This window comes from Barbus barbus (genome assembly GCF_936440315.1).
Source record: "Barbus barbus genome assembly, chromosome: 16".
Lineage (NCBI taxonomy): Eukaryota > Metazoa > Chordata > Actinopteri > Cypriniformes > Cyprinidae > Barbus > Barbus barbus.
The window spans coordinates 28,957,499-29,065,503 of record NC_136744.1 but is presented as its reverse complement, the minus strand read 5'-3'; the positions used below and the strand labels follow the sequence as shown (position 1 = coordinate 29,065,503).

The 108,005-nt window shown below is 37.0% G+C and overlaps 2 protein-coding genes across 2 annotated transcripts; both read right to left on the bottom strand.

Annotated features, from left to right (window-relative positions):
• Nucleotides 1-323: 323 nt before the first annotated feature.
• On the bottom strand, nucleotides 324-64,479 carry LOC306882584 (uncharacterized protein; the record flags this gene model as incomplete). The annotated part of the gene is made up of 30 exons (XM_079437302.1): nucleotides 324-1,370; nucleotides 2,131-2,238; nucleotides 4,806-5,072; nucleotides 5,175-5,260; nucleotides 5,374-5,465; nucleotides 5,886-5,972; nucleotides 7,208-7,288; nucleotides 7,422-7,487; nucleotides 8,685-10,571; nucleotides 19,681-19,788; nucleotides 19,934-20,248; nucleotides 21,407-21,562; nucleotides 21,741-21,924; nucleotides 22,947-23,164; nucleotides 27,680-27,832; nucleotides 27,947-28,129; nucleotides 31,515-31,664; nucleotides 32,604-32,753; nucleotides 34,133-34,202; nucleotides 34,290-34,390; nucleotides 41,429-41,591; nucleotides 47,127-47,242; nucleotides 47,396-47,473; nucleotides 47,659-47,773; nucleotides 48,335-48,453; nucleotides 48,855-48,938; nucleotides 49,801-49,992; nucleotides 50,518-50,664; nucleotides 64,041-64,193; nucleotides 64,426-64,479. The coding sequence occupies 30 exons, from the start codon at nucleotides 64,477-64,479 to the stop codon at nucleotides 1,129-1,131; spliced, it is 5,925 nt and encodes a 1,974-aa protein (XP_079293428.1). The 3' UTR covers nucleotides 324-1,128.
• A 3,707-nt stretch (nucleotides 64,480-68,186) lies between these two features.
• LOC306882357 (uncharacterized protein) lies at nucleotides 68,187-74,731 on the bottom strand. Its single transcript, XM_079436911.1, has 2 exons — nucleotides 73,846-74,731; nucleotides 68,187-68,441 (listed from the first exon to the last, which is right to left on the bottom strand). The coding sequence occupies exons 1-2, from the start codon at nucleotides 74,290-74,292 to the stop codon at nucleotides 68,316-68,318; spliced, it is 573 nt and encodes a 190-aa protein (XP_079293037.1). The 5' UTR covers nucleotides 74,293-74,731; the 3' UTR covers nucleotides 68,187-68,315.
• Between the last annotated feature and the right edge of the window lie 33,274 nt (nucleotides 74,732-108,005).

Sequence of the window (108,005 nt, the reverse complement as noted above, 5' to 3'; positions counted from 1 at the left end):
GATTTGGCCCGTCATGCCATATAACAAGAGCCATATTATTTCTAATATTTTATTCTTTCTAATTTATATTTATATTTAATTATTTTTTTAAAACATTATTTTTTTTTGCATTGAAATTAAATTGTGAAAAGTGAATTTTCCTGAAAAATAAATTCCTGATATTTAAATAAAAAAAAATAAAAAACAATAATTAAATTAATTAATTGAACTTGGCGTCCCAAGTTCAAGTCCCAGCTTGTGGACCTTTCCCGCCCCTGCCCCCCTCTTTCTCCCACTTCGCTTCCTGTCTAAATACTCTCCTACTTGAATAAAAAGGGTAAAAATGACAAAAATAAAATCGCTAAAATTAATTTAGTTGGATTTAATAGACCAATATATTATATAATATAATATACTAATATAATTAGTTGGATATAATGCATTTACTTTTGTCCCACAGCCCTCAATCAGGTTTGATTTTTGGACCTTCATATTAAAATGTTTGGGTAGAGAGTAATGACTTAAATTTGTGTCTGTTTCTCAAACAAATCTGTTTATGACTTCAGAGAAATTGGATGAGTCATATGCATTATTGGTAATACTTTTGTGGTGTGTTTTTGTCTTTTTGGAGCTTGACAGACTTCATTGTTCTTTAAATATTTCAGCTTTTTCTTCTCTGCATTTCTCATCTTCTCTAGCTTGTTTCCAAATAGTCTAATAAACCTGCTGGTGTTGCAAATTATGAATGTTGGCTTAGTGATAAAATGTCTTTTGTTCCTCTTTGTAATTTGTTTTGGAGAAAAGTGCAGCTAAATGCATAATGTTCCATGAAAGAAAGAGTCATATGGGTTTGGAACAACATGAGTGTGAGTAAATGATGACATGATTTTCATTTTTGACTAAACCATACATGAGCCCGATATCAAAACCGATATCAAAACCGATATCAAAACCGATATCAAGTGAGAAATTGAAGGAGTGAACATTACACATCTTGCAGCAACACAATCATACAAGATCTCATTCAAAAAAGTATACACAAATGGTTCTCCATCAGATCCATAAATAAATGTAAGAAAAGAGTTTTGAACTTGTGTCCTGCACATGTCAGTCAGGGTCTTTGACCTGCAGTGTCACAGAAAGTGTCCGTCACTCCTTTTTCCAGAAGAACTTCCTGAAGACGGATTTGTTGGGGGGTCGCGGGAGGCTCATGCTCATAGGCAGATCGGAGAAGGACTCCTGCCGGACGCTATTTGGCGAGGCCGTCGCTGTGCTTTTACAGACTGACTGCATCTCACGATCTCCGATGAATAGAGTCACAGAGTAGCTGGAGCAACTGTCCTGGCCTTTGCCTGAAGGGGACACTACAGGCTTGATCCTCTGATATGTGGCTGCAGAGACAAAACAATAAGTACTAAACGTTTTTTAAGGAATAATTACACAATTTTTCTTCCTAGTTTTAATTTCAATAGTAAACCTCTGTTGCCAAAAAAAAAAAAAAAGTTTAATTTTCATCTGATTACATTGTAATTATGTTATTAATGTTTCATGCCTTCATTTGATTACCACAGTTTTGGATAATACATTTTTATTAAACCACACAGTTGACCATAATTTGTTGAAGGTTTATGAATTCAATTGTTTAGTCATGCTTTTTGATTATTAAAACATTAAAACTGAATCCAGAGAAATTAAAACTAAAAACAGATTTAAGAAACAATTTAACAAAAACAAAATGTATTTTATAAGGCCATCTTTTTTGTTGTTGCACTTAAATAAATTGTTGAATTGTATAAGTTTCATGATTTCAATTAATAAAATGCTTTTTGATTACTAACATTTAATTTAATGATCCAGAAAAATTTAATTGGGGGGGGGGGGGGGGGGTGCTTTCATAAAATATTCCATACGGTCCTTAAATGCTTCTTTTTTTTTTTTTTTTTTTTTTACAAGTTTCATAATGTCATGCTTTTTGACTCAAACTGAATTTAACCAGTAAAACACAACCCAGAAATATTAATACAGGAAAAAAAAAAAGAACTTTGGAAAAAATTACAACCGAATTTTGAAAAATAGAACCGATTTCATAGGGCCCTATATTAGTTTAAGTACAACGGAATTCAGTCCTAATTGGATGTGGCTCGGATGTACCCGAGGTAAAGGAGTGTGAGCGTCTCTTTTCGCCGGTACATCCCTGAATGGTGGACACAGAGAATGGTTTCTGTCTCAGAGACTCGCCATGTGAGTCGAACTCATCCTCTACAGAGAGAAAAAAACAAAAAAAACAAACAGAAAATGAATCATTCAACCTCTACAGTACAAGGGCAGACAGTATAAGTGAGTAACAAAGTACTCGAGGTGAGAAATAATGTGACCAAGGTGGAAGTGACAAAATCCAGAGAGCGGAATAGAAGTGCTTCTCCAGAAATAGAAAGCCGCTGACAGCAAACAGATGTGACCATGCCTCATAATGTCTGCTGGAAGCTCCGATCAGCCCCAGAGTCCTCTACTGCCCTCTTTTGGATGTCCAAAACATTTGTCTTGCATATTATTTATTTATTACTTGCATTAGTTGCCAGTGTTGAGGAAGCTACTTTGAAACTGTCAAACTGAAAGCTAAATTTATCTCAGGCATGCTTTCAAATACACTAATGTAGCATACTTAAGATAAATTATATATTCAAAGATTTTCTTTTTTACTGGACAACAAGACAAAATGCTGGTAAGAAAATGTAGTGCAATTTAAAGTAGTTTAACTAGAGTCAAGCTACTAACAAAAGGAGTTAACTATATATTTATACAATTTATAGACATTTATTCGAAATTATATATTTCATAATATACTTTCAGGCACTAAAACAATGAGGTTGTATAAAATACAACTAAAAACTTGAGTAATTTCTATAAATGACCCTATTAAATAGTTATGAACAGCAGCGTTTAACTAAATTTGACTATATATACACAGAATTATACTGTACTATCTATTATTATACTATATACAACATTTCTGTATAAGGATATATATTATATACAGGTACATATAAAAAAATTTGAATATCATGAAAAAGGTCAATATTTTTTGTAAAAAGTGAAAACCATATATTATATAGATTCATTACACAGAGTGAAATATTTCAAGCCTTTATTTCTTGAAATTTTGATGATTATGGCTTACCGATAATGAAAACCCAAAATTCAGTGTCTCAGAAAATTAGAATATTACATAAGATCAATAAAAAAAAGGATATTTTAAACAGGAATGTCAGGCTTCTGAAAAGTATGGTCATTTCTATGCACTCAATACTTGGTTGGGGCTCCTTTTGCATGAATTACTGCATCAATGCGGCGTGGCATGGAGGCAATCAGCCTTTGGCACTGCTCAGGTGTAATGGAAGCCCAGGTTGCTTTGATAGCAGCCTTCAGGTCATCTGCATTGTTGGGTCTGGTGTCTCTCATCTTCCTCTTGACAATACCCCATAGATTCTCTGTGGGGTTCAGGTCAGGCGAGTTTGCTGGCCAATCAAGCACAGTAACACCATGGTCATTGAACCAGCTTTTGGTACCTTTGGCAGTGTGGGCAGGTGCCAAGTCCTGCTGGAAAATGAAATCAGCATCTCCATAAAGCTTGTCAGCAGAAGGAAGCATGAAGTGCTCTAAAATCTCCTGGTAGATGGCTGTGTTGACTTTGGACTTCAGAAAACACAGTGGACCAACACCAGCAGACGTCACGGCAGCCCAAATCATCACTGACTGTAGAAACTTCACACTGGACTTCAAGCAACATGGATTCTGTGCCTCTCCACTCTTCCTCCAGACTCTGGGACCTTGATTTCCAAATGAAATGCAAAATTTACTTTAATCTGAAAAGAGGACGTTGGACCACTAAGCAACAGTCCAGTTCTTTTTCTCCACAGCCCAGGTAAGATGCTTCTGACGTTGTCTCTGGTTCAGAAGTGGCTTGGTAGCCCTTTTCCTGAAGACGCCTGAGCGTGGTGACTCTTGATGCACTGACTACAGCTTCAGTCCACTCCTTGTGAAGCTCTCCTAAGTGTTTGAATCAGCTTTGCTTGACAGTATTCTCAAGCTTGCGGTCATCCCTGTTGCTTGTGCACCTTTTCCTACCCAATTTCTTCCTTCCAGTCAACTTTGCATTTAATATGCTTTGATACAGCACTCTGTGAACAGCCACACCTTTCAGTAATGACCCTCTGTGACTTACCCTCTTTGTGGAGGGTGTCAATGATTGTCTTCTGGATCATTGCCATCTTCTGGATCATCTAATATTTTGAGATACTGATTTTTGACTTTCTTGAGCTATAAGCTCTATTCATCAAAATTAAAACAAAAAAAAAAACTTTTGAAATGTTTTACTTTACATGTAATGAATCTAAAATATAAAATTTTCATTTTTTAAAATAAGTTACAAGAAGAAAATTACTTTTTCATGATATTCACATTTTTTTAGATATACCTGTATATTAGATAATTTATCAAATTAACTTGTGCTCAACAAGGCTAAATTTATTTTATCAAACAGTAATGAAATATTAATGAAATTATATTAAATAGTATTACAATTTAAAATAACTGCTTTGTATTGTAATATATTTAAAATTCTTATTTGTTGCTGTGATGGAAAAGCTGAATTTTCAGAAGCCTTTAATATATTTTTTTCCCCTATCAGTTTGTTTATATGAATCAAAGCTAAAAAAAAATTAATAAATAAATAACCACAATTTTTTATGGCAAAAAGTATCTGGTTACAGGAAAAACTACCCTTATGTTTCTTAGTTCATTGAACTATATTAGTCACAGTTTCTTACCACAATGACCCGCATCTGAGAACGAGGGGAGCAACAGATCCTGATGCCTTTGGTGGATCTGCAGAGCGTCACTGGTGTGAACTATGATCTCTTTGGTTCGGCCTGAAGCGTGCTGACTCTGTGCTAAAACGGTGGTGGTGACATAATTTCTCATGGAGCAGTGACATTTATCTCCACACTGACAGCCGGTGATAGCAGGAGAATGTCTAGGGAGCGTCGCTGAAGACCCATGACATGTTGATCTATTCACTACAGAATCACGAGACGCTGTAGACATAAGAGGATTTTGTGTGAATATGACTGTGGTCATATAATGCAACACTGAAAACTTGTTAACAACAGACAGACAGATAGTTAATGGTATAATACCAGTGTGTGCTTGTATTCTGAGGATCCATTTCTTCATCATAAATCGGGATGATGCACTGAGGAGATACTCAGATCCATCCCGCAACCTGAGAGAAAAGTGAAGTCCTTCAACTGAATATGTGGTGAAAATAATTTAAACAACTACTTCCATCTCTAACTAAGACAAACATGAGACGCCCTTTAGTTGTTCGTCATTTACCTCAAGCAGAAGCAGTTGGGTTTTTTGGTGTACTCTGGCGATGGTTCACACACCGCTCCAATTAGATTTAGAGGAAGGTTGGTCACACAGCTCTATGTGGTACAAATATAGAGTCATTTTGGCTAAACTCATCCCCTTAGATGCTAAGCATAATTCAAGTCAAGTCACCTTTATTTATATAGCGCTTTTAACAATGTAAATTGTGTCAAAGCAACTGCACAATATCAAAAAAGGAAAATAGTGTGTCAATAATGTAAAATTAAAAGCTTAAAAAAAGATTTTCAGTAAAAGGCATTTCATTATTGAATTCAGTGATGTCATCATCCAGCTCAGTTCAGTTTAAATAGTGTCTTTGCAGTCAGGTCGACGATATTGCTGGAAATTGTGATTAAATTCAATCACAATTTAATCACAGTTCAACCTTGCAATGTAACTAATGATGTCGGTTTGCAATAAAGGAACAAAGTTTTCTACTTGGTTGCAAAGCCAGAACATGAAGTCTTCAAGTTTACCTTGATTGTATCTTTCCTGTCCTGATAGAAACATATTGTTTGTTTGTATAGCACAGCATGATAGGAGTTCCACGCCCTGCATGGTGCCTGAAATGGTAAAATTATTTTATTGGTTACATTAAGAAATGCACCAACCGAAATGCAACCTAATTTGACATCTACCACAATAGCCTACATGAGACACAAAATGCTTATTTGTTGTTGTTGGGGTCAAGGAAATACAGTTGGGCAAAAAAGTATTTAGTCAGCCACCAATTGTGAAAGTTCTCCCAATTAAAAAGATGAGAGAGGCCTGTAATTTTCATCATAGGTACACTTTAACTATGAGAGAGAGAATGGGGGGAAAGAATCCAGGAAATCACATTGTCTGATTTTTAAAGAATTTATTTGCAAATTATGGTGGAAAATAAGTTTTTTGTCAATAACAAAAGTTTATCTCAATACTTTGTTATATACCCTTTGTTGGTAATGACAGAGGTCAAACGTTTTCTGTAAGTCTTCACACACTGTTGCTGGTATTTTGGCCCATTCCTCCATGCAGATCTCCTCTACAGCAGTGATGTTTTGGGGTTGTCGCTGGGCAACACAGACTTTCAACTCCCTCCAAAGAGTTTCTATGGGTTTGAGATCTGGAGACTGGCTAGGCCACTCCAGGACCTTGAAATGCTTCTTACGAAGCCAGTCCTTCGTTGCCCGGGCGGTGTGTTTGGGATCATTGTCATGCTGAAAGACCAAGCCACGTTTCATCTTCAATGCCCTTGCTGATGGAAGGAGGTTTTCACTCAAAATCTCACGATACATGGCCCCATTCATTCTTTCCTTTACACGGATCAGTCGTCCTGGTCCCTTTGCAGAAAAGCATGTCTGGCACTGCAGGATTTGAGTCCCTGGCGGCGTAGTGTGTTACTGATGGTAGCCTTTGTTACTTTGGTCCCAGGTCTCTGCAGGTCATTCACTAGGTCCCCCCGTGTGGTTCTGGGATTTTTGCTCACCGTTCTTGTGATCATTTTGACCCCACGGGTAACGAGTGGAGGACAGAGGAGCCTCTTAAAGAAGAAGTTACAGGTCTGTGAGAGCCAGAAATCTTGCTTGTTTGTAGGTGACCAAATACTTATTTTACCGAGGAATTTACCAATTAATTCATTAAAAATCCTACAATGTGATTTCCTGGATTCTTTCCCCCCATTCTGTCTCTCATAGTTGAAGTGTACCTATGATGAAACTTACAGGCCTCTCTCATCTTTTTAAGTGGGAGAACTTGCACAATTGGTGGCTGACTAAATACTTTTTTGCCCAACTGTATCTGTAATTGTGATATTTACCTTCTTTCCACCCAGTTGTAGTTTGTGTTTCCTCTCCAGTGTACCTTCCATAGATGGCAGTTCCAGTTCTTGTCTTCCACTCTGAAAAACAACGGTCAAAGATTAGAATTAGCAACCTTGATATGATGATACACAATAATTATTTCTCGATATTCTGAATAACTCTTAAGCACTCTCTGTTCTTGTATATGGTCTGCAGTTATACTTTGGGTACCTGGAGATCATTGTCACTGGTCCCATCCAATCCCATATGAACAGACAGGATGCTCATGGATTGGTCCTGTGGAGAGAAAACACGTATCAATGCATTTATTACATGAAAAAAAACAGATTACACGTGCACTAATCAGAACTACAATAATGGGCAAAATGATATGAGATATGCTGGCCACAACTTAATTTGAGGGTAAAGATTTCCAAATAAAACCAGCAATCGTCCTTGGAAGTTCCTACTTCAGCTGTTTAATACAAATGTATCAGTGAAAAGCATTTTTGCTCCCACAGAGAACGATGGGAAATGTAAGGCATCCACCATGATTTTGTCCTTGACAAGCTTCTAAATAAGAAAGTCAAGGCTTTCGAATCCTCCTACTGCTAAATAAAACTCTGTGGTGGCTCTCATGAGCACTCATCTCATAAATATCATTCTGACATGTTCAAGGCAGCACAAGTCAACTACTTTAACCAGGGGTGTCCAATCATGGTCCTGGAGGGCCAAAGTCTTGCAGAGTTTAGCTCCAACTTGGCCCAACACACCTCGCCGGAAGTTTCTAGTACACCTAGTAAAACCTAGTATGCCTAGTAAAACCTTGATTTGCTAGTTCAGGTGTGTTTAATTGGGGCTGGAGCTAAACTCTACAGGACAGTGGCCCTCTAGGAGTAGGACTTAAACCACAAGGCCACCGTCCTGCAGAGTTTAGCTTTGACTTGCCTCAACACACCTGCCTGGAAGTTTCTAGTAATCGTGAAGACCTTGAAGTCCTTGGTTCAGGTGTGAACCAAGGAACCTCTACAGGACATTGGCCTTCCAAGAGCAGGACTTAAACCAGAGGGTGTCCAAACTCAGTCCTGGAAGGCCACCGTCCTGTAGAGTTTAGCTTCAACTTGCCTCAACACACCTGCCTGGAAGTTTCTAGTATGCCTAATAAGACCTTGATTTGCTAGTTCAGGTGTGTTTAACTGGGGTTGTAGCTAAACTCTCCAGGACAGTGGCCCTGCAGGAGTAGGGTTGGACACCCCTGACTAAAACGGTCCTAAACAACATCTATGGTTTACATTTACATTACATTTACATTTATGCATTTAGAAGACGCTTTTATCCAAAGCGACTTACATTGCATTCAAGTTACAGTTTTTACATTTTATCAGCTCTTGCTTTCCCTGGGAATCGCACCCATGACCTTGGCGTTGCTAGCGCCATGCTCTACTATTTGAGCTACAGGAAAGCCTAAAAAGACTGCCAATTTATTGACCTCACCTTCAGTAAACCTGTTCCCTCCTCCTCCTCTCTATAATGGTAGATATACTTTTGCTGGTCCTCTATTTCAGGTAGTTTCACCATATCTGAAGCCGTTTCATTAACAGCCACTTGTTTGTAAACCTCTTCCTGCTGAGTAAACGCAGCCCAAGACCTTCTGTCCCCTTTATCCAGAATTTGCCTTTCTTCTCTTGGGTTGTGCTGCTTCCCAGAACCCACCATAGTCTGGACAGATGGTGACAGTCTGAACTCCGCCACAAGAAGGTTTGGTGCAGAGGCCGTGACCAACTTTCTGAAGAGCACTGCTTGTTCTTTGAGTGAGGGTTCCCTGTGTTGGTCTGGAGAAAATGTGGCCTGGTAGCCATTATACATGATGTCAGAGTTTAGACTCTCTCGGTAGCTGTTGGTGTGATTCCAGATGTCCTCCAGCTCTTCCTCTTCCTGCTCAAACTGTTGATGGTCAGGATGAACTGGATCATCAATGTCGATAGATAAGGTAATGCTCTTGTCCTTGGAGAACTCGAAGTTCTTGTTGGACACTCCTGCATCCAGGGACTGTACCTTCCCAATGGTCCTCTTGGGCACTGGACAATCTGAGGAGTCTTTGTACAGACCCTCAGCACATAACTTGAAGCTTCCAGAGCTGGAGTGACCAGAGTCCACTGAGTCCTCTCTTCTATTGGCTCTGAAGTTCAACACCACATGAGATGCATGGCTGGGACTTAACTGTTGAGTGTTGGAGGTCTTCGCTGGCCTATGGAACATGTGTCCATTAAGATTGTGAACCAAGGTATGGACACTCGGACATACATGAATCTCTGCTGTAGTTGAGTTGTGGTTAGCTATCCCTTGGATTGCATCTTCTGGAGGACTAATATAGTGGTTCTCCTTGTTCTCGAGTTGAGTCATATTTGCGTTACAACTAACAACCTCTTCTTTGGGCACTATACTGATCCCAGATAGATATTTCTGTTGGATATTGGTCAGATCACTGAGTGATAAAGTATGATTCTCCTCAAATGAGATGTCTTCAAAAACTGGAGAAGGTGGAGGAGGAAATTCATCTTCAGTAAATGAAACCGTGTCAATGCTGATCTTTTTCGAGTCTTTACAATCAATATTGAGGGTTACTTCACCTGGGTAAATTTGTTTGGTCTCTTCTTTTTGCGTTGGAGGTGAGCGGACTGTTTTAAAGGTGCTCAGAGCTGTCAGACGATCAACCTGAAAGTCCTGGTGATGAGAGTCTGTCTTCTTTTGCTCAGGATGGCCAATTGTGATGACATCTTGAATGCTAGGGATAAGGCTCATATCCTTGGGCAGGTCGAAGCTCAACACAGAACCCAAGGACAGAAATCTGCAGTGGTTCTTTACATGTTCTTTGGTGGCAACCTCTAAGGTGCTGTGAACTGGAGATCCAACCTCTCCAGAACATTCTGCATCTATGTCTTTCACTAAAGGGTTCTTTATGTAGTCCAAGGCCTGAGTCTCATCGCTGTTTGGTTTCCTTGCATTTTTCCGCTTCTTCCTTTCCTTCTGGGGCCAAGTATGTGTATCGTATGTCACCGGTTCACGTACAGGAGGCAAATCAGCCTCCTCTGACAGATCCTCTCCCATGATCTTCTGAATGGTGTGTCTACGGTCATCTTTCTTCTTCACCTTCTTGCTCTTCCTCTTCAGGCTGCTAAAGATTGAGATGTTGCTATTCTTTGGCAGGAGGTTGTTGGCCTGCTGAAGAGTGTCTTCGATGGAGGAGGTGCAAGGGGAGGAGAGAGCATACAGGGAGGTCCTGGGAGAGGAGGAGGAGGGCCTTGGAGCATTGTCTTGGGGAAGCGGCATACTCTCATACACTGCCGTGTTATTTTCCATAACATGCAAGTAAGTACTTACCTAAAACACAAGGAAACGATAGTTTTAGAGGGTTATTACTTTTTTCTTCCATGCATAAAGTGGATAGCATGCATAAGTGTCACAATTCAACACAAAGATCACTCTTCAAAGATATATCATGCTAATTATCTGATGTGCAGTGCTCCTAAAAAGCATTTGGATGGTTAGGTCGCACATTAAAATTAATGAATGTCATTGCATTGCAAAACAAAATATCAAATTTAGTGGCATCTGCAAACTGTTGCTGTCATTTTTTTCTCAGTTTTTCTCAAAAACACACAGGTGTAGTTCATCACATTAACTAATCAACATGTTTCACAACCACAAAGTGTCTTAATTTTGGACCTTGTAAGTGTGCTTGTGCTATCTTTATAACAAATGTGACTTGGTTTGGTATTTTGTTATCTTATGCAATGACATTCATATTTAAGTGTGGCTTAAGTGTCCAAATACTTTTTATGGCCAGTGTAATTCACAACTCAAACACTGAAAAATGATTATTTGTATAACCATTTATTAAAATAAGTGTTTTAGTATCTGAACACAGCACTTCTTTGTGTGTCTGGCTCAAGCGAAGCATTCCTAAGCAAAAACACAGACACATGTTGCTTCACGTTTGTTACTGATGAATGATAACATCGCTCTGCAATGATAAAAACATTTAAAATGCTGAAACATCTTTTCCTTCACTGCTTATGTTAAGCAGCTGGAATTCACATTTGTTATGGGAAAAAATAAACAATTCTTACTTTCTGTGAAGCAAAATTCTGCAAAACTTGCCAATACACCGCTAGTATGTTGTGAAAGTTTTTCCAGGGCATTGCTATGTCGTCGCTACATACTATTTGGTTAGCAACGTTATAAGTGGTTTTTAGTGTATTGCTCTGCTTTTACTAAGGTGTTCTGGATCGTTGCCAGGGCATTACTATGCAGTTGCTAAGATGTTATGGCTAGTCGTCAAGATGTCACTAAGCAGTTGGTGAGGTTCTGAGTTTTATAGTGCGTTGCTACATTAGTACTAAGTTGCTCTAGGTGTTTGCTAAAGTTTTTCTATGCTTTTGCTAAGGTGTTCTGGATACTTGGCAAGGCTATGGGATCTCTAAGCTGTTCCAGGTGGTTGCCAGGGTGTTGCTACAGGATTCTGGGTAGTTGCCAGTAGGGCTGTGCGATATGATGATATATGTTGGATGGACGAAATAAAAAGTCCATCGTTTCATATTATGCTCTATCGTTTATTTCGTGGTGACGCAAATTACATGGTTTACGGTAATACTTTTTCATAATTTGGATGACTGCGATCTTTACACGCCACCACGGGGCGTGAAGGGGAGACAGAACCAGGTGGAGAACAACCAGAACAAAATGAGGAGCTTGTTCCTAAACGAGGGACTATATCTGTAGCATAGACACGCGTTTTTAAGCACTGCAGATTTAAGGTCTTAAGAGAGAGCAAACAGCTGAAAAAGAAAACGCATATGTAACAGTATATTGGATCCGGACTTCGGTCTTAAAGGGGAAGCAGTCTAAAAATTCTTCCTGTCTGCCGTTCATATTAAAGGTGCCATAGAATGGAAAACTGCATTTACCTTGGCATAGTTGAATAATAACAGTTCTGTACATGGAAATGACATACCATGAGCCTCAGACACCTTTGTTTCCTCCTTATGTAAATCTCGTGAATAAATAGACCACTGAAAAATAGGCGAATCAGAACATAACACCGACTGTGACGTAACAGTCGGGATCACTAATAGTTACGCCCCCAACATTTGCATATACCCACCCATGTTCTAGGCCAGCCGCCAAAGCATCAGCAGTTCTGGAGGTATTGTGAAGAAACAAGCGAGGACAACAGTGAAAATGGCAGATCATGGAAATAAATGTTATGTTCCAGGCTGTGCAGGGGATGTGAAGTGCAGGGATGGGTTGGTGTCTGTATTCAGAAAGACACGGAGAGCAAATAACGCGTTCTAATGAAATAACGCGAGCCACTAAAGGGACATGGTTAGCTCGTTGCTAGCAGTAGCCGTTACATTACAGTACATAAGATTTCACTTACCACATAAACAGAGTAATGAGAGATGACTGAGGATGATGGCGAATGATTTACAGATCCTGAGCACCACTGACAAGCATCCGATCTTGTAAAATGTGTGGTAAGTAATATAATATAATCCATAATATAAACCGAGTCTGTGTGATCGCGAATCTCGAAAGTGAAAGTAAAATGCGATCGTGCGTTTAAAAACAGTTTCAATGCCCAGCATATTAATAGCGGCTTCCTGATGCCCGCATTTTATTTACAATATAATTACCCAACGATATAACTGCACAAGAAAGTATTGAAATATATATTTTCCCTGTGTTTCCTTCCTGTGAGCTACTGAAATGAGCCGCCAATCAGAGCAGAGCTCAACATTATTATTCATGACCCTTCCAAATAAGCCAATAACAGACCGTTTCATTCTGGGGAGAAATCCTAGGGTTGTAAATGGACATGTAAAACTGTTTCTAAATTAAATAGATTCTAAATTGAATAGGCAGCCAGTGGAGGGCCCTCAGTATAGGGGTGATGTGATCATATTTGCGACTATTTTGAATAAATCTAGCAGCAGCGTTTTGAACCAACTGTAGGCGAGTAATTTGTGATTTTGAAATACCGTAATATAGTGAGTTGCAGTAATCTAAACGTGAGGTAATAAAGGCGTGGACAACAGTCTCTAACATTGTGGCATTTAAAAAGGGTTTGATTTTAGACAGCAAGCGTAGTTGATAAAAACTGGAACCAATTACAGAAGAGATGCGTTTATCCAATTTTAATGACTCATCGAGATGGACACACAGAATTCACACCCGAGAAGATCTGGAGGCTGATAAGCTGCCCAGATCTAGGCTGATAGCCTGAGAATGATCAGTAGGACTAAAAACAATCACCTCAGTTTTATCTTCATTTAATGTTAAAAACATTTTGAGCAAGCCAGATTCTGACCTCTTCTAAGCACCTTATTAAAGTACAAAGTGCTGAAGGATAATTTTTCTTAAAAGGTAAATAGATCTGGTTGTCATCAGCGTAGAAATGAAAAGACACCCCATGCTTTCTTAGAATGGAACCCAAAGGAAGCATGTACAGGGAAAAAAGGGAGGGCACCAATATCGAGCCTTGAGGGAGGCCACAGGTGAGATGAGCAATGGAGGAAGAGAAGTTACCTACTTTGACAAAAAAAATTCTGTCGGATAAAAATGACCGAAACCACTTAAGAACCGTACCTTTTAGGCCCACGTCTAACTCTAATGTGGATATCATAATAGAGTGGTCCACAGTTTCAAACGCTACTGATAGACCTAAAAGAACCAGGACCACAGAATCACCAGAGTCGGTAGCTAAAAGAATATCATTTAGTACTCTGAGAAGGGCCGTTGTGTTTCTGTGCTGTGAGCAGATTTAAAACCAGATTGAAAAATTTCAGTAATACAGATATGATTCAGTAAAGCAGAAAATCAGATCTCAATATCAGAAACGGCAAACCCATGAGAGAGTACAAGATCCAAATATGGTCCTGAACGTGAGTGGAGTCCTTTATCCACTGAACCAAACTAAGAGTGTCAATAAGATTGAGAAACTCCTTTGATAACAAGTTTGACTGACAGCATACATGGATGTTAAAATCGCCTACTAATAAAAAGTGGTCGTACTTTATGGCAATATTGCCTATAAATTCAGTAAACTGCTGTATGAAGTCCTTTGCTGAATGAGGGGGACGGTAAAACACCCCTAATAAAACAGGACTGTTCCAGTCAAGATGGAGAAGTTGAACTTCAAAACTGGTAACCACATCCACTGAAACAGACTGACAGCGTTCAAGAAAGGAGTCTTTTAAAATAGTTACTAGTCCACCCCCTTTCCTATTCAGGCGGGGAGAATTAAAAAAGGTGCAGTCAGCCGGAACCAATTCGGAGAGTTAAATCACCAACCTTGGTCCAGGATTCAGTGATGAACACAAAATCCAGACAATGCGTAGTGAAGAAATCGTTTAGCAGAAGGGACTTATTCACCAGAGATCGAGCGTTGATTAGAGCCATTTTTGGTGGTGGAATCACCTCCGGAGAAAGCGATGCTCTGCTCAGCGAGCGCAGGTTACCGGGAGTCACTCCGTTGCGCCGGCGACAGAGGCCGATCCGAGGAAGGCCATCCAAGGAGACAGGGGAAAGCGACAGGGGGAGAATAAGTTGAAGCCACCGACAAGGCAAATCCAGCGGCCGCCAGGCAACAGGACCGCGGCACGACGACTCGTGGGAAAGACCAGAAGCCCGCCCGAAGGTGTGCCTTCAGTTTCACGATAAGTCCTCCCCGACACCTGCGTTTCCTCCTCCGCTTTCTCCGCGAAGTGCTGAGAGGCCCCCGGCGGATACACACCGGAATATCCATTAAGAGGTTCCCGTGCATTTGATTAAAAACGCGTTCCATGTCCTGCTTAAAACTGTCCATAAATGAGGCACGAATATCCAGTAGTGATTGTCGATCATAAGTAAAAAGTGCGCCGCATTTTGAAAACCAGACAGACGTCCACAAACCCATAAAAAGGAGCAGCAGACGGCATGCCAAAGACACAGGCGCCATCTTGAATCAACTTTAGCATTTCAGATAGATAGATAGATATAATTAACACAATGAAGACTAATTAATTTACACAATGTATGTAGCATTTCTTATTTATTATAGTTTTTTTGTACTATTGCTTGCAATTAGTTTCTTATCCTTATTTCATCACTGTTTATTTATCTTCAGTGAGCTTGTGGGGTTTTTTCGTCTCTTTTCAGGCTTGTATTAGTTTGATATTGACATTGGTGACAAGGATTGTGAAAATTCTATGGTATCAAAGATTTTAATATCATAAAACCCTTTATAAAAAAAAAAAAAAAAAAAAAAAAAAAACTATATTGTGATATATATCATTATCGTGATATAAAATTTGTCATTTCGTGATATGAGATTTTGGCCATATCGCCCACCCCTAGTTGCCAGGCCATATTATATGGTTGTGTTCTAATTGGTTTTTAGTGTGTTGCTATGCTACTCTGAAAATGATATAGGTGATTGCTAGGGCGTTGCTATGCTATTGCTAAGGTGTTGTGGACAGTTCTCAGGGCGTTACTATGCAGTTGTTAAGCTATTCTGAATTGTTTTTAGTGTGTTGCTATGTGATTGCTAAGGTGTTCTAGATTGCCAGGAAGTTGCTATGCTGTTATGATCATGTTCTGAATAGTTGTCAGGGTGTTACTATGCAGTTGCTAATGTTTTGTGATTGATGTTCTAGATGGTGTGCTATGGTGAGTGGTTGCTTACATCAAAAAGCCACACCAAACCTTAGCAAACATCACTAATAATGCAAAAACATTAGGTTTACATGAGAACAACATGAACAAAAGAACACTAGCATGACTGCACAAGCACACTTGATTTTTTTTTTAAACTCTGGGCTTAATAAGAATCATCTGCTCTTAAACATGTCGTCATACACAGCTGTAATGGCTTGACCTTTCACCCCATGACTAATCTTGTGCTGCTCTAGCAGCCCCAGACCATAAATCACACAGGGCAGTCAAGAGGGCCTTCTAGAAAGTTCACAACAAATTCTCCAGCGCTCCTGCTGGGAGCCATTTCAAATCTCAGCGATCATGGGAAGCGAAGGATGAGGTCATATCTCAGCACCGCACTGCTGTCAGTTTAGTTTGAGTGAGTTTACATCAGCCTTAAAGAGAGCTTACGTAGTGAAAAACCCCACTGCATGCATCTTATCATCTCTTATCATCTGCTTCCTTTGTCATTGTCTTTCTCTGTCCATGCATATCTGATTAAAACAACCGATTTGCAGCAAATCTTTAGATCTAATAAAAACCTCTGCTGGTTTCTGACTCATTTGTCATGGTGGAGCAAGAGTTTAAAGAGTAAAAAGTATTTTTTTCTCCATTTGGCTCAGTCTAATTAATTTAAATTAAAATTAAATTTAATGAATATAAGCCATTAGTCGACTAATCACGTTTATATCAATTTAATTAGTTAAATAATAGGCTTTAACATATAGTCTATTCCATGCTCAAGATGCAAAGATGAAGTTGATAGTGCTGACTTGCCATTTAGTACATAATCAGAGAGCATTTGGTTTTTATTTGAATTGGTTCATTTAAAAGTAGACATTTCAAGCTTTCCATAGATATATTTCTCATGTCTGTGAAGGAAGTAGCCTATAACACTGAGTTTTGGTTCATTTTTGTGATGCTCTCCAGTTCATGGAGACACAACTTGGTTGTTTTCTTTATTTTACAAAAGCACAACATTGTAGATATTGTGAGTGTACACAAATAAAAGTAGACCCTTTGCAGTTTCAAATAATGTATTACTCTTATCTGTATATGAGCAAAATGACAGCGTTTTTTAAAGATGTTTTCGCTGTTATCAGGAGAAAATGCAAGTTGCTGGAGCCTCCATGTCATACTGTATGTGGACTAATAGCTTCCACACCCCACACAAACACTTGGATATGTGCCTAATAGAGCACATTTATCTAGGTTAACATTAGAGCGAGCGGCCATGTAAAGTTGCAACTACATGTTTCAATTACAAATGAAAAGCCATATTTGAGGGTGATGAATGATTTCGCGAACATTTGGATTTTCTGCCACAAGACAAGGATAAACATTAACAATCTGTTCTTCACATACAGTTTTTATTTTGGTCGACTAAGCCTCTTCTCGTCGACTACTATGAGAGGGGGCAGCGCTAGTAAAAAGACTAAAAGTTTGCTTTGTTCCTCATGCAAAGCTATTGTATGGGTGCAGAAGCCTCAATGCATACATTTCAATCATCATTTCTGAATTTGTGTGATTGTACACTGATCTCTAGTGTCTGGTTTTTGTTATCAGTGGCTTTATATGTGCTGAAAGCCGCGAGGGCACAAAATAAAAATCCTAGTGACAGATCTAAAAATACATTTGAAATTAAATGATATGACAGCAGCTAGACTCTTTCCCACAAGCCCTAATCCTCCTGATGTTTTCAAAAAAATATACTGGATTACATGAGAGCTGCAAACCTACAGCAATGGGCAAAATTTCCAAAATAACTTCTAATAGTGACCGAAGTTTTCATTTCACAGACCGTAATGGCATAATAAAAGTCCCAAGGGTATTGCAAAACCATTTAAGGCAACTATATGCTACTATATGCCCCTGTAACTGTTTCAAGAAACACTCACTTTTTTTCCTGCAATTACTTTAAAAATGTTCCCAAAGACAGTTTCGTAAACAACCCGAATGCTTGAAATTAGGCTTTATATGAGTCTTGGAAGAGTTTCTCGTCCCCGTTTCTAATACTTCCCATATATTGGCAGCTCAAAATGAGAACATTTGAAGTGGCTATTTCCTCCCTCATTTTTTCATTACCTGCCCCTACCTGTTTCTGTTACCAATCTCCTCTAAACAGTAGTAACCTCTCTTCCATCAATCAAAGTCTCTTTGGCTTTGTTGCCTTTCCAACCAGTGCACAAATAAATGATCAGGGCAATGGTGACATTTCAGAATAGCATACTATTATACTATGATTCTGAGATGTACTGCAATGCTTTGGTATTCAAAAAAATATGATGTTTCGAGATCATGATGTTAGTCAGTTCATCACATTACAGTCCTCATGCAAACACACAAGCAGAGCTGGGTAGATTACTTACAAATTGTAGTCCGTTACTGACGCCAAATTACATGACAAAAATTGTATTTAGTAATGTAATCCTAATATTACATTGCACATTTTAGGTAATATAATCAGACTACTTTTAGATTACTTTTGTAGCGAAGCCCATTTTCGCCACTAAATAAAAAATAAAAAAGGTAATTGCGACTTTTAATCTCACAATTCTGACATTTTTCTTGCGATTGCAAGATATAAACTCACAATTCTGACTGTTTTGTGTCACAATTGTAAGATATAAAATTCAGAATTGTGGGATTTAAACTCAGAATTTTAGATGTCTAGTAATTGTGAGTTTATATCCTGCAATTCTGACTTTATATCTCACAATTCTGATTGTATAACTCGCAATTGCAAGTTTAAATCATGCACTTCTGAGAAAAAAAAGCCAGAACTGCCAGTTTATATCTCACATTTGTGACTTTATAACTCACAATTGTGGGTTTACATCACATAGTTCTGAGAAAAAAGTCAAAATTGTGAGATGTAAACTGATAGTTGAGAGAAAGTTTTTTTAGAATTGTGAGATAAAAACTTGCAATTACATTTTAAAAATGGTTTTATTCAGAGGCAGAAACAGGCTTCCATTCGTTTGACCTAACTTGTTTATCACATTGATATAAATAAGATAGTCTTGTAATATAATTATATAAAAATATTCCACTCATTGTTATTAACAACAAAGTGCAGTCAACATTACATTACGTCAAGGTTTCCTAAAATGGGGTTTGTGAAGGAACTGCTAATAATTAGAAAAGCTAATAATTAATTATATCTTAAAAATGTAAAATTAAAATCAATAATTTTTTAATAATTGTGTTTGAAAGACAAAAGCCTTCCAAAGACATAGTAATACATAGTAAAATAACTCAATTATTGAAAAAAAAATAAAATAATAATAATTCAACCAGTAGTTGATGCAATGTTGGGATGTTGAGAAAAAAAAAATCTTAATATTTTTTTGTAAATCCAAAATATTAAAAATCCAGTAGTCAAATGTGTGGCCTCTCAGTTTTCTGTGCAATTATAGCCAGCGGTCTAATGACTGGTCTTTGTGTAAATGTCCACAATACTAGAAACTTTTAGCGGCAGGCTATTTCAGAAAGGCAAATTTAAAAGATGAATAATTTATTGCTATTATGTAAATAATATGTAATCATGTAACCAATAAAATGTAGCCAATAAAAATGTAACTGTAGTCTGATTACAAGTATTTTACAATATAGTGTAATCTAACTACAAGGACTTCGTTTTTGTAATCTGATTACGTAATCCAGGTTACATGTAATCAGTTACTACCCAGCACTGCACACAATTACCATGTTTCTGTTTACTCGTGCAGGGCCACCGACCAACAATATTTACCTCTTCTGCACTGTGTCGATAAATCTTTTTCTTTCGCTTTAAACTACCAAAAAGCCCCTGGCAGCGCTTCCAAAAGCTTTTACAGGCAGAAGAGTGAGACTCAGCAGGCTGAAGGGGAACGTAGAACAAAATAAAACAGAGAAGGGTGTTTTTGAGGAAAGAGAAGGAAATGTGAGGAGACTGAGAGGAATATCAAACACAGAGCAGCATATAAGTGCAATAGGGTTTGACTGTGATGCTTAATCATTCTCACCCTGTGCACAGGTTCGGGCACCGGCACACCACCTTCCCTGCCAGGCGCCTGTACCTGGATTTGTGTGTCTTCAGAGTTACTGAAGCTGAGGATGAGGTTGACGGTGCCTCCTAAAGCTGAGGGACTGGGGTCCTTTAGCACCAGGTACGGTGAATCCGGCCTCTCTAAATGACCTCTGTCCTTGCTTCCTTTAGGACTGACACTTTGCATCACCTCATATCCGTAATTGTGCTGCAAACCATCCTCCATGTCACAAGGGGGAGCGCTTGTAAGGCTTTCTGTTCTCTTCTGAGAGACCTCGGGTGAGGTTTCCACCTGAAAAATGGCAGAATTAGAATGCTTTATTATGAGGAGACTGCATTTTTGGATCGATCTCATGAAAACGGTCCAGGAATTCCAAATCGCATTGCACAAACAAAATATATATATTTTTTTATTTTGCATAAAGACAAAAACGTAGTATTTTAGGACTTTTAAAATAGTTTGCACTGAGACATTATTTAACAATTAACCACATTAAGCACATTTCCTGCCTTCAATTTCCCATTACCATAAATAAAAAATAAATAAAACAGAGGTTTTTGCATCTGAACTCTTCTTATATATATATATATATATATTTTACACTATATTCTATATTAATAAAATAATAAGGCTTTTTTGCATTATGATTGTTTCTACATTTAGTAGCATTTGCTTCATTTAATATATGCTGATTTAAAAAAAAATGCAATTTAAAAAAAGAATATCTTATACAAATCAACACTGAGAATAAGTGAATATTATTATAAAAAAAATCTTAAAGATTAGGTTTTATTTTATTTATGCAAAAAACATGAAATTTATTTATTCATTTATTTTATTTATTATTTTCTTTTTTGGGTTGATTTAATGAAAACTGTCAAGGATTTCAGCACCATTAAGACTGTTTGCATTGTGACACTTTAATGCAAAAATTCTATATTATTAAATAGTGAAGTATTTCTACATTTAGTGGCATTTGATACATTTGGTATAAGCTGATGCAAAAAAAAAAAACTTTATTAATAAAGTGAAATACTTCTACATTTATTAAATTTTATCACTAAATTGTATTTATTACTAAATTTTATTTTATATATTCTGATGTAAACTGAAAAATCATTGCTGATATTGATTGATTGATACTCATATTATTTAAGGAAAATAATCACATTTCCCATCTTCCAATTAGCTGTAATGGGGAAAAAAAAACTATATTAATAAAACGATAGAAATTGTTTACAGCATTTGAGAATTTGAATCATTGCATTACAGTATTTTACTGCTAAATCATCATTGAGAATAATTTGAATTACTGTAATTGATATTTATATCAATTACTTATTATCTATTTATTATTTATTTATTATACACACACACACACACACACACATTTTGATTGATAATCTTCATTTATCCCCAGAAGGGAAATTCACAAATGAATGGTTCTACCTGTGTTTGCGGGCTGCAGACCGTAGCCTCAGAGTAAATAGCATCTGTCTGAGCTTCTTCAGCCTTCTGTCTGCTCAACAGCTGATCCTTCTGAACCCTCCAGTGGACCAGGATCCATCCAAGCATGCTCCTCAGTTCCTCCATCCTCTCTCTGATCTGCACAAGACAAAGAGCAATGGAAAAACCTCCCAAACCATTTTAACTTTATGTCATCCAGAGGAAACTTGAGGATGTTCTTTCATAAGAGACTTAGAGAGAGTGTAGAGTTACAAAATCTATCTGTATATCAGTTGAGCAATGCAACTGAAGCAGATATTAAAGAAAGCTTATATACCATTTTGTTGAGGTGATGCTCATCATCAAAGAGTTTTTTTCCAGCCACGGCGAGCTGATCAAACTCCTCGAACTTCTGCTCTATCTGCCGATCCAGAACCTCAACCAGAGGCTCCTGGTTCTCTCGGCTTTGACGCAGAGCGCTTTCTGAGAAAATGCAGGAGCGGGTGTCTTCTGTCCAAGAGCTGTGGGAGAGAAGATGAACAGCAGAGAGGTGAAGACAACTCACACAGCTCAAGATGATGCTCACCAGACAGTCTCTAAACACATGAAGAGAACACAATGTGAACAGACATCTCCCATCAATAAATCAAACATTAGCTCTGCAAATTATATTCATAGAACATTCCTGGTGAATCACACCAAAACATGTCCAGGTCACATTTCACTCTAAAATCAAATAAAGGAGGACCATTATGAGTTTTTGCTTTATGCCATTATTTTCATGACAATTAATTAAAATTTCCCCAAAATATGCATTACTGTAATGCGTGCAGACATTACATTTTTTTTTTTGTAGTAATAATAAAAAATAATATTCTTTATTTTTCAGTATTATTTTTATAATTACAATTATTTTTGTTCTGCATTATTTTAGCATTTAGATTTTTTTTAATCATGTTCAATTGCTATTAAATTCACTACTATACTATGGTATTTTATTAAATAAATAATAATATATATATATTATAATTCTAATACAATTATAATAATATATAAATTCTATTATAATATTAGAATTATAATTGTATTAAAATTATAATAAAATATTAGAATTATCCTTGATTAATTTTTTTATATTATTATTATTATTATTATAATATTATACATAATTGAAATATCTGGGCACATTACAGTAATACAAATTTTTAAAAAGGAAACTTGCTTAATTTTCATGAAAATAATTTTACAAATAATATTTATAAATTGCTATATATAAGTAGAAATATCTATACTAATAGTATATATAGTCAAATTAAAAACTACCAGGGAGAAATGTCCCAGTGTATGTCATGAAAATATTATAATGCAAAAAAGTCTAATAGTCCTAAAAAAGGATTGAATTTATTTAAACTATGCATATTAATTATCATTCCTTTATTTTGGTTTTGGTGTAAATTATGACCTGCATGTGTTCTTGTGATGTCAGTTTTTAACAAAATGTCAAAAAATGAGGTCTCATCTAATCGTTTTATCATTGACTTACATCATTGCCAAGTAGTTCCTAAAGAAATGGCGCAGGTGTCCAAACTGCAGGAGTCTCTTCTTGTTTTCAGCCACACTTTGGCCGAGCTCGTCCCAGGCGTTCAGGCTGGTCTGTATCTCAGTCTCTACAGCGTTCATCCTCTCCGGACACACGTCTGACAAACGGGTCGCCAGACTCGCCATGGCCTGTACCTCCTCCTTCAAGAGCCTGAATTCAGCCTGGAGGAAGAAAACACGTCTAGGTTTAAGTTCGCATTCACATACTACCTTCCTGCAAGTGCTATTTTTGCAACATAAACCCCGTAAACTCTTACGGCTTCACACTTTCAGTACTTTAAATCTGTTGAAGGAACCATATGTTCCACATATGCATTGCTGTCATCGCTGACAGAGTTTCTGAAGCTAATTAAAAGCGTTAATAAGAATCAAACCGCTGTGTTTCAGATCTGCGGCTGCAAAACAGAGATTGTCAGATGCTTTGTGCATGAGCGTCAAACTATTTTAGTATGAGCCATTAGGTCATTTCTTGTGCTTTGGGGTTTCCAGACAGATGTGCTCGCGTTTTGCACGCCATCAAGGTATTTTTGCATTGCAACGCACTCGCACAATGCAGCAGTCTCAAATGAATCAACCGACACATACAAATACACATCATAAACGCCAAAAACTCACACACAATGGAGTCCTGTGTGGATAATAAAGGCATGTGTGGGCTCCTTTCATTAACATCTATTGAACAAAACAAGGGTCTGGCTGAGCCTCAGTGGATGTCCAGCTTCAACCACAACAGGAAACAGATTCTAGAAACAATGTGCTAAAACAAATTCATCACAAAAAGTGGGAGAAAGACATTTCCATTAGATCAACACCAGGAGGTCACTGAGTCCCAGTAAACAAGATGCTTCCTGTTCTCAGAGCGCGTTCGCTGGTAAATGCTCCGGACATGTTATTGTGATGCGCAAACACTTGGTTGCTGTCTGGATTTACTTAGGGATGCACCAAAATCAAAATTCTTGACCGAAGCCAAACAAAATGAAACATTGGCCCAAAGGCCGAATACCAAACTGAGCTGAGGTTTTTTTGCGCTTTTTGTATTTTGCCCATTTTTCCCACCATTGCATAAATTAAATACCCAAATTTAGCTTTTTACTGTTTTGTCTTGCTTTTCAAAGAAAGAAATCAATTACAAAACAATTAAAAAATATTTACTTAACACTGAACTTTTTTTTTATATTCTAGCAGACATTATACCAGCAAAGCACAATTTAACTTCAAATTAATAAATTGGTCATTTTTATCTTTTTTTAGACCCCCTTCTTTAATCAGGAATGTATTTTTACTGTACAAATAAATGCAACCTTGCTGAGCAAAATATAATTATTTTAAAACATTAGAAAATATTTCAGATCCCACAGATACAAATCTATTACAGATTTGAACACTATGTGTGAATGTTATATTAAATGTATTAATATAGCTTTTGTAATTATTATCATCATCATTATTATTGTCTTCATTTTATTTTACAGAACAACAGTAAAACAGTAAAATGCTGATGGAGATTTAATTTGGCAGAAACCCGCAGGAAGAACTCAGTGCTACTTTTTGTTGACAACAGCAGATTTATAAATGATTCTCATTAAGAATTTGGGAAGATATTTGTCGCACGTATCACATTGTCACATCCATGCCTTGTAAAAATGCATAAAAATGTCACTGAGCAACGGATGAGTTACACAGTTTCAGCGCAGATTTTCCTCGTGCTTTGGACTTTGAACCCTGAAGGTTTGCTGTAAACCCTGAAAATTGCTGTAAAAATATTTTTTATTAAATAAAAAGGATAAATTGAGGGCAGAAAACACTACCTGTTACAACTCTGCCCGGGAGCACGAAGACACGGAGACCAGGAGACGAGGAATTCACAAACACGAGAATCTTTAATCCAACTAGGAGCATGGGAGGCACAGGAAACACATCACGGACAGGGATGACAATTCAACGACCGACAAAACTAACTGAAAGGACTGGGGCTTATAAACACAGGATAACGAGGGACCTAAGGAGACACACCTGGGATCAAATTAACAATTAACATGAGGGAGAAACTGGGTCACAGAACACATGGGGAGCAAAACACAACAAAAACAGGTCCAAGATCCTGACATATCGCCCCCCTCCCGGAAGGTGCGTCCTCGCACCATAGAAACATCCAAAGGGGAGGGGCGGGTGGGAACTTGGGAGGCGGTTCAGGAGGAGGACGGATACCCGGGAGGGGGCCGGCAGACAGAGGCCAAGGCGGTGACGAAGGAGGGAGGAGCCAGGGAAGAGACAGGAGGGACCCGGAGCAGGAGGCGCTCAGCTGGACCCAGACCACAGCCGTGAAAATGGCCCAAGGTGGAGCCGACGGAGGGAGGAGCCATGGAGGAGGGATGGCCGCCGACTCCAGGGGGCCGACCAACGGCGGCGGAGCAGGTGGTAGAGGAGCCCGAGGCGGAGACGGAGAGCCAACGAGCCAGGGTGATGCCGAGGATCCGGGGGGACAGGGTGGAGCCGAGGGCTCTGGTGACCGAGGTGGAGGCGGAGACCCGGAGATCCGCGGCGGAGCCGGAGCGACTGAGGACCAAGGTGGAGCTGGAGGGAGGAAGGAGCCCAACGGAGCCGGTGGGACGGAGCGACGAGGCGCAGCCAGAGGAGAGGAGTCCAGAGGCGAAGGCGGGTCGACGCCCGACCAAGGCGGAGCCGGAGGGACGAGGGAGCCCGGTGGAGCTGGTGGATCGAGGAGTGACGGTGGAGGCGAGGGAGCTAGGAGCCGAGGTGGAGCCACTGGGTCTACGGACCGAGGCAGAGTCCGGGCCTCGGAGGCTGGAGGCGGAGGTAAGGGATACTCCAGCCCCGGCAACGCTGGAGGATGGCAGACCCACGGGGCTCGCACCGTACCGATAGAGGGCTGAGGGCGAGCGGGGGGGGCTGCCAGACGACAGCGGTGGAGGAGGCAGGAGTGGGTGGGAGGGTGGGGATCTTCGAGGAGCAGGCACTGGAGGGCACGTGCGTGGAGCCGGCACTGGAGGGCACGTGCGTGGAGCCGGCACTGGAGGGCGCTCGGGAAGCGCGGACACTTGGGGGCGCTCTTGCAGCGCGGGGCTGGACGGGACCAGCGGGAACTCAGGAGGGCTGGACGGGACCAGCGGGAACTCAGGAGGGCTGGACGGGACCAGCGGGAACTCAGGAGGGCTGGACGGGACCAGCGGGAACTCAGGAGGGCACGTGCGTGGAGCCGGCACGTGGGGGCGCTCGGGAAGCGCGGACACTTGGGGGCGCTCTTGCAGCGCGGGGCTGGACGGAACCAGCGGGACTTCAGGACGGCTGGGCGGAACCAGCGGGACTTCAGGACGGCTGGGCGGAACCAGCGGGACTTCAGGACGGCTGGGCGGAACCAGCGGGACTTCAGGACGGCTGGGCGGAACCAGCGGGACTTCAGGACGGCTGGGCGGAACCAGCGGGAACTCAGGAGGGCTGGAGGGAGCCGGCACGGGAAAGTCGGACGCCCCCTCTCTGTCCAGCAGTCCCAGATTTCTCCTCAGCTCACCCTCAGCCGCGGTGCAGGGGGCGGAGCTCCACTCCGCGCTCACACCGTCCACGGCTTGCTCCCTCGTGATGAACACTGACGCCGGCTCTCGCACCTGGTCTGACGGGTTGGGCTCTACTTCCGGGACGATCATCCGCTCAGTCGCTCGGCTTTGCGCTGGCTCGCAGATCGCGGCGGGAAATGGCTCTCCGTCATCGGTGGGCTCGGGCTGGTGCTCCGCACCGTGGGGAGATGGTGGGCTGGGCTCTGGGTCTGGAGTGGTTCTGGCGAGATCATCCTCTGAGGAGACTGTGAGAGGCGATCCGTTTCTCACCAGAATCCACTCCACAAAAGCGGCGAAATCCTCTCGAGGACCATCTTCGGACGACAGCGCTCTGCACGCGGTGTTCAGGCTTCCATAATAGAAAGAGCAGAGCACGTCGTCCGGGTAGCTGGTGGCGTTAGCTAACATGAGGAACAGTCTTGTATGGTCCTCGAGAGATCGGTCCCCCTGCTCCAGCAGGAGGAGGAGGAATTCGGGCCAGACATAGGGATCCATGGGTCACAACGGAAAGAAAAACACTGGGTAAGACGGAAAACAAAACGGAAGGTAAAAGTAGAGGTATCTGTTTTGGGTCGGTCGTTCTGTTACAACTCTGCCCGGGAGCACGAAGACACGGAGACCAGGAGACGAGGAATTCACAAACACGAGAATCTTTAATCCAACTAGGAGCATGGGAGGCACAGGAAACACATCACGGACAGGGATGACAATTCAACGACCGACAAAACTAACTGAAAGGACTGGGGCTTATAAACACAGGATAACGAGGGACCTAAGGAGACACACCTGGGATCAAATTAACAATTAACATGAGGGAGAAACTGGGTCACAGAACACATGGGGAGCAAAACACAACAAAAACAGGTCCAAGATCCTGACACTACCATCATGTATAAATATTTTTACATTTAATTTAATTGTGTGTGTGTGTGCGCATTACAGCAATAAGATTGTTAGGAGAAATTGATTAACTCGTAAAAAACAAGGTAGTACTGCAAAATATTTTACTTGTCCTAAAAAATACGAGCCAGGTTTTGTAAGATTCACCAAACTCTTGCAACATTTTTCTCTGGTAATTCTGCAGTAACGTTCAGTGCACCCGTACCTCCAGCTGGTCCTGGTACTCCTGCAGATCATCCAGACCACAGCGATCTGGCTCACATCTCACAGCCATCTCACTCTCCATCTCCAGCACGTCTACGGCGAGTTCGGCACAGCGCTGCAGACACTGCTCCACGCGCGTTGACACCATGGCATGCTGGGAAACGAGGACAGGACAAATAGTACAGAAAATAGTGAACACTTACAGATCAAATCTTTCTTGCCAGGTCTGCCTCAACACAAACAAAAGTTAATTTCTGACTCTACACACCCTGTTGAGCAGCTCCTGGATGCTCTGGTCATGTGACTGCGAGCGGCCCCTCTCCTGCGCCGTGTCATTGAGCATCTCCACTGCTTCTCTGAGCTCCTTCACAGGGTTCCCAATGGTTTCCATCAGGGGCTCGTCGTGTCCGCTCACCGGCAAGCCCAGAAGAGATGGTCCAGAGTCAAGCGGCTGGAGGAACACAGTACAATAACAAATAAACCAGGAAATCAAACAAAGACTAGACTACTATATGTCTGACAGCCTGATTATGCAGCTCTCTGGAATACTCGGTTCTGATTGGTCGATCCTGCCATTCTAAACAAATATTTGTGTATAGTGAGACTGAATGGTATTATTAACTGTTTTTCTGTGTTTGACGCCTCGTATCACTCCGTAATCTCTTCCGTCTCACATAATAAACTCATTTAAACTCAACTCAATATTTCGTGCCCACTTATTCATTTGTTCGGAGTTGTGGCAAATTCATTGCACTTCTTCAGTTATTTTGAATGTCATTATAAACAAAATCTGAATTGTTCTGGCTATAAGTGGAAAAACTCTAAAAACTGACAGAAATTAACAGAGACTTGATTGATGGTTTGATTCCAACAGTTTGACATTAGCCCAGGGCTGTCCAAACTCGGTCCTGGAGGGCCGGTGTCCTGCAGAGTTTAGCTCCAACCCTAATCAAACACACCTGAAGCAGCTAATCAAGCTCTTAATAGGCATATTAGAAGCTCCCATGCAGGTGTGTTGAGGCAAGTTGGAGCTAAACTCTGCAGGACACCGGCTCTCCAGGACCGAGTTTGGACAGCCCTGCATTATTAAGAATTATAACCATACACAACACACACAAACCGATATAAACACTCACTCCCAAACACACACACACCTCTAACTATATTTATTGATTTTATTTTTATTTATTCTAAACTTCAGTTTTAAACGGAACTTTATATTTGTTTTACAAATATAAATTTTGTAATATTAAATTAATTACATTATAATTAAATTAAATTACATACTATCAATTAATAGAAATTATTTGATATACATAAACAGTATATGTGACCCTGGACCACAAAACCAGTCTTAAGTGTTAATTTTAATTTATACATCAAATTTATAAATAAGCTTTCCATTGATGTATGGTTTGTCAGAATCAGACAATATTTGGCTGAGATACAACTATTTGAAAATCTGGAATCTGAGGGTGCAAAAAAAATCTAAATATTGAGAAAATCGCCTTTAAAGTTGTCCAAATGAAGTTCTTAGCAATGCATATTACTAATCAAAGATTAAGTTTTGATATATTTACGGTAAGAAGTTTACTAAATATCTTCACGGAACATGATCTTTACTTAATATCCTAATGATTTTTGGCATAAAAGAAAAATTTATAATTTTGACCCATACAATGTATTTTTGGCTATTGCTACAAATATACCCCAGCGACTTCAGACTGGTTTTGTGCTCCAGGGTCACATATATAAATTGATATGATTAATGCAAATCCGATTGATATTTATTAATTAAATAATATTTAACATTAAAGTCTTATTTATAAAGATAATTTATTAATACAATCTTTATTATTATTATTATTATTAATAATAATAAAAAAAATTTTTTTTTTACAATTATTAACAAATTGATGCAACCAGAGATGATGCTATGACAATAATTAAATTTGTTTTTACAATACAGTTCATGGATTGTTATTCAACACTGGATTCGAAATAGCAACCTTTCTAATTATCACTAAATGACACCATCTCTCTATGGTCCACTTTATATCCAATGCTATTAACTTAATAGCATGCTGCCATTATCAATGCTAAAGCATTCCTGTAGTTCAAATACATTGTCAAGGTCATGGGTTCGATTCCTAGCGAATGCATGAACAGATAAAATGAAAACCTTCAATGCAATGTAAATCGCTTTGGATAAATGCATCTGACAAATGCATGAATATAAATGGACCATAAAAACACAACCCGTAGCTAACCTGTCCCATGGTGCTGTAGTGTAGAGGCACCACCAGCCAAACAACTCAGTTATCAATTAAACACAGCTGCTGTGGACTGTTTGTCACAGTTAATATTCTCTGCAATGCACAAATGTTACCACAAAACCAGTCTTAAGTAGCTCAAATTTGTAGCAATAGCCAAAAATACATTGTATGGGTCAAAATGATCCATTTTGCTTTTATGCCAAAAATCATTACGATATTAAGTAAAGATCATGTTCCATGAAGATATTTTGTAAATTTCCAACCATAAATATATTGAAACTTAATGTTTGATTAGTAATATGCATTGGTAAGAACTTCATTTAGACAGCTTTAAAGGTGAATTTCTCAATATTTTGATTTTTTTGCACCATCAGATTCCAGATTTTCAAATAGTTTTATCTCGGCCAAATATGGTCCTAACCTAAAACAAACCATACATCAAAAGCTTAATTTATTCAGCTCTCAGATGATGTATAAATCTCAATTTCCAAAAATTTACCCTTATGACTGGTTTTGTGGTCCAGGGTCACAAATACACTCACGAGGCAGAGCAGACTTTACTTTTTATCCCACACTGCATCATGAGATATAATATTCCATGCAGGGTGACTGATTGACCATATACTGAACAATTTACAAACTGCATGCATTTGGCAAAAATATGGTTATTTTGCTTTTGAAATCTAATTTTGTGTAGAATATCTTATCTTTTGGCAGTCCGATGAAATAGTGAGTCAAATAGAAATGCAAATATGTCCTAATATTTAATTTTATTTCTGCCTTTGTTACTTTCATTTTGTTTACCTGCTATTGTGCTATTTGTATTATATGCATTCAACTTACAACTTTTGCATTGAGACATTATTTTTTAAGATAATTAAGCACATTTTCCATCAAAAATCACTGTAATGCAGCAACATTTCATTGTATTTTTTTGCATTCCCCATTACATTTTCAAGGCTGTAAAGTATTAAATGCAACAAAACAAAAACTGCGATATATTTTTTATTTATATTTTATAATGTAATCAGCATAAATTAAATATGTAATTTAGACGCACACACATAACTTTTTTACATAAATTTTCTTCATGCAAAATACACTGTGCAGTATCTACTATTTATGTGAAACAGCATGCAAAATGCAATGATCAATATTTCAAACAGTAATCTGCTACATTTTTGTTACATAACCTTGTTACGTTGCATGTATAATCCATCTTGTAAAGTAATACTGTTTTTGCATTTTTATTCCAGTTGTGTGTAATTTTTTTGTCAGTGTAATAAAAAAAAAAAAGTCAAATCATGATTAATAGCATTTGCTGCTCATCAAACTGGAAATGTATTCTCAATGTTGTACGCACTGCATTATGGGATACAGTACTCCAGACAGTGTGCTCTAGATGTATGCTGTACATTTTGGCAAATGTAGTTATGTGGCCATTTCTTGGCATAATAAATGACATATTTTGCTCAGTATACATACTGCTTACTATTTTCTTTAAACAACAGAAGGCAGTATGCCCTTCCAAACATTCAGGGAAACACGAGATATATGTACCTTATGGTTGAGCTCCTCTGAGACCTTCAGGACCAGACCGTTCCTCTCATGTCTTCTCTTCAGCTCTTCCCACAGAACCTCCAGCTGACTCAGAAACTCCTGGATCTTCATGCTGCCCGGATGCTGAGCCCTCACCAGACTGTAACCCTCCTGGATGGAAACAAGAGGTCTGAATTAACATTTTAAATCATTTATGCAAATTTAATTTACATTTGTTCATTAAATAAAATTCATATTATTTCAGAAGTCTGATTTCTAATCAATATTAATAATATTAAACTAAGTATAATTTTAGTAATTGTCATTATGGTTAAGGGCTAATATTAATTTTTATTACATATGATAATTATATAAATTATTTATATTATTTATCAGTATAATATAAATAAATTGTATAGTATTTCTATTATATATATATATATATATATATATATATATATATATATATATATAAGCATAATTTATATAAATATAACTAATACTAATTTAAAAATAATTAGAAAAAATATTAATAATTAGAAAAATATAACAAAGTTTAAGGTATTTTTATTATTATTAATAAGCATTAATAATTATTATAAAATTTGATATAGTAATTTGATATAATTTATTAGTAGCGAGATTTAATATATACAAAAACCCTTTTGAATTAAGGTAACAGCATCAATAAAATAAGGCTAAAACCACCAAAAAAAAAGATACTAAAAACACAATATTTTAAATAATTAAATCAAAACCAAATTAAATAACTCCATGAATCACCAATTTTTAATCAGCTCACTGAAATGAACCATTCAAAATAATTAATTTGCTATAATGTATCAAACATACACAACATTTCATTGATAAGCGGAAAGAAAAATCACAATCGTACACATTTTCATTGCTTCAATTTAATTACGATTTAAACTAGAATTTTTATTTTTATTTTTTTATTCTCTCAATAAAATGTGGCATGCAGTAAGGAATCATTGCAATACTCTTCTACTTGTTGGAAAAAGTTCAATTTAAAAAAAATAATCTATGCACACTTGTTGTGTAAAGCGAGCAAACATCCCAGCGCTAACACACTCTGACAGCAGCGCTCACCTTCTTGACCAGCTCTATCCTGGCTCTGTTGGACAGGATATCCTGTTCCAGTGAGGCCTGACGCCTCTTGGCTGCTTCAAAACCGTTCGGCCCGGCCAAACTGCAGATCTGAGAGGCCATCGCAGCGCTGTCTTTGAGCCAGGAGAGAGTCTGTGGAGAATACAACGAACATGAACATAGCGGCTTTGTTCAAAACACCCAGAGACTGCCCTACATAGACAGCAGTCTACTCCACATGAACTACACAAGAGATGCATCTTTGACTCATTCCTATAGTTAGACATTAGCATGTTGCTCAGCTAACAACAACACTCTAAGGATCATAATACACAGCTCACACAAATATGAAATATGAAAATAAGCTACATTTTCACAAACGATTTTTTATGATACTTAAGTTATTGAATGAATTCTAAAACTATTAATTCTAAACTGTTTATTATTTAAATTTTAATATATAATTGTATTAATATATAATAATAATAATATTGAACTAAGAATAATTTTATAATAATATGACAATAATAATAAAATAATAATTTTAATAAAAAGTAATGTAAGATTAATTACTTAATATAAAATTTGATAATATTTATATTAATAATATTTATCAGTATTATAACATTTTATAATATTGCTATTTCAAATTATAATTAAATAATGTGCAAATACATATTAATATACATATAATTTCTGAAAATAATATTGATGGAACTATAATTTATATTTATTAATTGTTCTCTATATTCATATTGTTTTAAAAGTCAGATTTTTTATTCATTCATTAATACATTTAACAAAGTATAATTTTAATAATAGTAATTCTCATTACGGTTAATGCAATTATAGAATTTGATAAATGGTATTCATTTTTATATTTATTAGTATAATACACATTTATAATATTGCTATTTTAAATTAATTAGGACATATAAATTAATATAAAAAAATAAATTAATACAAATTAAATTAAAATAATATTTAAGTCAGATTTCTAATTAATAATAAACAAAGTATAATTTTAATATGAGTTATTATTTTATTATTATCAATCACTACTAATTTATCATATTTATAATTATTATAAATTTATAATATATCTACTATGCCTATTCTGCCTAAATGCTTTCTATACAGCTCACTAGGTTTTAGAACAGAACAGAGGCGTCACATTCAATGAAAAAACATGAAGACATATTTCTAACAGAAAGAGATGAGAGATCGTTATTTCGACCTGGCTGACCTCTGAACCGCTGGCTGCTCAGCCCAGACTGGGTTCAGAAGCCGCCGCTGTTTCAAGCCAGAACAATTCCTGGAAGTCATATACACTAGCAGATCCTCAAACAATTAGCAAAGACCCCATCGATCAACCTCTCATGAGTTTATTCCAGAAGTATCCGAACTCTCAGCTGAACCGCAGGGGAAGAGCTTCTCTGTTCTGTTGGACCCACTGACTGGACTCAGTGGGTCTTTTCGGAGCACAAGTGATTGTGTAACTCTTGTGTAATGGAGAAGTAATAAATAGGCACCTTGTCTGCAGAAACGGTGAACTTCTGGAGTTGCGTGTGGCCACTGGACTCGGGCCTCGGCGCGTTCCCGCTGTAAAGCCAAACACAGGACCTCTATTTAGCATGCATCTTTAATTTGCATGTGTGCAAAAAAAAAATTCCGAAGTGAAAATGTCACCTTTCAGAGGCCGTGTGGAGTTTGAGGGTGGCTCGCGCTGCCATCTCTCCTGCATCCCGGCTGTCTGAGGGCTTCCCGTAGCGCTCGGCGTCTCTCCCGGCCTGCGGAGGGAAACACAAGCTGCGTGTTCATCCAGCAGACACTGATGTGTTTAAAAGCCTACAACGGACCCTTGTGTGCTGGTTTAAAACGCGGTGGTCCTTCGTGATACTGATGAGGTTGGCTGGTAAGCCGGGTCTGAATATCAGCGTGCGGTTGGAGGTGTGGACAGTGTGGATGTAATCCCAGAAAGAAAGACACTTTTTCTGGAAAGTTACAGTGAGCAGTGCTGTTAAACAGGCTGGGGAAGCCAACATGGGAAAATAATTATTATATATAATCGCCGTCATGTCTCGAGTAGAAGGTCACTGCTTTTTCATGCGCATTACATCAGCTATGAACAACATGATACTCTAATAATCATAACAATACACAGCACGCACAAGTATTGGGGAAAATAACCAACATTTTTTATTAGAATAACTATTTTTATTGATGCTAGGTTATTAAACAACATGTATCTGTGTGTGTGTGTGTATATAATTCATATAAATTCATATAAATGTATCCAAATATAACTTATATTTAAGACTTCTAATTAATATTAATTAGGGCTGTCAATGTTAACACGTTAAAGCATGCAATTAATCTAAAAATTTTAATGCGTTGATATTTTTTTAACGCAAATTAATCGTTTGATAAGGTTTGACCCCAACTTCTTGCCGTCATCACAGCGCGGAAGGTATCTATCATTCATTGGTAATCTATCATTGCCTGTGTCCCAATGTGCACACTATCCATCCTAAATTATATGTGATATTAGTAATTTTCAATACTATTTAGGGCAGATAGGGTGTATAGTATGCACATTGGGACGCAGGGATTGTGTGATTATGAGGCGCCGGGCTCGACAAAAGTGAAGCGGAGAGAGAGAGAGAGAGAGAGAGAGAGAGAGAGAGAGAGAGAGAGATGTATACTCATTATGTGATAAGGGTACAGCGAACCAGTGTTGCCAGGGTCGCGGTTTTCCCGCACAATTGGGCTATTTTGAAAATACAGTCAGTCGCGGGAAAAATTACAGACCCGTGGGTTGCGTTTTCTTTGGGCTACTTTTATAATGTACCGCAGCCGCCCAAAGTGTATATATACACATGTGATCGCAAAAGGAAGTTATTACAAACACTCGATGGTGGTTTAAAGTGAGTTCTGAGTAAAAGTGTACTATTAATCTCATAAATTGTCTTATGTAGCATGATGCTAATGTTAGCTCTAATGCTCCTGCAGAACAGGTCCAATTCTTCTTCATAATGCATTTTGTCATAATATTTCATGTAAGGCTGCAAGAAAATGTTTTGTTGTATTTGAGAAATACTTTTGATAATAGTTGGGTAAATGTATACTGGGATTGAAGCGATCGTGGTTTAGAAAATATTTTATTGCCAGCATAAAGGCTGATAATGGCTGGAAAAAAAAGAAGAATAATAAGGATTACGTCTCATACCTAGCGGAGATGTGAAAGGTTCTGTTTCCTTTAACTAGTTTGTCATGCTTTTCTTTATTTCAACAGATTTACAGGTAAATCCTAGTATTTTAAATTTGCGATTAATCCATTAGTCCATGACTGTGACAGCACTAATATTAATATTAAAAAGCATAATTAAATAATAATTTGAATGACTAATGAATAATATTTATTAACATTAAATATGAATTATTGTTTATGGTATTCATTTTATAAGTATAATATAAATTTTATAACATTGCCATTTTAAATAAATATATATTAGTTAATATAAACAATTTACATAAAAAAATAATTAATGCAAATTTAATATTATTTTAAGTCTGATTTCTAATTAATGTTAAAGTATAGTTCTGAGAAAAATTTTATGACAGTTTTGACAAAAATATGAAGTGGCTCAACTGTTTTCAACATTGATAATAATCAGAAATGTTTCTTGAGCAGCAAATCAGTATATTAGAATAATTTCTGAAGGATCATGTGACGCTGAAGACTGGAGAAATGATGCTGAAAATTCAGCTTTGATCACAGAAATACATTTTACAATATATTGAAATAAATAAAAAAACAGTTATTTAAACTTGCAATACAATTTAACACAATATTACAGTTTTTGTTGTATTTTGATCAAATAAATGCAGCCTTGGTGAGCATTAGAGACTTTTTAAAAGCGTTAAAAGAAGTTTAAAGACCCCAAACTTCAATGCTATTTGTACTTATTTTAGGCAAAGGTTCACCTAAAACTGATAATTACGCTATCCTTTCATTCCAAACCAAATTTGACAATGAAAGTGAATGAGGACAGAAGACAAAAAGCACAATTAAAAGATCTCAAAGATTTCCACAAATTAGAATTTGGCAACTAACAATAAATGACAATATATATGTGAGAACCAACTGCAAAATCATGCAAAACTTCCACAGTGTTTTCTTTCACACAGACAAAACCGGCTTTCATGCACGGCACCCCATCGGCTCATTGCTGCTTTATGGCGGCATATGAATCTGAGCTGGGCATTCTCTGATTATGAGCTCAGGATGAATGAGTCAGAGTTTGGGAGAGAGAAACGCATGATGCCTGAGAGAAAGAAAGAAACAGTCGCCTGAGAAAGTGCCATTTGGAGAGCGCAGCAAATTTACAAGGCCTATAGCATTTATAAACACGCCACTCAAAAGAGTGCAAGCCTCGAGTTTAATCGCACAGCGGCACGTCATCGTCAGCGTTTGAGTAACAAGCGTGGTGTAATTACGTCTCTTCTCCACACGCCCGCTTCAGATCAGTCCAGGCTTTATACAAACTCCAGCCTTTCCTGCATGATGAAAACTAAGGGACAGTGAATTATGTCACTGAGCGACTCTTGAGGGGCTTCCTCTGCTCGTTCCCAGCGCTGATAGTAATTAGTGCCGTATTTCATCAGCTCTTCTGAGAGTCTTTCAGTGTAAAGTTGTGGAGCGATGTCAGCCAAACGCTCTCGTAGCACATATGTGTGGCGGCTGCATCTGGGAGCCATTAGAGAGAATTACAGGCCTCTTCGTCATGTTTACCTCACGTCACTAAACAAGAAGTCTGGTTATACATTACACACAAACACGCTCGCCAACGGATGGATGCGGTGCCTCAATGCGTGAAAATACACAGGCTTAAGACATGATTGAACTCAAACAAACAGCTTAAACTAATCCAGGTTAGTCGGTCGGCGGGCACTTTATTTAACCAATTTGACCAGATTGAGAGACTAACCTAACTCTGTATAGCCTGACATGAAACAATGATCAGAAAAAACAGCTCACACACTATATATATATATATATATTTGATACATTTGGTTTTGGGCACTTTATTTAAACACCATCTTGACCTGATTAAGAGACTAACTTCACCCACTATTTCATGTCAGGCTTTACAGGGTTAAATTAATCTCTCAATCTGGTCAAGTTGATGTTTAGCTGGTTAAATAAAGTGCCCAAAACCAAATGTATCAAATAAGATATTTAACAAAAAACACTAGTATTTTTTTTATATTTATATTTGTATATTATTAATAACACATCATATATTTTCACTGAAACAGAACAGTTTAATGAAACTTTAGACAAAATACTTTTTTTGTTGAGTATCATATTTGATACATCAGGCTTTATGGCTCATATAATATATAATATAAAAACAATTTTTATTCAGAGGCCCAAACTGAGCAAAAATATGCAATGAGAGATGCTGATATTTACATGGAGAAAAAGTGGCGAAATTGTAGTGTAGGCTAAATCAATTAGATCTTTATACATGATAGCAGACACTTACATAAAATTATATAAATATCAGTCGTCACTCTGTATCTCCCAACAATATTTCTTAGTAAAGATGAAATTTAAATGCTTAGTTTGATGATCAACACATAACACAATGCAATACAATACAATGATGATTGAGAGATGAACAATAAACGTTCCTAAAAAGCCTGATTACATTTGAACATGATTTTTCTAATAAATGATGTCTGGATAATCAAGTAAACCTAAGTTGCTTCAGTCAAGTAAGTAAATATTACAATATGCAAGATATTCTTATGTTTACTTTATAAAAATCAGTAAAGATTTGACAGCAAAAAGACACGTGAAGCACAAGCTGAAGGTTTATGTTTGCACAATTACACTAAAAGAGCTGTTACTTGATAAAAAAAAGTCAAAAAGTTGTGTGTGACAGGTTTTCAGCAGTCATGTTGATCCTTTAGCAGCCTTAGAAATGTATTTATTAAATATAAAGCAGCTAAGAGCAGTAAACAACCATAGACTACATCAATGAAAATTTTCTAAGGCTAAAAACACTACACTAGAGGTGCTATAGTGAGTATTTGCACAAACTGTCTCATTTTCTCTTTCAATCGACTGCAGTCATGGCAAAACAACAGTCTGAAGAGGACTGGAGTTGGATGATGGCGAGCTTTTGGACCGGTGGTGCCGTCTGGCATCATGTAAGTCCTGGGGATTCGTGTCTCCCAGTAAAAGTCTCCATAAAGCATAATGAGCACGGCTCTCGTACACGATACACCCAGGTAACCTCTGCTACCAGCACTGACACAAGCAGCCATTGTTACAAACCTGCTTCAGCCCAGAACATCGCCAGCACCGTGCCAATCAAAACCAAGCCAGAAAACCGTCTGACCAAAAGCTTATGTTGGGATCTAACAATTAAACCTAGTCAAAAAACTAAATAAAATACTGGACGAGACAGTCAATGTTTTACGGGAAATTACTCTTGACTTTTGGCAGCAACAGTTTATGTATGAAATACTGCATGTCCAGAAATACAACCAAAAATACTTTTCATATTCACCAAAGCTGCATGTATTTAAAAACAAAAATACAGCAAAAACAGTCAAATTGTGAAATATTATTACAATTTAAAATAACTGATTTCTATGTGAATATATAGTAAAATGTCATTTATTTTTGTGATCAAAACTGTTTTTAGCATCATTACTCCAGTCTTCAGTGTCCTTCAGAAATCATTCTAATATATTGATTTGCTGCTCAAGAAATATTTTTTATTATTGATTTATTATTAAGATGATGTTGAAAACATTTGTGCCACTTCATATTTTTGTGGAAACTGATACTTTTTTCAGAATGATACTTTCATATTAATTAGATATCAGACCTAAAATAATATTAATAATATTTTTTATTTATTTAGCATTTAAAATATTTTATTTAAATTATATTAACTAATACATTTTATTTATTTAAACTAACAATATTATAATTTATATGTATAATATATTATACTGACAAATATTATAAAAAATAATATAATCAATAATAATTAATATTTAATATGAATAATCTAAATTAGTCGTGCTGCTTCATATTTTTTGGAAACTGTGAAACGGTTTGTTTTTCATGATGATTTGATGAATGGAAAGGTCAAAAGAACAGCATTTATTTGAAATGGAAATCTTTTGTAACATTATAAATGTCTTTACTGTCACTTTTGATCACTTTAATGTGTCCTTGCTGAAAAAAGTATTAATTTCCTTAAAAAAATTAAAAAACACTGAGAAAGGAAGGACTGGCATAATACCATCCATAAATACATCCAAGATAATTATAATACACACAATGAAGCTCTTCTTCAGCGCTAATGGCCTGTAACATAACAAATGGTTTATGCTGCTATTTCTTTAATCCAATGAGCGTTTTCCTCCATTTTCTGCCGGTACGTCCAAAAGAAGTTATTACAGCCATAATGTCAGAGGATATGAAAACGTCTAGATTTGGGAGTCTTGAGAGAATGCTGTTTTTCCTGGCGGCCTGTTTTTGCCCTCGCAGCACAATCGAAGCGCGTCATACCGAATGGAAATGTCTAGATCTGTCCTGCCAGTGTCAATAACACCTCAGAAGGCTTTCCTGAATGCGGTGTCTCACAGACAACGAGGCTTTGGTAGATAGAAAGGATGACAGAAACTGACTCATCTACATCCCATCCAAACCAACAGACAGAGAAAGAGCAACCTCACATTTTTCCCTTCTAACTAACTAGTGACTCAGTCAAATTAAAGCAGCAAACTGCACCATCATCCACGGAGAGCAGTGACTGTATTTGACTTGTGTGGCCTAAAGAGCGTAAGGTCTGTTATTATGGCAAGTGCTGATCTTTTCAGCATTAAGCGTTCACATGACTTACTCTACTGTTATTGTTAACTTAAAATAATACTATTAAAAATTGTTTGTGTTAATTGAAGAAATGCTGAAATAAAATGCAAATATTTGAGAAACTCTGAAAAACTGAACATATAAAAAATATTATAATAAATACTTACAGTAAACAATATGAAAATAACACTGCTAAAATACTTCTGTTACCAACACAATGCTAATACCACTAATAAGGAATAAATAATGAAAAACATTATTATATATAAAAAATATAAAGTAATAAAATATATTATTATAAATAAATTATTTAAAGTACATTAAATATATAAAAAACCTCAAATCAACAAAACCTAAAATAAAATTTAAATGTGAATATATAATATAAAATATGAAATTAAAAACTGAAAATAGAAAAACAAAATCTAGTTCAAAATATTAATAAATACTAAAACAGTGTATAATTAATACTAAAATACCACTGCTAAAAACACCTCTCAAAACAAGCAGCAACAATGGCTTCAGCTTCCACATGAAAAGTGCAATTTGACTATTTATTAACTTGCACAGAATATTTAAGTGTGTATAAAATGTGGCTCAGAAACCATTATTGCCACTATTATAAGAAATTTCATCCCCCACTTTTTTTTTTTTTGGCTTGAACACTGTGTAAAGAAAACAACTGCCGTAAAACAACAAAGCAGACACCTTTTTTACATCCTAGTTAAATCAATACATTTGCATAACATCAGCTTGATGAATCAATTCACAGAATTTAATACTTTGGGAAACATGCGAAATGGTGTCATTTAAACATTTCCGTTCAGCATTAAAACCAAAAAGAAGGGCGAAAAGAAAAACATGTGGTATGAGAGAGAGAACGAGAATATACTTGTAGAATTATAATAGAATGAAAGCTGCATACCGTAAACCCCTTCAGACGATTTTGTTCCTCTTTAACCTCTTTTCCCATAATCCTGTGTGGGTCTGTTCCCACGCTGCCGGGCGGCTCTTGGCTTGGGGTTTCAGGGTCACTGCCGTCCCTGGTTAACGAGGGGGTGGAGGGGAGCGGAGCTGCCTTTTCGTTCCTACAAACACAAACACTCAGCCATCAAATCAACCTGCCAGCAGGACCCCAGACCAAGCCAAGAACACAGAAGCTTCAACACTGCCTCTAATTATGTTGACGCTGGATTCGCTTTTGTTGTCACTCTACGGAAATTTAATACAGTGACTGTGAGCGACCGATGATAGCGGATTACACATCTGGTATTTGCAACTTCCAAAATTAAGCAATGTTTTCCAAACAAAGCCACTAAACACATTACATCATGTCTTAAAATAAATATGCACATGGAAATAAGCAGATTCCTCAGCTTTAAAGCTGGAAATGCTCAAACTTTGGAGAATAACACACACGCATACATACATCTATACACAAATTGTATGATATTATATTATATCATATACACACACTAGTTTTAATTCATTTACATTTCCTTAAGAAATTATGTAACTTGTAAAGAAATGATAATAAAGCATAAAGAAATGATGTGAAGAAATTAAAACACCTCTAAGGAATAAAGAGAATCATTATTTTATATTAAAATATAATAATAATAATATATATTTATAAAAAAAAAAATAATAATACAATTTTATATTATACACACACTAGTTTACACTTAATAAAATATATAATTATAAATAAAGTTATATTACATTTTACTTATATATTATTATTATTGTATATAAATAAATAAAAACAAATTTTTATTAATATACTTTTATATTATAACTATATATTATATTAACAATTATAATTTACATATATATTAAATAAATTTAAATGTCTATTCATAAATATAAAATTACTTGAATTAAATTTCAATTCTATTCTATTTTATTCTATGCACACTAGTTTAAGTCTACATTGCCTTAAGAAAATGTAAATGGTGTTTGGCTTCGCAAAGTTTGCCACCATGATGCTAATGCTACTAATAAGCAATGAAGAATAAGGAAAAGCATTTATTATGCATTAAAAACATTTATGAAAAATAAAAATAAATAAATATGTAATGCACCTAACATGCAATCTAAATCAAATCCAGGCTCAGGCTTACGTTTTTACATTCTGGAACACATGCAATGAGACTTGTGTCTTCCAAGTGATGCAGGAGAAGTTCATCTCTTTTCTAAAAGTAACAGTAACAATTGATCTGACAATGATTAATAGTGCAGACTAAGAGCGAGTGGATGGTAACAAAGACACCATACAGTATCCGGCCTGACTTTATCCCGTTCATAAATGCAGTCATACACAATCCATAAATGCACAGGTGTTAAAGAAAAGCAGAACCAGCGTTAGACAGATGAACTTTAACCGCTCCAAATTCAAGACATACACAACATACAACACAGAATTACATCCGGGACTGTCAAAAATAACTTTAAAAAATCCACATGTGTGACCCTGGACCACAAAACCAGTCTTAAGTGTCAATTTTTCGAAATTGAGGTTTATACATAATCTGAAAGCTGAATAAATAAGCTTTTCATTGATGTATGGTTTGTTAGGATAGGGATACAACTCTTTGAAAATCTGGAATCTGAGGGTGCAAAAAAATAGAGAAAATCTCCTTTAAAGTTGTTCAAATTAAGTTCTTAGCAATGCATATTACTAATCAAAAATGAGGTTTGGATATATTTACGGTAAGAAATGTACAAAATATCTTCACGGAGCATGATCTTTACTTAATATCCTAATGATTTTTGGCATAAAAGAAAAATGAATAATTTTGACCCATACAATGTATTTTTGACTATTGCTACAAATATACCCCATCGACTTAAGACTGGTTTTGTGCTGCAGGGTCACATATTAACAGAATCTATTTTTATATTAAGACTATTTCCCCCAGAAACGTCCCATTTGGCTGTGAACTTTTACTGCATTCACAGAACAGAACGAGCTGCTTGTGTATTATTTTACCATTAGTAACTTTTGCCATGAATTCATCTTGATTAAACATCTGCTTTGCCCAAATAAATTCTTACACATTTAATATAAGGAATAAATTCCTCTAATTACAGGCATAAACATACTTCACCCTCAACCGAAGGCATAAGGAAGAGATGGCAAGCTTTCTGCAGTAAGCACACTATATATAATGACTAACTGAGCTCAGGAACAGGAATCGCAGACTTTTAAATCTCGAAAGGTGATGAAATCAATATGGACGTCTTAGAGATGATGGTGCAATAAAGTACAAAATAAGCTCACACTAGGATTTGGTTCCCACATTGCAACATATAAACAAACAAACGAGAGTTTAAGCACTGTTTCCAACAAAATGTCATCTCAAATGGCTTGTTTTGGCGTTTAGTGTTTCAATATGTCATGCTGATCAAAATATGTAATATTTTAATAATATCTGAATATTTATAGATGTATTTCATAATTTATATAATACAATAATTACAATTTCTTACTATAAAATAATACATATATAGTATAATAATTATATTTATATTACATTAAAACATTTTTCTGATTTTAAATTATTCATATAAATATAATAATATTATTAATAATTATTTGAATAATGATATGTACATTTATTTAATAATTATTTAAATAATACTTAAATTGTTATAAAAATAATACATTTATTACTAAAACAGTTTTATAAAATGATAAATTTCACATTTCAGCCTTTAAACCCTTTTTTAAGAAAAGGGATGAGTCAAAAGCATCAATTTAATTTAAGCAAACGGGTTTCTTAAAAATGCTAATTCATTCTCTGCCAGCAGGTGGCACTTTTGGAGTGGCAGAAATATAGCTGTTTCCCCAGTAACGGCTGTAAACAAAGCAGTGATGTGTTCTATAAACCAGTGTTGCCTGGTCTGTTGTTTTCCTACTTTTAAACCGTTGCCGAGGGTTGTTTATTAACTACGTGGGTTAAAGCAATTGCCCAGGAAGGCGATTTTGATGAAGGGGGAACCGTAGAAAAACACGATTGGGCTTGTTTTAGGCCAGTTTTGCTAAACATTTGGGCTGGGTTGGTTCTGCAGACCTGGCAACCCTGTCATAAACGCTATTTATCAGGCATTTATCAGGAATTAAAAATGCCATCCAAACCTTTCTGAAAACAGTCAGTTCCCTTCAGAGATACGTTTATATAAAACACTCGCACCACATTTTGACTTTGAAACATGCAGCTCGAATTTAGTCAATGAAATCATAGCCTTCTGAAGTATAATCATCAGATTAAGCCGAATCGCGATTCTTGTCTTTCTGTCCTCAAATTCAAGACCTCTTGAAATTCTAATTAAGACTTTTCTTGTACCATTTAAGACTTGTTATGGCCTTACATTTTATACAACTAAATTTATGACGTTTTTAAGGACCCTGTATGACTAACTGGGCGCAGGAACAGGAATCGTAGACTTTTAAACCTCAAACGACGATGAAAACAATATGGACGCCTGATGATGGTGCAATAAAATGGTCAAATTGCAAACAAACAAACAAGAGAGTTTAAGTATCGTTTCCAGCTAAATTTCATATCAAACAGTTTGTTTTGGTGTTTAGCTTTTCAAAACATCAGGAGGAAAAATTCAGATTGGTAATTGGTGGCATTGTGAAAATAAGCACACATCTTTTATATGCATCTAATTATCATTTGGAAGCAGTTTCCTGGCCGTGTCCCATGCGGTTGGTGGTGGGGATTACAAATGCAACAAAAGCAGGATTGTGGAAAGCGCCCTTGGCTCTGTGGAAAGCCTATTAAGGAGGGAAATGGCTCTTGTCCCTGAGAGGTAGGGCTATCCAGAACTAAGGATTTTCATAGTTGAATCAGAATTGTTGAATCTTGCTGATAGTCGACTGATCATCGAATCATATGTTTGGGGGCGGGGGGAAAAATACATTACCAAGAGTCAAGTAGTCAGACATTCAACAGTCATAAATACTGACGTTAACACACAGGGAAAATGTGTAATGGATGCCTCGCGGATACAAACGGGATAAATAATGCTTTATGGTTTGATTAAAATCATCGGCCGCGTATCATGTTGTTTTATTTCTGATCAGAGCTGATGAAACTGGAGATTTGCACTAAATAAAACCAAATATCCGCACAACATGAAATCAACAGATGCAAGGAGTATTCGATGAAGCCCGTGTGCATGTTTACTCTAACTGTATAGAGATTTTCACAGAGGAAACTAACAAATATCCTGCTAATTTGTCCGATTTTGAAGCATAGCCTACTGCCACATAAAACTCCATGCGACCGCCTAAATATGAGCTGCTGTGAAAACTGCTCAAACACAGCTAGTTTTATCCAGGCCCGGTTCCAGAATTAAACACGGAGGGTGCTCTAGCCTCAATTTACATACATTTCCGTTGCTCTTTCGAGTGTGAATCCCGCATAAATGCAGATGTCATTCCCGAAACCTTGCAGCATGTATGTGGTCAAAAAATAAAAGTTCAATACCAATTCTGAATGGATCATAGGCTAGAAAGCACACAAAGAGCACTCCATTTAAAATCACTAAAAAGCTATCCCTCGTCTTCATCACAATCTCATTAAGTTTTGTTATAATGAGAGGATTCGCATGCTTGCACTGAACAAAAATAAACCTTTTGATTCTCTCCAGAGCGCAAACACAGGTATGCATTGCATAGATTGCCAGATCAGTTTCTCCAAAATCTCGAGTTTTTACGATCCCGAGCATCCGTGGGATCGGAGCCTATGTTCACAGCATCCAAAATTAGAACCGGCAGAAATGTTTTGAAATCACTTGTACACAACCTGTTCAGGAACAAAATCCAGTCTTTCACGCTGCCTGGGTCAATTTGAGTCTTAATTAAGATTTAAATCTTTGCTCCTCTGTCGGTCACGGATTATGGAAAGTGAAACTTAAATCTAGGGGGTGGTTGGATTTATTCACGCATGTAAAATATTTATTAAAAGCTTAACTTTTTCAGATTCTTATTGGCAGCATTATCATATTAGGCTGTATATTAACTTATTGAGAGAAAACTGGTAGTTATATGAAATCAGACATTTAAGCACCCCCATTTATTAGGGCTGGCACGGTACACAGATGTCATGGCTCGATACGATTTCGGTACAACGGGGAAAAAACAACAAATCTACTATGCTCGGTTTCTTTTCATTTATTTTGAACAGAGAGTAGTACAGTAGTAATACTAAATATTATATTACATTATATATATAATCTGCAGTACATACAGTATATACATACAAAGAATAAATTCTTGAAATGTATTTGATTTAGTTAGCAGCGTTGCATTACTGCGGGCGCCCCCTTCTGGATTGAGGGTGAATTGCCTGTATTCATTGTAAGGCCTCATGCACCGAACTGAGATGCCCATATCGTGACGGTTCAGTACGAATACATGTACCGTGCCACCCCTACCATCTAGCCAACATGGCATGATCATAACACCTTTATGAATATTTGACTGTGAGATTGGGAGTCGAATCAGGCCCCTCCTATCGAAGCATCGAATCTTCCACTATTCGGGGTCACCCCTACTGAGAGGACAACGTAGGGCTTGCGTAGTTTCTAACTCTGCTAGTCTGAGTTACCTGAGCGTCTTCTGGAGAACGGCCCAGCAGTCTTTCACCTCGCTCTGCTTCTGTGCGACGCGGGCCGCCAGCGCCGGGTGCAGGTTAGAGAGCTGGGAAACGCTCACATCCAGCATCTGAAACCACGACAGGAAAACAAACGCAGGCGTCAGGCTGGTGTTTGACATGGAGCTGGACCGTGAACTAACGCGTTTAGGGTCAGCGTGTTCACAGCACGGCTCGAGGCTCCTCGTGTGACTATAATGGGATGTGAATTTTGGATTGCGCACCATGATTTCACTGGCAATGTCCCGAATTTCCCCATCTCTGGCCTTTTCCACTCCATTGCTAGCAATGAGGCTTTTTCTCTGGATGAGAAGTTAAAAAAGGAGAGCAAACTGTAAATAATATCCTTAGATTACATCAGCATGTCAACATACAGACACATTTGGGTTCTATTCGTATCAAAGGACAAGTCACAGAGAAAGGGCACAGATATGGGGTTTCCTGTGGGGTTTGAACAGAAATAGCTTCAACGAAGAAGAATGATTACCATGTTGTTGATGGAACAGAGAATGTTATCGGCCTGCTGGTAGAAAGACGAGACTTCGAGGGCGAGCTGAAGATTCTCATGATATTCTTTCAAGTGCGACTGGGCCTTCAGCCACCTAGGTAATTGACAAATATTACATTTTATTTTAATTAATAAATAAAAAAAATATATAATCATGCAATTATGAAATTATAGTTATTTACATAATTATTATTTCTTATGTATTCATATAATTATAATTACTCATATACTGATGATGATAAAAATAGGTATTATTAGCTTTGAATTTTATTAGAATATTTATGCATTTATATATATATATATATATATATATTTTTTTTTTTTTTTTTTTTTTTTTTTTTGGTTTTAGGATAACTTTGATTAAAGGTTTTGATCCACTTCAAATGTTGACTAGTGTATCTTACAATCATTATCAAAATCTAATAATTTATATGCATATGTATCTGCGTATACATTATATTTTATAGTAATAACTGATAATTGTGTATATATGTATATTATTATAAAATATAATATATACATATTTGTGTGTATAATATTTTCCATTTTATAGTAATTATATATAAATAAATAAAAAATAAAAAAGACTCTAAAGGGCCATCATCATTTTTTGTGTATTATTATTATTATTATTAGTAGTAGTATTTGCACTAACATTTTGTTGATGTGTTTCCTGCGGGTTGAGATGGTCTTTCCTTCCGTCTTCCCCTGTTTTTCCAGTCTGAGGGCCATATGACTGATCTCTTCATGAAGATTATGATACAGCTGCTCATCCTGAAAGAAAGTCAGACACACAAGATTTCCTGAGCTCTAATCATCTTACATTTAACCAAAACACATTTTAACCAGGTGTTTGGACCGCCTTTTTGGCTAATATCTCCAACCCTAGTAGTACAACTAGCTGTTTCAATTGTCTTCAGGGATGCTAGACAATCAGTGACATCTGTGAGTAAGTACAATGAATGACGGCCTATATGTGCGTAAGCGGAAGATCTCAGCCTCTCAGACTGCATTTTAAATCAGAAGCACTTGCTCACATACAGGTAAACAATGGTACTAAATTGGACGATAAAACAGATTCCCTCAAAAAAATCTAATTGTTTTCCAGTAGTGATAATTGAGGCCTGCTGAGAATTTAGCAGCAATTTCTGTGTCTGTCGTCTAGAATCACCCACCTGTTTCAAATCCAGTATCTTCCTGGTAAGCTGCATCTTGTCAGTGTTTTCCCCAAGGATACTGGCCAGCGATTGTTCCTGCTCCTGCTGACACACATAAAAGCTTTACAGCCCTGAATTGTTGTAGCCCAGCGATTGTTTTCTTTGAATGCAGCTACTGTTGTTCTAAATGAGCCTGGCTACCATGGTGAGACGTAAAACAGTAACACCTCGGCTTCTTGGATGCAGATGCAAAGCAGGCCGAAGATTAATGAGCAAAGGAAAACAGAAACAAAGAATAATATGACCAAAATCCCACAAGAAAACAAATATTTCAATATATTTTAATATTTACATGGGTTGCAATGTTGCAAACCACACATTTTATAAATAAAGTATGTTTCAAAACATACAAAAATAAATGTCATAATTCATTGTAATGTAATTTATTTAGCATATTTTATAAAATATTTATAATGCACATGTATATAATATATTACATATATGTTATATACACATATATAAGGGGGTTTTAATGTGTTGTGTGTGTGTGTATGTAAAGAAAGGAGTTAAAAGTAAAGCACCTGGATGCATTAAAGAATGTAGAATAAGACTTTTATGGAAAATGTGTTTGTGTCATGAAAATGTCACATTGCAAAAAAAAAAAAAAGAATAATAATATTAATATTAATAATAATAAAACAAATTGTAATGGGCCTAAAACTAGGCTTAATTTTCTTGAATTTTTCTTTAAAATATAAATTCTTGTTTGTTTAAGTCTTTTCACTGTTGATAGAAAAGTGACCATGACAGGTTTTGTGAGGTTCATCCTAACACAAAATCACTAACATATCTCCATATAACCCACTAAGATCCATTAACTTTATCAATTTAGGATAAAATCCAAAAACAACTCCATCAACAGGCTCTGTTAATTAGTATAACTAGGTTTAGTGGTGTGTTTAACCTTCTCTTTGATCCACGCCTCCAGACGGTCCACCTTCTTATTAAACTCCTGGAGAGTCATAGCCCCACCCATTGCTTTGATCTGATTGGCTGCCGTCTGTTTGAGCGTGTTCCATTGGTCGCGGATCTGAGCCAGCCGTTTCTTCACCAGGTCAGACGTCGGGTTAAGCTTGCACGTTAATTGCTCTCCCATCTGCACAAACATTCAGCAGCGTTACATGAGCAACAAAAGACCTACGGCCTGCTAAAAAAACAGCTTAATCATATCAGCGCGCCTGAAATCCACCCAAGTCCTAGTTCTCCATGTCTCAGGCTAACAGGAGATCCGGTTTTGCAACCCACTGGGGATGTGTGTCAGGAGAGGTTAATTATTTGCAATGTACTATTTCAACATGAAGGGAAAAGGACAAATTTAGCATCTGTGCTGGGAAAAAAAAAAACATGGGGTGACTCGATATTTTGTGTGATTTTGGACGTCTCACAAAAAGCTTTCTGAGGCTCTGCAGGTCTTGTCAAAGCTGAGCTGTTAAAATTGTGTTTTGACAAGTCGACATTAAAAAGAAATTATGATTGTTACCATAACAATTTGTAAATGTTTTGCCATTTATTTGCAAAAGGGAGAACTTCTTTTGTTGATTTTGGCCGAGGGATCTGTTGAAACCTGACGATGATTCATCAATCTTTTACTCTCCTAATGAAGAAGACGGTTTGTCCTAACCTGGTTGAGTTGTATGACGGTGTTCTCAAAGTCCTTCAAATCTCTCTGGAGGGTTTGACAAAGTTCCTCCCAGTCGGTCAGAGGACATCTATGGACGTTACTGGTGTCCCTCAGGTCTCGCAGCTTCGCTCTGATCCACGTCTCTGCCTGCGGGACACCAACATAAAATGCTTACTTCAAAGTCAAGATCCTTACCTTCCTACTAATTGAAGTGGAACCTTGTAAGCGGCTGATTTAGAACATACAAGTGACAGGAAAGACATTCATAACGTTACAAAAGAGTTCTATTTCAATGCTATTCTTTTGAACATTCTATTCCACAAAAGAATCCTGCTCACTTCAAAAAATGATTTTCTTAAATACTGTTGTCTCGTTTTCCATTACAAACATCTAGTTCAAGTTCAAGTTCAAGTTGAGCTTTATTGTCATTCCGCTACATGTGGGGACATGCAGTGGAACGAAATGTCGTGTCTCGCAGGACCACGGTGCTACATAAATACAGACATACAACAATGAAGTAAGAAAAAAACACTATAAACCTATACACTACTAACAGATTTAACTATAAGTATACTATATATAAGTATTTACCCTATACAAACTAAAAGAATAAAGGATAAAAAATACAACTATACGAATGCTTCACATAAATATTATCCTATACAAACTAAAAAATAGAAGACGAAAAAAACAAACTGTACATGTGCAAAGAGAGACATTTGAGTCAGCAGCTGGTTGGGGAACAGTGCAGGATGATTTGTAGTGCAAGAGCATGTAAACATAACATACATATATTGCTGAGTTTTTTGTGAGATTGTGCACACGCAGCAGTGTGTGTAAGTGTCCATAGTGCACCTAGTGTAGAGTGTGAGTGTCCATAGTGCACATAGTGTAAAGTGTAAGTGTCCATAGTGCACATAGTGTAAAGTGTGAGTGTCCATAGTGTAAAGTGTCCATAGTGCACATAGAGGAGAGTGTCCATAGTGTAAAGAAAAATAAGAATAAAATAAATAAAAAAATATATAAAAGTTCCATACAGTTTTTCTTTGGTGTGGTAAGGTTTGGGGTGGGGGGTGGTCCATGTTCAGGAGGTAGGGGTTTGCATGAGGTTTCAGAGGGGGGCGGGGTGGTTTGAGTTCAGGGCTCTCACAGCCTGGGGGAAAAAGCTGTTGAGCAGTCTGGCGGAGCGGGCTCTGATGCTCCGGTACCGTCTTCCTGATGGTAGGAGCTGGAAGAGACTGTGGGAGGGATGGGTGGAGTCCTTCACGATGCTGTTGGTTTTGCTGGAGCATCGTGTAAGGAAGATGTCCAGGATGGAGGGGAGAGGGGCACCGATGATCTTTGCAGCTGTGTTCACTGTCCGCTGGAGGGTCTTGCGGTCAGCAGCACTGCAGTTCCCGTACCAGACAGTGATGCAGCTGGTCAGCACACTCTCAATGGTGCCTCTGTAGAATGTGGTGAGGATAGGTGGAGGGAGACTTGCTCTTTTCAGCCGGCGGAGAAAGTGTAGGCGCTGTTGTGCCTTTTTGGAGAGTGACATGGTGTTGGTGGTCCAGGTGAGATCCTCTGTGATGTGCACCCCCAGGAATTTAGTGCTGCTGACTCTCTCCACAGTCGAGCTGTCGATGGTCAGTGGGGGGTGGTCAACGGAGTTTCTCCTGAAGTCCATCACAACCTCCTTTGTCTTCTCCACATTGAGGGACAGGTTGTTTGTGCCACACCATTCAGCCAGCTGTGCCACTTCCTCTCTGTAGTGCGTTTCATCGTTGTTGCTGATGAGACCTACCACTGTTGTGTCATCAGCAAACTTGATGATGTGGTTGGAGCTGAACTTGGCAGTGCAGTCGTGGGTCAGCAGTGTGAAGAGCAGCGGGCTGAGCACACAGCCTTGTGGGGCACCTGTGCTCAGTGTTGTAGTGCTCGAGGTGTTGTTGCCGACACGGACTGACTGAGGTCTTCCAGTTAGAAAGTCCAGGATCCAGTTACAGAGGGAATTGTTAAGGCCCAGCAGGTTTAGCTTATTTATGAGCTGTTGTGGGATTATTGTGTTGAATGCCGAGCTGAAGTCAATGAACAGCATTCTAACATAGGAGTCTTTATTTTCTAGGTGGGTAAGAGCCAGGTGGAGGGTGGAGGAAATTGCATCGTCCGTAGAGCGGTTTGGACGGTATGCAAACTGGAGCGGGTCAAGTGTGTTGGGGAGGCTGGTTTTGATGTTATGCATGACTAGCCTCTCAAAGCACTTCATCATGATTGGAGTCAGTGCTATGGGACGGTAGTCATTGAGACAGGACACAGGTGATTTCTTTGGTACCGGTTAGGGATGTAACGATTACCGGTTTGACGATAAATCATGATAAAATTCCCCGCGGTTAGTATTACCGTTTCATATTTTAATTATCATTAAAACCGTATTCGATTACCGTGATTTAAACAACTCGCGATAAATAAATACTGTCCAGCATAAAGCAGAGTTTTCAGTAACAGTCTCACGTGCGCACAGCAGCACAGTAGTTTCGTTCTGAGTGAAAATAGGGCGGAAAAGCTGGGAGGTTTTAAAAGAGTGCTAAGGGAATTATACAAATTAATATATCAATGAATTAATCATATGAATGTACCTCTGAAGGATCTGACTGTCTTCAGAAACAATTCGATGGCATTTTGTTTTCATCTTAGCTCCATTTAATACCTAAAGGAAGTGTTCGCGGAGTTCACGGGAATCAGCTGTAATTCAGCTTTTCCGTATAAAGCGCCACCTGCTGCCAGAGAGTGGATTTACAGACACTTATTTACATTCAGGCTGTGTGCAGTTTCTGTCTGGCCAAAAAATTTACCAAATTTGCATGACCTGCTGTAAATTTTAACCGGTTGATGAAAAACAAACTTATGTACATTTAAACAATTCAGATATGCTATATAGGATTATTTATGGAGCCGATAAAATACATATAATCATTTATTAATTATCATTTTAATTTAACCCTTTTCTTTAAAGGCTGAAATGTGTGGTCTACCTTTTATGTTAAACTTTTTCAAAGCTTTATTTGAACATTTACATTATTTATTTGAACATGCTATTAAACTGTTGTCAGTCAAATTGTCATTTAAAATCCAGACCTCATTGGTAATGTTATTGTTTTAGTGATTATGCAAACAAAAAGTCATTTTATTTGCTGTTTGTTGATTTTTAAGTATGAAACTTGGTGAAGTGATTTATGTTTCGGTACTTTTTGAACATCTCCAGCACATTTTAACAATACCGTGATAATACTGATAACCGTGATAATTTTGGTCACTATAATCGTGATTAGAAATTTTCATACCGTTACATCCCTAGTACCGGTATGATTGTTGTGGATTTGAAACACGTGGGGACGACTGCCTGACTCAGCGAGGTGTTGAAGATATCTGTTAGGACATCTGTCAGCTGTGCAGCACAGTCTCTCAGAACACGGCCAGGTATGTTGTCAGGACCCGCAGCCTTGCGTGGGTTAATCCTAGATAGGGTCTTCCTTACGTCGGCTGGGGACAGACAGAGCGCCCGGTCGTTGGGAGGTGTGGGCAGTTTTTGTGCAGGTGTGTCATTCTGCATTTCAAACCGTGAATAAAAGTGGTTGAGTGCATCGGGGAGGGATGTGTCCTCATCACAGGCCTGTGGCGGGGGCTTGTAGTCAGTGATGGTCTGAATGGCTTGCCACAGGCTCCGTGTGTCTCTGCTGTCTGTGAAGTGGTTGTTGATTTTTTGGGCATATGACCGTTTTGCTTTTTTGATGCCACAGGACAGATTGGCTCTTGCTGTTTTGAGGGCTGCTTTATCTCCTGATCTGAATGCTTCATCTCTGGTCTTTAGCAGCCCACGAACCTCTGCTGTCATCCATGGCTTCTGGTTTGCACGTGTGGTGATGGTTTTGGTGACTGTCACATCATCAGTGCACTTTTTGATGTAAGCGGTCACAGTTTCAGTGTACTCATTCAGGTCTGTGTGGTTGTTGTAGGTGGCTGCCTCTTTAAACATATTCCAGTCTGTGTCCTGGAAGCAGTCCTGCAGTGCTGAGGTGGCATTGTCTGGCCATACTGTGATCTGCTTTTCAACCGGTTTGGTGAGTTTGAGAAGTGGTCTATATGCTGGGATTAGCATAACAGTGATGTGGTCTGAGTACCCGAGGTGGGGGCGGGGTTCAGCCTTGTAAGAGTCCTTAACTGTTGTGTAAACAAAGTCCAGTGTGTTGTTTCCCCTTGTTGCAAAGTTCACATGTTGGTAGAACTTTGGCAAAACTGTCTTTAAGTTTGCGTGGTTGAAGTCACCGGCTATGATGAAAAAGCCGTCGGGGTTATTTGTTTGTTGTTCACTGATGGCGCTATACAGTTCACGAAGCGCGTCCTTAGCGTTTGCACACGGGGGGATGTAAACCGCAACGATAACAATGGCCGTGAACTCCCGCGGCAGATAGAACGGTCGACACTTCACAACCATAAACTCCACCAGCGATGAACAGTGTTTTGATAATACCGCAGCATTGTTACACCAGTCTTTGTTGATATAAACACATAAGCCACCTCCGCGTGTCTTACCAGACAGTGATGAATCTCTGTCCGCTCGGAAGTTGGAAAGCCCGTGCAGTTGAATGGCGGAGTCCGGGATGTTGTCGTTTAGCCATGTTTCGGTGAAAACAAACACGCAACAGTCCCTTGCCTCATGCTGTGTAGATCGACTGAGTTGAATTAAGTCCAGTTTGTTTTCCAGAGAGCGGACGTTTGAGAGCATGAGTGTTGGAAGAGCTGGTCTTGAGGGGTTAGCTCTTAGCCTAGCTCGTATACCTCCGCGCTTACCGCGTTTCCGTCCTCTCTCACACCGCTTGCGACGCTGCCTTGTGCGGGTAGCGTCAGTAGGCGAGGCCGCGGTCTCGAGGTCCGGCTCCAGCAGTAAACAGAGGCCTCGTAGCTTCTCAGTAGCCGCCGGCGAGAGTTGGTGTACGTAAGCGTTGCTGATATCCAAAAGACTTTGGCGATCATAGATGAATTCTGGGGTGATTTCCTTAAGAGTTAGCGGTAAACTGACACTATTTGGAGACGAACAGACGACATTAAACGACATAAAAGCACCGTCTTTGGGACCCGGAGCAGCCGCAGCGATCGATCGCGCCGCCATCTTCCTTCCTTCCTTCCTTCCTTCCTTGGTCTATGAATCTAAACATTCATAGACCAAGATAAATGTACTAGAGAAGCCAATTAACTTCAATATTAAGTCTTGTTTTCTGAAAATGTATCAAGTTAATGTTTAAAACAAGAACCTCACTTAATTTTGGTACATTCTTCAGAAAACAAGATCAAGAAAAAGTTATTCATTATCAAGCAAATGTATATTGATTTAGAAGTTATAAATATTTCTAAAGGAAAACAAGATGAAAAATACCAAGTTAAAAAAAAATTGCAGTGTGAACAAAAATGCATCACAGTTTCCAAAAAAATATTAAGTAGCAAAACTGTTTTCAACATTAATGATAATCATAAGACATGTTTCTTGAGCAGCAAATCAGAATGATTTCTGAAGGATTCGCATCTGGAAATCATTATATTTCTGACGCTGAAGACTAATGATGTAATGTAATGAGTAATGATGCTGGAAATTCAGCTTTGCATCACAGGAATAAATTACACCTTAAAATATATTAACAATTGTGTGTATTAAACTGTAATATTTAAAAATATTACTGTTTTTACTGTACTTTTTAATGAAAGTCTTGGTGAACAAAAGATACATCAAAAACAAACAAAAAATGCTAGTGCATATATTTTTTTTATTTGAGTCATTTTTAAAGCTAATTTGATAATATAATAATGTAACGTAATATTAATATGTAATTTAAAGAAATAGTTTAATTTAGCTCAAAGGGAATCATTTATGATTTTATAGGGATTTGAACAGAATCAGTGTTACGGCGATTCACTGAACGAGTCGTATAACAAACTCTGCACTGGATATTAAAATCCAACATAAATCGGCAGATTAAGACATTAACTTGTGAGCACAAAACACAAGATACTTCTCTTTTCGATATACATAAGATTGTATTTATATAAACCTAAGACATAAACTAATCTAACACATGAACACAAGCATTCACACGTTGCAGAAAGAGAGAAAGTGAGGAAAGGATGAGTTTAAGAGAATGAAAATGTGAAATCCCAAGTTTACAGCAATATGTTAAATTGCATAGACCTGAACAACCATCAATCACTTATTTAACCCTTGCTTTGAGTTTCTCAATGAGGCTAAAATTTATATTAAATGCACCTGATTCAGTTAGAACCTGGAGGTGTTGCTTGCTTTGCCTGTGTAACGGGGTTTCCTTTGTGTCTGATTGGTTGAGAGTTCAGTAGTCTTTGAAGTGAGGTCTTGGGCATTGGCTGAGGATGCGGAGTTGGTCTGGTCGAAGTTTGAAGCGAGTGCAGTCGGAGCTGGACTTTGTAGCAAACTTACATTAGAACACGAAACCCCACAGAAAGAAAAGAAACTAAAGTAAAAGAATAAAAATAAAAGGATGTAACGAGACTAAGTTGTTTTCCTTCTTATTATGGCACGTGGGCCAGAGCACGCTCAAAGAGCAGCACGCGGTGGCAAAAGAGAAGAAGAGAGCATTTTTACGAAGAAGAGTAAGAGGCAGTTTGAGAAAAGAGAAAGTTTGATGGTGTCCTGAGTTTTTAAACTCGGCTTTCAGACCGTCCCATCTGGACGTCTTGACCAATTAGATACGGTCCTTGCTTGGGGTATTGCTTTGTTTCTCCACCCCACTAATAAATCGTTGTTCTGTTCAGTCAGAGGTCCGAACTTTACAGGCTCTTGCAAAGTATACTTTTTGAACATGATTTCTATAACAAGACTATGATGCATTTGGCAAAGAATTGATTGGAAGAAACATTTAAAGCATGAATTTTCAAACTCATACATACCAAGCATGAATATTAATAATAAATATTACTAAAGAAACCTGCTCAAAACAAATGGTAATTCTACAAAATGACCAATTTCTGAACTATTCAGGCTGGATCACATCACAGAGGATGTTAGTTTCATCCTTTCTGTTTTTTCTTTGGATTTTATTGTTAATGTTTGAAACATGAACACATGTTGAGACACTTAAGGCCCATTTTACGCTCGCTTAGCTTTCTGAGTGCACTCTGGAAACACAATATTAAGCAAATAGCAGCACATGTGAAGTTACAGTCGCTGTCTATTATTTCACGCCGAGGAAAGTGAAGTTCCTCTGTGACTTTTGTTTTTGAAGAAAATAGCGATTACTTATGTCTCGACTTACAGAAACGCTTCAGAAACATCATCGGGAGATTGCTCACAGTTTCTCAGATATCATGTTATGAGCAGTGAAGGTTTCTTTTGGCTGGAGCTCACCGATTGTTGCATAAGGCTTTTGAAAGCACCATTTCTGGCCATGTTTGCACTGCGTGAATAGAAACCAGCTGGCCGAGCCCAGATAGGTCCTGGACATGTTTATTTGGTATGAATACAATGTATGACCACTGGCAGTCTTCAAAAAGCCCACCCACATCAGCACAAACCAAACGATTGTTAAATGAAGTTGTCATTTCTGCAAGACTAAACACATGAGATCTCCAAAGCCAATAAAAGCAACATATCGGGCTAAATGTAAGGAGACAGCTTAGGATAATTATTAGTGCTGCTGGCTACAGAAACCATCACTATTGCTATTGGGCATATTCAAATATTGAACCTCGCCTCATAATTCGTCCCAGACACACATGACTGATTGCTGAGGAGATGTCTGTTATTATTTTTTGCTTGATTCTTTTTTTCCTTCCTTTTTAAGAAAATATTAAATCTTGTGCACTGTAAAATATTTCAAACTCCAACTTAAAAACCAAATTGGCGGTACAAATCATTCTCATCTGGTTGAATATTATATAATACAGTGTTGTTTTAGTAATAGAGTACCTATTTCTATATTTTAATATAATATATTTCATATATTTTTTTATTTTAATTTTAGTTAGTGATTTTGTTGTGTTTGTCATAATTTTTTTTATTTCTATATACTTTTTATATTAATTTTTACCTCCATTTTAGTTATTTTAGTGTATCAAGTTAAACTAAAACATAATCAGTTTTTATTTTTATATTTGTTTTAATATTTTGAACTTGAATTTCCATTTTATTTTTATTGTAGTTAGTTTTAGTAATTTTGTGTTGTGTTTTCTGTCATTTATAATATCTTCATCTTTTAAATGTCAATATAGTTTTTTTTAATTCATTTTTACTTCCATTTTAGCTTTTTCTGTACACCGAGATAAACTAATGTAAAATATTTTAAATCCGTTTTTATTTTTATCTTTTTAGTTTTTGTAGTTGAAGCTTGTTACATCAAGTTAAACTAACTTAAAATGAGAAATCTTGCCTTTGAAAAGATTTGATGAAATAAATAAAAAAATCAAGTATCCAATTTTTTGTTTAGTTTCAGTTTAGTTTGTTTTTATAACCTGGAATAGTATATATATATATATATATATATATATATATATATATATATATATATATATATATATATATATATATATATATATATATATATATATATATATATATATATTTAAATATATTTTATATATTTTTTCTAAAATTAAGTTGAAATTGGTAAATTATTTTAATTATTTAAAGTAATTTAAAATACATATTCTACCATGACTTATTGATCATATCATTTTTATTATGGTCTCAGAGTTTCAGTATGAATCCAAATCTTCCTCACATCAAAAACGCACAGGAGATACACATCACAAGTGTACAAGAAAAACAAACCCGCCACAATGTTTGGCAAGATCTCATAGTGCAGATAAAAAATGTCGTCACTTCTAATAAAAGATCAGCCATTATTTTTAATGGCTTCCCACAGGCTCAACGGTATTTCAATATTCGCGTCCTGTGTAAACAACACTATCGTCTCATTTCTACCCCACCGTGACGAGAAACCCATGACTTCATACTTTGTTTCTTCCGCTTCCCTTTAAAACAATAGCCCGTTTTTCAAAAAATAACATTCCATAAATCAGAATGAAAGTTTGGTGAAATGATACGGCTATAGATGTCATCAGCACGGCTGAGGTCATGCAGGTTTTCCTCCTTTGAGTAAATTAGCAGAACCTGTACTGTGAAACTGATATCTAACAGGTTATTTAATTGTTTCAAATGTTCGATTTAAAGTGAAAACTCTTCCTCATACCTGTGGTTATTAGTATGTGCCTAGATTTAAACTGCTGATTGTGTCTGGCCAGAGGAGAATGACACTATTTCGACAAACTATTTCCCGTCTAAATACTGTAAAGCTGATATAAAGCCACCCAGCTCTATATCAAGCCGATGTAAAGCTGCTTTGACACAATTTGCATTGTTAAAAGCACTATACAAATAATACTGACTTGACTTGTCTTGTTAATGAGACATGTACTGTTTGATTACCAATTACCTGGAACAACATACATATCTACCAAATTTTGATAGCAACATTTAATCGTTGCAGTTAATAGTGTTCACCGTCTGTTTGATTACATGCAATTTGTAACTAACTGCATGATTTTTACTGTACACTTCTGTCATAGTCACCACTAATAACCTACTCCGAAATATAATGTAGAAACTTTTTCTGTAAAGCTGCTTTGCAACGATTTATATCGTGAAAAGCACTATACAAATAAACTTAAATTGAATTGAATGAATCAGAAACACAGACTTACACCAGCATTCAAAGGTTTGGGGTCAGTAAGATTTTTTAAAAATGTTTTTGAAAGAAGTTTCTTCTGCTCACCAAGTCTGCATTTATTTGATAAAAAAATGCTGTAAAATCAGTAAAAATGTGAAATATTATAACCATTTAAAAAAACTGGTTTCTATGTGAATATATTTAAAAATGTAATTTATTCCTGTGGTGCACGGCTGAATTTTCATGCTCCTTCAGGAATCATGTGCATTTGCGGCTCAAGAAACATTTCTGATTATAATTTTTTCATGATATTTTGATGTATAGAAAGTTCAAAAGAACAATTTATTTGAAATAGAAATCTTTTGCAACATTATAAATGTCTTTGCTGTCACTTTTGATCAAGTTAATGCAGCCTTGCTGAAATGTATTAGTAAAAAAACTTAATAATAATCTTTTGAACATGCAAACGCTCACATTTTCTTAAAAAAAAAATTTACTTTGAATTATCAAAATTATACAATTAACCCATTTTTCTGTGAATCCCAAAAGTGTTCTTAATGAGGCAATCCTAAAGAGCGCTGGAGGATGTGTTGAATTTAATTCACCTTTCTGAAACCAATTTCCACATCCTTGACTCTATAACGCTACACTAACACAGATTCATCAGTGCTATCAGTCAACCGAATACATCATTTTCTACAACCCCCTTCAGTTTGCTTATAGGGGAAAGAGGGGCACCGATGATGCGGTTATAACATTATGTGATTTGGTAGCTGAACACATCCAGACGACTACAAATTATGTTAGGATTTTATTTATAGATTTTAGCTCAGCTTTTAATTCGATTCAGATTGATATTCTTTTGCAAAGATTAATTAACTTAGGAGTGAATGTATGGTGATCTTATTTGGTGGACTAAAGATTTTCTTTTAAATCGTCCTCAAAAATTAGTTGTTAATGATATGGTGTCAATCATTGTAAATACAGGAGTTCCACAAGGATCTATTTTATCACCCTTACTTTTCTCGTTGTATACAAATGAATTTAAGATCCATGATTCATATTTTAACTTAATTAAATACGTGGACGATATGACACTTCTTGGCCGGTTGAGTAAAGCTGGAACAGAGGGAGATACGTGGTATTACAGTTACATACATTTGCTTCAAAATTGGTGTAAACTGAGTAAACTGGAGATAAATGTGAATAAAACCAAGGAATTGGTCATTAGTAGGAAAAAATCAGATTTTATTGAAGGGATAGAATCTCTGATACTTGATGGACATCAAATAGAGACGGAAGTTTTAAATATTTAGGAATGTTTATTGATAATAAATTGGCATTTTCTGGCAATGTGGAGTATGTTTTTAAAAAAGCAATGCAGAGATTACACCTTATTCGGAGGTTACAACATTTTGGAGTGAGTCAACATATTTTAGAGATGGTTTATTAAAATATTGTTGAGAGTTGTATGTTTTAACATGACCATGTGGTATGGACTATTGCCAGTTAAAGAAAAGCAAAAACTGGGTCGAGTAGTTAAAATTGCTAGTGCAATCGTAGGACAACCACAAAGACAATTGAATGAAATCTATCAAACAAGAGTCAAACAAAAAAGCATAGGTCATTATTGAAGATTGTTCTCATCCCTTGAATACACAATTTCAGCTTTTACCATCACAAAAGACGTTTTAGGCAACCTCAAGTAAGGAAAAATGTGTATTAAATGTCATTTGTGCCAACTGCTGTTAGGATTTTAAATACTACGATCTAAGTGTGAGATGGGGGGGATTGTGTTATTGTGAATTGTGTGAAGATGTTAAATGCATTTGTGTGGTGAAGCCAAAGACAAATTTCCACTTGTGGACAATAAAGTGACTAAACTAAACTATTAACGACGTATTACTGTTCCTGAGGCTCGTCTGTCATCTAAAACACTGCGCTGCCCACTTCACTTCAGCTCAGTAAATCTCATGGGTCATACGGGCTGCTGAGAGCAGCAGCTGCGTCCTGAAGCAAATATCCCCGAAAAATGTCCTTGTATGTCAGAGCGAGCATGGCGATGAGATAACGCGAGCGCTCGAGCGGCTCGGTTTAGTCTCAGAAGGCCAGAGGCGTGAAGAGACAGGGCCAAACAATGATCTCATCCCAAAATAATTGCTCCTCTCGTGGCTGTTCCCTTCCCTCCCACTCCCCTGTGCTGCCCGCTCTCCAACTTCAGACAAAAAGAGCGAAAGAAAAGAAACAGAGGGGCTTGAACGGGGTCAGAAGGGTCAGGACGCTCTGTTTCCACCTTTATCTACACTGCTTTTTATGTCTGTAAACTGCAAGTGTAATTTTCCACATTAGTGATGCACTGATTCAGTTTAGCTCGAAAAAAATAAATAAAAAGTGACCAAACACAGGTCCACCTATCCACAAAGGCAATGTCGTTTCCAAATATTAAAACAAAGACTTTCAGCTGTGAAGTTGAAGTAAAATGAATGATGAATGAATGCATTGATTTCCAGGATTGATTTCCCTCAAAATCAAGAAGAATTAAATAAGAAATTTAGCATAAAGAAAATGAAGCAAGCTTTTTTTCTGCATTTTCATAATTTTCCCTCCAGTGATGATTTATGAATAAATATATAATGTATTTATATTATTAAAAATTATATTTAAATTGTTATAATAATTTACACTACTTAATTACTAATTTATGTTTATTTAAAATAATTATTTCAGTATTTTGTATAGTAAAAAAAAACTTTTAATGGGCTTTAAAAAGTCTAATTATTTATGCAAAAATGAATTTTCATGCCATTTTGACTTCAATATTAATTTCTGTAAAATGTTACAAAAAGTAATATGCTATTTTTATCATATATTATAGTATATTTTTTTATATTAAATATAAAATATTATATAAAACATTTTGATATACTTTTAAAATAATTTTTAATTATATTTAATATCACGTTAGTATAATTTGCACTACTTAATTACCAATTCAAGCTGATTTAAAATATTTATTGGAGTATGTGTTATTGTTAAAATAAACTATTACAATGTAAAACAAAAATATCTTTATGGACTTATAAAAAATATGTATTTTCTTTATCCAGAAACACAATATTTAATATAATTTTCCCTACAATTTTCTTTTCCGTAAAATGCTACAAAAATTAATAATATATATATGGTATAAATTGTATTTTATTTATAATATATAAAATACATATTTTTATATTATACAAATGCTATGATATCATATAAAAATTCCATTTAAATTGTATTTAATATGTTAATTCATATTGGCATAATTTGCAGGAATGCAATAAATGTATGTATGTATGTATGTATATATATATATATATATATATATATATATATATATATATATATATATATATATATATATATATATATATAGCAAATTAACAATACATACAATTATATATATATATATATATATATATATATATATATATATATATATATATATATATATATATATAAATAAAAACATTTAAATATTGGTTTAAATAAATTTAAATACATTTATATATTTATTCACGTCCCAAATCCAAAAAGTTACATTTGTGACACTGAGCATGTTGTTGGCATATTGTTTTTTTTCTTGTTTTAAGCAAATGCCTTGCATGACTTGCAATAAAATCATCTGCCAAATACAGAAAATCCAAATGAATAACATAAAATGGTGCCGCTGAATTGAATTTTTTATTCAGTTTAGTGAACTATTCTTTAAAGCAATCTCTCTTGATTTTCACTGACAGAGTGCAGCGATCATACCTGAGTGATCTCCTTATTGAAGATGGCGTTTTGATGGGTAAAACTGTGCTCATTTTGCACCGATGAGGCTTTGGAAACCAAGCACACGTCTTTATGCTCGCAGGACAGACTGTCCACCACATCCTTTCTTGCTTGGGTTTTGAGCATCTGGGTCTATGTGGAAAGAAATATGAAATTATCACTTATTCATGGAGAAAACTGGTAATATATACAAGCTAAAACATCTGAACACTGTGCTGGTGGAATGAAAAGCTTGTGTGATGTCATTGTGAGTTTATATTGAGAGTAAAACGCTTACAGAATGGAAGAGCCACGAAACAAGTCCGGGCAAGGAACAAGGTCATTTCAGATCACTGCAACACGGAACCACAAAGTAAATTCCCACAGTGATTATGTCATCGATGACTACGAGTGAGGAAGAGCAGCTCATCGGCACCATGCATGCTTAAATATGTGACGAATCAACCACAACAACACACTGAATAAGAAAGGAATGAGAAAACACATTGGTAAACTAAAGTACTACTTGTTTAAAGTGGGAAGTCGTGGCCTAATGGTTAGAGAGTCGGACTTGTAATCCGAAGGTTGCGGGTTCGAGTCTCGGGCCAGCAGGGATTGTAGGTGGGGGGAGTGAATGTCCAGCGCTCTCTCCACCCTCAATACCACGACTGAGGTGTCCTTGAGCAAGGCACCGAACCCCCAACTGCTCCCTAAAGAGTAGGTTGCGGGTTCGAGTCTCCGGCCGGCAGGAATTGTAGGTGGGGGGAGTGAATGTCCAGCGCTCTCTTCACCCTCAATACCACGACTGAGGTGCCCTTGAGCAAGGCACCGAACCCCCAACTGCTCCCCGGGAGCCGCAGCATAAATGGCTGCCCACTGCTCCGGGTGTGTGTTCACGGTGTGTGTGTGTTCACTGCTGTGTGTGTGCACGTTGGATGGGTTAAATGCAGAGCACGAATTCCGAGTATGGGTCACCATACTTGGCTGAATGTCACTTCACTTCTTCTTCTTAAGTGTCTACAATCTGTTCAAATCAGAATATCATCGGTCTACAAGTGGGCTCAGAAATTAATGCTGGCATCACAATGATCAAAAATGCCCCACAAATTCAAGGTAATGGGGCAAAAAAGGCTGCTGCACAATTAAACTATACTCTATTCCTGCTGTCACGATTAAAATGAAAGGTGAAAACGAATTAAGTGTCAATTCGTGACATTAGATTGCATCAGGTTTCTGTTTGCGCACTTTTTTGCAACCCTGAGCATTATAACCAATCTCATGTGTTCTGTTGCGTTTATGAACGCAGTGGCCAATGCGTTTATGCGATTAGATTAGTCAGCGATAAAACACACCAATCAGAAGCATTTAGATGAGTCATCATCATAAACACCAGAGTTTTGTTGCACGCAAATTCTCTCATCTCAAACAACAAAGAGTAGAAAAGATGCAAGTAAGAGAGTTTCATTTCGCAGTTTAGTGATTATGAAGGGAGTTTTTGCAAAAGTGCATAATTCATGCTAGACCAACGTTGTGGACTGACATGTTTGTGTGTGCAGCCGGAATAGGTACGGTAACAGCGATGCTAGCGGCGGTGTGTAAAATGGTCCATTTTAACAGATAACAACACTGTTTACACTACAGAAAGCCATTGCTAACTCGTGTCAGACAGTCTTATATAACCAAAAACCACAGTCAGCACAACCGGTGACGATTATGGTGGTGAGGACGCATTTAAAGCACTCAAATAATTTGACAAACTCAGTAAAGTCAGGAAACATCTGTGGTGATGGTGGGAAAGGGCGGCCCATTACATCAACACATCATCACAATCATAAATTAAAGATGAGATCACATGTTTGTGCTGCAAAAACATTACACTGCAAAAAAGTAATCTTCACCTGTATCTTGTTTTCCATTATTAAACATCCTTTAAGAAAGATACATTTACTTGAGATGGTAATGCATCCATTTGTTTATTCTTAGTATAGCATAATACTTATTAAATATATATAATGGTTATTATAGTTAACCAAATCCACAAATTAAAATAGAATAAAATCCTAAAAATATTACTTGAAATAAAATAAACGTTAACTAAACTAAAATATAAAAAATATTTCTCATTTTCATTTAGTATCTTGATGTACTAAAATAACTAAACTACTACAGTGGAAATAAAAATTAATAATACCTATCAACATATAAACACAAAATTCGAAAATACAAAAATAACATTAAAAATGGAAAATACGAAAATTACAAACAATATTATCTCAATGTTACAAAATAACATAGCATATGTGTATTATATTGTTTTTGTTATTTAATTAAGTATTCAATAATACTTATAAATATAAATATTTAAAAAATAAAAGGTATATTTACATATTATAGTATTTTTTTCTATATATAATTTTTGTAAGTATAAATTATAAATCAAAAATAAAATACAATAAAGTTATTCAAGTTATAAAGTTGTTAATTCAAACCATTTATTCTGTGTTTTTGATAGCCACAAATCAAAGCTAAATGTTTGACATTGAATGTGTTTTTCCATATTGATTTTTCTTGTTTTAAACAAACCAAAAAATGGTTTATATACCCCATGTTTACAAGACAACCCAATTTGTCAATGTTTTAAGAAAAATACACTTTATTAAACATACAAGAAACTGAACATCATAAGCAAGTCATTTTTATGGGCATTTAAGATACTTTTACTGGAAATCAAGACTAAAGCAGTGATAAAGAAAATGATTTTGCAGTGTGTAAATCTCCATCACTCAGGGTGGATTGGCATGTCCCGTCCATGTCCAGTGATTCCGAGTGTCATCCCATCCTGTATGAGCTCATGTTTTCCACATGATTGACCGATCCGCTCGGCCTGGTCACCCTCGCGCGGCGCCCGATCGCAGATGACTCAAGCCTTGGCCCGAAGGCACTCAGGCTGCGACCGGTTTGTTTTGAGTGCTGATTTCCCTTAATGTTGTGAGTAAACATTTATTTCGCAGGCATCGTGCCTCGCAAACAACAGCGCTGTGCGCAGGTGGCCCCGACCGCAGCCGCCGTCTCATCAAAGGGCGGTCCGCTTTTTAAGGGCCTCGACTCACATTACCCCAAAACGGCTGTAAAAGTTTCACTGCTGCTTTTTCCTCTGCAAAACCCAACTGAACACTTAAAATAATAAGTCGTTTAGGCTTGGCCTGCTGCGCCACTGACATCACTTCCTAAATTCCAAGAGCCCATTATCTTATATACATCTGGCTATGGCTGAACATAAACCACTCAAGAGGGAATTCACAGTCAAAATTAAATTCCGCTGCACACGGGTCTGGGGTCAGTCGTGTGTTCGAGCGGTCAGGGAACAAGTAGTACAAGATCTGCAAACCGATAAACCAACAGAGAGATGATATAGTTACAATACCACTGGCTTACTATGTACAAGTCTGCATAGAGCGCAGTCAAGTTCTGGAAGTGAAACACTTATTCATATTTTGTCCTTGGAGAAACAATAGCATAGAATGTTTAATAATGCATAATAGAATGCATAATTCACAAATGAGAGAAGCTGCTGTTACCATTGAAACACAGCAAAAAAGCCGAGCAGTCCCATGATGCACTGCAAATCAGGATTATTAGTTAACGAAAACTATTTTTAAATAGTTACTTAAAATAAATGTCAGCAGCAATAATTATAAAAAACTAAGCTCATTGCCAAAGCAACATTTCTTTGATGTACAAAAAAAAAAAAAAGTATAACATTTTAATTTAAATGAATATGGAAAATACAAAATAAAACTAATTCAAAATCTTTAAAAACTATAATAGAATCTAAATGATACTAAAACAAACAAACAAACAATACACTGGTGTGATTTGTGCATTCAGAATTAAACATGAAATGTATAACATTTTTGAATATATTAGAGTTTTTTCCAAAAGCTTATTATTATACTGTTTTTATAATAAAATGAAATAGTTGTATAATAATTACATCATTAACACCACCACCACAACAATTTGTGTACGAATTTCAATTTCCCAAATTTATTTTTGATGTCCCAAATTTTCAAATGTTTGATGTGATTAATCTCCGAGCTGGTTAGATTGGTTCATGCTTTAATTAAGTTTTTTTTTTTTTTTTTTATCTGTATGATGAAAATATGAATAAAAAACCAGCTTGTTTGTTTTTCAGTTGCTCCTGATAAAAGTGTCCGCTAAACACATAAATGTAAAATCAAAGAGCATCTAAAATCTGAATCTGAATTATGAAAACTATCTTCTTTTTTCCAGAATATTGTCATTAAGGTTAATCTGGTAAATCAAAGTTACCTGTGGAAAAGAAGTGAATTTGTCTTTGTCACCACTGCACTGCTTTTCCCCATCTTTACACAGCAACACCTAAACAAAGACATAAACGCTGAGCTGTCATGATTTATATTCATTACCTGAGACAGACAATATTGTGGTTTTGCTTTTCAAGGCCAAAACGGATTATCTGTACTTCTATCACAATAACATAAAATAAAAACATTCATTCCGAATATTTTTGTTAATTTATTAATATATTAATTTTATTAAATTAATACACATTTTATCACATTAAAGCTGCAGTCCGTAAGTTTTGCCTCTTTGTTGCCATCTCTGTTTGAAAACTTAGAATTGCAGCTCTGTGCAGAATTATCTTCCGTGCATGGCAAAAAAGCATTAGAATAAATCTCGCTACCAATAGTGATTAAATCCAACGATCGGTTAGCTCATATCACATTTAACCGTGCAAATTATCATTGTTATACTTTCTCAAATTATTAATGTTAACAACATCAGCATTGCGTGACTATGCATATAGTATAGTATAGTTACAGCCGCTGATGTAAAATGGCGCCGCTGATGGCAGCTATTGTGCGTTGCTCCTCGGTGTTTGTATTGTTTTTGTTTGTTTTTCCTGTTTTTTGTTTTTCAAATAAGATCAGCTTTACCAGGGATGATCTACTGAACATTCGGCAGAACACACCACAAAATCTTCTACCGGTTTTTGATTTTTCGGACGTTTTGCTGGACATTGTAGTTGGCGGAGCTGTAGCTCTAGTCAAACGCTTCAGGAGGCGCAGACGGGGAAAGAGAGCCGGCGCGCTCGTGAAACTTCGTCAGCGCGGATTTAGAACGGCGTTGCCTAGCATCCATCTGGCGAATCTCCGCTCTCTACCCAACAAAACGGACGAACTCCTTCTGCTCTCCCGGACAAACAAGGACTTTTCTAACTCTGCTGCTCTATGTTTCACGGAAACCTGGTTGAATGGCGACATACCGGACAGCGCGATCCATCTGCCTAATTATCAGCTGATCAGAGCAGATCGGGACACAGAATCAACGGGGAAATCGCGCGGCGGCGGGACATGCTTTTACATCAATGAGAGGTGGTGTACAGATGTAACTGTTTTAAAGAAGATGTGCTGCTCAGATCTAGAAACGCTCTTCATTAACTGCAAGCCGTTCTATTCGCCGCGGGAGTTCTGCTCGTTCATTCTCGTGAGTGTCTACATTCCACCGCAAGCGCACGTGAGCACAGCTCTACAGAAACTCGCTGATCTGATCACAGAGAGTGAACAACAACACCCGGACTCTGTTTTAATCATTCTCGGGGACTTTAATAAAGCAAATCTCTCCCGTGAACTGCCAAAATACAGACAGCATGTTACATGTCCCACCAGAGACAGTAATATATTGGATCACTGTTACACAACAATAAAGGACGCATATCACTCGGTTCCACGAGCAGCTTTAGGACTCTCTGATCACTGTTTGGTTCATCTTATTCCATCCTACAGGCAGAAACTTAAGTCTGCGAAGCCTGTATTAAGATCTGTTAAAAGATGGACTAACGAAACAGAGCGGGATTTACAAGCCTGTTTCGACCTGACTGATTGGTCTGTTTTTGAAGCTGCAGCAAATGACCTGGACGAGCTCACAGAGACTGTAACATCATATATCAGTTTCTGTGAGGACATGTGCATTCCTACCAGGACTCATCTATTCTACAACAATGACACACCATGGTTCACTGCCAAACTCAGACAGCTCCGTCAGGCCAAAGAAGATGCTCACAGAAAGGGGGATAAAGTCTTGTACAAACAGGCCAAATACACACTGGAAAAGGAGATCAGAGTGGCAAAGAGGAATTATTCTGACAAGCTCAGGAACAAATTCTCTTCCAGCGATCCGGCTTCAGTGTGGCTAGGATTAAAGGACATCACCAGCTACAAAACACCACCCCCCAGCACTCTGGAGAATCAACACCTGGCAGACGACTTAAACGAGTTCTTTTGTCGTTTTGAACGATCACCCAACACCCGCCCAGAACACCCCTCCACACAACCATTCACACCTCCAGCAATCCCTCTCTCCCCCACACCTACAATTCAAATCAGCGAAGACGATGTGTGCCAGGTCTTCAGGAAAAACAAAAGAAGGAAAGCACCTGGTCCAGATGGTGTGTCACCAGCCTGCCTAAAAATCTGTGCTGAGCAGCTGGCCCCCATCTTCACACAGATCTTCAATAGATCACTGGAGCTGTGTGAAGTCCCCTCATGCTTCAAATGCTCCACCATCATCCCCGTCCCAAAGAAACACAAAATTACTGGACTTAATGACTACAGACCTGTGGCACTAACGTCTGTAGCCATGAAATCATTCGAAAGACTGGTTCTGGCTCATCTGAAGGACATCACTGGACCCTTACTGGACCCCCTGCAGTTTGCCTACAGAGCAAACAGGTCTGTGGATGATGCAGTCAACATGGGACTGCACTTCATCCTGCAGCATCTGGACAGACCAGGGACTTATGTGAGGATCCTGTTTGTGGACTTCAGCTCTGCTTTTAACACCATTATCCCGGAAACCCTTCAAAATAAACTAACTCAGCTCTCCGTCCCCACCTCCGTCTGCCAGTGGATCAACAGCTTCCTGACAGACAGACAGCAGTTAGTAAAGCTTGGCAAATTCACATCCAGCACCCGAACCATCAGCACTGGAGCTCCCCAGGGCTGCGTACTCTCCCCACTGCTCTTCTCCCTCTACACCAACGACTGCACATCTAAAGACCCCTCTGTCAAGCTCCTGAAGTTCGCAGACGACACCACACTGATCGGCCTCATCCAGGACGGTGACGAGTCTGCTTACAGACAGGAGGTTAAGGAGCTGGCTGTCTGGTGCAGTCTCAACAACCTGGAGCTTAACACGCTCAAAACTGTGGAGATGATCGTGGACTTCAGGAGAAACCCCCCTGCTCTCCCCCCACTTACCATCATGAACAGCACCGTGACTGCAGTGGAGTCATTCAGATTCCTGGGCACCACCATCTCTCAGGACCTAAAGTGGGATATTCACATTGACTCCATTGTCAGGAAGGCCCAGCAGAGGCTGTACTTTCTTCGCCAGCTGAGGAAGTTCAACCTGCCACAGGACTTACTGAAACAGTTCTACTCTGCCATCATTGAATCCATCCTCTGCACCTCAATAACTGTCTGGTTCAGCTCAGCTACCAAATCTGACCTCAGAAGACTACGGAGGGTAGTCCGGACTGCTGAGCGAATCATTGGTACAACCCTCCCCACTCTCCAAGAACTGTACTTATCCAGAGTGAGCAAAAGGGCTGGTAAAATCACTCTGGACCCCTCACATCCAGCACACAACCTCTTTGAACTGTTACCATCTGGTCGACGCTACAGAGCTCTGTGCACCAGAACGACCAGACACAGGAACAGTTTCTTCCCTCAGTCAATACATCTCATGAACACTCAATAAATAAACGTAGAACACACAACTAATACATTATCCATTCACCACACTCACTTATTTTATTTTATTTTCTCATTTCTAATTTGCACATACTTCACCTGTACATACATAGTCGCCTATATTATATATTATATATTGTGTATTTTTTATTTTTGCTGCTTTGTACATTGGTTATTGGCTATTTCCTGTTATTTTGTTTCATTACCTGTGTCCTGTCCTGTTACTGTCCTTCTGTTGCACTGTGGAGCTTCTGTCACTACAACAAATTCCTTGTATGTGTAAACATACTTGGCCAATAAAGCTCATTCTGATTCTGATTCTGATTCTGATAGTGTGTATTAGCTGTAGATTTCAATTTCTGTACAATCTAATCTAATTACCATTCAAATTTCATATTAAGAAATTATTTTTACCCAAAAAAGGAAACTATGCTCCCTTCAAACTGGTTTTCTTTAAAATACAAATCTTGTGTAATCCCAGGTGCGATAGCCTTGTAGCCGGGAAAACTTCTTTATGTTTACAGACTGATGTAATGACAAGGTGCAGTGCTCGAACTTCCTGCGAAAACCTACTGTAGCACTCAAATTAGAAAACATTATTATAAGCTAACCGTTGTGAATCGGGCTAAAGTAAGGCGATAGTCGTGAACACTGGCTGGTTATGTACTTGCTCAAATATTAATTTCGGATCATTTTTAACCCAAAAAAGTTATGGACTGCAGATTTAATATATTAAAAACAAGTCAAATACTAAGAAATCATGAAAGTCATGTTCATTTCAAAACTTTTCACTGAAACTGATGCTGATCGTATGATCTGTAATGAAATAAAGATGAGAAGCATTGTGACTAGTGGTATTAGACTTTAGGACCCCCTATATCTCTATTGTATAGGATAAATACACAGAAGCATTTCGCCTGCTGACCCATTGACATGAAACAAAACCTGAGTGAACACACGCTGGATCCTGGAGGAGGATTTGAACAGAATGGAGCCTTTCAGCCGAAGCTCTGACATCATTTGAACTTGAGCAGTGATTCCAGGAAGAGCAGCGTTACATAATAAACACATCATCTGAACCACACAGATCCTGAGCACACGACCGCACTCATCTCCTGCCTTCTCCAGCTCATAATAAGACGTGCCTATCAGTTCATGTGGACACGCATGAACTGATATTAAAGCTGAGAGAGCGGTGACATCATCAGCCTGGATGAGATCGGCTACAATAGTTATATTTGTGTATCACCGTTTCCATGGCATTTCGTTATGTTTTGATTACGGAAGTTTTTAATAAACAACAGCAACATGTGGATTCTCCAAAAACAAGATTCCAGGGGCATGCCATTTTATTCCAGTAACACAATGTTATTGTCCTGAGTAGTTTATGTGAGCATGTTTAACTCGATACAGCAATGTTTCAAAGTTTACTGCACTTATATGACATTTTACAGGCTTAATATATATATATATGTCACGTTTCAATCTTCAGTGGCATGTGTGATACATTTATAAATGGTATAGATGTATTATTTTATAATCACACCTCAATTTAAATATCTATATTCAAGATTTTTGTTTGTGCATTTTTTGTCTTAATATTAAATGAAATCTAATAAGCAAAGTAAAAATATATATAAAAAAAACTTTCATTCATACATTTCTTCTTTCATTATTATCTATAAAAGGCACTTATGAAGCATTTTATGCACTTCATGAATAAAATGAATACTCATTTCATCATTAATAACAATGACAACAACCTGAGTTTTTCAGGATAGCAACAGTTTTTTTTAGTTACACGTTACATAATATTAAAAATAGATTTTATAGATTAAAAAAAAAAAAAGTTCAAGGCATTTTAGTTAATAACCTAAATGACAACCTTAATACTCGTTGTATGCCTGCATTAAAAAGCAATGATGGCTTCACATAAAACAACAAATATTTTCATTTACTTCCATTCTGATTAGATTTCAAATATATAAATGAATATAAGTGTGTTTTACCTTGAACTGTGAGCTGGGTTTATTCTCACAGCTGACGCCCACTATTTTAGGCAGCTGCATGTTGGAGGATGTGATGTTGTTATTGTTATTAATATTCTCCGAGTTTGCTCTTATTTTCTTCAGCTCCATCCCTGGAGTCAGTCTGTCTTTCGCAGCCTCTGTTTGGCTGGAGATGGTGATCTTACGAATGGATCTGGACGCAGCGTTCGGTGGGGAGGCTGTGTTTCGGTTCAGGTGGTCGTCGGACATCTCTTCGCGCCGATGCTTCGCCGCGGGTCCGAGATAAAGAGACACCTGTTCGTTCAGGTGCCTCAGTTTGCAGTTATCCGAGAACGTCCGGTTCGGAAGAAAACCATCGGGAAAGTCCGAGCACTTTGGCACGGCTGGCGCCGAGAGTTTGGTCCCGATGGTGAACGGCTGGATTTTCCTGACGATGCTCTCCGACATGGTTCGTTCTAAATAAAAAAAATAAAAAGTCCAAGCTATACTCGTTTCTCCAGAATTTAGTTGTCCACCTTCTTGTGCATGTTGAGAATGCACAAGACGCAGCCCAGGATGGCCTCCTTGGACTCCTGGGAACTGATGCGCTCCCAGACGTGGCGCAGCACGGTGCCGAGGTGGCCAGCAGCCGCCGTGAGGCTTCTGCGAAGGAGCTGCGCGGCAGAGGCAGCTAATCTGCTACTGAAGAGACTAACAACCAGAGAGCGCAGCAAGAGGAAAACGGCTGGCATGCTGCCGGAGAGAGAGAGAGAGAGAGAGAGAGGAGGAGGGGAAGCTTTCGTGAACGAGGGATGAAGTCACCGGACCGGAGTTTCTGTCAGAGCATGTGCAAAGCGCAGGCAGGGGAGAGGAGGTTGTAAAGCCTGGCTGTCAAAACTTCCTCTCTGACTGAGAACAGAGGAGCCTGGCGATAAGAGCGGGATGGCGGAGACCCCTGGGTGACCCTTTCGGTCAGGGTGAGGCAGCGCAACAACGCAAAACAGAAGCGCTTACTTTTTAAACGTAGTGTAAATATTTAAAAGTAGCAGATCGGCATGTTTCGGAATCTTCCCTTCAAGCGAAACATTCCAAAATTGAAGATGGTCTTCAGATGTTGTCCAGAAAAGATTCTTGGCTTCAATTAAATGCAAAAACATCTGCGGTGTTCATGCTTTCAGCAGCTTCTGATATCTGGCGTTGCGCTCGCGTCTCTGTCCGCTCTCAAAAGAACCGCTTCGGACTTTCTCCACGCGTCTTTGTTCTGTGCCTCGGGAACAGTTGTTTCGACAGGTTTCGTCCCAATGAAAGTGCACAAGCTAATTTAAGCACAGGAATGCCATGTGTTCTGAACAAATGATGCCTTCAGGACTGACCTTTGACCCCTTGACAGTGTGTGGAGCTGACTGGTCACATTTACACAGCGGGTTTGAACAACAGAGGAAACAACCTAGATGTGAAAGTCTGTAAAAGAAGAAAGTCGTTTTGGAATATTAGAATATTTGGAATATGTAGCAATAGCCAAAAATACATTGCATGGGTCAAAATTATTGATTTTTCTTTCATGACAAAAATCTTTAGGACGTTAAGTAAAGATCATGTTTCATGAAGATATTTTGTAAATGTCCTACAATAAATATATCAAAACTTCATTTTTGATTAGTAATTCATTTGGACAACTTTAAAGACGATTTTCTCAATATTTGATTTTTCTGCACCCTCAGATTCCAGATTTTCAAATAGTAGTATCTCGGCCAAATATTGCTCTATCATGAACCATACACCATAAATCAATGGGAAGCTTATTTATTCAGCTTTTGGATGATGTATAAATCTCAATTTCGAAAAATTGACCCTTATGTCCAGGGTCACAAATGTCCTGGCTCTTCCAAGCTTTGTAATGGCAATGAATGGCTGTTGATTTTTTGAAGTCCAATAAAGCGCATCCATCCATCATAAAAAGTGCTCCACATAGCTGTTAATAAAATTTCAATGTATTTGTGTAATGCAATGTCATCCGCAGGCCTTTATTAACCCCCTGGAGCCATGTAGGGTAGGGATGCACCGAAGTGAAAATTCTTGGCCGAAGCAGAAACCGGACGAAATGAAACAGTGGTACCGAACACATTTCTTTTGCGGTTTTTTCCTCCATGTATTTTTGCCAACAACAATTTAAAAATATTTAACACTGAACATGTTTTAATATTCTAGTAGACATTATACAAACAAAGCACAATTTAACAATTTAACAACCACCACCAGTGTGCAGCATCCACCTGGATGAGCCACAGCACAACGGCGCCAGTGCGCTCACCACACACCAGCTACAGGTGGAGAGGAGAGAGTGATAGAGCCAATCAAGTGTATGGGGATTATTAGGAAGCCATGATTGACAAGGGCCAGTAGAGGGAATTTGGCCAGGACACCGGGGTTACACCCCTACTCTTTACGAGAAGTGCCCACAGAGAGTCAGGACCTCGGTTTAACGTCTCATCCGAAAGACGGTGCTTTTTTGACAGTATAGTGTCCCCGTCACTATACCGGGGCGTTAGGACCCACACAGACCACAGGGTGAGCACCCCCTGCTGGCCTCACTAACACCTCTTCCAACAGCAACCTAGTTTTCACCGGAGGTCTCCCATCCAGGTACTGACCAGCTCAACCCTGCTTAGCTTCAGTGGGCAACCGGTCTTGGGCTGCAGGGTGATATGGCTGCTGACATGTGACATAAATCTCTTACTCGCTCACAGTAAAAGTGAAGAAACCATGATGAAGCACTCTAAAATGAGAGAAAGCAATATTAATTTCACAACAGAGAAGAAGAAAATCATGATGGGCACAATTTATAAAATATCTGAGCAAAAACTATGTCTGCTCCAAGACAATGAGGCAGAATGGAAACCAGACTTTCATCTCCAAAAGAGTTTCATATGGAAGCTTATTTTCGCCTCTGAATAAAAAATTTAAAAAAGGTAATTGCGACTTTTTCCTCACAATTCTGACTTTTTTCTTACAATTGTGTAATATAAACTAACAATTATGACTTTTCTCAGAATTGTGATACATAAACCGCCTGTCATAGAGTCAGAATTGCGAGATATAAACTCACAATTGTAAGAAAATAATCTTTTTCCCTCAGAAATGCAATTGAGAGTTTATATCTCTATTCTGAGAAAATATACAATTGCAATTTACAATTTTGCAACTGCGAGAAAGTCAATATTTTCATCAAACTTTCATCCAGATTCTTTTAAGCCTAGTTAAACACCCAGGGAGGACGTTTTAACTTAAATAGTTTAGCATTTGACCAATATTTCAGGATTAGGTTTATCCTTTAGCAGATCCATCAGTCGGCAGTGGGCCATATGCTTGCATCGCTCTTGGTTATGACATGGTTAATGACTGTTGTTAAAGGCTCTGGTTTCACTATGAAGTCATCCACACACAGCCTTTAATGTGTTGCAGCTTGAACATCAGAGATAATTCTATACATGAGGAGAGGCCGAAGTGAAACGGGTGGAGCTTAGAAAATGCTGGATCTTCATTTCACATGATGTCACAGATCAAAAGCCTCTGCTGTTCTGATATTACATTCCTTAGGCAAGACTGTTAAAAATGTACTGCAACATGCTAAAACATATTTATCTGCATATGCACAGACAATAATTTACTGGTTCAAGGAACTTTGGAATGAGATCACTGAAATACAGTTTAATTTTTATTATTATTAATTTTACACACGTTGGCCAGATATGACCTCAGATGTATAGTTTAAATGCATGTAAAAGGAAAAATAAAAACGTTTTCTCGCTTGTGTTGTTACAGTAACGACAAAAGATCTCATTCTCATTATTGCGAAGCAAAAAAAGAAGATATATTGTTTACGTTGTAAAGGTTTTATACAGCATGAGTATTTATTTAATACATGCTGACTTGATAATATATCCTGCAAATTTGACTGTATTTGAAATCGTGAGAATAAAGGAAAACTCTCAAATTAAATTCGAACTCAAAACTATAACTGAAATGACTCCAAAAAATAATTCAAGTAGAAATTGGGGAATTAAATATACTTAACTGTCATGAACATAAATTCAAAAAGAGTTAATGAAACATAAAAATATAATAAACAACCACCCAAAAACCTTAGCAAAAGCAAAAGGTAAAATAAAAACTTTTTGCTCGTGTATCTCATTTGCATTTTCCCCCAAAATCCCCATTACGGTAATGACATTACTGTGATGAGAAAAAAATATGATGCATTATTTAAATGGTTAGGTTTTACACATAATGAGCATTTAAAAATATGCAGACTTAAATTTAATAAATACTGTGAAAATTTGAAAGATTTACAACATAGAAAATAATGGAAATTACAACAAATACAATAAATTACAACTCATAAATACAGATTTCTTATTGACTCAAATTTCTCAAAAAAATCTAAATAATTCAAACAAATCATTTAAATTTGGGGAATTCAATTTACTTAATTTTCATGAAAATAAATGCAAAAGGCGTTAATAAAATTGCTGAAATAGGCTTAATTTTCTCAAGTAAAACATCAAAAATATTTAATAAACTATAGCCATTATATAATAAACACACAAGCAACAGCCAGGCAATCACTTTAAAGTAACAGTTTTTTTTTTAATAACTTAGAAAATGTCAAATCTAGTTAGTCTTACTTTTCTCTTTTGAAGTTTTATTAGTCTTCAAACTAGGCTTAGTCTTAATACTATTAAAAAGGAAAATATTAGTATAAAGAAGATTAGAGAAAACAGACCAAAACCACGGACAGTCAAAATATCAAATAAGTGAGGTGTGCAGATGGTTCTTGTTTAAATAAATATTTAGTTCGTCTCTGAACATGATCCAGCGGCAGGAAGATGATGCTGAGCTAGATGATATCATGCCCTCTCAAGATGATGATGAAAGACATGCTGACTGGCAGAAGGTGGGCTTATATGCGCTTTACTGCGGTCAATAAACACGACAATCTCCTCTGAGACGAGCGCTGATGTGATGGCGTGACTGCGCTCATGAAGACGTGTGGTCGGATGCTCTTTGATTGCTCGCCTTCATCATCAGGATTTGGTTTGGGGGTACAAGGCTTTATGATTACAGAAAATTCACTTTTTGCTCACTTGCTAGCATATGTCATTTACATTTCCCCATGCAATCGCATTACGTAATGACACAAGACCTCATTCTTATTACTGTAATGCAAAAATTTGTATTTCTTTTTCTTTTAAAGGGGTCATATGATGCGATTTCAAGTTTTTAATTATAATTTCAAGAGGTCTTACAGTTGGGGACAGAAAGACAAGGATGGCGATTCGTCTGTATTAAACTTCAAAAGGCAATTATGCATTGAATAAATATAAAAGCTGCACGTTTCAAGTCAAAACACGACACGGATGTCTTTATGTGAATGTAACCGACTGTCCTCAGAAATGTGTCGTTGGCATTTTTATTTCATCTGACCTATAATGCCTGATAAAGCAGTGTTTATGAGCGCGGACGGTGCTGCTCTGTGTATTTGTCTATTAAGCCTCTCCTAAAGCGCCACCTGGTGGCAGAGAATGAATTTGCATTTCCAATAAGCCTTGCTGTTTATGGTCAGATCAATGCAAATATCGACCATGTTTTTAAGCAGCAAACATAGAGTTGTAAATGAGAAAGAAGTTAATATGCCTTCTAAAAATCTAAACAATTAGACAGTAATATTCATTTGTTTTAATTTAATATAATAATTAATAATACATTTGATTGACAATTCGACTCCTATCTGATTCTTTATATTTAAAAAAAAGTTTTTTTTTTTATTTGGGCTAGTTAAATTCATTTCCGGGCTACCAAAATCTGAAGAGTACCTGCCCGAAGGGCTACCAGGGAACCCTGCTGTCTTTAGAAAAGTTTAGATGGTATTTTTTCTTTTCATCTTGCCTGTGTATAATGCATATTAAAGTTCATAAGTGAAACCAAGGAAATGCTTAAAGCGCCACCTGCTGGCAGTCTAATTCAGCTCGTCTTCTGTTTCTCTTTCATATATTTTTTATGTATAGTTTCACAAAACTGAAGTCAGATCATTCCGTTTTTGCTTCAAATTTGCATGTCTGCAGCATCTTTGTTTGGATCATGATTAAAATGCAGTTGCCTCTAATTTTAAATGAAAAGAGCACAGAAAAAAACTTATTTTGTTTATATGAAGAGATTTCTTTTATTTGTGTTACTTATTTATTTGATTTAGGGCTTGTTTTAAAATTTCAGTTTAGCTTGTTATTTCCATTTCCATTACATTTATATTTTGTTGGTTTTGATTGCTTCTATTGTCCTCATTTGTAAGTCACATTGGATAAAAGCGTCTGCTAAATGACTAAATGTAAATGTTATTAGTGTTATATTTCAATTTCACAATTAAAAGTGCAGCATTTTGTCCAAGCAATAATAAAAGGAAACATTTAATTTATCATTTGTCTTAAATGTCATTTTGTAAAAAAAATCGTGAATTGAATGTGAACTCAAAATCGTGATTCAAATTGAATCGTGATTTGAGTGAATTGTTACATCCCTAGTTCACACAAAGAAAGGCGGCGTGGTTTCAGTAACCGCAGTAATACATGCAGAAAGTATAAATATGCTTAATTTTCTCAATGAAAACGAAAAATACATAAAATAATATTAAAATAAATACAAAAATAAAATTATATTATTATTATTTATTATTACAGCTTTAGATTTTCAAAGTAATATTTATTTATTTTCTATTTACTTATCTATCAAAGGCTATACTTATGGAAAACTCAAGAGTAATAAAATTTTATCATAATTTATCACAATAATTTAACAATATTAACTTTACAAATAAACAAAAATCAATATTAATACAAATAAATAAAAATTTGATATTTAATTAAAATTCTATTTTCCAGGTGAATTAAAAAAACGAATCAATGTAATATCGGAACAAAAACAAATAAAACAAAGGAAATAAAATATGCTCTACAGTCAGTCAAAGTTTTTTCCCCCACTTTTTGGAAATTCAGTTTGAATTTTTTTAGTAATATTATTAATAACTTTTAATTATTTAATGATCATGCATTTGCAAACTATCAGAACAGAAACTAGTTTCACAAACTTTCAGAAGGGAAACTTTGTAAGCACATGAAGCTGAAAAGTGGGTTGATGTGCATTTGTTCGAACAGATCAACAGAATGTCTTTTATTTACAAAACGAGCAAAACCACATGTGCCACGCATGATAAATATGTCTAGCCACATCCGTGCCACACACGCAGCATATATTAAGGGCCTCATTAGAGAAGATTACAGCTCTGCACGGAGACAATGGGCTCATTTACTAGACAGAAGTATCACATCAGTTTGATCTCTTACTCAGATGCTCTGAATAAATGGAGAAGCTCGAGACGTTACGACCGCTGCTCATTTATAAGATAAGATTCTTCACAGGAAAGAAAAATCACAAACTACAGCTTTACATTTTCTGAAGAAAACTTACTGTTTGCCAATGCCAAAGCCAAAAATGAAATCGCTTAGAAAAATAACAGTGCTGCATAATTTAAGGCATCATTCATGTCTGCACAAGTTAAGCGCCAAACTTCAATGCTTAAATTTAGGGTTTTCTTCAGATCCACAACCCTGTGAGCAACAGTCATGACATCTCAATCATTTCTCCTACTGTAGACATTCAATGGAAGCAAATGGAGACTTTTACTAGAGATTTTCTGTCAGAAGAGATTCAATTGATGTCTCAAACTGTGTCTGCAATCAAATGTCAGAGATCTCTCTGCCGCTTTACCCTCAATACTCCTCGTGATTGTCAATAACTGACTCATTTTTGGGGCTGTTTTTGTACTTCTTCTATAAGGAGTTTTTAGGAGAAACACAAAAGTTGGGGGAAGAAATAATTCTCACTCATTCACTAAAACATGCCTTCACATATTTACCAATAAAATAATGATATTGGTTTTAAAAAACAACAACTGTGGAATGAGGTCATTGAAATGCTATTTCAAATTCTTAATTTTACACAGAGGAGTTGTCTAGCAAATGTTGCAGCACGGTTTAAATTTATCTATAATGGAAAATAAAAAACATTATCCATTATGGCTATAGATTTCATTCTCATTACCGCAGTTCTAAAATTAATAAAAAATAAAAATAAAGAAATATATATTATTTAAATTGCAAAGCTTCTATTTAACATATGCAGACTTACAAAATATATTGTGTATTTACAAGAGTGAGAATAAGAACGTACTCAAAAATACATATCAAATTACTCCAAAAAAAAATAAAAAATTAATATATTTTAAATTTGGGGAATTAAATATACTTAAATGTCAATAAAATAAAAGCAAAGGTGTTAATACAGTAGCCTATTTCATAGTCTCTATAAAACAAAAATATAATACAATTATGTAATATATAATAAGCAATGGCCAAGCAACCACCCAAAACACCCTAGCAACAACCTGGTAACAACCCATAATATCAGAGCAATGCAATAAGACATTTAGAACACATTAGCAGCATAACAACACCCTGACAACCACCCTTAACCATTTGCACACATGAGCATTATCCAATCAGCTCCTCCCGACTGCAGACGCAGGTTTACAAGCCACAATTTTGAGTTTTTCAGTCAATTTCTTGACTTTTCCCTCCTTATGAACAACACATTTTCGTACACGATAAAAGCTCCTTGTGTTTTCTCGGTTCGACCAATTTGAGCATCCATAAACAAAACAAAACACAGACACCTTCAGTTTCTGCTACTGATTCCTATGGAGAAAAAATGACTTCCTGCCACAGCAATGACATCATGTGCAAACAACCTGTTGTCTGTCACTAAAACAACACTGGTTCTAATTGCTAGATACGGCTCAGATTCTTCCTTCAAATAAGTTTGTGGGTCCGAATGTCACTAATTAACTGACTTCCGATTGGGACAAATATAGTTTTGATTGAGCGAAGTGGCACAAAAGCAGGGTTGTTGCGCTACAGAGATGTATTGACTGGACTTGCACAGAGCCATTTGCTGTCTGCTTTCTCCCCCTCTGGTGCCGCTGATTGTAAATGGACACATTGTTCTGGTTTTAAATTTGGATCTGAGGGAACGATCTTGAGAAATGGCTACACGTCTGACCACAAATCAAAAGTAGAGCATTTCGTCATTTGGCAAGTCTGAGAGTCACAGATGTTTCATTTCAGTTGTTTAAGATGGTTATCAGCATAGACGGACACATTTGGAACATTTTCTCATTTATGACACTTAGCATTATTACTATTATTATTAGTAATAGTAGTAGTAGTAGTAGTATTACCATCATAAAAGAGTGGTACCAACAACACAATCATGGCAATGTAAAAATCTAACTGTTTTTGCAATTCTGCTTGGTGTTATGTTTGGTGGGTGTTTTATTTTATTTTAAAGCAAACTTGAGAGATGGAGAAGTGCTATACAACAATTATAATAATAGTGGTGCATAAATGAAGCACGTCATTTTTAAGTTGTGGTATGCAGGCAACATAGAAATCAAATCATTTTTGCAATCATGTTTGGTGGGTATTTTTATTTTATTAATATTAATAATATATTAATATAACTTAATTTAACTTTTTTTATAAACAATGGACAAATCTGAATTTGTTGGTTGTTTTTAGACAGCATGTTTGGTGTTCAAGTAGGAATTTGCATATGTACAAGCTGGCCTTTTGATGATCATTCTTAATAATTATTAGACAATATTTTAAGAATGCAGACCCGTAATTGGCTGTTTGCCCAGTGCATTGCAGGCATATTTTACATGCATTCAGGTACCTAGGTGACCAATCTAATTAAATAAAGTAGAATGCACTGCCTTGCATGCAGATTGCTTTACCAATTGCACTCAAATTTCATAATGCAACGACCCATGAATCAAGTCGCTAGAAGTGTTTGCATTCATGTACATGGTTATGCTGGCCTTAAATGTTCTCAGTATGATGCAGTTCTTCTGGAAGGAACTTTTTCTGATAGCAAAAAGAGAGAAAGAGTAGCATTTGTAAGTAGATTCTTCAAACACATTACTATACTGATATCCTAAATTATTGCTTGCATCTTCTATATCTTTGTCTCTTTTTCCCTCTCAGTGATGCACAACAATCAAACAGCTTTCAAAAGAAGTAAAAGCAGCTCACCTACAAGGTGCTCATGTCTGGGTCAAGATCTTGTTGTAGCTGAGAACAAGCCTTATTTGAGATATCAAATAATCAGCGGAGTGTTATTAAGACTCGTCACATGACTCATAGTCCCAGCTCTACAGCAAACTGATATGTAGGGTTATGCATGGCGATTCAGATTCAGAGGTTGGGAATGTACAGTGGACCTCCACACAGTCTTTGATATTCGTCCAGCTCTGGGCTTTATGCTTCCGCTTGGCATCAACATACAGGCTGATCTCATGTGTTTGAGCACGTGGCTGCAAATGCAGAGTTCAGCCGGGCTATAACCATGTCTGTTCTGTTACAGAAATACAATCGCTGATGAGTTTGGAGCGCCTAGAACACCCTAGCAACTTTAAACAAACCCTAAGAACTAGGGTTGCAAAGGGGTGGAACATTTCCGGAAACTTTCCAAAAATCCCAGGAAGAGTCCAAAAAATGCCAGAAAGTTTCTGAAATTTACTGGAAATTTTCCAACTTTTTGCAACCCTACTAAGAACACATTAGCAACTGTATTCAACTGCAATGGCCTGGCAGATATTAAAGGGGTCCTATTATGCTTTTTCACTTTTTGAATTTTAGTCAGTGTGTAGTGTGTATGTTTGGGCATATAACGATCTACAAAGTTACAAAGTCCACTCCAAAAGGAGATATTTTGTTTTAAAAAAAATTCCTTTTCAAGAACTACAACGAATGGCTCGTTTGGACTACAAAGTTGTTTTCCTGTATTTGTGATATCACAAAGTGGCCCATTAGAATATCATTAAAATAAATCCTGCCCACGGAAGTTCGAAAGGTTGGCGTGTGGGGAGAACGCTTGGTTGAGCTCTGCACGTTTCAAAATCGAAACCCGGGGCTGGTGTTTTTATATATATTTCTGAAGGAAACCGACTGTCTTCAGAAAATTTTGGATGTCATTTTCATTTAATCTAACATGTAATGTCTGATAAAGCAGAGTTTGTGAGCGGAGCTCTGCTTTGTGTACAGCTCCTGCTCCAACAGCGCCTCCTGCTGGCAGAGAATTCATTTGCATATATATGCACCGCCACAAATAGTGTAAGTCTGTGGGACTATGGTATAAGTAAATTCAACTGTACATTTACATTTAGTCATTTGGCAGACGCTTTTATCCAAAGCGACTTACAATTGGGGAATACAAAAAGCGATTAATCTTGAAGAGGCAATCAGACAGAGGAAGTGCTCTTAACACCAAGTCTCAGTCATTGTTCAAATAAGTACAAGCTTGTAAGCGGAGAGAAAGTGTTTTTTTTTTTTTTTTTTTTGAGTTTAGGATGAAGTCAAGTACTGCCGAAAGAGATGAGTTTTCAGTTGTTGCTTGAATATTGCCAGGGATCCGGCGTTCCGGATAGGGGTTTACGATTCGTCTAGGTTTAATCGTAACAAAAGAAAAATAAATAAATATATATGACTCCCACGCCCAGTCGTCAGACCCGAAAGATTCAAATAACAACAAAAATCAAGAAAAATGATAAACGTTTTATTAAGATAAAAGAAATTAAACAATATGAAAGTTGAATGTGTTCAAACAAAGTAACAAAAAAATAAACCAATAGGTGTTATAATCTTCAGGAAGACCCAAGGCCCAAAATAACAAACAAAAACAGATAATAAATAAAACGAACTAACTTCCCTCAAAGTATCCAAAATCAAAATACAACGACTTATCCTCCATACTCTAACAAAACAGAACGAACGGAATTTCAAAAGAAAAGGGCAGGTCAACCCTACAAAGAACACCACTGAAAATGAAGACAATAAGTATCTAACATATAAACTGCTACAACAATGGTCTGACGGCTGGAGAGGAGACAGGAGAAGTGCGACCGGCCCGGAATCGCAACAACTCGTCTTCTGGAAACGGAAGCACTGTTTTAAACCCACATAAAGGGGGTGGAGCCAGCTCACAGCTAATCATCGTAATCCTGAAACAAACAACGAAATAAACACACAAAGAAATAACAACAACAAAGAAATCAAAATACAAACAATATACAAACTCAAAACATTATACAAAATTACTTAATTCCGTAACACCCCCTCCACTAAGAGTTAACATTATTCCTATACAGAGCGTGATAACGCATCTGCTAACACATTCTCTTTTCCTTTCTTATAACAGATGTCAATATTAAACTCTTGTACAATCAATGCCCACCGCATAATGCGTTGATTAGAATTCTGCATTTTTGCAAGGAAGGTTAGTGGATTATGATCAGTAAAAACTTTAACTGGCAATGAACTCGAACCCACATATACTTCGAAGTGCTGAAGAGACAGTAATAGCGCTAAAGCTTCTTTTTCGATAGTGCTATAATGCAGTTGATGTTTCAAAAACTTCTTCGAGAAGTAACACACGGGATGATCCATGCCGTGATCGTCTTCTTGCAAGAGCACAGCACCAGCTCAATTTGCGCTAGCATCCACCTCAATTTTGAAAGGAAAAGAAAAGTTCGGAGCTTTTAACACAGGGGTGCTACATAACAGACTTTTAACCAAATCAAAAGCTGTTTGACAAAGATCAGACCAAACAAAATCTCGAGATTGACTAAGCAAATTCGTAAGAGGCAAAACAATATCTGAAAAATTTCTGCAAAAGCCACGATAATAACCTACCATGCCTAAGAACCGCCTCAATTCTTTCTTAGTTCCTGGCATAGGGAATTCTAGAATAGCTTGCACTTTAGCAGAAACTGGGCAAACTTGTCCCTGACCCACCTGCTTTCCTAGGTACGTTACCGTAGCTTTACCAAACTCGCATTTTGCGAGATTAACGGTAAGCGAAGCCTCTTGAAAGCGATTAAAAACATCGTGAAGGGTTTTCAAATGATCATCCCAAGTGGAGGAATAAATCACAACATCATCTAAATATGCTTCACAATTAGGAACACCGGCTAATACAGAATTCATAAGGCGCTGAAATGTTGCCGGGGCGTTTCGAAGACCGAAAGCCATAACGGTGTATTGTAGTAGATTGTCAGGAGTGACGAACGCAGAAACTTCAGCAGCGCGGGGCGTCAAGGGTACCTGCCAGTATCCCTTGAGCAGATCTAATTTTGTAACGAACATAGCAGAACCAACTTTATCCACGCAATCCTCCATACGAGGAAGGGGAAACGAATCTGCTTTCGTAACTTCATTAACCCTTCGATAGTCGGTGCAAAAACGAACTGAACCATCACTCTTGGGAACCAGAAGACATGGTGAACTCCAAGGACTGAAACTAGGAACAGCAAAACCATTGTCCAGAAGATACTTTATCTCAGATTGCATTAACTCACGTTTGGTGGGATTTAAACGATAAGCATGCTGCTTAATTGGAGTATGATCTCCTACCTCGATGTCGTGAAACGCAGCCGTAGTACGAGAAGGCACATCTGAGAACAGAGCATGGTAAGACTGTATTAACTCACTTACATCACTTCGAGACGAACTAGGCAGATATGACAGAAATAATTCTAAATCGGCCAAAATTTGTGAGTTCTGCAATCGCACGCCAGTCACAGGGATATTTCGTAGAGTCAAACCATCTTCGTCGGAACAATATGTCATAGGCACAGAAACAGAAGCAACCGGGACAATAGGGTTATTTGACTCTTTGTCATCGTCTCGCGTCACATATGATTTTAGCATATTAATATGACATACGCGAGTCTTCCTTCTTCTGTCCGGAGTACATATCACATAATCAATTTCACTGAGTTTAGACTCGACAACATACGGCCCATGAAAACGTGCTTGCAGGGCAGACCCCAAAATTGGTAGTAAGACTAAGACTTTATCGCCTTTATCAAAACCGCGAGAAACGGCCTTTTGATCAAAATGGGTTTTCATCTTCGCCTGGGTAGACGATAATGAGATACGAGCCAGATCACATACTTTATGCAACCGCTCACGAAAAGAGCTCACATAATCCAACACATTAGTTGAAGTGGATTCCCTAGACATCCACTTTTCTTTCAACAGCTTAAGTGGACCTCGGACAGTATGCCCAAAAACCAAGTCTGCCGGACTAAAACCCAAAGATTCCTGTGTAGTTTCACGTATAGCAAATAACAGCAATGGTAAGCCTTCATCCCACTCTTTCACAGAATCAGCGCAATAGGTACGTAACATAGACTTTAAAGTCTGATGAAATCTTTCCAAAGCGCCTTGCGACTCTGGATGATAGGCACTAGCCACATGATGTTTTATGTTCAGTTGAGTCAAAACTTGTTTAAACACCCTGGACATAAATTAGATCCTTGATCAGTCTGTACTATTTTTGGCAAACCAAAAGTAGAAAAAAATTTAATCAAAGATCGTAGAACGACCTTAGTACTCAAAGAACGTAATGGTATAGCCTCTGGAAAACGAGTAGCCGTACACATCAGAGTGAGTAAATATTTATGCCCAGTTTTTGTTTTAGGCAACGGACCAACGCAATCTAATATGAGATGTTCAAACGGCTCTCCCACAACGGGTATGGGACACAAAGGAGCAGGAGGAATCGTCTGATTTGGCTTTCCAACAAGCTGACAAACATGACAAGACCGACAATATTTTACTACATCTGATTTCAAACCAGGCCAGAAAAAATGTCTCAAAATGCGTTTAAAAGTCTTCGTAATACCTAGATGGCCCGAAAAATTATGGTCATGAGCCAAAGTCAAAACGTGAGAACGCGAGTTCATAGGTACCACGATCTGATAAACGGAATTGCATTCAACCTCACAAGCAACTGATGACCACTTGCGCATTAATAATCCATCGTCCCAAAAATATGCAACAGGCCTCTTATCTAGATCATCTTTCCCCACAGCTGACATTCGGCAACGAGAAAGAGAAACATCCTGCCGTTGTTCCATGATTAATGATGCTCTGTCAATGAACAATGACAGGTCAACTTCATTGAATCAACATTGAATCTATTGTAAGTTTTTCTGTGATTTGTTGGTATGGAAATTTGAATGTAAAGAGTAGGGGAAAGTTGAACAGTATAGTTAAAATATGCAGTAAGATAGTGGGAACTGAGTTAAGGACTATCGCACAAATTTATGAATACAAGGTGACTAAGAAGGGCCAGTTAGTTCTGTCTGATATCACCCATCCATTGTGTGATGAATTTCAATTGCTTCCTTCTGGTCGGAGACTTAAACTCCCTTTGTGTAAATCAAATAGATATAAGAATTCTTTTGTACCGGCAGCAATAGCGTTCTTAAATAATTTATTATAATTATTATTATTATTATTATTATTATTATTATTTTTTATTTATTTTTATTTATTTTTTTTTTTTTCGATATTGTGTGTTGTGTGGCTGTTGCATGTTTACTGATGTTTACTGCTATCTACATAAAGAATTGCCTTTTTAAGGACAATAAAGTTAACCTACCTACCTACCTAAAGTTAACCTACCTAACTTCAGCACCCAAGTGCGTGGACAGCGACTTAGTGTGCTTTAACCCATGAACATCAGAAGTATTAAGAGATTTATCAACAGGTTCAGTTAGATTCAAGAAACTATCAGAAAGACCTGCTACATCTCCGAACTTACGAGCTTGCGCTCGCGTAACTACGCACGCAGGAAACACAGAAGGAAATTCAGAAGCCAAATCTTTTGAATTTTGAAGTTCATAAATCGGATCATTAATAACTTCAGGTAACGGCAAAACTTTTTCTCCGGCAAGATCATTACCGAGGATCAACTCAATTCCTCTAATAGGCAACTGCGGACGCACAGCAATTTTAACAGGACCAGAAACTAGGTCAGACTTAATATTCACATAATGCAAAGGTACTTCAAGTATTCCCAGTTCAATACCTTGAACTAAGACATTTGAATTGCATGACGAATCCTTCGAAAATGGTAACACACTGTCAAGTATAAATGATTGAGCGGCTCCAGTGTCACGAAGAATCCGAATTGATTTCGTCTCCTTTTTATCCACGAAAGATACTACACCATCGCAAATAAACGGATCATAACCTGAATCAACTTTTCGTTCATCGAGGTTAATTTTCGATTGCACACGAACGAAACCAACACTTTTAGGATTATCCCTTCTTGGTGACTGATTTTTCCTTTTAAGTACTGGACACACCGCAATTAAATGTCCAAATTCGTGACAGTAAAAGCATTCGCGATTTTCTCCTTGATTTGGAACGGCAATTTTCGTATATTTCACATTTTTACCCACACTATTTTGAGAATTTTCCCGACGAATAGGTGGCAAAAAATTATTTTTGTGCGTTAGAACAAATTCATCTGCACAAACAGCAGCCTCCGAAAGTGTGGTGACCTTCTGATCATTTAGGTGCACCACAATTCTATCAGATAACGAATTCTTGAAATCTTCAAGTAATACCAATTCACGAAGTTTACCAAAATCACTTACCTTACTGGATTGACACCACTTATCAAAAAGAGCTCCCTTGTCACGGGCAAACTCCACAAACGTCTGATTGGCACCTTTTAAATGACAACGAAACTTCTGACGATAAGCTTCTGGGACTAACTCATAGGCTCGGAGCACAGATGCCTTTAATACATCATAATCAAGACTATCTTCAATTGACATAGCGGCACATATCTCCTGCGCTTTCCCAACCAACTGAAGTAAAAGCGGCCAGATTTCCCTAGGCCAACGCAAAGCAGCGGCTATACGTTCAAACGCATTAAAATAAGAGTCGACCTCAGTTTCTCTAAACGTAGGGACTAATCGAATTTGTCTACTAATGTCAAATTCGTTTGAATTTATAGGTGATGCATGAGAATCAACATTAGCAAAAGAGGCAGGTGATGAAGGAGCTTTAAAAGTACTCACCGGCAAACGACGCGCACCTTGGCTTTCCAGATCGTATTGCTTCATCTTCAAAAGCTGTGTGCTATGCTCCTGCCGTTTAACTTCTAAATCAAGCTCTTTAAGCCTGACTGCCAATTTAAGATCTTCCGTGTTTAAACCTACTAGTGGATTAGCCACAGCATTTCCCTCCACAGCTTCCCCACCAGTGGCTTCCGCATCCGGCTGCACACCTGCTTCGGCATTTCGTAACTCTGGACTGGATTCATCCAATTCAAAAACTCCGATCCTCACTAACCTATCATACAACGCTTCCCGAATTGCTTGCTTTGTCCCAGCTCTTGGAATAGGTATATCATAAAAATCAGCTACCAGAAACAAGTCAGATTTACGACATTTCTCCAATGCTTGCACAGTAGGTGAAAGTCTAAACGTTTCGATGCTAAACTCCATCATATAACCACTTCCAACTCCCCTGCAAAAATAAAAGATGCCAATCAGAAACAACAATACATGCATTTAGCAAATGGTGTACTCTCCAGCAAGATATTAAAAAAAAAACTACTATTCCCGGAGACGAGAGAAAACGAAAATAATCAAAATGAGAAGACAAAAATTATGACCTAACGAACGAAGGAAAAAAAATTGACCCAAAAAAAGCGGACGAGCCCCCATTTATTACGATTCGTCTAGGTTTAATCGTAACAAAAGAAAAATAAATAAATATATATGACTCCCACGCCCAGTCGTCAGACCCGAAAGATTCAAATAACAACAAAAATCAAGAAAAATGATAAACGTTTTATTAAGATAAAAGAAATTAAACAATATGAAAGTTGAATGTGTTCAAACAAAGTAACAAAAAAATAAACCAATAGGTGTTATAATCTTCAGGAAGACCCAAGGCCCAAAATAACAAACAAAAACAGATAATAAATAAAACGAACTAACTTCCCTCAAAGTATCCAAAATCAAAATACAACGACTTATCCTCCATACTCTAACAAAACAGAACGAACGGAATTTCAAAAGAAAAGGGCAGGTCAACCCTACAAAGAACACCACTGAAAATGAAGACAATAAGTATCTAACATATAAACTGCTACAACAATGGTCTGACGGCTGGAGAGGAGACAGGAGAAGTGCGACCGGCCCGGAATCGCAACAACTCGTCTTCTGGAAACGGAAGCACTGTTTTAAACCCACATAAAGGGGGTGGAGCCAGCTCACAGCTAATCATCGTAATCCTGAAACAAACAACGAAATAAACACACAAAGAAATAACAACAACAAAGAAATCAAAATACAAACAATATACAAACTCAAAACATTATACAAAATTACTTAATTCCGTAACAGGGAAGATTATTCCACCAGCCAGGAATGGTGAACGAGAATGTTCTGGAGAGTGATTTTGAGCCTCTCTGTGATGGTACCACAAGGCGTCGCTCACTAGCAGATCTCAGACTTCTGGAGGGGATGTAGATTCGTAATAGTGAGTGGAAGTAGGAGGGTGCCGAGCCTGTGGTAGTTCTGTACGCAAGCATCAGTGTCTTGAACTGGATGCGAGCTGCCACTGGTAGCCAGTGCAAGGAGATGAAGAGAGGTGTAACATGCGCTCTTTTGGGCTCGTTGAAGATCAGTCGTGCCGCTGCATTCTGAATCATTTGTAGAGGTTTGATTGTGTTTGATGGCAGACCAGCCAGAAGAGCATTGCAGTAGTCCAGTCTAGAAACAACAAGGGCCTGGACAAGAAGTTGCGCAGCATGCTCTGTCAGAAAGGGCCTGATCTTTCTGATGTTGTGTAGTGCAAACCTGCAGGATCGAGCAGTCTTTGCAATGTGCTCTTTGAAGGTCAGCTGGTCAAAATAACAGTTTCACTGCAATTCATGTTATAATGTTACAATTAAAGAACAATAAACATAATACATATTACCTTTGCACTTATCTGTACATAGTAAATGCAGTTATGTTTAAGCTGTTGTTGATATCCTATCTAAAACGTGATTTGGCCAAAAAAAACAAAACAACGTTACCCCTTTAATATGTCTTGCAATATCCATGCATTGTTTGGTGGTTAAATTTGAATATTTTATTTTTTATTTTACTGTAAAGCAACCTTGAGCTGTTTAAAAGGTACTATATAAATGAAACAAATAATAATAATTTATAACTAATTTAATAAACTGGTGCGTAAATGTGCTTAAACTTTAAGTTGTTGTATTGCGGCAACATTATTTTTTAATTAAATTTTTGCAATTTTGATGGATATTTATTTATTTATTTAAAGCAACCATGAGCTATGGAAAGGTTCTATGTATATAAATTAAACATTATTATCATTTATTAGTAGTAGCATTTTATATTATAATTTATTAATATAGCATGTTTTTCCTGTCCAGATCAGTCACTAATAAATCTGTTATTTTAGTGATAAATGGTCTCTTCTTTGCATTGCTGACATGAGCTGTTGTCGGGGTTCAGTGAAACACGACTAAGGCCCCACGGCTCCAGGTGTATGCAGACGTCAGCCATCAGGCATGCACTCCTCTCAGATTGTGCGTGTATGTAACTCGCTACATATCTCTGGCACATTTCTGAGCATATTAAATCAATGATAGAGGGATGAAGTTATAGTTGTTGGGTGCCAGAGGGCCCGTTCTGACGGTTAATGTTCCTTAAAACCCAAGACGGAGCACTGAACAATCCATCCTGTTGTGTTTCGCCTTTAAATATGCATGCTTGAGGCGTAAGACAAATGAATGTGCATTATTTACTTTTGTGGTGACAGAATAAAGCAATTCAGAGATTCCAGTGGAGGTCAAGTGTCTGGGCGTCCCACGACCAAAACATGAGAGGTTTAGCTCACGACTCTGGAATTCAAGACAAACAAGATACTCGCACCGCAAATTTATGACTTCAACAGTACTTTGCCAACATTTTCGTCTGCCTCTCGGTCGACTTTCGCCTTTGTTTTCACAAACTTCTCAATCACCAGCTTGGCGAGTCAAACAAGCCGTTCTTTCGATGATGTTGTGTTTGCGCTTGCTGTCGTTTTATTCAACTGTCAGTTTCTTCGTGTTTAACAATGAAATGAGTGGGTGATCCTGACCATAACTGGTTGTTCGTGTCGCTGTGTTAGTGTAGGAGAACAGCCAAAACCAAGCACACTTAGTTCCTGCACACGTACACATTTTCTCTTTGTATGGGAATTGTATTATGACCAGATTTCAGCCAACACCTCTGCACTGTAAAAATGGCAGTGTTAAAACAAAGATTATTGGAGTACTTTTTATGAGAAAATACAATTTTAGACTTTATACTTAAAATTAAGCCTGACTGGATTCGTCATTTTCTTAAAAAAAATTAAAAATGGGTGGTTGCTGGGGTGTTGCTATTCAGTTTCTAAGGTGTTCTGAGTGTTTTTTTGCATTAAGTTAAGGGTAGTTGCCAGGGTGTTGCTATTCAGTTGTTAAGGTGATCTGAGTGTTTTTATTGCATTGCTATGTTATAGGTGGTTGCCAGGGTGTTGCTAAGGTGTTCTGTGTTCTTATTGCATTGCTCAGTCAATATAAGTTATAATATTAAGATATTAATACAGATATAAATAGATAATCCAAGGCTGCCACCTCAAGCATTCAGCATGAGACAGTCAGAAGTCACTCAATGCTAAACGCCACACATAGACACGATGTAAATAAGATGTTATAACTTCGTTGATTATTACGGAAAATTGTGAGATTGCAATAAATTGAAGTGAGCCAGCTTTTCAGTGATTATATAGAAACGCTATTTACTCTCTGTCTAGGCTGTAAGCAATTCAGAATTTGAATAAGTTTTGCTTTACGTGCTGCTAGGACCAACGTACAGCAAAGTGTCAGGAGTGACTGAAAAAAAAGAGAACGGATGAGCTCTCCGTAGAAGTCCGTACTGTAACGTTACTGGTTTAGATGCTATAACAATAGAAAGGTATAAACAGAAAAACACAATGTCACGTGATCCTTATGTTATAAAGAGGAGCGATTTTTGAACTAAATTGAAATACTTGCATGCCATTGAAGCGGTGGATATAGGCTAAGCAACTTACCCTGATTGCACACAAGCTATTACCATATTTATATGAGGGATATGGGATATATGTCAACTCCTGAAACTTTGCTGCATGGTTTGTGGCTGTGGGTCCTGTTAGCAGCACGTAAAACAACTTTTATTTCAATTCTGATTTGATTATAGTCTAGAAAACGAGCAAATAGCGCTTCCTTGTAATCACTAATGCGGTTTATCGCAGTCTCACGGTTCCTTATAATCAGTGAAGCTCTCTGAACTGCAAATCATATCTTATTTACATTGTGTCTACGTGTGGCGTTTAGCATTGAGTGAATTCGGACTGGGTCACCTTGTATCTATTTATATATGTCTTTATATAAATATATTTATTATTTCATTTCAGTTAATGTTTATTTTTGAGATATTATTATACTTTCTATTAAGATTTTAAATGGGTTTTTATCTCTCTTTTTTTTCATTTTCCAGGTTTTAGTAATTTTGATGTGCTTTTATCATTTTTAGTAGGGTTTTATTTATTTTTATTTGAGTTGTATTATTTTAGTATATTTTTAGTTATTTTAGTACATTAAGTTAAACTAAATTAAAATGAGAAAACAAAAGTTTTTATATTTTATCAAGTAACTATTTTTGTGTGGTTTTAGCAGTTTCCTTTGAGATACTAGCATGATTTTATTAACATTTTGAATGAATTTTATTTATTTTTCCATTTTCATTTTAGTTAACGTTTTAGTAATTTTGTTGTTTATATCATTTTTAGTGGGGGATTTTTATTCATTTTTATTGCAGTTTTATTATTTTAGTAATTTTTTTGTTATTTAACGTTACATTAAACTAAAATGAGAAATTTTGCCTTGGCAACTATGGTTGGAATAAAAAATGTTTAAGTTTTTTATATTTTATTTAATTTCAGAAAATATTTTTTGTGGTTTTAGCAGTTTTCTTTGAAACACTATTACACTTTTTATTAATATTTAATTTATTTTTATTGTTCCCTTTTAATTCTAAAGTTTTAGTAGTTTTGCTGTGTGTTTGTAGCACACGGGTGGCCTCGGGTGGCAATCAAGCGAGAAGGAAATGGACCGGCATGAGGTCATTCAACATTTAGTCACGTTCTGTGGTGATCTATGTAATGCTGGAGCCCAGTTTCCCCACTTACTGTACTCTGGACTTTTTACCCCCTATTGAAGGGGATATACCATATAAGATACTATGATGGAGGGTTTAACCTTTGACTCATGATGTCATTGGCGTCGGTCAGGTGGCCGCAGCCTTCATTACGCAGGAAGTTTATGAGAAACATCAAGAGGTTTGGTTAAACACACGGACACAGCTGTCGAAGCGCAAACTCTGCGAGTTGCATTTCTCACCCAGCAGGTATGACGTTTAATCGAAGGAAATGTTTACAGCCTGTTAGCTGTAATCAGAGAGCCAGACGCATCATACCGTCTGCTGATGTCATGAGTGATTTCTTGCCTTTCTCTGGATGTGCAAATTCGTACACTGGCGAAAAGCATCCTTAACATTCCTAATAGTCTGTGTGTGTTGCACAAAGGTGTTCGATAAAAATCAAGCCTCTCTCAAATGCATGCATTATTGCAAAAACTATATTGTGGCCCAGCTCTAATCTACTAAATGCAACTTTTAGGCATGAGGATATTATAAGAATTAACATCACATTTTTATAAAACTGTGTAGAAATATAATGTGTATTGAGAAAAACATGAATAAATTTTACTTGACTTGTTGAGTTGGCGTATGTGTTGTTCCTCTCTCAGATGGCAGAAGTGTTGTTTGTTCTCTTCCAGGCATTGTCTGAATCTCCGCAGCCCTGAGGAGCTCCAGTGCTGATGGTGCGGGTGCTGGATGTGTATTTTCCCAGCCTCACTAGCTGCTGCCTGTCTGTCAGGAAGCTGTTGATCCACTGACAGACGGAGGTGGAGATGGAGAGCTGAGTTAGTTTGGACAGGAGGTGGTCTGGAATAATAGTGTTAAAGGCCGAGCTGAAGTACACAAACAGGATCACATAAGTCCCTAGTATATCCAGATGTTGCAGAACATAATGCAGTCCCATGTTGACTGCATCGTCCACAGGCCTGTTTGCTCTGAAGGCAAACTGAAGAGGATCCAGCAAGGGTTCAATATGAAAAGCAGATGAAATGTTATTTTTGCAAATGTAAAAAATAAATAAATAATAACAATAAAAAATATTCCCAACAAACATGCAAAAAAAAATATTATTTTAATATGCTTCTACAGTCATGCCAGGCCATTGCGATACACTTGCTAAGGTGTTCTGTGGGTTTGCAGCATAGAGTGTTCTTGCTGCTCTACGTTGCGTCTGAAAATGTAAGAATTACACTACATATACAGAGGATGCCAAGTTCTTTGAAGACTGAACTTATAAAATGTTATCACAAAGGCAAGAACCCCAAGCCAGTCACTAACCCCAAGCATGATTTTCTTAAAATTGATCATTTACAAATTGGTGCAAAAAGAAAAAAATGGGAAAATGTCATAAACAAAGAACCTTTCATTTTTGCCTTAGCTTGTGGAACATTTTAATAATCTGAAGAACCTTTTTCATCTATAAAGAACCTTTTGTGGACTGGATGTTAAACAGTCTTCATGGAACCAGAGATGCCAATAAAGAACCTGTATTTTTAAGAGTAAATAAAAGTCACTTAAAAAGGCAAAGGCTTGTGGACGAGATCCTACATGTTATGGACAAATATTTGTGACGGTCAAGCTTCGAGACAGGCAGTGAGAAGACAGCTGGAGAACACATGATCTTGCTGAAGTCAGTGTGCCAGTTGCTCGAGTCAGATGTTTAAATCCCATTCATCTGCGCTTTTCAACATCACATATGCAGCTACATTTAAATGTGCACTAAACATGTTATGTTTTTCACTGGTATACAGTTAAAGATTTTACACTGTTTATAAAATGTTATAAAATCATAAATGAAATGAATATAAAACAAATAATAAAAAAACTAAAATATATTTTTATAAAAAATCTTATAACCATAAATTTTATCAAGGATATCAAGTAGCAACCCAACACAGTATCAACTGCACAAAAGTAGCAAAATGTCTTTAAAATCAAACAGAAACTGCAGACACCCAAAAGTATGCAAATATATTAACACGACTGAGGGCTGAAATGTATAATTAACAAATTTGTAAATACATAAACAACAGCAGAATTGTGATTTACCAGCCAAACAAATATAACAAAGCAAGGTTATTATCATGAAATAAAGCTGGTAAATGAAATAAGGCTGAAATAAATATACATTTAAGATGAAAAAATAGAAATACTGCTGTGGCAAGTAACTGAAATAAGTTTACATTAACACACTAAATTTACTAAATGAAAAAGTATAAAAATATAAAAATAAAACTGAAATTAACCTGAATATTAACTAGTAATATTACAAAGAAAAAAAAAACTATTGATGAAAAAGCACAAAAAAATCCTAGAAACTAAAATGAAAATATAAAAACTCATTCAAAATATAAATAATTTTAATGCTACATGAATAATATTACAATAACACTGGAACAAAACACAGGGCAAAATATTACATTAGTATTAGCCTTCTATGTCCACACCAAAACACATGGTATTTTGCTATACAATTTATTATGGACATCAGCATTTTATTATTTTCATTTCCACTGCTGTCTGTGACCAATCAGAACAGACCTGTGAAATTATTTTAGGTCATGTGACGCCAGTTGTGAGTATGAGTGGATGCAATATTAAAAAGTACTGTTAATCTCTTTATGTGTAAAACATAAAATCAAACACATTAATCAGAGTACCATCGAGGTAGAACTGGTTACTGTATTTACGTCCGTTACGGATTCAATGGTAACTTGTCAGGAAAAGGCTGTGGCTGGCAGTCATTCATTTGAGAGGAAGATTAGGGGTCGCCACAGCGTCCCTTTTGAATTACAGTGTGCAGAAAAGGAGCACTGTTCATTTAATTACCCCTAAATTAGGGGAAAATGTATGATCCAATCATCTAGGCTTGGAATTAGATCATGTGTCATGACATCATCCTTCTGTCTTATTCTCTCTGTTTGACCAATGCTTGTTAAGGAACGTTAGATTAATATATTAAATCATGTCATACTTGTTTTCGCAATGGTCAAATTAGTCTTGGTGTTCTTTGGGGTTTTATGGTTTTCGCCAACACTGAACTAAAAATATGTTTAAATAACTCACATTATAAGTCATTTAGCATTATTATTAATATTGTTAAAAAGACCCACACAATGACTCACTTTGAGAAATACAGAAACAAAGCCACATGTCAAAAGGAGAATGAATGCTAGAGGCCATTACGAATAAAATCATCTGAAGTCCTAAAAAACAACATTACAGCAGAGCAATGGCAGCCCAGTTGTTGTCTTGTATGTTATTTAGGGTGTGGAGATGCACAGAAACATCTGTTCTGATACTGGAAATGTGCTGTTAAATTTAGTCTGAAGATAAGATTACACAAAATTGATATGCTAAATGTTGAGATGGACAACTGAAGGGCTATTCCTCTACAGTAGAGCCAAAACATGCAGCAATATCTTATTTACACTGACTTACTGTCTGTACACAGTATTGTGGGTAACATTACAAGTAACGCGAGTTACGTAATATTACTTTTTTCAAGTAACTAGTAAAGTAACGCATTACTTTTTAATTTACAAGAAAATATCTGAGTTACCTTTTCCCCATTTATTGACTATGTTACTGTAGTTCTTTCCTGTAGCTCAAATAGTAGAGCATGGCGCTAGCAACGCCAAGGTCATGGGTTCGATTCCCAGGGAAAGCAAGAGCTGATAAAATGTAAAAACTGTAACTTGAATGCAATGGAAGTCGTGTCTGCTAAATGCATAAATGTAGTTCTAGACTAAATGTGAATGTGCATTAATTCATCTCACTCACAAAAAACAGATTTAGTATTCATCAAAATGAATTAAAACAGTGAAATGCAAACTCAGAATATGATGCAAACCTGCAATAATTAAATATGTTAAACAACACAAATGTATCTAATCCCATTTTATTAACCAATGTCTTTGCTGCTGACCTTTTATGATCCAGTTCAATCATACTAATAAGCAAAAATGACTTTAGATAAACTAACAATTGTGCTTCATTGTGCTTTATTGCTGAAGAGTGTTGAACCTCCTTCTCCTGCGTTCTACTTTACAGCCTGAGGTTTATTCATTACACGTTTTGGTGTGCTAGGATTAGAACTTTCTTGTATTAAAAACAATCATGCCCTGCTCATATTTAAAAAGTAACGTAACGCATTACTTTCCATAAAAAGTAGCTAGGTAACATAATTAGTTACTTTTTTAGGGAGTAACGCAATATTGTAATGCATTACTTTTAAAAGTAACTTTCCCCAGCACTGTCTGTAAAAGCAAATATTACACGTCTACACACTCTATATCACTTCTGTTCAGCAAATGCAACGTTTCAGTCTCAGAAATGCTACTTTGAAACATTTAAGTGTTGACAGCAACAATAAATGCAAGATTACAATCTGTTAGTATTGGGGAAACTAATCACAAATACACAAATTAATACATTTCTGCAATTTTACAAATGTAAAGGCATGAATGAATGTACAAATACCAATAAACACAGTGAATAAATTTACCTCTTGGATTTTCCCAGTCCTCTCTGTATTCATCCTTTGTGCCTTCCTATGATGCAATTTTATTTGCCCTGTTTTTTTGTTTGTTTTTTTTACTTTGTCTTTGTTTATAGTTGTAATAGACTTTTAATATTTGTACGGTTTAAAAAATATATATTTTTTTTTTATTTGCTTAAAAGAAAAAAATATCACTAAACAGAATCGGCTCATAAGATTCATGGGTTGGGGAATCGGATTTCACTGGCTGAGCTATGTGTGCGGCTCTTAAGAGTCATGGGTTCGAGAATGACATGCTTTTGATTCATCAAAATAACCGTTCATAAGAGTCGATGCAACAGGGCGTTTTTGTCTCCCACAGGGCGTTTCATTCAGTAAGTTTAAACCACAGCACCACTAAACCATCAGACTCACAGCATCTGCTCTTTCTGCAGTTGTTATTTACTTGCATTCCTGCAGCAGTTGAATGTGTTGAACAAGAGGACAACTGTCTGCGCTCCCGTGACCTCTGTGTGTGTGAGTGAGTGAGTGTGTGTGTGAGGCATCTCTTATCATGACACACTGGGTCAGATGTGAATTCTTTGTGGTCAAATAGACAGATGACTCTTGTACAAACTCAACATGTTCTCAGCTGCCATGTTTCCAAAAGAGATGCTTTGGGAAAAAAATAATATGGTCTCAAATATAGGCTATAGCCTATATAAAAATCTTTCAATATATACATAATATATAATTTAACTATGTATGTATTTAGTTTATTAAGCTACAAAAATACCATACATTTTTAAGCTGCCAGTGTGTTTGACCAAAGACTATAGAATACCTTAAAGGGACTTTGGTTCAACTTAAAGGGGTTGTGCAGATCGATCGGTGTTTGATATCAAATGCTGCAATAGGATATGAAAGCATGCAGAGTTGTCCATTGGTATATAGCTCTCGCAGAGTTGCGGTACTTCGATGTCAAACACCGATCTGTCTGCACAGTGCTGCTTCAAGTCGAACACTCCTTGAAATTTAATTGATAACCTCGCGGCCGCGGGGACAGGCCGGCACTGAATATAGGTATCCATATTTCCATTCCAAAAATAACACCAATACGAACATATTCAGGTGAGGTAACCGGTTTACTGCTAACTAGTGAAACACTCCATAAACATGACGAGCTGCAGCTCAAAATACATGTTAGATGGAAACATTGTGCTTTATGATCGAGTTTGTAGCTTAATTCTCTAGATTTTAAATAGTTTGAGCTGCAGTTCAGTTGCTGACAGTTCAATAGGAAATCAGTTGGAAAGCATCCAGTCTCTCATAGCATTGAAGTGAATTTTCAATTTATCAGTATATACTGTATGTAGTAATAAATATTTGAAAAATCATTGCTGTGTCTGATTGTATTAGTCTATATACACTCACGGACCACTTTATTAGGTACACCTTGCTAGTACCGGGTTGGACCCCCTTTTGCCTTCAGAACGGCCTTAATTCTTCATAGCATAGATTCAACAAGGTGTTGGAAACATTCCTCAGAGATTTTGGTCCATATTGACATGATAGCATCACGCAGTTGCTGCAGATTTGTCGGCTGCACATCCATGATGTGAATCTCCCGTTCCACCACATCCCAAAGGTGCTCTATTGGATTGAGATCTGGTGACTGTGGAGGCCATTTGAGTAAAGTGAACTCATTGTCATGTTCAAGAAACCAGTCTGAGATGATTTGAGCTTTGTGACATGGTGCATTATCCTGCTGGAAGTAGCATCAGAAGATGGGTACACTGTAATCATATGCTGTAGCACGTCTGCTTCAGGGTTCGACGTGTTGTGCGTTCAGAGATGGTATTCTGCATACCTTGGTTGTAACGAGTGGTTATTTGAGTTACTGTTGCCTTTCTATCATCTCTAACCAGTCTGCCCATTCTCCTCTGACCTCTGACATCAACAAGGCATTTTCACTGGATATTTTCTCTTTTTCGGACCATTCTCTGTAAACCCTAGAGATGGTTGTGCGTGAAAATCCCAGTTGATCAGCAGTTTTTGAAAAACTCAGACCAGCCCGTCTGGCACCAACAACCATTCCACGCTCAAAGTCACTTAAATCCCCTTTCTTCCTCATTCTGATGCTCGGTTTGAACTTCAGCAAGTCGTCTTCACCACATCTAGATGCCTAAATGCATTGAGTTGCTGCCATGTGATTGGCTGATTAGCAATTTGTGTTACCAAGCAATTGAACAGGTGTCCCTAATAAAGTGGCCGGTGAGTGTAGAGTGATAGTCAATGTAAAAAGAGCAATTGGGAGAAGCAGATGAACACAAAACAGCAGAACAACATAAGGGTAAACTTTATCATTCAAATTATTGCTAGGGATAATTTAGCAGTCGCTGGATATTGGTAGGGACCCTTTTTTGTTAACAACTGTTTATTGAGTTTTAATTTGTGGAACAGTAATACAAAACAAAAAGCAGCTGTACAAATTTAAAACCCACCCCAACCCATCCCACCCTTTGGTAGACTTAATAAATAAATAAAATAACATAAACCATAATAATAAACACATATTAATAGATAAACAAATAACAATAAAATAATTTTTCACAAAGATTTTAGAAAAGAAGACACAACAATAAAAGCTGAATGCCATGAATTAACAGTTTTCAGGTTAGATCCATGTATACGAGAAGTAGAGAGCTCCATCGAGATAATGTCCAACAAACACACCGTCCAGGTTCATCTGTCCATTGTGTGAGAAGGGCTCCAACGGTTGACCAGCAATGCTTTTGCTGCTGTGAGAGCAGCTAACAGTAAAGATCTGTGTTGGACGGACAAGGTGAAGTCCCAAAAGTCATTCATGAAAAAATGGCGCGGAGTCAAACATATCTCAGTACCCAACAAATATGATAGGTCCTGTGAGAGCTGAGTCCAAAAAGGTGAGAGAGAGGGGCACTCCCAAAAAAAATGCAAAAACATGCCTAAAACTCATTGGTAACAGAGATTACATTTAGGAGAAGACGACAGATTCATAAAAACGTTTCATTGGAGTCAAGTAAACCCTATGCAGCAATTTCCAATTAATAATTTGGTGATTTTTTAGAAGAAAATTTAAACAGACCCCATACCTGATCGGAAAATAAAACATGCACATCCTCATTAAGATCCTTAGCCCAAACAGTAGTAATAGATAAAGGTTTGTATGAATGCTCAAGAAGAAAGAGATAGATGACTGAAGCAGAGGAGGGAGATTCCTCAGAAGGAAGGATTGGTTTGTGTAAAGGATGAACAGGCAGAGAGTTCCAAGGCACCCCATACACCCGTAGAGCCGATCTAATGCACAAATACATAAAGAAGAGGTGTCTGGCAGATTATATTGAGTTTTGAGATTCTGGAAGGATTTTAAACCACTATCATCATAGATATCTCCCAGAGTGTTTACTTTACTATGAGTCCATTGCGGACAATGAAATGGAGTACTGCCTGACAAAAGGTTATTATTGTGGAAATAAGTGAATGCCTATGCCATTTTGTAACTAGTTGTGAACGTCTTTCAACATCCCTCCATGTGGAGAGGAGATGGGTTACAATGGGACCAAACCGAGATGTACACTGCCTAAGCAGAACTCCCAAAAAAACAAGATGCATCAATTTATACGGATAAACAATAGATTCTTCAATTGCTATCCAAAACACAGAAGCGTCAGGATCAAACCAAACTGATGAAGAGCAGAGGGAAAAGGCTTGAGCACACAGTCTAAAATTAGGGAAAGAAAGACCTCCATGTAATCTACATCGTTGTCAGGTAGTGGTAGGGACCCTATTAAATTCTATGCCCTTGGAAAGTATCTTTCTGACCCCAAACGTTTGAACAGTAGTGTAATTATAACTTCACAGACAGATATTCTTGGTTTCCATATTTGGATAAAAGGCCATACGTGTGTAATTAGTTTGTGTCTGTGTGACGTGCTGATGTTCAGCTTTCTGAATGAAAGGCTGTGAAGCCTCGTGTCTGTAATCATCATGATGGTCAAGCAGCAGCTGCTCTATGTTGTGCTCCAGCTCAGCAGCTGCCAATCACACGCTTTAGAAGCTTATTGGACAGCTGACCTTCAGCCCTCAGCTGCTTGTGCTGTCAGTCAACCCGTCAGCTGCTCTGCTCAGGATCCACTCCTCACTGACTCCTGCCAGAAATCAGATTATCCAGCATTTGCCCCTTAAAAACTGCAGTGATGGTTATAGAGGTAATACAATGGCACTGAACGATCGTTGTATTCATATACCACTGCATATGGATTATCAAAGGTCATTTTATAAAACATGTTAATACTGTGATATGTTTTTAGCGGTATGGCTACATGTTGACACAGATTTATTCAGTTTTGTTTGTATCGTGCTCTCAACTAGACATTTATCATGTTATTCATTAAATAAATGAATAAAGAAAAAATTATTGCTTGAATGAATGAATGAATGAATGAATGAATGAATGAATAAATAAATAAATAAAATGTATGGATGAATGAAAATGTGTTTGCCTTACCCATACAAGTTAAACCATTGTATTTATTTATTTTGCATATTTATTTTTTAATCAGGTTTTAACGTGAAGGCAACACAAAAATGTTCTCCATATTAAAGAAAAGACAAAAGTTTGTATGCAAAGAAAAGTAGGGCTTAATACTTCCATTGTTCATTTAATTTCAAACACAAAAACCTGAAAATCATGGAAAAAAGATCATGAAAGATTGAAGCAAACGGCTCCATCTAGTGTCTGTGCTTGAGGAACAGGAGATGGAGAAGATCACAGCAGGAGCATGAGATGAATGAGAAGAAACTGCTGCTGGAGCTCATGGAGGAGCAGCTAAAGGTGAAGAACAGATGATTGAGCTGCTGATGAAGGACACAGATGAGGTCAGTCTGACAAGACCGATGACTGAGATAAAGCTTCTCTGTTCATGGTCTGTTATCACTTCAGGGGGTTTCTCAGTTCCTCCCAAAGCTTTTCTCTCAGAAAGTGTGTCTGTATAGATACGAGGGCTGGACATGTTCTTACTGGTATTTTTCTTCTCACTCTCCATTTGCTGATGAATGTGGAAGCAAAATAAAGAAAGAAAAAAGGAAGGAAAGAAAGAAAGAAAAAAGAAGAAGAAGAAAGAATTCGTTAAAAGAAAATATTCCTAATTTCTTCACAAAAACCAGAAATGAAAAAATATAGATATACTCATATTATATATATATATATATATATATATATATATAATATATTGTACATTTTAAATGAAGAAGATTGATATGATCATGCATACATATTGGGAAATATTGAAAACATATATTTAATTTCAATATTTTATATATTTGTTTTTTCTTTAGATTAAAATTTTTCTTTTTTAAAAAAAAAACAGTGGTAATAGGCAACATTTTTAAATATTACAATTATGAAAACAAGCATATAAATATAACTTAATATATTTTTTCATAGTTCATTATATATTGATATGCATATAATGGTGTTTTCTTTTTGTTATATTCTTCTCTTCACTAGTCATTTTTTCCATGGATTTCCAAACAATCAGAAGAAGCTTTTTATTTTGGGTTGTGCAAGTTCAGATTTTTTTAATATATATATTATTATTATTATTTTATCACATTTTGATGTGAAGGCAAAACAAAAATATTTCCAATTTCAAAGACAGCGAGACATAAATGTGATGAACTGAACGGCTTCATCTCAATCATGTCTCTCCTCACACAATAGTTCCTGCCTGGAGGCTTCAGTTCTGTCTGGTTGCTAGGTAACTGTTGGCGTGATGCGGTTGCTATGGAAGCATGTTGGGAGGCTGTGATTTCTGGTTGAGTTGGCGTGAATGGAGGCGATTCAGAGACTCATTAAACTCACTAAAGCAAAGATGTACTGAGCTTCATTAGATTCACACACTATACACAGACTGAGAGAAAAACATCAGCAAAAAAGCGAGATGATCATCTAAACCTAACCAGCAGATGGCGCTGTTTGTCCACATTATCCATCTCAAAACTTCAATCTAACATGAATATGACAAATACATTTTCATAAATTCAGTTTTTATTTGTAATACATCTGTATACAGTATATTTAATTATGGGAATAATTAAATATATGAAAATAATTGTATCGAATTTACAAAATAATACATGTTTTGTTTTTTAAATATGATTAAATATAAAACTTTTATTTTTTCAAGACTATTTTGATCATTTGATTATTGGATTTTATTTCTAACTCTAGAACCCACTTGTTTACAATTATAAATTAGAACATTTCAACCAAATGTAAATTTCTAACAAATATATTTTAATTAAATACATAAAATGTAATTGAATACAATTATCAATATATTTTTTTCGCTACCCAATATTAAAATATTAGAGAAACATTTTCATCTAGACGTCATTTTATAACCTGTTCATATTTCATATTATCATAATAAATATATTTGATCATATCAAATAATTGAATAATTTTAAATTAAATATAGAAAAAAATAATAAAAAATTTATATATATTATATTTTATTGTATTACATACTTTATTATAATAATATATATAATTATATATATTAGAAAATATACTTAAATTTTATATACAGTCAAAGCAACATTTCTCACATTATCATTCGCAATAGTTTCAAAAACGGTAATAAAATATGACAAGAACACAGTTAAACTGTCAGAACAAATTCAGCTCGATAATATCAGATAACTTTGATAGAAAGGGATGTAATGGATTCGGCTGAATAGCTGTCAGCTGTTGAATTTAAGAACACAATTAGATAATAGCAATATAGCTCAACCAATTACCAACCGATGCTTACTTTTGTTCAGTGTGTGGAGTAAAAAGGTTTCATTAGAAACTATAGAAAAAACACTTAAAACATGCTCAGGTCCAGTGTTGTGGGTAACACATTACAAGTAACGCGAGTTATGTAATAATATTACTTTTTCAAGTAACTAGTAAAGTAACGCATTACTTTTTAATTTACAAGAAAATATCTGAGTTACTTTTTTCCCATTTAATGACTGACAGTGTGCTGTGAACATGCTGTTACTGTAGTCCTAGACTAAATATGAATGTGCATTAATTCATCTCACTCACAAAAAACAGATTTAGTATTCATCAAAATGAATTAAAACAGTGAAATGCAAACTCAGAATATGATGCAAACCTGCAATAATTAAATATGTTAAATAACACAAATGTATCTAATCCCATTTTATTAACCAATGTCTTTGCTGCTGACCTTTTATGATCCAGTTCAACCAGACTAATAAGCAAAAATGACTTTAGATAAACTAACAATTACACAATATTGTAATGCATTACTTTTAAAAGTAACTTCCCCCAGCACTGGTCAGGTCACAGTGTCGGAATTATCTTTGATCCTAAATTCTGAT

Bases quoted from the DNA above. Each gene is read 5' to 3' on its own strand.
- LOC306882357 (XM_079436911.1), bottom strand. From the start codon at position 74,292: ATGTCGGAGAGCATCGTCAGGAAAATCCAGCCGTTCACCATCGGGACC. The intron at 68,442-73,845 runs GTAAAACACACT...GTCTTTGTTTAG, and splicing joins AACCCAGCTCACAGTTCAAG to GTGTTGCTGTGTAAAGATGG.